Raw genomic sequence first — 112,319 nt, 5'->3', positions numbered from 1 at the left:
AAAGATGAGTAAAAACAGCCGAACAGCAAAACGCCGAAATAAAGCAGACAGCGGTCCTGCTGTTGGACACAGCCGGGCAAGGCGGAGGGTCGGCCGAGGACCCCACGCAGGAGAGCGCCCGCGTCGCCGTCACGTCGGCGGGAGCGAGGCGCGGAAGGAAGAGGGACCGCGCGGCTCGGACTTCGCTCAGCCACCCCGCGGCCAGCAGCAGCCCGCACGAGGGGCACGGTCTAAGGACGTCTATGAGGAAAATTACAAAAAATTCCTCGTTCGTGGGGAACAGTCGCAACCCCTGATTCCCATCACGAACGGGATTCAAGGGAGCAAAGATTACCGCCTGCCCTGTGGGGCGGTAGGTCGCGGGCTGAGCGTCGGAAGGCTTGGAGACCCCGCGGGGCTCAAACTCCGCGGGCTGATTGTCTCAAGAATTTGGTAACGGGGACCGTTCAGGGATCACGTAAGCGGCTCATTCCTTACCTCGGTGCACCCGAACCCCCGCCCCACCGCTGAGAACCGCCTGGCGGCGCTGGTCACGGATCGGAGGGAGCTTCCGTGCGCTCCCGGCCCCGGCCCGCGCCGCAGCCTCCTGCGCGGGTGGACGCTGGCCATTCGCGCGCCCGCCGCCCGCCTTACACGCGGCGGCCGTGGTCCCAGGCTCCTTCTCCCGCACGGAGGCTTTGTGACGTTTAAGATCTCACCGACGCAAATGGGTAAGGGGAGCGGTGCTGGGGGCCTTCCTGGGGTCTCGGAAGGTGCGCGCGACCCCGCTCATCAGCTTCGGGTTATCAGCCAAGCAGATTTCCTCTGGGAAAACAGACAAGGATGACAGCGACGACGACCCTCGCGTCCTCGGCCGCACGCACCACCGTCAGGAGGTTTTAGTTCGGGAATAAATGCAGCGATCTGAGTAGGGAAGGAGCGCGGCGGCATCTCAGAGACAAGCCTGTGCTTGACTCTCACTGGCAGGTGTAAGGGGAGGGGACACGCGTGACAGTTGGCCCGGGGTTCAAAGGAGCCCCGCGGACGAAGGCGCCGGGAGAACGTTTGGCACCTCTGCAAACGCACGACCCAGAGGCGGCCTCAGCGGCGGGGCTACAGAGGGATCCTCCCCGGGCCGGGTGGGGTGACAGGTCCTGCGCTCAGGACCCAAACCCAAACCTCGCTGATGGGGAGCAACCCTCGCAACACTTCCCAAGCCCAGCCGCTACCCGACACCTGAGCCCAGCGACCTCGAGCGCGCGACCCCGAGAGACCTCCGTGCAGAATGGCCGGCGACTCGCTCCAAGGACCAGGCGGGGACAGGGACTGGGGCGGGTGAGAACCAGGGAGGGAGGCGGTGGCTCCACTGGACGAAAGACTGCATTCCCGGGACAAACTCCGCGTCCGCAGGTGCCCTTCCCACCACCGGAGAAAAGCGACCAGAAAGCCAGGGAGCGAAGAGACTTCCCGCTCGGGCGTTCCTTCACTCCCTGGGTGTCAGTGATGCGTGCCCTACCCTGGCTGGAAAGAGAGGAGGGAATTGGGACCAAGGCGAAGTGGCAGCCGTCGATTGACCGGGCCCACTCTCCCCGCGGAGCGCGCAGCTCGCTCAGGAGCGCACACCCCGCACCAGTCTGCCCATCGGCTTGCTAGCTTGCTGCAGGGGGGCGGCTGCCATCTGGGCCACCGCTGGACCCGGGCACGTTCACCCCACAACACACAGGCCTTCGCGGTAGACGGGGACCACTAGGTGACCAGCGCGTCCTTCGGCCATCTGGGGCTGGCGCGCCGGTCAGGCCCGCCGGGCTCCCCTCCAGCGGGACGGTCTCGCGCGGCGCGGGAGGCGGCAGGTGTGGAGCGGGCCGGTGCACTCCGGCAGGGAGCTGGAGACTCGAGGGGACACTGTGCGCTTCCATCGACCTCACGCGGCAGTCAAGTAGGGTCGTGGGAGGTTTGCGCCGCTAGATCCAGGCGTACTCGCCCCCGCTCACGTGGCGGGGGGGCTTTCGGTGAGACGCACATCTTAGCCAATCGTCTCGCGCCTCGCGGGAGGATAAAACCACCTCTTTATTGCTTATTTGTAGACACTTACATAATTTTTTGTGTCTCCCTTACTCGGTTCCAAACGTCTCCCCTTAGGAGGGTCTACCGTCCTAACCCCTTTGCGACACGGCAGTGCCCAGGGGAATTTTTCAGACCGGCAGGGCACCGTCGCTGCTCTGGGCATTTTCTGGGACAGTCCAGTGCTTCCGAGGCCCCGGGAACAGCCGGCCTGCTAACAGAGCAAGGCTTGCTCCAACCACAGAGGAGCGGCCTCGGCGGGAGGTAAACCCGGTGAGGCCAGGGACTCCGCCCGGAGGAAAAAGCCGGAGTGAGGGCGAGAAACTGAGGCAGAGCGAGGCACAAGTTGAAGCTGTGGCCTGGCTCCGAGCGCTGGGAGCGACAGGGGGAGTCCTCGCAGCAACGCGCGCTGAGCCTCGCCTACGGCCGAGACCAGGCCGGGCCTGCGGGGCACGTGAGTCCGCCCTCCTCCCGAGGACCTGACGCCGAAATGAAGACCCCGCGAGCGCGGGGCAAGGACCACGCTTCGGTCGCTGAAGAGTGGCGCAGATGTTGGCGTCGGGGACTGTGAACGGTCCTGAAAACACTCAGCGGTCGGCTCCCGAGCGCGGTGATCTTCCGCCCCGGGGAGGGTCGAGCACAGTGATACCCGGGGCCAGAGCACTCCCGCCCAGCGACGAGCTTGGCGAGCATAAACTCGGGACAGCCAGCGACGCAGAACAAATCCGTGCGGGGAACCTCTCTGGGGTGTCCGCGCGCCACCTTCGCGCAGAACTTCGGCCGCAATCCGAGAAGCGTCACCGCCCATCGCTGCAAGCACAAAATGGTCCTTTATTCACTTGGCCAAGTGCTGATTTCAAGACTGCTGGAGCCACCAACTTCTGATCAAGGATGCGGGCACTTTTTGTCTGCTGCGCCATCTTTGCCAGAGCACTCGTCCTACTGTCTTGAACTTCCCTGTTTATGTGGTTCTCAATCCTCCTGCCCCCACACCCTTCCCTGCGAGATTCTCTGCGCAGCCATAGCTCCCCTGAACGGAGTGCGCCTCTGGTGTGTCCTCACCGCTCTTTACTGCGTGGCTGCTCCGGGCCAGGCTCTGTGCTGCCGGCTTGGGGTAGAATGAGGAGGGACACAGCCGCCGCTTCAGCCCTTCTAAAATCACCCGGCTCGAGAATGAAGCGGATTCAACCCAGTGGCATAAATCTGCAAATACAAGCCGTGCTAAGGGACGTTAAAGGGAGGTACAGGGGACTGTGGAAGGTGTTACTTAATGCGCGTTTGTTAAGTCGACTGATTGTGTTTCTGTGGATGCGGATTGAGGAAACCCGCGGAATCCTAGCCGCACGCCTTACCAGTAAGCCAGAACTATTGGTCGACAATTGAGGGGAAAAAAAAGAGTACCTTGGCCGTGGGGATGTAGCTCAGCGGAAGAGCGCATGCTTTGCATGTATGAGGCCCCGGGTTCGATCCCCGGCATCTCCACTTTCAGAAAGTCGGAGTGAGAGTTCTCGCTTCTTGTTTAACCCTTGGCAGGCCTTTCTTCAATTATTAAAGTTACTGAGAAAGAAATTTTCCTCCAGCTAAAGTTCTTACTAGGCTCAGAGTTAAATTGATTTGAGACAGATTAACAGGGCGAACAAAGGGAGTTTTATAACCTGCGCACAGAGGCCCAATAATAAAATTGAGACCTATTTTGGACAAAGAATAAATTTGTGAGGACTTGACAGGATAAAGAAAACAGATGCGTGGGAGCCTTGATTAATGAGGGATTTTAAGTGGAATTTGCACTGAGGTAGATTTAGTAAAAAAGTAACAAGTTTTATTTATACAGTTGTCTCGATTTTAAATTTCCTATCTCTGGTGATAAGAGGGGATCTTTCAAATGAGAGATTCGTTTCCTGCTTTCAGGAGCCAGAGGAGGGTGAGATGTCCTTGCACCTGCTGTTTCCCCGGAGTAGCTTCTGTTAAAAATAATTATTATGCCATAGAGTCCATTTTGGGACAGGCTGCCCTGAGCTCTACAGTACTTAAATAAATAAGCTATTGGGGGCGTTTAAAGTTAGGTGTACTAAATTACTGGGGAAGTTCAAATATTGCCAAATTCCTCCACTTAATAAAAATTATAAAGCTACTAAGGGCGCCTGGGTGGCTCAGTTGGTTGAGCGACTGCCTTCCGTTCGGGTCATGATCCTGGAGTCCCTGGATCGAGTCACTGGATTGAGTCCCACATCGGGCTCCCTGCTCGGCGGGGAGTCTGCTTCTCCCTCTGACCCTCTTCCCTCTCGTGCTCTCTCTATCTCATTCTCTCTCTCTCTCTCAAATAAATGGATAAAATCTTTAAAAAATTATAAAGCTACTATATCAAAATCATGAAAATGCTTTAGAGCATGGAATACTACTCAGCCATCAAAAAAATGAAACCTTGCCATTTGCAACAATGTGGATGGAACTAGAGGGTATTATGCTAAGCGAATAAATCAGTCGGAGAAAGACAATTATCATACGATCTCACTCATATGGAATTTAAGAAACAAACTGAAGATCATGGGGAAAGGAAGGAAAAATTAGAGGAAATCAGAGAGGGAGACAAACCATAAGACGTTCTTCTTTTTTTTAATGACACAGCATTTTTTTTTTAAGATTTTGTTTATTTATTTGACAGAGAGAGAGGGCAAGAGCGCAAGCAGGAGGAGTGACAGGCAGAGGGAGAGAGAGAAGCTGACTCCCTGCTGAAAAGAGAGCCAGGACCCTGGGATCATGACCTGAGCAGAAGGCCGCTGTTTAACTGACTAAGCCCCCCAGGCGCCCCCCCATAGGATACTCTTAACTCTAGGAAACAAGCTGCGGGAGGCTGGAGGGGAGAGGGGTGGGGGCATGCGGTAACTGGGTGATGTGATGAGCACTGGGTGTTACATGAGACTGATGAATCACTGAATTCCACCTCTGAAACTAATACACTATATGTTAATTAATTGAATTTAGATAAAAAATTTAAAAAATAGAATCATAAAAAATACTTTAGAACATCTTTAAATCTCATTACAAACAAAATGATTATAAAACCTTCCTCTAAAACAAGTCTCTGAATGGGGTTTACATGGAGGCAGATATCAGTTGACTGGAGGTGATGGCTCGAGACCAGAAATAGAATTCTCTGCAGTGCCACTGAAGATGAGCCTACCCTCTTTTCGTGCCTATTTGGATCATCCTCTCTTAACAGTTAGACTCTGAGCTTTATATCAGGAACTGTCTGAGCAACTTACTTTAAAATACCTTTTCTTTTTATGCTGGTCTTTTACCAAGATGCTACTTTTTTTTTGACTGTCATACATAACAACCTATTGTAAGCCAAATTTTCAGCTGCTTACTGAATAAGACACAGTCTTGAACAAGGAGCTATGCAAATCTGTTTAAAACTTGTTTTTCTTTGACCAAAGATTGGAGAGAGAACAGACGTAGTTGAGGGGATCTAATAGGTGCACCAAGGGATAAGGGGCGGCAAAACTAGCTGCTCATCTGTCTGTTCGTTCATGGCCTATTTCCTTCCCCTTTATCTCTGCTTTATGTCTCCCCCACCAAGGGATAAGGGGCGGCAAAACTAGCTGCTCATCTGTCTGTTCGTTCATGGCCTATTTCCTTCCCCTTTATCTCTGCTTTATGTCTCCCCCACCAAGGGATAAGGGGCGGCAAAACTAGCTGCTCATCTGTCTGTTCGTTCATGGCTTATTTCCTTCCCCTTGTCAAGTCCCTGCTAGTTTTCACTTTCAAGCTTCCTTCCCACTTCCAGGCACAGTTTATCTCTAAGAAGCTATAGAAAGATGCCATTTTGTTGGCATTTTTTGTCAACGATCAGAAGATTCAGGAATACCTATCAGGGGGATGTGGTTAGTCTTGGAGTGAAGGCATCCTGTTGGAGGACCCAAATTGGACAGGACCCCCCCAGCAGTTCCTTTTTCCATTGGCCCCTTCGAAGGTCAAGGCATGACCTGAATTCTGTAAACAAAACAAGGCTTTAGGCTTTGTCCCCTTGGCAACTCTGAAATAGAAGTACAGGCAGTTAAATACAGACTTACATGCCTGCATATTTATTGATTATCGATGTATCATTCCATGCATTGGCTGGTCAGCAGGCTAGATGTGGATACCGACCGAGTAGGCTTCTGATCCCTGCAAGGGCCTCCGTGTATTTACTTTATCCTTTTGCATGAGTCTTCAGCGTCTGTTTACTCTAGGTCCTGTCTGCCATCACATGATGAAAATTTTCTCCCTTTTGGCTGAGGAAAAAAAATCTGCTTTCAATTACTCTCCCATAATTTTCTTTTCGATAGACTACAGCTGCTCTGGTGTAACAGCTGTTGACCTGAGAGGAGTATCACTGAACGAGCTGAAGACTGATGCCACACGGGCCATCTACGCTCATGGCTGTTCTTGTGTTCTGTGACATATAACAGTGAACATTTACACGTAACTTAAACGCCTTTCTTCATCCAGTCTGAAGAAGAAGTGTAGATGCTGAAGGGAAGCCACACTGCCTCCCATGCTAGGACCTTGGATGTGGATGCACCAGCTGTGCTGGGAGGGCAGAATAATGCATGGGTGCAAACCCCACTCGGTCATTTATCTTGCAGTAACACTTTGATCTCTGCTGCAGGGGGGCCTTCATTCTAATTTCCCTTCTTCCCAGTTTCCTTTGAAGCCAACTGCTTGTAAATAATATGTACCACAGGGCATACATCAGCTCTGGTAGGATGGATTCCCAGTGGAGGGTAGAGCAGGGCTTCCTCAATCACAAGAACCCGTTCTGAAGGGAAAAGGTGTCTCAAGCAAGAGGGGGCTGGATGCATAAACTTGCTCTTCCTATTTGCTCCACTCCGGTTGCCCTTCCAGCAGGCAAAGAAGTTATTATTATGTTTTTATGGCTGATATTTTGGTTCTGTTCTTTCATAATAATTACCAACATGACCCAGTTTTAATGACAGCAATCCAAGACCTCTTTCTTCCCTATTAAGTACACAGTGAATTAGCTGCCCCATCATCACGATAATTTCATTACCATCGCATGTGTCAGCACACGAGACTCAGGCACAGCAGGCACCTGGGTGGCTCAGTGGTTGAGTGTCTGCCTTTGGCTGGATTCGTGATCCCAGGGTCCTGGGACGGAGCCCTGCATCGGGCTCCCTGCCTTGAGGGGAATCTGCTTCTCTCTCTGCCTCTGTTCCCCCTGCTTGTGCTTGCTCTCTCTCTTTCTGTCAAATAAGTAGAAAAATAGAATCTTAAAAAAAAAAGACTCAAGTACAGTCGGGGAGGTTGAAAGATGTGATAGATAAATTATAATACATCAAAACTAAACATTTAGTTTAAGTGTATTCTTTAGTTATAAAGAAACTAAAGATTGTTAAAGACTCAGGACACCTTAGCAAAAGTGAACACATCGATGACTGTGATGTTTGGCTTTTCTGACAACTTCACTGGGCCATCAGCGCCCAGATGTCCGATTAAACATCTCTGGGTGTGCCTGTGCCTGCTTCCAGGAGAGATTCCCGTTGGAATTGGTACACTGAGTAAAGCAGATAGCCCTCCCTGATATGGCTGGGCATAATCCAATCTGTTGAAGGCCAGACTCGAACAAAGAGGCAGAAGGTTGGGTTCACCTCCTCTCTGCCTGACTGTGGGAGCTGGGACATTGAGCTCCTGCCTTCAGGGCTCCTGGTCTCAGGCGATCAGCCTGGAGCCAGAACCTCTATCATCCCCCTTCATCCGTCAGGCCATCAAACTACACCACATATATATGAGCACCACCTAACCTAATACAACAACGGAGTGGGAGAAGTTACTTGCAATAATTAAAATTTCATTAAAAAATGAAATAATTTCTAGAATATTCAAAGGACAACCACAAATCAATAATAAACCTGTCAGCTCTTGACATTACTCAGATTTAACGCCTACATTGAGGTGTATTTGATGGACAAAGAGCTACACATACTCGATGTGTGTAGTGTGATGAGTTTGGACATAAGCAAATACCCATTGTACCATCACCACACACAAGGGTGCAACATATGCACTACCTCCCAACGTTTCTTTGTGTCCTTTTGTTTTCTGAGTGTGTGTGAGAGAGGGACCTACCCTCTTAAACTCTGACGTGCAGGATACCTTCTTGCTAACTGTGGGCGGACTTCTGTCATATTCATCGAGCACAGCTGAGACCTTACACTCACCGAGCAGTACCTCGCTCTCTCCTCCCCTCCACAGGTCCTGGAAGTCCCGACCACATTCTCTGCTTCCGTGAGTTTGACTGTTGCGCACAGCTGCCTCATGCAGGAATTGTCCTTCAGGATGGCTTATTTCCTTTAGCAGTGTCTTCCAGGTCCATCCCTGTTGTCACAAATGGCAGGATTTCCTTTTTTTTTTTTTTTAAGGGTGAACAATATTTTGTGTACGCGCCAGAGTTTCTTTATCCATTCATCTGTCAGTGGATGCTTTGGTGGTTTCCGTATCTTGACTATCAGATGTCTTTTCAGAATCCTGTTTTCAGTTCTTTGGAATATGTATCCAAAAGCGGGATTGCTGGATCATTTTGGAGTTTTGTTTTTCCTTTCTCTGAGGAGCATCCCTACTGTTTTCCATTACATTCTCACAGACAGTACACAAGGGTTCTAATTTCTCCACATTCTCACCAACGTTTCTTATCTTTTTAAAAATAATAGCCATCTTAACAGGTGCGACATGGTATCTCATTGTAGTTTTGATTTACGTTGTACATATATCACCACATTGTACATTTTTAAAGAATTATTTATTTATTTGAGAGAGGGGCGGGGGAAGGGCAGAGGGAGAGGGAGAGAATCTCAAGCAGACTCCCCACAGAGAATGGAGCCTGATCTTACAAACCTGAGATCATGACCTGAGTCAAAGTCAAGAGTTGGCTCCACAACTGACTGAGCCACCTATACCCCCATTTTAAATGTATTACAATTTTATTTGTAAATTATGCCTAATTAAAAAACTACACTGCAATGATTTTCAAGAAACAGAAGCCATTCTTTGAGAAAAATGAAAATTAAATTTAAAATATATTTAAATATATAATATAAATAACATAAATATTAAATGCAAACATTTTTAACTTTCTGTTTTGGACATTTAAAAAAATTTTTTTTAATTAACATATAATGTGTTATTTGTTTCAGAGGTACAGGTCTGTGATTCAACAGTCTTACACAATTCACAGCGCTCACCATAGTACTTACCCTCCCCAATGTCCATCACCCAGCCACCCCATCCCTCCCACCCCCCACCACTCCAGCAACCCTCAGTTTGTTTCCTGAGATTAAGAGTCTCTTACGGTTTGTCTCCCTCTCTGGTTTCGTCTTGTTTCATTTTTCCCTCCCTTCCCCTATGGTCCTCTGTCTTGTTTCTCGAATTCCACATATCAGTGAGATCATCTGATAATTGCCTTGTTCTGATTGACTTATTTCACTTAGCATAATACCCTCTAGTTCCATCCACGTGGTTTGCAAATCATTTTTTATGGCTGAGTAATATTCCAGTGTGTGTGTGTGTGTGTGTACCACATCTTCTTTATCCATTCATCTGTCGATGGACATCTGGGCTTTTTCCACAGTTTGGCTATTGTGGACATTGCTGCTATAAACATTGGGGTGCACGTACCCCTTCGGGTCCCTACACTTGTATCTTTGGGGTAAATACCCAGTAGTGCAATTGCTGGATCATATGGTAGCTCTATTTTCAACTGTGTGAGGAACCTCCATACTGTTTTCCAGAGTGGTTGCACCAGCTTCCATTCCCACCAACAGTGTAGGAGGGTTCCCCTTTCTCCGCATCCCCGCCAACATCTGTCGTTTCCTGACTTGTTAATTTTAGCCATTCTGACTGGTGTGAGGTGGTATCTCATTGTGGTTTTGATTTGTATTTCCCTGAGGATGAGTGATGTTGAGCACTTTTTCATGTGTCTGTTGGCCATTTGGATGTCTTCTTTGGAGAAGTGTCTGTTCATGTCTTCTGCCCATTTCTTTGAGAAAAATGAAAATTAAATTAAAAATACATTTAAATTTATAATGTAAATAACATAAATATTAAATGTAATATTTTTTTTTGATTTTTAACTTTCTGTTTTGGACATTTTATTTTATTTTTAAGATTTTTTTTATATATATATAATCTCTACCCCCAATGTGGGGGCTTGAACTCACAATCCCAAGACCAAGAGTCATACAACTGAGCCAGTCAGGCACCTCTGTTTCAGACATTTTAAAATAGAGCTTATACTATAATGAATACAGCTGCATTCAGTCACACAGTTTCAGCATTTAACCATCACTTTGTCGTTCTTGTTCAATTTTTCCCATCTTTCACTTTTTATTTTTGCTTCCCCCTGGAAAACAAATCAAATTCCAAACATTATATTAATGTCAACCATAAATATTTTCACATGGATAACTTTTAAAAACATTACCATAATAGTATCACAACCAGCAGAATTAAAGAAACTTCTTAATATAATCTGATGCTCAGTTCATGTTCAGTTGTTTCATTTTCCATTTATTTTGTTTGAATCCAGATCCAAACATGTTGCATTTAATCTCCTTGTATGTCATTTCATCTGTATCAGTTCTACCTCCTTTTCCCCCCTGATGGTCCGTTTACCCAGGAGAATTTTTCACACCCTGTATCTGGCTGATTGCATGTGTTATTAAACAGATTCTTGTATTCCCAATACTTACTGTCAATAGATGGCTCCATTGGTTTGACTGGATAAAGCATTAATTTTTTAACTCAGGTGTTTCATTGGTGGGGTTGGGTATGTTCTATTTCACTGCATCCGGATGCACATGATGTGTAGTTCTCTTACTTACGGTGTCATGGAATTAATCGTTGGTTTTAGGTGATGTCAACCTATTCCGTCCATTCCAGAGTTCCCCATCCAATTTCTCCTCATGGTTGTAGCCACCATTGATGATTGTGACCTGGATGCATTATATCTGTTGTAAAATGTTGACTCTAATTTTAATTATTCCTCCTGCATTTATCAGCTGTGACTCTTCTTTGGAGAAAATCTTTGTCTTATCAACTATATGTTTATCTTAAAAACAGTCCAGGGGCGCCTGGGTGGCTCAGTCAGTTAGGCACTTGCCTTCAGCTGGGGTTGTGAGCCTGGAGTTCCGGGATCGAGCACCCTGTCTGGCTCCCTGTTGGGGCAGGGAGTCTGCCTCTCCTTCTCCCTCTGCCCCTCCCCCCTCTCATGCTGTCCCTCTCTCTCAAATAAATCCATAAAATCTTTTTTAAAAATCCCATATTATTCATATAGGATAAACACTTGATTTGTTTCCTTCATTGGTCAGCTTTCAAAATAATGAGTTGCTATCCAAAAACCTCCAAAGGTTGGACTATTGCGTGTGAGTCTGTGTTGGTTTTACAACTAGATCCTCTAAATTCTCCATTTGTAGTAGCTTTTCCACTTTGAGAGATGATTTCCAGATGTATAATCCTACCAAGATATATGGAGATAGCTTTATCACTTACTATCCAATACTTAATCCTCTATTTTTTCATGTCTGAATGCCTTGATTAATACCTCCATCACAGAGGCACCTACCTGGGTGGCTCATTCGGTTAAGGTTCAGACTCTTGATTTTGGCTTTGATCATGATCTCAGGGTCTTGATCTCAGGGTCCTGAGATTGAGCCAGGCATGGAGCCCCACATCTGGGGCACACCCATCTGGCACAGCTCTGGGTGTGGAGCCTGCTTAAAACTCTCCCTCCCCCTCTCCCTCTGCCCCTTTCCCCACCTCTCTCCCCCCCCCAAAAAAAAGAAAGAAAGAAAGAAAAAGAAATACTTCCATCACAGCATTAAATAGTAATGAAGATAATAGACATCCTTGTCTTGTCATAAAGAATTTTAAATCCGTTTGACACAAAATACCTTAAAGAGACTTAAATAGGTGGTAGAGATCGCAAAAGTCTCCTAACAATATATATTACACAGAATTATCTTCCAGAATAAGAAATAATCCCTAGAAATTAATAAATTTAAAGTGATGGCTCTCTCTCATAGTATATATTCAAGTAATATTGCAGACTGGCAAATCAGCTTTGATTTTTGAATTGGCTAGGATATGCAGGTGTTACTTGTGGGCTGCTTGTTGGTTTGGGGGCAGTGGAAATTGCCCTCTAGTGATTTCTAAAATGAGCCTGACATGTCATTTATTTTGACTGAAGAGATATTTATTGAAGAGGCAGAGACTCTGGGTCCCTTCAGCCGACAATCTTCATTCAGTCTCGATCATGCAGTCTGGGCTCGGAAGGCGCCGCATACGGTGACAGCACTTCATTGTCCCTCGTGTGCGTAAAATCCCACAGTTATGACTGGGGCTCGCTCGGTCCATGTCTGGTGACTCAAAAGGGTAAAGTAGTTCGCAAGTTCAGAAGGAAAAAAATCAATGCGATCTTCTGCTGTTCCACCTCCAGGGTGTTCTTTGCCCGAGAGCTTTTCAAATTCAGAAGAAAGTCAACGAGGCCGAGGGTCTGGTGTTTTCTGTTGCACAGGGTCCAGGACCGCTGTGGTGGTGGCAGCGTTCTCGGCGCAGACATTGGGTGTCACTACAGGTGGAAAACGGAAGGAGAGAGGGCGGCAGGTCTGGCGGGAGAAGCGAGGGGTGGGTGTGACGGTCACGAGCGCATCCTCTCAAAACTGGTGGAGGTGCCGGGGATTGAACCCGGGACCTCGTACATGCTAAGCACGCGCTCTACCACTGAGCTACACCCCCGACTGCGCCTCGGGTACTTTGGATTCCTTTCGTGATTTATAATCATTATTTCTTCGCCTCTGAAAGAGCTAGTAAATTGCAGAGAAAATGTGAACGCAGACTTCCTCATGTGCGAAACAGGCTGCGCACTGGCTTCGAAAAAAGCAAAACAAAACAAAAAACCCAAAAAGCCACAGAATGAGATTTCAGAGGAAGGAGGCTGAAGAGACAGTGTGTGGCCTCGCGCTTTCCAGCCGCATTTCCTGCTTTCTGCGCGGAGAAGCCCCGGGAGGCCGCGGCAGGTGGCGGCGCAGCGGGGTGGAGCCGAGGGGGCCCGCGCCCCCCGCGCCTCCCGGGACCGAGACCCTCACGCCATCTCCGTTTCCGGGAGCCGAAAACGGCCACTGAACGCCCCGTGCTGGTGGCAGGGAACGTCCCCGCGGGCTCACGGTGTCCTGCACTGATCACAAGGACAAGCTGGGAACGCGAGCCCGGGTGACAGGTGTCCCTGTCCGCAACCCCTGGCGGCCCGCGCTGTGCGGGGCTCGTGGGGGGGTGGGTGGGACTGTTGCTTCGGTGTCAGGTGAGCAAGCCAGACAGCCCTGGCTCCTGCTTCCCCACGACCAGCCCGTGGGGACCTCGGCAGTCATGAAGAATCACTGGTTCCTTGGATGGTTTGTGGGGACATGGGGGGGGGGCTTCTACTTTAAAGAGTTGGCCCGGTCCAGCCCAAGCTCCCAGCCGCCGATGTCTCTGGAGCATCCGGTGCAGTCTCTCTCTGCCTCTGAAACAATTTCAAACTTATTAGAAAATTGAAAAATAAAAAATAAAAACAGTACAAAAATGCCCGTATGCCTTTAACACAGATTTATCCATTGTGATATAATATATTATATTTTACTCCATTTGCTTGAACCTTTGCTTCCCCTTTCTCTGATTCGAGAGTAAGCTGCAGTCCGTCCTGTTCAGTTATCCTCACGTGCTTTGCTCCGTAACCAGGTGCTGTGAGGAACGGCGGGGAATTTAACACTTGACACAGTGGCTGTGTTCCATCTACAGTCGGCATGCTAATTTGACCAACTGACCCGATTTCCCTCTGGTACAGCGTCTAGTCTGAGGTCAGGCATTGCATTTAGTAGGCCTCTTGTAGTTTTCTTTAATCTGGAACATTTCCACAACTTTTTTTTTTTTTTAATAGAACGTTTTGGGTCTGACTAGTTTTCTCATGATTAGTTTCAGGTCGTGCATTTCCAGCTGAATACTTCGTAGCTGGTGTTGTGTAATGATCATATCTGGAGACTGCCTCGCATGGATGAGTGACAGCACCGTGCCCAAATACTCTGGTGTTTAGTGGGAGAACTCACTCGTTCATAGTATTTAGAATGAAGAGAGCAGAGACCAGAAAAGAAGAGGGATAAGGACCAGATTTAAAGGCTTATAATTAGACGCCATGCCTGCTTACAGAAAGCATCTTTGTAAAGTTTTCCCTGAAGATTTGAGGGAGAATTGCGCTGGGAGATACACCCAGGGTCCAAAAATACACATGCTGTGGTCAACGAGATCACACAGCCCTCAAATGCATGCAGGTCTCAGTCCCTGGAGCCTGTGAGTGTTGGCTCGGACAGCAAGAGAATGCAGACGTGATGGAGGTAGGGGTTCTGCGCTGGGAAAGTCATCCTGGGTTCTCTGGATGGGCCCTGAATGTAATCACCCCTGTCCTTCCATGAGGGGAAAGCAAAGAAGAAGACAGTGTGTATACTGAAGGTGGACGCTGCCCTGCGGCTTTGAATGCACAGTAAGCAACCGCGGGCTCAGAAATGAAAACAGTGCAGCTCTAAAAACTGGAAAATTAAACAAAACAGATTCTTCCCTGCAGCCTCTGGAAGGAGTGCAGCCCCACCAACACCTCTAAAAGTGTAAGAGAATAAGTGTGTATTGCTGTATGCCACCCAGAGTTTGTGGTAATTTGTTACAGCGGCCATGTGATACTTGATTGCACTAGGTTTTTTTTTCTTTAAATTTTTATTGTTCTGTTAATCACCATATGTTACATCATTAGTTTTTGACGTAGTGTTCCATGATTCATTTTTTGTGCATAACAACCCAGTGCTCCATGCAGAACGTGCCCTCTTTAATACCCATCACCAGGCTAACCCATCCCACCACCCCCTCCCCTCTAGAACCCTCAGTTTGTTTTTCAGAGTCCATCGTCTCTCATGGTTTGTCTCCCCCTCCGATTTACCCCCCTTCATTCTTCCCCTCCTGCTATCTTCTTTTTTTTCTTAACATATATTGCATTATTTGTTTCAGAGGTACAGATCTGTGATTCAACAGTCTTGCACAATTCACAGCGCTCACCATAGCTCATACCCTCCCCAATGTCTATCACCCAGCCACCCCATCCCTCCCACCCCCCACCACTCCAGCAACCCTCAGTTTGTTTCCTGAGATTAAGAATTCCTCATATCAGTGAGGTCATATGATACATGTCTTTCTCTGATTGACTTATTTCACTCAGCATAACACCCTCCAGTTCCATCCATGTCGTTGCAAATGGCAAGAGGTCATTCCTTTTGATGGCTGCATAATATTCCATTGTATACATATACCACAGCTTCTTTATCCATTCATCTGTCGATGGACATCTTGGCTCTTTCCACAGTTTGGCTATGGTGGACATTGCTGCTATAAACATTGGGGTGCACGTACCCCTTCGGATCCCTACATTTGTATCTTTGGGGTAAATACCCAGTAGTGCAATTGCTGGATTGTATGGTAGCTCTATTTTCAACTTTTTGAAGAACCTCCATACTGTTTTCCAGAGTGGTTGCACCAGTTTGCATTCCCATGCACTAGGTTTTGCAAGTCGGCATTGGAGGACAGCTGTGGTGATTTCCCTCCTGCCAGAAGCACATAGAAGTTTCCATTTCCCAGCATCTTTAACAACACCTGCTGTTCTTCACCTTTATGGTCTGCGCCATTCCTATGTAGGCAGGATTTTGTGTTACTCTTCCTGATTTGCATTTCTCTGATTTCTAGTGAGGTTCAACATCTCTTAATATTATAAGTCATTTAGGCATTACTTTTCTGATTCATTTCCTTGTCCCATTTTTCTTTTGTGTTGCCTCTTTTTCTGATGGTATTTTATTTTTTTAATAAGATTTTTTTTTTTAAAAGCAATCTCTACAGCCAACGTGGGGCTTGAACTTACCACCCTGAGATCAAGAGTCGCGTGCTCTAGCAACTGAGACAGCCAGGTGGTATTTTTTATTTTTAAATTTTTGTTTTTTAATTGCTCTTTTGCAAGGGGTCTTTTATATAGTATATATTAATTTCTTGTCAGTCTTAGTTGCAAAAAATCTCCTTCCAGTCTATTATATATTCACGAATTTCATCTGTGGCGTTCTTTATTGATTGAAAACCATCGCTTCTCATGACAGGGCTGTCCATTTTCAATGATTTGGTTGTGCCTTTTGGTTCCTGTTTTTTTTTTTTTTCTTTTTAATCTCCGCCAATTATGACTGATTAGAAAGTCCTACTTCCCAACCATTAGTCCTTGAATAGTACATCCATTGTGACATTTCCAATCTCACAAAGAGTTGGAGAATTATAAGGGGTCACTGAAAACAAATAAATGTTATCTGAAAACAAATAAATGTTATCTGGCTCTACAGTAATTCGGGAGCACTGAAAACAAATAAATGTTATCTGGCTCTACAGTAATTCGGGAGCACCTGGAGCCCAGGTCAGGGCAATTAGTGACCCAAGCTTTAGATGTGGGAGCCCTGCTCGGAGTGCCTGGGAGTCAGAGCCGCTGGGAACAAGCAGCATAGGAAACACACCTGGGTCAGTCCAGGAGCAGGTTATCCTGAAGCCAGGAGCTGACGGAACTGTAGGGATGAGTGATTTCATGTCATAAAACTGGGGTTGTGGAAGATCAGAGCCTGACGCTTGTTATGGGCTGAAACCTGTAGTGGGACGCAGATGGCTCAGGGTCAGCTTTGTCCCCAGTTCTGGGAAGAAGTGGAAACATACCCTCTTTGACAGAAAACTTCCCCAAATTAGGCCTGCAGGACTCATTCATATTAAGATCACACAACCAGGGGGCACCTGGGTGGCTCAGTTGTTAAGCATCTGCCTTTGGCTCAGGTCCTGATCCCAGGGTCTCCAGATTGAGCCCTGCATCGGGCTCCCTGCTCCGCGGATGCTTGCTTCTCCCTCTCCCACTCCCCCTGCTTGTGTTCCCTCTCTCACTGTGTCTCTCTCTGTCAAATAAATAAATAAAATCTTAAAAAAAAAAGATCACACAACCAGCTCAACAGTAAGGATGACCACACACACAAGAAGATAAACCACGATGCCTATGGTTCAGCAGATACAAAATGTGACATATATAGATAGACCTAAGGAACTGCAGATGTTGAAATTTTAAGATACAAGATAAAGAATAGCTATGTAGGATATGTATCAATAAATTAAGGATACAGAGTATGCAAGAAGAATGAATAGAATGATACAACATTTAGAACTCAAGAAATAAAGATACAATAGTTGAAATTAAAAATTCTGAATAGGTAAGACTAAACAGCATATTAGCTACAGCCGAAGAAAGAATTACTACATTGAGAGATAAAGCCAAAACGCTGATCCAGAATACAGCAAAAATAGTTAAGAACATGGAACATTCAAAGCAAGCTGTGACAGATGAACCTGACCACAGGTCATTTGCACCTCTTCCCGTCAGGGGGTGGAGTCTAATTTATGCCTCTAAACCTAGAATCTGAGCTGCTCTGACCAGTGGAGTACAATGAAGTGATGATGTGCCACTTCCAAGCCTGGTCTCCAGAAACCTTGTCGTGCCCCCGTCACTTTCCTGGAATACTACTATCATTGTGAAAGAAGGCTGGATCATCCTGCTAGAAAGATCACACTGAAGAAACCTGATCAACTCCCAGAAATAGACCCTGCCTACCATCAGATACGTTACTGAGGCCATCCAAGAACAGTCTCCAGCTGACCTGCCAGTTGGCCACAAAGAAGTTAGTCCAGCTGACCCCACAGAGAGAAGGGATGATACAGTCCACTTGAGCCCTACCCATATTGCCACCCCATAGAACTGTGAGAAAATAAGTGGGGTGTTGTTTTAAGCCCCCGAGTTTTGGGGTAGTTTATAACAGCCACAGAAGATGGATAAAATAACACAGTAGAGATGTAGGATCAAGTAATAAATTCTGAAGTATATATAATTAGAGCCAGGAATAAAAGAGAAAAATGTAGGCGAGGTAACATTTGAAAACAAAATAGCTGAGGATTTCCCAGAACTGGAGAGGAATTTTCATGCATAAAAGATTCAGAAAGCACAGTGCATCATGAGCAAGGTAAAGTGAACAACTATATCTTCACACCTCCTATTGAAAGTATGTTACACCAAAGAGATCTGAAATCAGCCAGAGAAAGTGGGCAGATCTCCTGCAAAGGAGGAACAATTAAAATGTTAACAAGAACCTTAATTTCATGATACAATCCAGGAAAAGGGAAATCTATTTTAGAAGTATTGAAATAAAAATTGTCAGTCTAGAGTTGTGCACTCATCAAACTAACCTTTAAGAATGGGAGCTTTTTACCACCGTTTACAAATAAAGATTTATTTATTTAAGAGAGGGAGCGGGGTGGGAGGGGCAGGGGGAGAGAGACAACTCCAAGCAGACTCTATTCCGAGCGAGCAGAGCTGGGGTGGGGCTCGATCTCACAACCCTGAAATCACACCCTGAGAGGAAATCAAGAGTTTGATGCTCAACCAACTGAGCCACCAGGTGCCCTGACCACAGTTACAAATAAAAACCAGGAGTTGACAACCAAAAGACCTGCATCAAACAAATTCTTTTAATTTGTATTATTAAAACATTCAAACTTGCATAAAGTTAGAGAGACTAGTATACTGAATGTCCACGTCCATCTCAGCCTGGTTCAGCAATGATTAACACACACTATTCTTATTTCATTCATCCCTCCCCGTTTTTTTCTGAAGTATTTCAAGCTATTTTCAAGCATCATGCAGTTTGATCTTTTAAATATTTCAGTATATACCTCTAATAGATAGACATTAAAAAAGTAATTTCAATAACTTTATCACATCTAAAAAATTTAACTCAAATTCTTTTTTTTCTAATGTTTCTTTTTTTACGGAGGGGCAGAGGGAGAGAGAATCTCGGGCAGACTCCACACCCAGCTCGAAGCCCAATGTGGGGCTCAATCTCACAACCCTGAGATCATGACATGAGCCAAATTCAAGAATCCAACACTTAACCAACTGAGCCACCCAGGCACCCCTAACTAAAATTCTTAATACTAATACTCAATCCAAGTTCAATTTTCTCAGTTTTGTAAAGATGCCTTTTTATAGTTGATTTGATTCATAATCCAAATAAGGTCCACACATTGCTTATGGTTGATAAAATCTCTTAAAATTCTCACCGTGTAACATTGCCTCTTTTATTTTTTTAATGCCATTCACTTGTTTATGTAACTGGGTGATCTGTCCTGTAGAATCTCTTATGTTCCAAGTTTGGTTGATTTTATCCTTGTGGTATCAATGTGTTTTCTTACTCTCCATATCTCTTATAAACTGGTCATTACACATGGAAGTTTTGTTGGATTCACATTCAGTTGTTCTCAGCTAGAATTCATTATAAGTTTCACTATGTAAGGGGTGCCTGGGTGGCTCAGTTGGCTAAACATCTGCCCTTGGCTTGGGTCATGATCCTGGGGTCCTGGGCTTAGGTCCTGCTCCCTGCTCAGTGGAGAGTCTGCTTCTCCCTCTCCCCCGTCCCTCCCCCTGCTCATGCTCACTCTCTCTCTCAAATAAAATCTTTTTTTTTTATTATTTTATTTGACAGAGAGAGCACAAGCAGAGGGAGAGAGAGGGAGAAGCAGGCTCCCCACTGAGCAAGGAGCCCGATGTGGGGCTTGATTCCAGGGCCCTGGGATCATGACCTGAGCCGAAGGCAGCTGCTTAACCGACTGAGCCACCCAGGCGTCCCTCAAATAAAATCTTTAAAAAAAAAGTTTCACTATGTATTTCCTCTAGTATCATATCAGGTGACATATAACTTAGGTTTTTCCACTTCTAATTATGCTAAGATTGTTCACTGGGTTCGATATTATCAGCTGGTCCACCCCTTTGCCTTCCACCCAGTGGTTTCTTCAACCATTGATTATTACTTCCTACATTCATTATGTATTAACAGTTGTAAAATGATTTTTTTTTAAAGATTATTTATTTATTTGACAGAGAGAGTTAGCGAGAGCAGGAACACAAGCAGGGGGAGTGGGAGAGGGAGAAGCAGGCTTCCCGCCGAGCAGGGAACCCAATGCGGAGCTTGATCCCAGGACCCCGGGATCATGACCTGAGCTGAAGGCAGCCGCTTAATGGCTGAACCACCCACGTGCCCCTAAAATGATGATTTTTTAAAGCATTTCTTTTGCATTTTTATTTATAAATATTCTACAAATGGTAACTTTTCTTAATCATTTATTGGATATCTTTACAAAGGCAAGGTAAATGACAGGTTAATTATTAAAATAATGTCTAAATGATGTACTTCTTGCAGATTTTTTTTAATTTTGTTTCAATTCAATTAACGTATTGTGTATTATTAGTTTCAGAGATAGAGTTCAGTGATTTATCAGTTGTATATAACATCCGGTACTCATTATCATTACATCACGTGTCTTCCTTAATGTCCATCACCCAGTTACCCCATCCGCCCCCCTCCAGCAACCCTCAGTTTGTTTCCTGTGATTAAGAGTCTCTTATGGTTTGCCTCCCTGTTTTTATCTTATTTTATTTTTCCTTCCCTTTCCCTATGATCCTCATTTTGTTTCTTAAATTCCACATATGAGTGAGATAATATGATAATTGTCTTTCTCTGATTGACTTATTTCACTTAGCATAATACCCTCCAGTTCCATCCACATGGATGTAATGATAAGTATTCATCTTTTCTGTTGGCTGAGTAATATTCCATTATATGTATATACCACATCTTCTTTATACATTCATCTGTCGATGGACATCTCAGCTCTTTCCATAGTTTGGCTATTGTGGACACTGCTGCTATAAACATCGGGGTGCATGTACCCCTTTGGGTCACCGCATCTGTATCTTTGGGGTAAATACCCAGTAGTACAATTGCTGGGTTGTAGGGTAGCTCTATTTTAACGTCTTGAGGAACCTCCATACTGTTTTCCAGAGTGGTTGCGCCAGCTTGCATTCCCACCAACAGTGTAGGAGGGTTCCCCTTTCTCCACATCCCCGCCAACATCTGTCGTTTCCTGACTTGTTAACTTTAGCCATTCTGACTGGTGTGAGGTGGTATCTCATTGAGGTTTTGATTTGAATTTCCCTGATGCTGAGTGATGTTGAGCACTGTTTCATGTGTCTGTTGGCCATTTGGATTTCTTCTTTGGAAAAATGTCTGTTCATGTCTTCTGCCCATTTCCTGACTGGATCATTTGTTCTTTGGGTGTTGAATTTGATAAATTCTTTATAGATCTTGGATACTAGCCCTTTATCTGATATGTCATTTCTTGCAGGTATTTTTGATGTCAGTGCCCATCATGGTTTTCCAAAGTTGTAAAAGGCCCAGGGCAATTTCCACTTTTTTTAGTCTTACACCACATCAAAATAAATACAAAAGGAAGATTCTAAAAATTGGGATATATTTGAAATAATTATACTGAAAGATGAACTCCGTTAACACCAAATAAATATACAATAATTGTATGTATCATGTACTTTGGAGGTATCAAGAAAAGTCTGAATTTGAGCCTTCGTGCAACTGAGGCTGAGGCTAAATGGGCCTCACTGATATTATCTAAAACTATTTATTGATCTACCTTCATATGTATTTAAAATAATAATAATAACAAGACTGTGCATACTACACTTGAACTTGCATCCCTCCCACCTCCACTTGATAGTTGGGTTTTAAGAAGGGAATAAGGATGTAAGTTTTTAAATTTTAATAGGACTTATAAGATTATTTTTTAATGTGTTTCTGCCAGTTTATATTCTCACCGCAGCATTTCAAAACATGCTTTCCAACATCTGGCCCAGATTTGTTATTATTAATTTTATAAATATGTGTCAATCTGATGGAAGGGAGAATTTATTACTATTTTAATTAGCATACTTTAAATATACATGAAGTGGTTAATTTCATGTATATGAAATCATGGATATGAAATTTAAGGATGTTTATTGTCTGGTTGTTTCCTACTTCTGTGGATTGCCTGCATATATTACTGGTTCGTTTTTTTCTCTGCTGGTTCTCTTTTCTTAGGGATAATAATGCTAATGCAAAGCTTTGTCAACCAATGGTGATTCCAAGTGCCAGGCATTTTAAAGCACTTTGCATATTCATTCAATCCTTACAGCAGCCCTGCAGTGTTACTTATGAGTCCAACAAACTGAAATAATTGAAAACAGTCTCTCTGTGTACCTTGCTTTTTGATGTTTAGTAGTTCTTTTATTAAAATACAGATTTGTTTCATTCATTCACTCAAGAATAGCTATTGTCTGTGCCTACTACTCTCCGATGTAATGTGATGAATAATGAACTATGATCCCTGCCCTCTGGGGAGCATCGGAGGGAAAACAGTAAAAAAAAAAAAAAATAAATAAATAAAAAACCTTTGTTAATCTAACAGGGAAATTTCCGACTCAAAATTTGTATTGAGAAATAGTTCTGAAGTCACCGGTATAAATTGGGTTTCCTGGGAGCTATAAAGAGGGACACACAAGAAGTGAACCTAATTGATTTGAACAAAACGGGAGTCCTAACTCAAGGCTTAAGGAAAATCATAACAACCGATAATATGGTTGTTTGACTCACTAAATGAATAAATCCTTAGTGCTCTAATCTGTGGATTGTAGGTGAGTTTCCCATGACGGATGGTGTATGCTGGAGGTGAGTTTATGAAATTCAGTAAAGGAACATGACAGGGAGAGAAGAGGGTCTCCTGTGCCAAAGCTAAGAATAGAGGTAGAGGCTTCATGGGAAGGAAGAGAGCATCTTGGCAAGTAAGAATCTCATCTTCCCATTTCTCTCCAGAATCCTGCACGACATACAGAAAAGCATAGAAGCCTGGTGAGTAAAGGGGTTTCTTGAGGCTGGGTTTACCGGAGTTTCCCTTGGGAAGAAACACCACGGAGGTGGGGAGAGCGCTGGAGAGGGAGCCGGCGAGGTGGCCTCCCGAAGCCCCCGGGGAGCGGGATGGGGCCCCCGCCCGGGGCACGCTGCACCCCGGACCCCGGGTCTCCGGCCCCCGCCGTCCCCGGTGCGGAGGCGGCCACGCGCAGTCAGCCTCGCTAGGATCCCGGTTCACTCCGGCGCCAGCGCGGGCTCGTCCGGGCGCTTGCGCTCAGCTTTTGCTGCAGCCGACTTGTCCCGTGCAGGTGCCAAGCCCCAGGAAGCGAACAGGAGAGACAGGCAGGCGCGGCGCGCCCGCTCACGCGTTTGGGGGCACATCCTAGGGGGTCCCAGCCCTTCCCGGAGCGGCGGGCGCGGCGGCGCGCAGGCGGGGCGGCCGACAGGTGCGCGCACAGCTGCCCTCAGCCCGCCGGGTGCCGTGAAGGGACCTGGAAACACCTGACCGGGGGTACGGTCGTGAGGATCGAGTCCGCACGAGGCCAGAGGAAACGCAGTCTCGGGGATCACGGCAGAACCGACCGCGGGGTGAAGAGTCTGAGCGCGCCCGGGCTGCGCCCGACGAGGTGGCCGAGTGGTTAAGGCGATGGACTGCTAATCCATTGTGCTCTGCACGCGTGGGTTCGAATCCCACCCTCGTCGAGAGGTTTTCCTGCCCTCCGGGCGGGGTGGCTCGGGGAGAGCCGCGGGTATTCGTTCCCGGTTCGCCCCTCAGCCGCGTGAGTGGTTGGCGGCGGCGGAGTTTCCCTGCATAGCCAGTCCTCCCAGCCGCACAGCACCACGGCCATCTCAGCGGGTCGCTTGTCTTTACCTCCGAGCTTCTGGAGGGCGGGAGAGAGATTCACGCTCACCCAGGAGTCCCCAGGTCTTCTGAAGAAGCAGCTGGATACTTAACTGAAGGCTAGAAAAACATTGCCTAACTTAAATGATAAAGTCATCCACAGAGAGAGGTAAATAAATAAGTTGCTTATACTGTGTTTTGCACGATATTTTCAGCCAGATTTTAACTGTACTGCAATTTCAACAGGTTTGCTAATTTAAAGTGTCCCCTCGCCCCCAACATGTAATTTTGAATGTGTTTATCTGTAAAACGTTAAACATGTTTTTAGAAATGAATTTGCTGCGTCCTAGGATATATGCATTTGAAATATTTCGACATAGTGCCAAATTGCCCACCAAAGGAATTTTATTAGTCTACACTCCCAACCAATAATGAGTGAAGTCTTTGTCCCCTCACCTTCCCCAATATGGTATGTTGTCAACTTTCAGTTGTCTGTTCATTTAGTAGGTGAAAGTGATATTACAGTACAATTTAACTCCCATTTCACTTATGTCAGAATACCTCACATTTATAAAAAATATAGAATTGTTTTTGTTTTAATTCATCTGAATTTTTATTTATTTATTTATGTATTTGAGCTGAGAGCAATATTTGAAGTATGATCTCTGGGCTGCTTCAAGTCCTTGTTGTGAATGAAGAATTCTGGGCCTCACTCTTGATCTATTAAATTATGATCTCCGGGAGTGTGCTTTCAAATCTGTGATTTAATAAAGCATTCAGATGTTTTTTCTGTTGACCTTAAAGCCTTGTATCTGGCTTAGGTGTCCACATGTTACATCTAACCACCCAGAATTCTATTTCTGTAAATGTTCAGCCCAGGAAAGCTGCTCCTATCTTCCGTCTTTCCAGCCACATCTCTCCTATTTTGTTCAGATTTTAAAAGCTGTTTTCATATCCTCAGATGACTGGCCACCGTTAATTCATTCACTCTACTCTGGACACACCTTTACATAGCTGATTGCATCCTCAAATACTGAGTTAGGTCTCTTCTCTGGAAAACACATTTTCCCAGGATGTGTCTGTAAGTTCTTTGAGGGAATTATCAAAGAAAAATTGCACCAGATGGAGTTAAACAGGCTTAAGTTAAGACTACTGCAATAGAAGACAGAGATTGAACTCAACTTGGAATACAACTGGGGCAGCTAGGTTCTTAACAGCCAGTGGGCAGGGACAGAGAGTCACTGGATGGAAAATTGCTAAAAAACAAAAAAACACACAAAAAAACTTGATTAAATATTTAGTGGAGTAGATGGAACTTGATTTGATATCAAGTGTAGGGGTTTCCCACCTAAACTGGTTTAGCAGGATTCTTGCACAAACTGGACTCCATAGGATTCTTTATTAACCTGGACTTGACAGCCGAGGGTGGAGCGAGCCTCTTTCAGAAGAAGGCTCAGAAGAGCCTCACTTGTTTGGTCAAGGAGGGAGTCCTTGTCAACACCCCTAGAGGTTCCCTCAGCTTCCTAAAGGCACAGGAGAGCCATGGAGCCTGTGAGGTACCAGCACAAGTATCCACATATGCCCTCCCAGCCTCTCTCGTGTGTCTGGCCGGTTCTGCCTCCCTGTGGCACTTGCTCCGGGGCCTTCTCCCCAGGCCTGGGTCACTCTGGCGCAGACACCCCTCCACCCAGGCCTCTTCCATTACCTGAATTTAGAGGATTGGAATAAAGTCTGAATTCATGGATTTGAGCTAAGACAAGTGGGTCCGTGATGCTGGATATGATCACAATGATTAGGTCATTAAATTCTCTTTCAATATTTAAGAAGTATTTCTTCCTTCTGTTCCTGTCACTCATAAAGTTCCAGGAGGGCAGTCGGAAGTCTGGGGTCTGTTTGTGCTATTGAGTTTGTTTTGGTGAGGATGTCGGTGCTGCATGGCTGAGAGACCACAGGCTGGCGGTGGTGCTGGTTCGGAGAAGGACTGCAGGTACAGACTTCCCAGACGGGGAAGGCCTTCGGGCCATTTCACAAGAGAGAAGACACTTTGGGGGAGGTCTCATCACACTAGCATCCACAAGGTGGAAAGAAGGCAGGGCCACACCTGCTGTGGCAGCAGCCTGAGCAGAGAGGTTATTTCCCTTTGCAGATAGCATTATCACAGACCACGTAAGTGGAGGTGCCATCAAGCACCCCCAGTGGGAACCAAAATGATGTTCTCATAAGCTTAGTAGCCTTCATTTGTTATATAATTTCTGTGTAACCAGTGGTAATTCTTCATAGGAGCTGATAAATATTTGTAGTCTAACGAATCACCGGAATTGGGGAGAGTAGGGCTTGACTTTGTTATGAGAACATTAAAATGTTGAAATAAAAAGGAATCTGAAAATAGGTCACTGGATTTAAAGGTTGCCCCTTATGACATAGAAGAGATTCACCTGTACAAAACAGATATCTGTCTTTTCCTTTTTTTTTTTTTAATACCTATCTCTTCCTAATTTAACTCTTGTCTTGTTGGAAGGAAATCTTTTCTTCCTGTGGCCTGTTTCTGTCTTCATTCTAAAGGTAAAATGAGTATACGGACTTTCTAGGTTTGATCCTTACTTCCAACTCTATCCTGTCTACACAGTGAGAATAATGTTCCTCGAGCACATTTTCTGTCCCTGAGTCTCAGCTAGGATGGTTCAGTTGTCATGTTTGTTGGTGCGAGGACACCCCACCCTGTGCTGCCTGTGTCAGACTGGGGTACCAGTGGGGGAGCGTCCTGCCACCTCCAGGCTGCCCTCCAGGAATGTGGGGTAGGTAGTGGGAATGAGGAGGAAGCAGAGAGGGTGGATGAGTGTTCCTAGTTGCGAGAGTGAGAAATTCCCTGGGTGTGGGGCTTGGCGTCTCTGCCTCTATGCAGGGCACAGACTGAGAGCTCCAGGGGACACCTTTGTACTTGGAGATGTTGAAGGTGATGGGTGCCCCAGGAAGGTGAACTTTTGAAAATGGAATTTAAGTCCCTGGTTCTTCTGTTTGATTCTAGTTGGGACAGACACCTATCCATAGTCGTGGTTAAGTATCTCCTCAGAGTAAATGCAGTAGCTCCAACCCAGAGGTCGGTCAGGCTTCCATGGGACCAAGCTGATAATGAAATCTGATGCTGTGTTGTTGCTGAAGAGGTGATGAGCAAAATATAAGTCAAGGCAGTTGGGCCACTCTCCACCCCGCTTCTGTTGCTATCCAGATTTTGTGAGGTCTGCAGCCTACACAACTTAGCCGGTCCTGTTTAAGAAAAAGAATAGACGTTATCAACACAAAATTAGATACAGCCATTCTAAGGTGTATATGATGTATCTGAGGATAAGATGCCGTAGAAAGAGGTAGCAGTCTTAATTTTTTTTTTCAAGGTATGGAAAAAAATTTATTTAGCTTTGTGAGGCTTTACTTTCACAATAATACACACCCTTGGCACTGTAAGACCCTATTAAAGTTTCATAAATTGTCTTAATAAGGTAATTATTTAGGTTGATTTTATGAGACTTTCAGATATTAAGTTTGAGAAAGTTAGTGGTTCTCAGGATTTGCACAGATGATGACAATCAAAAAAGTAAAGAATAAGACTTTCTTAACAATCCTAATAACACAGTAAGTTGCATTTTCTAATCAAACACCTATTCCTAGGTTATATTCATTTTGATGAAAGAGACAGCAGTCTTAACTAATTTCCATTATAATATACTCTGGCACTTTTACAAAACATGTTTCATACAGGGCTACCCCTTCCAGGGTCTTGCAAAGAGCGTGTGCAAGTGAGGGGTCATGATAAATACTTCTCCGAGAGGCTGTTTGGCAATATCTTTCAAAATAATCTCCCTCAACAATTTTTTCCTTAAGTACAAAAAATTAAAAATAAAAATACTTGTTTAAGAATGTTCATTGTAACAGTTTGCAGTATCAAATTTGACAATGTGCCCATCCACTTAACGGAAATAATAGCTGCTACTAAAAAGACTGGAATAGAGGTAGGTACCGACATGTTGGCTTGGCAGTTTTGGGAGAGGATTTACTTTAAAACAAACAAAACCCATCAATTTCTCAATTGTAATATAGCATGATGTAATTTTTATAAGTCTTAATTTGTGAGTTTATATATTCATTTTTAAACAGATTTGAGGAATATACACGGAACTCGGTCTGAATTTTTCTGAGAAATGGAATTCGGGGATAAAGGAGTTTTTCATTTTTTTGCCATGTTCACCTTTGCGATACAGTTTTTCTTTTGTTTACAGGTGCTATCACTTTTGATACTAAAAGTGACAATCTACCAAGAAATGAACAGCCTTCCAGAGAGGACTTAGAAGTCCTGTTTAGTCCATGTTGGCCGCGTCCTGTGCGCAGCGTGGCCGCGATCAGAGCCCTCAGAAGACCAAAGGGACAGAAGATGGACCCGTGACTGCAGAGGGGAGCCGTCGGCGCGGGGAAAACCACCGAAGACAAACGCCGCGCGTTCACAGCGGGAGGGACCTGGGAGGCTCCTCTGAAGATCCACTGACGAGGGCACACAGCAAAAAATTTATATACCATTTCGCCGGATTTAGCGACTCACCCAAGACCATTTACAGAACCCAAGGGTGACAATTTTTAGTTTAGAGATTTCCAAAAGCAATGTCCTGATTCTTCAAAGCCTCTTGAATCGGAAATGCCAAAATGTGAATCATCAATAGGGACCGAAGTAGAAGGGAAGCGAGAGCCGGGAGAGGGAGCCATGCAGCCGTCCAACGAGCTCCCCTCGCGGTGTATCACGCGCCGCGGCTGCGGGCCCGGCCGGCTGGGCGCGGAGGAGGCAGCGCCACCGGGGCGGGCACCGCGGGGCGGGCGGTGCTGCGGCTGCTCCCGGACCTGGCGCCGCGCGCTCGCCCGGCCTTCCTCCAGCCGCGCCGTTGCGCGCACCTGCCGACGCCGTGGCCGCGGAGCGCGCGGCCCGAGGGAGCACGCGGCGGGCGGGACGTCCCGCGCTCTGGGAACGCGCACGGTGGCTCGGGCGTCGGCTCAGGGCGGAGCCGCCGCCGCCGGGGAAGCGCCGTGTCTGTGGGTCGCGCGGCTTCCGCACCCGTAGAACGGAGAGATGACGCTGGGTGTTCCAGTGCCTTCTCAAGCCTGGCTTGCGGCGACCGGGGAGGGAGGCGGGCTGCAGCCCGCAAATTCGCGGCCGTGGCGTGCGCCGCAGGGGTGCCCTCGCACCCGCGTCCGCTGCCAAGAAAACCCGGAGCCGCCTGGAGCCGGTGGAACGCCCCGCGGACGGCGGCGGCGCCCGCTTTCCTCAGCGCTCGCTCCGGGGCGCAGCCGCCCGCGGCCACGACCACCGAGAGCTCGCACCGCGCGGCGTCCTAGAGCGGACCGGAAGTGCGCGCGCGGCCGGCGGGGACGTGCGGGCGGCGGCCGTCGCGTCGGAGACCCCGCCGGCCGGGAGGGTGGCCCTAGGCCCGCGGCGCAGCCGCCCGCGGCCACGACCACCGAGAGCTCGCACCGCGCGGCGTCCTAGAGCGGACCGGAAGTGCGCGCGCGGCCGGCGGGGACGTGCGGGCGGCGGCCGTCGCGTCGGAGACCCCGCCGGCCGGGAGGGTGGCCCTAGGCCCGCGGCGCAGCCGCCCGCGGCCACGACCACCGAGAGCTCGCACCGCGCGGCGTCCTAGAGCGGACCGGAAGTGCGCGCCCGGCCGGCGGGGACGTGCGGGCGGCGGCCGTCGCGTCGGAGACCCCGCCGGCCGGGAGGGTGGCCCTAGGCCCGCGGCGCAGCCGCCCGCGGCCACGACCACCGAGAGCTCGCACCGCGCGGCGTCCTAGAGCGGACCGGAAGTGCGCGCGCGCGGGCGGCGGCGGGCGCGTCGGGGAGCCCGGCCGGCCGGGAGGGTGGCCCTGGGCCCGCGGCTGGGGCGTCGCGCGGCCGGCCTGCGCTCCTCGGAGGCGGGAGCTGCGGCTGAGGGCAGCGGGTGTGCGAGCGGCCGCTGTGCTGGCCGCCGGGCTCGGCTCCGGAGTGACCTTGCCCGCGCCGTGGCCGCCCGGCTCCGGGGCCCGGGCGTCAGGAGGCCCGAAGCGGCCTCGGTCACGTCGGGTTTCGGCGTGGCGGGGCCCGTGCTGCGCGGCGCGCGGTCCTGTGCTCGCCGTTGCGGTGCGCGCGGAGCCTGGCTTCCCGTCCCAGGGACTCGCTCCAGTAGTGCCCTGTGTTGTCTCGGGCGCGAGTGCTGCGCCGCGGCCGCCGCCCTGTGTTCACGAGAACTTCCCGCCCAGCGTGGGGGGCGGCGCACGAGGCCGACCGCGCACCTGCCCGGACCCGGGTCGGAGCTGTCGGAGCTCAGGATGGCCGCGGCCTCCGGCGTCCTCCCGGCCCCGGCTGGCCAGGCTGCGGGGGAACAGGCGGAGATTATCAGGGTGAAGGTTAAAGAAGAAGACCACGTTTGGGATCAGGAGCCCTGCCTACAGAAGAATGTGGCTCCCACCCGGGAGCTCTGTCGCCAGCGCTTCCGGCAGTTCTGCTACCAGGAAACTCCTGGGCCCCGCGAGGCGCTGAGCCGGCTCCGGGAGCTGTGCCGTCAGTGGCTGCGGCCCGAGACGCACAGCAAGGAGCAGATCGTGGAGCTGCTGGTGCTGGAGCAGTTCCTGACCATCCTGCCCGAGGAGCTGCAGGCCTGGGTGCGGGAGCAGCACCCGGAGAGCGGGGAGCAGGCGGTGACTGTGCTGGAGGATCTGGAGAGGGAGCTGGATGAGCCTCGACAGCAGGTGAGAGATGGCAGGTGCCAGCTTCCCTGGAGAATTTGAGTGCGTGGGTCCAAGGTGGAGTACGTGCCATCATCAACTTCCCGCGGGTAGCCGCGTTATTGTTGGAACACGTTCATGCTTGTGGGATGACTGTTGATGTGAGTGATAGCTGACCCAAATAAGTAGATGATTTAACCACGTGGGAAACCTTGATCTGTTGCTTACCAGTAAGAAATATATCTTATTTAGTGACTGTGAAATTAAAGTAGCTGTCTCTTCTTATGGTACCCACTACGGTAACCATGTATGAAAACAAATTGGTGTGAGAATATAAGGAATACCATCTAGGAGAGACAAATAGAGAAGTAGCCAAATGTAATAGAAATACCGGAAACGGTGAGTGATGAGGTTTGGATTCCATAATAGGCTCTGTCACCAACGAGCTGTGTAACCTTGGACATATCACACCTTCCCTCAGCTTTAATGTCTTCATCAGTACAACAAAGAGATTCATTGCATCATTTTCTAGATACTTTCCATTACTTGGAGTTGTTGGTATGGGAAGTGTGTTGAGCTCAGTATTTGGTCTTTCACCATCGCACTAGAGATTATTTTTAAGGGAGTATGCTTGCCTTCTAGGACAGTAATTTTCGACTGTGATGGATATTGCCAAACACTCTTACATTTCTATAATGATACTATCCATACATTTATCTGAACCCTTTAAATAGGAACATTATATGTATACAGTCTGATCTGTTAAAACACCTTTTTCTGAAATGCATGTGTTTCCTATGAGACTGATAAATAGGCACATGAGTCCATATAATGCTGCAATTGTGCTGACTCATACATGAATTTTACCAGCACGTACATGTTTTGGGCCACCAGGTAAGAGCAGCTGCACTTGATCTTAGCCAAAAGGCCAAGAAGCGATCAGGTAAGAGCAGCTGAATGCAAACAGTGGAAGGCGGCACGTTGTGAAGACATACAGTACTGTGCCAAGTGCCTATTCACCTCCACACTCTTCCTCTGGGCTCTCTTGGCCACACTCTCTGTTTTGGAAATGCTTATCTGTATGGTTCCCTCCCATCTTTGTGCATTTTTTGTTAAACTTTTTTGTATTCCAGAAAATGAGCAAGCACAGGGGTTTACAAGTGCCACAGGAACGTGCTGGTGATAAAATTTCTGCTAGTAAGCATAAAAGAAGAAAAGCTTTAACAATTGAAGAAAAGCTCGAAATTAGAAAATGCTTCGAAAAAAATGGAAGAACCTATGACACTAATTGTGCACCTGGCATAAAGGAGTCAGAGACTGCTGGGAAAATGAAAGAAAGTTACCTTGCTGGAATCAGTGCTACAAAGTTTGTTAGAACAAGGCGTGAGGAAATGGAAGAAATGGCACATCTGTCAAGTGTGTGGATTGAATACGAAACCCAGAAGCAATCAGAGGCAGCCTTTCTCAGAATAAAGAGAAGGTCTTAGCAGGACATGAAGACCTTAAGAAAAAAGCTGGAGATCCTGCAGATGTGCCTTTATTTAGGGGTAGTGTCTGTTCCGTGACTTCAAGAACCGCCATGCCTTCCGCAATGTTCACTTCACTCTCGTGAAGCTGTGAGTGCAGATGAGAGAAGTGTAGACAGTTCCCCCAGTGTTAAGAAATTTGACTGATGAAGGCTGTATGTGGGATCAGATTTTTAATTCTGATGAAACCAGTCTCTGTTGGAAGCAGATTCCCTCAAGAGCCCGTATCTCGAAGGAAGAAGCACACACTCGAGGGCTGAAGGCTGCAGAAGACCCATCTGGTGTGATGCTGGGTGCAAATGCCAGTGCGGATGTACAGCTAAAGCCTCTTGTGATTCATCACATTGCCTACCCACAAGCTTTTTTTTTTTTTTTTAAAGATTTTATTTATTTGAGAGAGAGAGAGCACACGAGAGAGGGGAGGGTCAGAGGGAGAAGCAGGCTCCCTGTTGAGCAGGGAGCCCAATGCAGGACTCGATCCAGGGACTCCAGGATCATGACCTGAGCCGAAGCAGTCGCTTAACCAACTGAGCCACCCAGCCGCCCTACCCACAAGCTTTGAAAGGAGTTGCAAGGACTAGCCTACTATAGTTCAAGCAAGAGAGGCTGCATAACAGGGCAGATATTTATTGATCTTTTAGGTGATGTTTTTGTAGATGATTTAAGAAAGTAACTGTAAAAGGGAAAAAACTGTCTTTCAAAGTTCTTTTAATTCTTAAAAATTATAAGCAATCCAAGCCATTCTCCACTAGTTGCTGAGCTTTCTTCAAATATTAAAGTTCTCTTTTCCCCTCCTAATACAACTTCTTTAGTCCAGCCCCTTGATCAGGGATCTCAGCCTTTAACGCTTATTACTTAAGGTGGACGTTCAAGATGTTTATTGCACCTACAGGGGGTGAAATGCACACAAAATTTTTGCATTCTGGAATCAGTTCAACATTAAACTTGCCATTGATACTATTGAAGAGGTTTGGAATGATGTCACGGAAGCCTGCTTGCTTGGAGTATAGCATAAAATTCTCATTGATTTAATTCATGATTCCAAAGACCTTGAACCTTCTCAAGAGTGCTCCCAAAGCAAAGCAAAGCTGAGTTGCTCTGGCAGAGGAGGCTGAATCTGGGAAGTGGGGAGCTGCTGCAATCCTGTGCAGAAAATCTCTACACATAAGAGCTGCAACAGTTAGTTGCTCAGGCACAGGTGGAAGGTGTGGAAGAAGCTGCCCCGAAGGAGCTGTTCACTTCTCCGTCACTTTCTACTTTAGGTGCGTTGGAGAAGGCGTGGCAGTGAGCCAAAGGTAACGCAGAACGCATCGGGATTGCGCTTCCGTGTAAGGTCCTATTCGGAACCATAGAAGCTGCTGCTTTAGGAACGAAGGGAAATGTTTAAGCAGCAAAAACTGGGTATCTTTTTATAAGTCAGTGCCGAAGAAGTAAAAAGATGATGAGCCAGAACCATTACTATATTTCTTCTAAAATCACCGCATTTCTTGGAAAATGTGCAAATGCTTCTCCACCTGGACGTCTGAAGGCCGCATCTCTGCCCCTTGCTCCATCCTTTCCTCGTACCTCCTCCTAACACAGTAGTTTCACCTTTGTCGAGTCAAGTCCTGTATGAAGTGTGATCATTCTTTATAATACCTATGCTTTTATTTTTAGTAGAATTGCCATAGTTTTATTAGCGCTCTAGTGACAAAGTGTAGATGTTCGGTAGTCTATCCTGTAACTTTTTTTTTTTTTTAAGATTTTATTTATTTATTTGACAGAGACAGCAAGAGCAGGAACACAAGCAGGGGGAGTGGGAGAGGGAGAAGCAGGCTCCCCGCAGAGCAGGGAGCCCGATGCAGGGCTCGATCCCAGGACCCTGGGACCATGACCTGAACTGAAGGCAGACACTTAGCCACTGAGCCACCCAGGCGCCCCCCCCATAACTTTATTTTCTCCATAAACCTTGTTATTTTTTTGTGCAGTTTTGCAGAAAGCATGTTTTTTCATGAGTTCACATATTCTGACATAGATGTCTATATAAGCAGTCTCTTACCTCTAGCCAGTACATCTTCTCCCTTTGTTTCAAAAAAACAATATTGGTTTTTCCCGTAAGATGTGCCTGTTACTTTAGAATTTCCCTCTTTTAGCTTTGTGGAGAATGTAGCCATTGGTAGGACTTGGTGTTTGGTCAGTTCTGGGTAATGTTCACATTTGATAGTTTTTCATACAATTCAGGATTATAGGAATTTCCCTTGTCTTAGAGAATATTATGTTTGCGTACGTGTTTCTCATTTTTCTTGTTTCTGTGTGATTTCTGGAAAAGGGAAAATGGCCCCGTTGCAGACATTTTCAGCTGCCACCTGGACACAGGTGTCCCTGCTTCAGAAAGTTTCTAACCCACTTCACTGTACTCACTTGCTCTTACAAAACACCTGCATTAGTACAGGAATGGCTCCTTTGCATAGAAATGAAAATCCTCCCTGGATTTCTTCTGGTGAGCAAACCCAGGAACGAATGCAGTCCTTTTACAGGCGAAGTGGCCCCACGCGAAGTGGCCCCACGCGAACTTACAGAAAATGGGGGAGACTGTTTGCTGTATGCCATTTCGCTTACAGTAGTTTTCATAGGAATGCTCTACTCTTTTTTTTTCTTTTTTAAGATTTTATTTATTTGAGAGAGAGAATGAGAGAGAGAGAGAGCACGCGCATGAGAGGGGGGAGGGTCAGAGGGAGAAGCAAGACTCCCTGCTGAGCAGGGAGCCCGATGCGGGACTCGATCTCAGGACTGCAGGATCATGACCCGAGCTGAAAGCGGTCGCTTAACCAACTGAACCACCCAGGCACCTAGAACGCTCTACTCTTGGACAGCGGGAAAACCTGTGTCTGTTCTCCCCTTTTCCTTCCTTAAAACAGGATGATTCCTTCCAGCTTTCCTTGTACTTGAGTTGGCTGTGCAGCATACCTCTGGCCAGGGAGAGATAGGCATGTTTTCTGGGAGTGTCTGGGAAAGCTTTTACTTTCTTATAAAATGGGACAGATGTGTTTAGTTCTGTATTTTCCCACTTCCTGTTTTGAACGTAAATGTGGCATCTGGAGCCATTTCAGAAACTTCTTTTTTCAGTTGATAAATTTTGGGGAGTAGGTTGACAATACTACAAACAAAATTGTTACTATCCATGGATATTGCTGATGAATATAAAATTATTTGTAATCTGTACGTTTTAAAACATAACATTTCACTAGCTGACATCTGAATGTTGGTATGGACTCTGTTTTTCTTTCATTTTTATTTAAAAAAAAACGGCATTTAGCATAGGAAATGATGAGATGCCAGTAATAGCTAGTGAAGTGAATATAATGTTATATATTTATATATGCTTTACTAATCCAACAAAAATTAACAAAAAAACCCCACTTAATTCTAAGTTTTATTGTCAATTATAGGATAACTCTTTGATTATTTAAGCTAGCATTTTTTTTTTTAAGATTTCATTTATTTATTTGACAGAGAGAGACACAGCGAGAGATGAAGCACAAGCAGGGGGAGTGGGAGACGGAGAAGCAGGCTTCTTGTTGAGCAGGGATCCCGATGTGGGGCTCGATCCCAGGACCCCAGGACCATGACCTGAGCCGAAGGCAGACGCTTAACGACTGAGCCACCCAGGCACCCCATTTTTTTTTTAATTTTATTTTATTATGTTAGTCACCATACATTACATCATTAGTTTTCGACGTAGTGTTCCATGATTCATTGTTTTCGTATAACACCCAGTGCTCCACGCAGAACGTGCCCTCCTTAATACCCATCACCGGGCTAACCCATCCCCCCACCCCCCTCCCCTCTAGAACCCTCAGTTTGTTTCTCAGAGTCCATAGTCTCTCATGGTTTGTCCCCCCCTCCGATTTCCCCCCTTCATTTTTCCCTTCCTCCTATCTTTTTTTTTTTAACATACAATGTATTATTTGTTTCGGGGGTACAGATCTGTGATTCATCAGTCTTGCACAATTCACAGCACTCACCATAGCACATACCCTCCCCAAGGTCCATCACCCAGCCACCCCATCCCTCCCACCCCCCACCACTCCAGCAACCCTCAGTTTGTTTCCTGAGATTAAGAGTCTCTTATGGTTTGTCTCCCTCTCTGGTTTCATCTTGTTTCATTTTTCCCTCCCTTTCCCTATGATCCTCTGCCTTGTTTCTTAAATTCCACATATCAGATCATATGATAATTGTCCTTCTCTGATTGACTTATTTCGTTTAGCATAATACCCTCTAGTTCCATCCACATTGTTGCAAATGGCAAGATTTCAGTTTTTTTCATGGCTTAAGCTAGCATTTCTTTTCAGTGTATACATATGGGGAGTTAGCCAATTAGCTAAAATAAATCAGGACATGCAGATCAACAGTATTTTATGGTAATTGGGGTTGTGTCACAACTTCACTAGGAATTTTATCATCTAGATTGATCAATGAATATTTCTAGGGCAGTATTAAGAACTTATATGTGCATTATAATGGACTTTTATGCTCATTTTATGCCACCTTCTATAGTAACATGGATAAAAAGTTTTTTTTTAAATACGCGTGGCTTGTTTAATTTGCTGTAGTAATTTTCCATTGCTTAGCTTGTCACACCTTAGCATTGAAAATCTCAGCACAAGCTCAGATGTCAATGAAAGTATCACGTCCAAACCATATTTTCCAGACTTATATTTTCCCTATGCCAGGTCCAAACTACATACAAAAATATCATCTGAATGTATAATACACTACAGACCAATAAGCAAAAGGACACTTACCCCAATAAAGAAATCAACAAAAGATTTGAACATGCACTGTACAAAAAAAGGGTAATTAGCCAATAAAACTGTAAAACAGTGACTCAATCTTACTAATCAGAAAAATGCAAATTAAAACAATATGTGGTACCGTTTTATTCCAACCAGTGTGGATTAAAAGTGCTGACATGACCAAATTTTGGTAAGGATGTTGAGCCACTAGAATGCTTATATCCTGGTAGGAATAAGTTGTTTTGGCCACTTTGGAACTATCTCCATGTATAACCAAACTCTGTGATCCAGCAAACCTACTTCCAGGTGTGTATCTACAAGAAACACTTTCAGAGAGAGCAGCATTATTATTATTATAATTGCCAGAAACTCGAAACAAGAACATAATTACAGTGTATTTGTACTGTTGGATACTGTACAACAATGAAAATAAGTGAACAACTACATTCAACAGTGTGGATGAATTTCACAAACATAATGTTGAGCAAAGAAGCCAGGCAAAAATAAATACATGTTGTATGATTTTCCTTATATAAAGTTCAAAAAGCAACATGACTCTGTGGTGATCTGTGTCAGAGTAGTAGTTAATTTTGGGGAAGAGAGTAGGGCACAAGTAGCCTTCTGAGATGCTGATCATGTTCTGGGTGGTTCACTGTGATAAATCATTGAGCTCTATGCTTATGAGCTGTGAGCTTTTTTCTAAGCATGTAATATTCCAATTAAAAATTGTATTAATTACGGAGTACCTGGGTGGCTCAGTTGGTTGAGGGCTGACTCTTGATCTCCGGGTGGTGAGATCGAGCCCCATGTGGGCTCCGCGCTGAGTGTGGAGTCTGCTTGAGATTCTCTCTCTCCCTCTGCCCCTCCCTCCTGATCACACGCTTTCTTTCTCTCTTTCTCCAGAATAAATCTTAAAAAATTGTATTAAAGATATTTATCCCATTGTGATGTCTCCTGCATGATAGGCTAGGGTATTTGTATGCACATTTTTAGATTCATATGTCATATGAATGAGGAATTATTTTTGTCAAGCCAAGACCTAGTGAGGGAAATTTTCAGAATTAACCAAGTTTGTAAATGCCCACCAAAGGGTAAGCTAAATTTTTACTTGGATTTTGCAAGTTAGATTCAGAGCATGGGTAATTGATGCCAGGTGTATATGGCAGAGCATGGATTGATTAGGTTTCCATACCAGGTTCTTCTGTATTGATAGATTTTTTTCTTTGTTTTGTCCTCAAGAATATTTACTTGGCAGACTGTTGAAATGTTTGGTTTGGCTGCAGTGTGGCTTCCACGAGGCTGTTCAGCAAGAAAGCAGGCTTGGCAGGGATGCGAAGTGGCCAGGTCTCCTCCGCTGTACGGAGCCTACTCCGAGAGCCTCCAGCCGGGGAGTCCGAGCCTCTTGTTTGTGTTCTTTTCACTGTAAGGTATATGAAATAAAGAGAAATCAGAATTTCTGTTGTTAGGGAGATGACAACTTGATTTTTTTTTTTAAGTAACTTTCATCCTTGCTCTGTTTTATTTTTTTTTTTAAAGACTTTATTTATTTGAGAGAGAGAGAGCATGAGCTGGGGGGAGGAACAGAGGCAGAGGGAGAAGCAGACTCCCCGCTGAGCAGGGAGCCCGACGCGGGACTCAATCCCAGGACCCCGGGACCATGACCTGAGCTGAAGGCAGACGCTTAACTGACCGAGCCACCCAGGCGCCCCCAAAAATGGTTTCTTATGGGAGTAGGGGTGGAGTAGAATATGAGCAGGACTTCTCTGAGTGTATATTTTGATTTTTTTAATATCATGTAAATGTTTTAAGTATTTAAAAAGCAATGTTAAATTCAAAATGATTAAACACAGAAACAGGTGACCTCAACTGTACATGAAAGTAACAATAACAGCAAAACAATAATTGAGGTGACTTGAACACAGTGTTCTGTGTACTCTTAGTGGGGCACTGTCTGTGGGCATAGAAAGCCACAGAGATAATTGATTTTATAGGTATGTTGTTGGGAGTGTTCTGTAACACACAGCACTGTAATTCTGAAACTTGAGTGTTTATTGTAGGTTAGAGCAAATGTGTACATAACATTGTATTGAACTGGGTTTCATTTGTTTCACTGTGGGAGAAAGATATGTTAAAATGGAATATGGAAAGGTGAGGTATGGCACTGAAATGGAATGGAATTCATGATAATCTAGAAATATATTTACCAGCTCTGTCCATAAAAGGACCTGGAGGGGATGATGCACCATTAACAGTGAGCCTACCTACTACTCAGTCTTTATTCCCAACACTGTTGCTCTAAAATGAATCAAGCCTTCTTGGGGGAAACAGTTGAAACTAGATCTGGGACAGGGAAAATACAGTGTGGTCCTATTGTTCTGGAAAGCACAGATGTGCTAAAAAACACTAGTGGGGTCATGTTCCAAGGATGCAGGAACCTGATGAAAGGGGCGCTGGGGCTAAATGGGAGACAGTTTAAGATCGAGGTGAGTAAGGGTGGAGTGGATTACAGAATAAGTCTGTAGTGATATTCAAGATGAGAGACAGAGGAGGTGCCTGGGTGGCTCTGTTGGTTAAGTGTCTGACTCTTGATTTTGGCTCCGGTCATGGTCTCAGGGTTGTGAGGTGGAGCCCACCTCAGGCTCTGTGCTGAGTGTAGAGCCTGCTTAAGATTCTCTCTCCCTCTGTCCTCCCCATGCGGTGCACACGAATGAGAGACTGAGAGCTCTTTACAGAAAATTGCTAGCTAGTCAATGTAGAAGGAATTATAAAGGCAAGCAGTCACCATTTTGCAACCCCCAGTATAAAAATTGATCAGAATCAGCAGTGAATGCTAAAACCATTGGGGAATAGGCTATTTATGTAGTTCCATACTATTACCCCACAGCTGACTTACTAATTGCCGTGGGAAAAGTGGATGGGGTAGAGCTGGTAGGTCACTACCTGAACTACGCGATCAAGTTTGGCATTATCAGTAACGAAATAACTTGGTAGTGTGTGCCCTGTGACGCACCACAGTAAGGACACTGCACTTACGCGGTATTCTTCCAGAAATTACTCCCCAGAGTCCATCTGTGAAGAAGGAGTAAGACAAATCCCTAATGTGGGATATTCTGTAACTTGCTCTGAGTTTTCAAAAACTGAATGTCATAAAAAGGCAGGAAACTTTTAGATTAAAAGAATCAAAAGACATAATCAAAAACAATGTATAAGTACTGTTTCACAAAGTTAAAAAAACATAAAATATATTTTGGGGACAGGGAAATTTAATTATAAACCATATATGAGATGATTAGTGTAAGAAGATAGTGTTTTCTTTTTTATCCAGCACAGTCATCCAAAATGATTGGCTTCTTTCCCCGTCCGTAACACTGGGGTGATGTTTTCCACATTTATTCTAAAACAACTGTCAGATTCCTTTCTGTGTTGAAAAGCTCATGAGTAACTCTTAGATAATTTGCATAACCTCACCCCAGATATTTATTTTTAATTGCTCACATTGAAATCTATTTACAATTTTCTTTTAATTATCGCAGTTTAGGGAGGATTCCTTTCATGTGTTCCTGTTGTTATTCCCCCAAACAGAAACCACAGGGATGAGTATCTGTCCAGTGGAGACAGTTTATGCTGCATGGCTCTGGCTTTATTAGTCCCAGCATTTTTTATTTCTTCTTCCATGTTGGACTCTTAAGAAGTCAGTGAAGACTTTATCTTCTTACGTACTGTTTCAGTAGAAGACTGTTCTGAGGTTTGTGCAGTGATCATGTACATTAATTTCCAGATGTACCTGTTTGTCCTCAGGTCCCACAGGGCACAGATGTGCCGGAAATTCCTATGGAGGAAATGACTCCTGCGGAGGCCGCAAAGGAGCCCTTAGGTGCCCAGCTCCAGCCCGTGGAAGACAGAATGGAATGTGACTCTCTGGAGCCATACCCACTGCAGGATAATGGTGAGGATAATCTAGTCTGGAACGAGGATGAGATTTGAGAGCGGGAAGGGTCTGGTCGCTGAGAAGTTATCAAACCTCATTCCGTTGCAGCCTACTGAACATAGCTGAAGGAAAACTCAGCCAGTTTCGTGTGATGCTGTTAAAGGAGTTGAATCAAGCAGCCACGTAATAATGTAAGAAAGAGTTGAATACAGTCAATAGGTCCATGGTTTCCCATGGATATTTTGCAATGGAATTAAGTACCTGCGGATAAATCAGAGGTGCATCTGTGGTAAGCGTTTGTCAGTGTAGCCATAGGTGCCATTTCTATAACCTCTGACCCAATTTTTGTCAGTATGATGTTTAACACTTGGAAATTCTACTTAGAAATTCTGTTAAAGAAAATGAGGGGCTCCTGGTCGGTGAAGCGACTGCCTTTGGCTCAGGTCACGATCCTGGAGTCCTGGGATCGAGTCCCGCATCAGGCTCCCTGCTCGGCTGGGAGTCTGCTTCTCCCTCTGACCTTCCCCCTGCTCTCTCTCTCTCTTTCAGATGAATAAATAAATCTTTTTAAAAATTTATTACTGTATTGCTGAGGCTTTTCTAGCCAAAAAAATTTATCTTTTGTAGTTAATTAATAACATCAATTTACTTCTTGTTTTATATAAAACAATGCTTTACTTTAAGGCTAATCCCAGATACTGCTCTGGAAAGTCACATCCTGGTTTTCTACTCTTTACTATATCAGAATTTTTTGTTCCTGACTGGGGTTCTTCATTTACCTTCTATTCCTCCAAGGCTGAGCTCCCTAACCAAAACTGTACTCCCCCCAACTTGTGTGCTCATAGCCTCTACTTCTACCCCAAACTCTAGTGGCTACTTGGGCAATATATGTATTTCAAATTAATCGTTGTTTCTTTATATTTTAGGGTCATTTTTGTGGCTTTCCATGATGTCTCAAAGCGTGGGTGATGGTAACCCCAGTAGTTTAGACGCTAATGAGCCAGAAATTGAACCAGAAAACATGAGAGAGAAGTTCTTCAGAAGCTTAGCAGTGTTACTGGAAAACAAAAGTAATAATACCAAGATATTTTCTAAAGCAAAGTACTGTCAGTTAATAAGGGAAGTGAAAGAGGCTAAAGCGAAGGCAAGAAAGGAATCTGTTGACTCCCGTCGCTTAGCTAGATTTGACGTGATCCTCGTACAAGGAAATGAGAGGCTGATTGAGGCTATAAATGGGGAAACAGATAAAGTGCGGTATTACTTACACAGCGAGGAGTTATTTGACATTCTGCATGATACCCATCTCAGCATTGGACATGGTGGGCGTACCCGCATGGAGAAAGAGTTACAAGCCAAATACAAGAACATCACAAAGGAAGTTATAATGCTATACTTGACACTCTGCAGATCATGCCAACAGAAAAATTCAAAACTCAAGAAAGTTCTAACATCAAAGCCAATGAAGGAAGTGAATTCAAGATGCCAGGTGGATCTTATAGACATGCAATTGAATCCTGATGGGGAGTATAAATTTATTATGCATTATCAAGACCTTCGTACAAAGTTGAGTTTTTTGCGGTCACTAAAATCTAAAAAGCCTAAGGAAGTTGCACATGCCCTTTTAGATATTTTTACAATTATTGGCGCACCCAGTGTCCTACAATCAGACAATGGGAGGGAATTTTCAAGCCAGATTGTCAGTGAACTTAGTAATATTTGGCCAGAATTGAAAATTGTCCATGGGAAGCCTCCGCCCTGTCAAAGCCAAAGTTCTGTGAATCAGACTAATGAGGATATCCAAGATAGGATTATCTCCTGGATGCAAACCAACCATTCGTCACACTGGGCTGAATTTTTATGGTTCATTCAGATGACCCAAAATCAACCCTATCACCGAGGCATGCAGCAGACTCCATTTGAAGGCACATTTAGCTCTGAAGCTAGACTAGGCCTGTGTCATTCTCAGTTAACTGAAGAACTTATTGCTAGCCTGAATCCAGAAAACAAATTAGAACAGGCTGACAGAGAATTAGAAAGTATGCCAGGAGCACCATATGAAGAGAACATTGAGACTGGCACGGATAGCAGTGATATTGAAGAGCATCTTTCTACTCCTGCCGGGGCCATGAAGAACCCTGCCGAAAACAGAGTAAAATTTGTATCCTGTGTAGTTTGTGAGAAAGAATGCTCAGGTGCTCATAATTGTGTATCGTGTGATGGGAATGTCCATGCGATCTGTGGAGTGCCCCCTCAACGTGACACTGAGGGCTGTCCTTACAGAATAACGTGCAGTCTCTGCTATGAGACCACGACAATGAAAAGGAAACATGATGAGATCCAGAGAAGTTTGACTGGTCAGCCTTCCAAAATGCTGAAGCCGTCAGAGACACCATTTTCATCAGACAAAGTAGGAGATTGGGTAAGAGTCTGAGTACCTGTTGCAGAGCAGAGCAGAGCAGGGAAGAGCTTCGTTACACGTCACTGTGCTCGTGATGGGTGAGGATGTTTTGGCATGGTAGAGTTACTAAAGCACCATTGGGCCAACTTGGGTTTGTTTTCTCCAGAGAAAACCCATTACTTTTAACCCACCGCCCCCCCCACCCCCCCCACACTCCTTTTTCAGGTTGGAAGTTATAACCTTGAATGCTGCTTTATTTGTTGTCTGGGGTTATGACAATATCTCTTTTACTCCTTTCTGTTGTGAGGCATTTCCTGGGGGAAGTGAGAAAGCTAAGATGGGTGTGTGAGGGTGTTTCTCCAGGAGGATGAATGTGGGAAAAGCCGAACTTAATGTTACTTTGTTTTAATTGTATGTGAGTTTGGGTGGGGAGGTAAGCTAAGAAAGGGCATCTCGGTCAAGTGAAGAAGTATTTAGGGGAAGATGATCAGTCTGGTTGGAGATACGGGTTTGTGTTGAGAAAAAGCTCAGTTTTCAGATTTAAATGGAGAGCATGATATAAGGCCAAAGAGATGTGTTTTAAATCAGTAGGTTTTATAAAGTAGAGTTAATGTGTGTTGAGTTTAGAGTTTTGAAATATGGAGGTTACACATGATTTGGGCCAGTGGTACCTGGAGTGTGATCTGCAGACCCACTGGTCTTCTACTAGTCCACAAAGGGGTAAGTACACTAATCAGGAGTTAATAACAATTTGACATTGCTGTAGCACCCAGGCATATGATTCATGAACTCGTGTTTTTGAATAGAAGGCGGGCCAGTTTGGGCGTCACTAACCTCTCAAGGCCAGTCATTGTGCTGTGAGCTGCACACCAGTCAAGCACAGTTACAACGTGTGATGTTTGATGGCTACTTTGTCTGCTGTAACTCGGAAAAATGTAAACCTTTATCCCTATAACTTCATTTTAAAACCATTCTAAGTTTTTAATCAAGCCTAGTTTTTAATTTGTAGTTTGTTATCAGAAAAAAGAGGAGAGTAAAATTTGTATTATTTATTTTTATTCCTAATTTGCAGATGGCAAAACAAGCATCACTGGACTTTTTTGTCAAGAAAAAACATACCTTTTCTGAATATAGCAGCAGTAGTAAGAGAAATGGTACCGATGGAAGTCGCCCAGAGCAGGTGAAAACCAGAAGAGTTCACACAAGTTTTACTCGGAAGTATGATCCCTCGTATATCGAGTTTGGGTTTGTAGCCGTAATTGATGGTGAAGTGCTGAAACCGCAGTGTATTATTTGTGGAGATATACTGGCTAATGAAGCGATGAAACCATCAAAACTTAAGAGGCATTTATATTCAAAACATAAAGAAATAAGTTCACAACCAAAAGAATTCTTTGAGAGAAAGAGTAGCGAATTAAAAAGCCGGCCAAAGCAGATGTTCAATGTGTCTCATATAAACATCAGTGCTCTTCGGGCTTCTTACAAAGTGGCGCTCCCGGTTGCCAAGTCTAAAACGCCATACACGATCGCAGAGACGCTGGTGAAAGACTGCATCAAAGAAGTCTGCCTGGAGATGCTGGGTGAGTCTGCAGCGAAGAAGGTGGCTCAGGTGCCACTTTCCAACGACACCATAGCTCGACGCATTCAGGAGCTGGCTAACGACATGGAAGACCAACTCATAGAGCAAGTTAAAGAGGCAAAGTACTTTTCGTTGCAACTTGATGAATGCAAAGATATTGCTAACATGATCATTCTTTTAGTGTATGTGCGGTTCGAACACAATGATGATATAAAGGAAGAATTCTTCTTTTCTGCCTCTTTACCGACAAACACGACTAGCTCAGAAGTGTATGAAGCTCTGAAGAATTATGTTGTCAACAAGTGTGGTCTGGAATTTAGGTTTTGTGTAGGACTGTGTTCAGATGGCGCAGCCTCCATGACAGGAATGCATTCCGAAGTGGTTACCCACATTAAGGAGCTTGCCCCAGAATGCAAAATAACACACTGCTTCATTCATCGAGAAAGTCTGGCTATGAAAAAGGTGTCAGCGGAACTAAACAGTGTGCTTACTGACACAGTAAAAATTGTGAATTATGTCAAGTCTAACTCGTTAAATTCAAGACTGTTCTCTTTGTTATGTGACAATATGGAAGCTGATCATAAGCAGCTGTTATTGCATGCTGAGATTCGGTGGTTAACTCGGGGAAAAGTTCTATCAAGAATGTTTGAAATACGAAATGAACTCTTAGTATTTCTGCAGAGCAAGAAACCAGTTTGGTCCCAGCTTTTCAGAGATGTGAACTGGACAGCCAGACTTGCTTATTTATCTGATATCTTCAGTATTTTTAATGATCTTAACGTTTCCATGCAAGGAAAGAATGCAACCTGTTTTTCAATGGCTGATAAGATTGAAGGACAAAAACAAAAGTTAGAAGCTTGGAAAAACAGAGTTTCTACAGATTGTTATGACATGTTCCATAATTTAACAACAGTTATCCATGAAGTAGGTAATGACCTTGACATTGCCCATCTGCGAAAAATTATCAGTGAACATCTTACAAATTTGTTGGATTGTTTTGAATTATATTTTCCATCAAAAGAAGATCCACGTGTAGGAAACTCATGGATCCAAAATCCATTTCTTTCACCAAAAGATAACTTAAATTTAACTGTAACCCTACAGGATAACTTGTTGAAGCTGGCTACCGATGAAGGATTGAAAATGAATTTTGAAAATACAGCATCACTTGCTTCATTTTGGATAAAAGTTAAAGATGAGTATCCTGGGCTTGCTGAGGTTGCTTTAAAATCCCTCCTCCTATTCCCCTCAACATCCCTCTGTGAGACTGGGTTCTCTGCTTTGAGTGTTATTAAAACAAAACACAGGAACAGTTTAAATATCCATTACCCCCTGAGAGTAGCACTGTCCTCAATCCAGCCTAGGTTAGACAAATTAACAAGCAAGAAGCAAGCTCACTCATCACATTGAAAACTTGAAGGTGTCCAGTCAAAGTATGCATGTACACATCCGGGAATAGGAAAAGTTATGATTAAAATAGCAGTTTTCTATATCAATTGTCTATCTATACACTTTCAGTTAAATGTACAGTTTTTATAATTGTTTTAATTTTTTTGTTATATTTGTTATATTTATTAAAATGTAACTTTAAATCTGTTGCTTCTAATATTAAAAAATTTGGTCTTACATTTTGTACGTCTTTGTTATTGTTGTACTTCATTAGGATATTTAGATTGTAGCACCACTTCAGGATGGTACTGATTTCTTTGAAATGGCGTCTTAGACCACTGGTGGGACGTGAGCTTGGGGCTGGAATTAGAATCGGAGTGCCAGGGTCAGGAAGGGGGTGGGCTTCTGCAGCTGGTCCTGGGTGGAAGCTGGCCTTAAGTTTCCTCCGTGGGTGCGGGTTTAGACACAGTGTTTATATGGCTGAGGTGGGGGAAACACCTCGTCATGGTGTCATGGCTTTGGATTCTTGTTGGTGAGTTCCAGTTTCATTACGGTGGGGGATCGGGCCCCATCAGGCCACAGAGTTTAGATCAGGTACAGATCTTTAGATTTTGCTGGAGCCGATTGCTGTCAAGGTTCTGTGGGTCAAAGCCAGGTATTCTAGCACCTTGGGTAGGTGTAGTAACCTCTAGTGGGTGGAGACAGTTCAGGAAAATGCCACACATCTGCATTTGCTCAGAATTACTGAAAACAAACGATTAGCACAAGGCAGGTTCTTTAGGGTAAAACATGCCAAGATCCTTGGAGAAAGTGTCTTTTCCTAGGCAGGGAATCAACATAACTGTAATGCTTCTGTTGAAAGAAATGTACCATTGAAGTTTGAAGAAGGGAAGGATATTTAGTAATACCGAATGTCAGTACTACTTTATTGGTTAGAAAGTTTCATCAGAATGATCCCAAACATATTAGAAAGTAGAGGAAATGTTTTCCACATTCAGTTCTGAAGCTTTAGTAGGATTATATTTCAGTGTGTATGTTTAATAAAATCTTACAGCTTTTCAAAAATGTGATAGTGGTAGACAGATATCCATGACAGTGGTTTAATTTTGTCCACCTACATTTCTGTGTCCTCTCTCCTACCTGACCATATTTTGGAACTAAGGGACTTATATTTCTCAAATTTTACCATTTGTTGATTGAATAAAGTACTGTGCTTCCAGTTTTCAATTTTAAAAAGCAATGTATGTATGGTGATTTTATACTTGTTTCTATAAATGCCTGAAGTGTCTGGGAGAAAATAAACTGAGGGACATAAAGAGTACATTTTAAAAGAGAACTAAATTCCCATATTTTCTCTCTAATAAATACAAAGTATTGGGTATCTGAGAACAGAATCATCTGGACAAAATTTTTGGTGTGATTTTTGGCCTTCTCAGATATTTGCATTAGATACCTGCCTATTTTTCCTGCAAATGACTCAGTACTAGGAGACTGGATTGCTTTCTTTCTACCTTTTTTTTTTTTAGGAGTATTTGTCTTTCCTCCATTTCTTCCTCCCTGTGTTTTATTGTCTTCCTGTACATTTTTTTTTCTTCAACAGCTTTATTGAGCTATAGTTTACATGAAAACATGAATTTGATGACTAGTGATTCTGTAAATCAGATGATCTTTTTCTCCCTATTTTCTGCTAGTTTGGCAGTTCACATGTCTGTATACATGGTGTATCCATACACCACAGAGGTAACTGCATATTCTCTTGTGTGCACATAATGACTCTTGTGTTTGGTCCCATTTATTTTATGTATGTGTTGTTTTTAAGTTGTATTTATAGTTATGTATGTATACCAGGATGTTGTGTTGAACTTTTCCTGTTACTCAAAGAATGGCAATTACAGAGGGGCCAAAGATGGGTGAAGGAGATGCTAAGTACCCCCTATTCTAAAGAACTGTTGGCATGGCTAGACCCAGAAGCCTCCTGCCCTTCACACAAGCACAGCACACAAACACGCCTTCCCGTGTAACAAGTCACTTGTGACGCCTCCAGGAAGAGGAGACTTGCGTTTCACTTCCAGACCGGGTGTTAGTCTAGGCAGGGCATGTGCTCACGGGGTCTGTAGCTACCCAAGCAGGAAAAAGAAGTTGGATAGAGCTGTTTAGACCTGCAGTAGATCGGCCCATGGTCCCACAGTTTGGGACGGAGATATGCAAGTTCCCTGTGGGTCAGGTGACACCAAGGAATGTAAGTCTGAGCCCTCAGCTAGTGTCCCACGTGGGAAAATGGTCCTCCAGCCAGGAGAGATCAACTAAGGCTGTTGACGTTTATAGCTGCTGGGAGCTGAAGGTAAATTATTTTTCTATACACACATTTGTGGGCAAATGTCCTGAGAAAATCTCATGTGTTCCCCATAAGAAAGCTAGAATTCCAGGGTTTAATCAGAGAGCATGTTACCAATTTACACTTCACGTGTGTGTACGTTGACCTCTTTAGATGAACCCTGGCCTCTTAGCAAGGGTTACTGTCATGAATAGGGCTGAGTTTGGGGGAAGCAGGTTAGAGGGACGTGCAGGTGATGGCCAAGTGGCCTGCTCAACTTTGTGCCCACGGGGCTCTCCTAAATAATAACTTGCAGGATGTCTTTTCTGGTGTTCACCAAGATACATTATTGTGAATGTTCCAAAAACTATAGAATTAGATAATACATATTTTTAATTATAGACATCATTACACATAACACCTTTGTTTTTTGCTTATTTACTTGAGAGAGTGAACAGTGGGGAGGGCCTGGGGGGAGGAGGGAGAGAGTCTTAAGCGGAGTCCGAGCTGAGAGCAGAGCCTGACGCAGGGCTTGATCTCACGACCCTGAGACCATGACCTGAGCCAAAACCAAGAGACGCTCAACTGACTGAGCCACCCACATGCCCCTAGAATTAGAAATTATTATGGTGAGGAAATAAAACATATATTTACTGGTTCAAAGAACTTACTATGTGCTTTGTATTTTTTTTTTTAAAGATTTTATTTATTTATTTGAGAGAGAATGAGAGATAGCACGAGAGGGAAGAGGGTCAGAGGGAGAAGCAGACTCCCTGCTGAGCAGGGAGCCCGATGTGGGACTCGATCCCGGGACTCCAGGATCATGACCTGAGCCGAAGGCAGTCGCTTAACCAACTGAGCCACCCAGGTGCCCTGTGCTTTGTATTCTGATATACTTGTGTTAAGTTGAATTTACAGTCAATTTATTGTTGGTTATTGATTGATATAATTATGGTTTTAGAGTCTCATGCTCTACCAACTGAGCTAGCTGGGTGCTTAATTATGGTCTTAATTAATTAAGCCTTGGGTTCATTAAAAAATATAAAAAGGGAAAGAGCATGAGGCCATTTGGATTGTGTGACTTTTAAGAGTGTGGTTACGATTATAATGTGCTTTATCTTAGTAAACACTAATTTCTGGCTGAAATCTCTTTTGCATCTTTAGGAGGGCAAATTTTCCAAATTGCCATTTTCCTGTCTGAAAAATCTCTCATAGTTAACGTAAGGAACCAAAAGTGAGCTCAGAGTGACCGGAGTACAAAGGAACACAGGGCATTGTAGGTGGGAAAGGTGGCTGGAGATGGGGCTGCAGAAGAACAGAAGCCGATTCACCAGGACAAACCCAGGTAAGAAGTGTAGTCTTCATCTGGAAGACACTGGGAAGCACTAATGGATGATAAATAGAAGGTGACTTGAATTACATTTTAGCAAGATTTGTCTGCCCACAATGTGGCCAATAACCTGGAGTGCTAGAGGCAAGGAGACTGCGTCCTGTCATGGGCTAGATTAGCGGTCGGGGTGTGGCTGGAGCCACGCCGTAGGGTTGATAGAAAAGGGACGTATTTGAAAGGCTCCGTATTGGAAGCGTGCCAGTTTCCAATCCTATTGGATTTACCGATAGAGGTTTCATGCTGTGTAACAGCTATCTAATATATATGTATATGAGCAAAGGGTTAGACTTGCAAAAACAAAAACAAAAAAAGGTGAGAAAACTTGCTTATTCTCACCTCAAACACTGGACCTTATTAAGCCACAGTGTGTAGGACAGGGTGGTGAGAGCAGAGGTCGACAAACCATTGGACTAGAATAGGGATCCCACTGATCTATGGAAACTTGATACGACGGGGCTATTCCTCCTCAGTGGAGAAAAGAAAAAATTGATTATCCATTTGGGAGAAAATGAAATTGGATCCCTACATTCTAAATATATTAAAGATATAAATGTGAGATGCAAAGCTGTAGAATTTTTTTATAAGTTACTACCCAGTGAAGTTGAAGACGGGCCTGCCCCGCAGTCTCTCAGGTCCGCTGTTGGCTGTATGTCAGGCATCTGGAGGAGCCTCTGAATGCTGATGACACCAGTGCTACAAGAGCCCAGATGGAAAACAACCCAACTGTCCGTTCACAGAAGAAAATACGGGAGGATCCATTTTTGAACTTGAAGAAGCAACTGATTTCTTAGGATGTAAAAATACAAACCATAAAAAATGAACCTAGCTTTACTTAAATTATTACCTTTTGTTTATCTTAAGACACCATAAAATGTTAAGTCACTAAGCAAAACCGGGAGTGGATATGTGCAACACATTTACTTGACAAAGGATTATTACATAAAATACAAAGAATTACTCCCAAATCAGTGAGGAAAAGTGAAGCAACTAAATAGAAAAATTAGCAAAATAATCACTTCAAAGAGGAGAGAAATAATGCCCAACAGACATAAAAAGATACTCAAAATCCTTTGTAATCATGGAAATGTATATTTAAATTGCAATGAAATACTGTTTTTTTCGTAAAGATTTTATTTATTTGACAGAGAGACACAGCGAGAGAGGGAACACAAGCAGGGGGAGCGGGAGAGGGAGAAGCAGGCTTCCCGCGGAGCAGGGAGCCCAATGCAGGGCTCCATCCCAGGACCCTGGGATCATGACCTGAGCCGAAGGCAGATGCTTGACCGACTGAGCCACTCAGGCGCCCTGAAATACTGTTTTTTTAAGCTTTTTATTTTAAAGATTTTTTTTTTTTAATTCATTTGAGACAGATACAGAGAGAGAGCATGAGCAGGGGGAGGTGCAGAGGGAGAGGGAGAAGCAGGCTTCCCGCTGAGCAGGGAGCCCGATGCAGGACTCAATCCCAGGACCCTGGGACCATGACCCGGGCTGAAGGCAGAGGCCCAACCCTCTGAGCCACCCAGGCGCCCCTAAGATTTTTTATTTTAGAGAGAGCACATGCACGAGCAAGGGGGAGGGGCATAGGGAGAGAGAGAGAATTCCCAAGCAGAATCCCCACTGAGTGGGGGGCCTGATGGGGGCTCGACCCCAGGACCCCGAAATCAAGAATGGGACAGTCAACTAACTGAGCCATCCAGGTGCCCCTACAATGAAATACTGTTTTGCACTTACCAGACTAAAGTATCAGGTGTTGGTAAGAATGTGGATCAATACTGTGGATTTTATGTACATGTTGGTGTAACTGCTTTGGGAAACGATTTGGCATTACCAGTGAAGTTGAAGACGGGACAGCCCAAATGTCCATTCACAGAGTAAAATGTACTGTTATTCAACAACTAGATACAGTAGTAACATTGAGTCATCACTGAGAATTGGGGGGTTTGATGAAATATATATATATCTGTCAGACCTCATCAAATTATGTAATTAAGATGGGTGCATTTTGTTGCATGTACTGCATACCTCAATAAAGTTTACTTTAAAAACGAGTGACCTGTAGTTATGTCAACATGGGTGTAATTCAAGGGTGCAATGTTGAAGGAGAAAGCAGAGTTGCCCAACAATACTCAAGTATTGCTCCATCCATATCCAAAAAAGCTTCATAAAAAGGTTTGAAAGCCTGGAAACCTAAACAGCACAAGTGAGAGAGAGGCTGTGGTACAAATATAAAGAAGGAGAACAACACAGAATATGAAAGCAGAACCCTGGAGAGAGGCCCCCGTGTCGGGTGAGGGAGGGATGAAGGTTGTAACTTCGGGAGGCCGCTCCGGTCAGAGCTTGTTTCTTAACGTGCTCGGTGGTGAGGACGCTAGTGTTCAACTTTCACGGTGGTTTTTGTTTTAATGCCTCGCACACATGTTATAAATATTCTTTGATAGCTTTTCAAAGGTTGAGGTATAAAATAATTGGTTAATAGAATATAAATCTGACAGAAGTGATGCTGAAGACAGGATGAAAAGATTTTAAAAATGAAAAATTATGAAAGAACTGACGTTATGAAGGAAAGACCGGGAAGTTTCAATGCCTGTTTATGAGAAGAGAATAGGAAGAGTGGGCAGTCTTTGAAGAGATGAAGCCTGAGAATATTCTAGAATTGAGAAAGGCCCGAGCCCCCAACACCAAGCCACAAAACCAGCCCAAAGCAAGATAAATAAAACTAAATTTATACATAGATCCATCATAGTGGGAAAAAATAGATTAAAAGAGATTTAAAAATAACAAATAGAATTGACTTATGGTAGGTTTTTCAACAGCCATAACAGAAGCCAGAAAAACTTGAAAAACATTTTCAAGGAGCGGAGAAAAAATAACGAAGCCTAATATAGATGAAACCCACTGCTCATTGTGGTGTTCAAGAATGACAGAAGAATAAAAATCTTTTCACAAATCTCATGAGACATGATACCAACAAACTTTCACTAAAACAAACTATTAAGGACACAATTAAGAAAGAATAAAATGAAACCACGAAGGAAAAACTAAGCTCAACAAAGAATGATAAGCAAAGAAAATAATAAACACCTGGGAACTCTAGATAAACATTTACTGTAAAATAATGTTAGTAATGTGTAATTATTGGGGTTAAAACACCAAGAAGGAACTTAAAACACTAAACAAGTTGAGCAGAGCAGAGTGATAAGAATTTTTTTTAAGAATAATTTAAACTATAAGGAACAAACTCAATTTTAACTTATATCCAACAAATGCAATTTCCTAGTGACAAGATATTTCATTGAAAGTCCTAATGGCAATTACTATGAACATCTTTGAATTTGGTAGGAGAGCTTCTTGCTCATCTGAGCAAAGAAACTAGCCAGAAATTCAAATTCATGATGACAGGATGCAGAGTATGCATATATCTAACCTAATCTGACATTAACCCATCTGGTAAGTGCTTTTTTTTTTTTAAGATTTTTTATTTATTTATTTGACAGCACAAGTAGGCAGAGTAGCAGGCAGAGGGAGAGGGAGAAGCAGGCTCCCCGCTGTGCAAGGAGCCCGATGCGGGGCTCGGTCCCAGGACCCTGGGATCATGACCCAAGCCGAAGGCAGACGCTTAACCGACTGAGCCGCCCAGGTGCCCGTGGTAAGTGCTTATTGTACCTATGTAGTAATTGGCCCGTTAATATATCCCAATCTTTCTTCACAACAAAGAATAGTGACTTTATATTATCAAAAGCACTGAGTCATCAATTTTTTTATTTAAATTCAATTAATTAACATATAAGGTATTGGTTTCAGAGGTAGAAGTCAGTGATTCATCAGTCTTATATAACACCCAGTGCTCATTACATCACGTGCCCTCCTTAATGTCCATCACCCAGTTACCCCATCCCCCCACGCCCTCCCCTCCAGCGACCCTCAGTTTGTTTCCTATAATTAAGAGTCTCTTAGGTTTGTCTCCTTCTCTGATTTTGCCTTGCTTTATTTTTTCCTCTTTCCCTATGATCCTCTGTTTTGTTTCTTAAATTCCACATATGAGTGAGATCACATAATAATTGTCTTTCTCTGATTGACTTATTTCACTTAGCATAATACCCTCTAGTTCCATCCACCTCATTGCATTTTTTGACGGCTGTGTAATTGTCCATTGTATATATACACTACATCTTTATCCATTCATCTGTCGATGGACATCTTGGCTCTTTCCACAGTTTGGCTATTGTGGACATTGCTGCTATAAACATTGGGGTACACGTACCCCTTCGGGTCCCTACATTTGTATCTTTGTGGTAAATACCCAGTAGTGCAATTGCTGGATCGAACAGTAGCTCTAATTTCAACTGTTTGAGGAACCTCCATACTGTTTTCCAGAGGGGTTGCACCAGCTTGCATTCCCACCAACAGTGTAGGAGGGTTCCCCTTTCTCCACATCCCCGCCAACATCTGTCGTTTCCTGACTTGTTAATTTTAGCCATTCTGATGGGTGTGAGGTGGTATCTCATTGAGGTTTTGATTTGGATTTCCCTGATGCCGAGCGATGTTGAGCACTTTTTCATGTGTCTGCTGGCCATTTGTTTGTCTTCTTTGGAGAAATGTCTGTTCATGTTTTCTCTCCATTTCTTGATTGGATCATTTGTTCTTTTGGTGTTGAGTTTAGTAAGTTCTTTATAGATTTTGAATACTAGCCCTTTATCTGATACGTCATTTGCAAAAATCTCCCATTTTGTCGGTTGTCTTTTGGTTTTGTCAACTGTTTCCTTCGCTGTGCAAAAGCTTTTTATCTTGATTAAGTTCCAATAGTTCATTTTTGCCTTTGTTTTCCTTGTCTTTGAAGATGTTGTGTTATCTCTGTGTCTCCATATGTTTTCTCATTCCAGACCAGCAGCCACATGGTATGCTCCTCTCCTGGCCTCATGCAGGTGGGCAGGTGGGCTCATGCCTGTGGGCAGGAGAACTTCGCCTCAGCTCACAGCCGCACACTCGCCTCCCAGCCACATTCTGCTGGTCAGAAAGCCCTGTTGCTAAACCCAGTGTCAGTGGATTAGGAAAGGAAACCTTATCTTTAGGGAAGACATAGCAAAGGCAAAAAACATAAACAAAAAACTCGAGAATATTCAACTAAAAGTCTTTTAAATCATAAACACATTTTTTTACATTGCAAGATAAAGTGGTCTCAAGATGATTTCAACAGCCCAGAGGGGTGTCTGAGTGGCAGTCAGTTACGCAACCGACTCGATTTCGGCTCAGTGCATGATCTCAGGGTCATGGGATTGAGCCCTGCCTCAGGCTCTGTGATCCTTGGGGAGTCTGCTTGAGATTCTCTCTCTGCCCCTCCCCTGCCATTGTCTTTTTCTCTCTAAAGAAAAAAAAAAGTAGCCCAGAAATGTTGTCAGGAACCCAGGTTTTTCATGTTCTTACCCTTCCTCTGTCGGCCTTTGTCCTGAGGTGTGTCATCAGAGGTCACAGCTGACCTTCCCAGTGCCATTCATAGAACAGCAGCTAAGTAGGAAAGAGCCTTTCTCAAAACTCTCATCAGTAAGGAAAAGTCTTTCCCAAAAGCCTCCAATGATTCCCCCTTCAACTCAACAGTCACAACGGGGCCACATAAATACCCTACACAAGTCTTCACCGGGGGAACAGGACACAGCTTGGACGTTGGTCTAAGCCCCGCCAAAAACTTGAGGGCTTCTCTTTTATAAAAAGATTGCTGTTGTCCAGTAAAAGAGAATAAAGCTTAAAAGCCACAAAACCAAACGTGTTCACCACAGGGAGAAGATGAGCAAATGAGGAAAATTTTTAAAAGAAAAAAGAAAATGCCTGGGTTTTGCAAATGAGAGACAATACTGGATGGTCCTTGTGGTAGATGATGATTATTCACAAGTATTTGCTGCCTCTTCCTGGGGTAAGATTATTACTCCCAGGAGTAAGATTACGTCCTGGGGTAAGATCATTACTCCCCCTGTTCCACAGACCTCAGATTTGCCTCATGCACTTCACCCGGGATGATGAAATGTGCGCAGAATTGACATGTGACAGTCCTGACTTGCTGTCTCTTTTTTCTCCTGTCAAGGGACCATCCGTGCTTCAGGTACAGATGGCTCCTCCACCCTGGGCCAGACCATGATGGACAGATAGCTTCAGCAAGAAATGTATCTTTGCTTCTGCAAGTCGCTATGACTCCTGGGGTGGTTAGTTCTCACAGCACTTTGAAAACGCTGTGCTAATAATGTGATTGGACTAACATCAGACAGTGAGTGCACATGTTGACTCCACTGCTTGGCTGTCTGAGCAAACCTGAACAGGTCCCTTAATCTGATTGGAGTTGAATGCAAAACAGGGACCATACTTTATATGATCAGCATCTTGGGGTTGCCATTGAAGTTCAAGGAGGAAATCAGTTTGAAAGCTTTCGGTAAATTCTAAAGTGCTATAGAAATGTGAGACGTTTATGGTATTACTTTCACACGAAGTCTGGGCTCAGCTACGGTGTCTGTTTTAGCCCCTGAATTGCTGTCAGCCACCGACATGCACTCATTCAAACTGCTCTTCAAAGAAGGTCTTGTTGCTCAAAACGAAATGGAAAAAACGATGAATTAAAAGGTCCTTTTTGAAGCAGGCGTTTTGTTGGGCTCCGTGGCTTAGCTGGTCAAAGCGCCTGTCTTGTAAACAGGAGATCCTGGGTTCAACTCCCAGCGGGGCCTGCGCCGGGGCGCCCCTTTTAGCGAACGTCTCGGTGGCCCGGGAAGGGATGGAGAAGTGGCCCCGATGACGGTAACGACAGCGCCCCGCGCCCAGCTCCTCCGCCCCCAGAAAAGACCCGACCCTAAGCTGAAACCTCGGCGATTCTTATCGTCTTCCGGGGAAATTCGGCTGTCTCCTCCTCCCGCACGGGACAGGGGCGCTCCGGCAGGTGCAGCGCGAGTGGCGCTCGCGCGCGTCCCCTGCCGCGGGCGGGGCGGAGCCGGAGAGCCCAGAGCTCCCCCCGCCGCCGCCCCCGCAGCCAGGGGTAGAGTCCGCCTCAAACAAGAAAGAGCTATTACCACTTTTGAGGTTTTTGTGAAGTATGTCTCTGCCTTGTGAACCAACGACTGGTGTTGCTGGAGGTAATCCCGGCGCCTCCGCGGGGGCCGGAGACGCAGGGGACGCGGGGCGCCCTCGTCTGCCCCCGCCGGGTGCTCGGGGGCCGCACACGCGCCCGACCGCGGCCGTGTCGCGCCGGGCACGAGCCAAGCTCCCGGCCGTGTCTGTGGAATGAATAAATGACCTCGGACGAAGGAAGGGACGACGTCTCGAGGTCTCGCCGCACGCTTCCCCCGCGGCCGAGGGCAGCCTCTCCCCTCCTCCTCTCTGCTGCCGCGCCCCTACTCCCCTCCTTCCCCCTAGCGCTCCCCCTCCCCCGCTGTCGTCCCTCCTTGGTCGTTGGCTGACGAGCTGGACACGCTGGGGGGAGGACCGCTCGAGACCTGGGGCGCAGGGCGGGGGAGGCGGGAAGTACGGAAGGTCAGCGAGGGGCGGGAACCGGCCCGGGGGGCGCCGGGCCCGCTCCCTCCGCCGCGACCCTCCCCCTCCCGGGGTCCCCCACCGCCCGAGGCGGGGCGCGCGGCTGGCCCTCGCTTCCCCCAGGCCATGGAAGTTTCCTTTGAAATAACAACTCGTTTAAAGTCGCAATGACAATATTATAGTAACAACAGAATATAGTATTTAATTTCCCAACGTAACGTCGAATGAACAACAGCAACTCAGAATACTCACTCTGGTATGATTTATTTCTGTAAATTGAAAAACACGAAACTATTGTTTGTGGATGCACATGTATTTAGTAAAGCAAAAAATATGAACAAAAGAATACCAACGATTACAGGGTACTGGCTATTTCTGCAAAATGAGATCGGGCTGTATTTTCATTTCCTATTTCTTAAACAAAATTCGAACAACATATAATACTGTGAGTTTCCCCCTGCAATATAAACAGGAATTCCTGGTACAGTCTTTCCCATTTTAACTCCAAGGCCTTTTTCCCTTTGATGATGATGATGATGATGATGATGATGATGACGATTTGTTTTTTTTTTTACCGGAAGACCCAGTTTTTGGCCTACAGCGGTGCATCTACCCTCAAGTATGAGAAGATTAGAAACCTGCTGATGAAAGAGTCAGTGGTTGCCCTTAACTTAGTGCAGTGACAGACAGCCTTGGACGGTAGGAGAATACGGTCCTCTAGTGGGGACCTCAGCAGCTGGGATTACCCACAGCCGGCCCACAGGTCTCAAATGATGGTCAGCTTGAAGGAAAGGCATATTGTGGACAACATGAATTTCGAATGTCTTGCATTCCATCCTGATGCCACCTGGCCTGCCTGATGCCTGATGCCAAATGACAAAAGTATTTTAAACCTAAAGTCTTATTAGAAATAAATTTTCTGTCAGTTACCGTGTGAGCTTGTGTACAGGTACAACTTCGAATGATCTGACGATGGGATGTGCGTGAATACAGGTGCACTTCTGCTGAAGCTGAAATAGGATATGGTCACCTGAAAATTATGCCTATCAATGGCACTTTCCCTTTTCTCTATGAATTGACAATCCTCCCCGGGCTCAGAGCTCGAGGAACAGGGCAGCCTATGTCATACTGCTGGGTTAATAAGGAAGATGAGGAGTGTTCCCGTGTTCCAGCATCCTCCATTGATTTTGAGCGCCCAGTGTGGACTAGAAGAGAAGGAGCGATACTTGGGTGTCACCACCTGTCCGTCTAGGTAGCACCCAAGGTGGGATGAGGTCAGGGGCAGCTTACTGGTCTCTGAAGTTGTGGGGGGAGAAAACAGCCTGAGAAAAAGATGTCAGACAGGAGCACAAGCGCCTAAGAACAAACATTACGATTGCTTTATCTGTCACTAATGAGAGTATCCATGCTTGTATATTAAAAAAAAATAACAGAAAATAATGTTGCAAACCAGGATTTTCAGTTTCTCCGAATGTGAGGAACTCCATATTATCCTATTTGCTCACGACATGTTATAAAATGCGCCGCAGTACAGGAACATGGAAGTGACTGTCTCTTTTGAGAGGACACACTCAGATCAGGTGAGACTGAACCCCGGCCCACATGGAAGAGCAGAAAGCAAAGCTTGATGGCCACTTGCCTTTCGGTCACGAGCCCTCTTCCCTTTCTTATACACAAGCTTCTTTTATAAAACAATGTGTGATACGTATTTTATTATATATACACAAAATAATATTAAATAACAATAGATAACATTATGTAGGCTTTAAATGTTACCCTTTAAAATATTATTAATCTTATCAAGCATAAGACTGAGTTTTTACTACTTTGATTTTACCATCAATTTGAATATTATGAAGAACAAATGATTTGCATATAGACAAGAGCACATCAGGAAAAAAATGTGAAAAAGTACTCTTTTGTAAATTAAGACTTTTTTGGGGGGCAGTTTTAGGTTCACAGGAAAATTGAGGGGAAGATACAGAGATTTCCCATAAGATTCCTTCCCCTAGCCATGCATAGGCTCCCCAGTGATCAACATCCCACACCTGAGTGATACTTTTGTTTGAATTAATGAACCTACATCCACACGTTATTACCCAAAGTTCATCCTTTACATTGCAATTTGCTCTTTTTGTACATTCTATGGGTTTGGACAAATGTGACATGTACCCATCATTATGGTATCATACAGAGTACTTTTCCACTGCCCTAAAAATTCTTGGTGCTTTGTGGGAGAGGAGGACCTCAGTGGGTAAGAGAGACCATAACAATGGGAACACGCATGAATGGCAACAACTCTGTGTGAGTGGGAAAAGCCAGTGATTCCGGCCATCAGCCCGTGACAGTGACAGCGGACAAGATGGGCCTGCTGAGGCCCGTTCTCCCATCCCCTGCAGTGCCCTAGTTAACGCCTCCCTAGGATCTGCGCTAATAGCCACACACACAGTTCCCTGCTGCCCTCACGTCATGGCTTTCCTGAGCGGTTTGTCCCTCCTTGCTTCCGCATACTTTACGTTCCACGATAATAGAACTGAGAGTCCGCCCAGACACCGGCTTCAGCTCCCCGCCTGTTCTTGCTGGTGCCTGGTGGTACAGGGCCTCTCATTGCTTCAAGTTACTGGACTCTGAGTGATCATTTCGTCTCGACAAGCGCGCTGTGCAGCGGTGATCCACCTATCCATCCCTCCTCTCTACCGAGAAAGCCTGGCAACCACTGAACTCTTGACTGTCTCCATGGTTTTGCCTTTTCCAGATTGTCATATGGTTGAAATCGGGCAGTATGCAGACTTTAAGACAGGCTTCTTTCACTTAGTCATATGCATTTCAGGTTCCTCAATATCTTTTCATGGCTTGATAGCTCATTTCTTTTTATCTCTGAATAATATTCCATTGTCTGGAAGTAGCACAGATTTTTTTTTTTTACCAGTCACCTACTGAAGGACATGTTGATTGCTTCCAAGTTTGGAAAATGATGAGTAAAGCTACCATCAACACCATCCAGCTTTTTGGATGGATGTAAGTTTTCAGTTCATTTGGGTAAAGAACAATGAGTGTGATTGCTAGATCATACGGTAAGAGTATGTTTAGTTTTGTCTTCTAAAGCGGCTGCACATTCTGCATTCCCACCAAGAATGAAGGAGCGCTTTTGTTGCTCCACATCCTTGCCAGCTATTTGCTGCTGTCAGTGTTCGGGATTTCAGCCGTGCTAATTGGGATGCAGTACTTAGTATCTCATTGTTGCTTTAATTTGTATTTGCCCAGTAACGTACAATGTGGAGCATCTTTTCATATGCTTGTTTGCCATCTGTATATCCCTTTAGTGAGATGTCTTTTAAGGTCTTTGACCTATTTTTAAATCGAGTTGTTCTTTTGTTTTTGAATTTTAAGAGTTTTTTGTATATTTTGGATATTGGTTCTTTATCAGATATGTATTTTGAGGGGCACCTGGGTGGCTCAGTCGGTTAAGTGTCTGCCTTCAGGCCATGATCTCAGGGTCCTGGGATCGAGGCCCAAGTACCCCAAAGGGCTCCTTGTTCAGCAGGGAAACTGCTTCTCCCTCTCCCTCTGCAGCTCCCCTTGTTCGTGGGCTCATCTCTCTCTCTCCCTCACTCTGACAAATAAATAAATAAAATCTTTTTAATTTTTAAAAATTTTTTATTGTTCTGTTAATCACCATACATCACATCATTAGTTTTGGATGTAGTGTTCCATGATTCATTGTTTGTGCATAACACCCAGTGCTCCACACAGAACGTGCCCTCTTTAATACCCATCACCAGGCTAACCCATCCCTCCACCCCCCTCCCCTAAATAAAATCTTTTTTAAAAATGCTCATCTACTTAACTACTTAGGAATCCAGCACCACCAAGCCAATTACTTCAAATCGAATTCCTTTCTGTCTTTTTGAGACCGATTTTTATCTGGGAAAGTAATTGCTTTAATTACACAAAATGCACAAGAACATTGGCAGCAGTAGGATGGAAACTGACGTCCTTAAAGACACTGGAGTGTAATCCAGAGACTTGGGTCATTTGACATTCTACCATGTTGGAGAAACGTATGGAAGTAGTTTTACCTTTTAAAAGACGCGAGAATGTATTTTGTACGAATGCAGAGTTGAAAGCCCATATGTTTTTGTTGTTGTTGTTGTTGTTGTTTGGTTTTTCTGCCCCCTCTCTATGTAATATGCATTTGGACTGTCCACTCAATTCCTACCTATGAAAGATCACTTTCCCATCCTTCCAAATTCAACGACCACATAAGGAGCTTTCTCAACTGATTGTAGGCGAGGCTTCTGCTTCAGATTGTTGCTGTGAGCTTGGTCACCTGTGTTGTCTGTGCGAAAACACCACAGTTGAAAGGACTGGACTTAACAGAGGAACAATCATCCTATTGTAAGAAAATCAGTCCTTGAACAAGTGAGTAGAAATTCCACTGGCCTCCGTGGCACTGGAGTTTCCACAGTGTTGAAATAAAGTCTTGTGTTTAACAGCTGAGTTTGTTGGGAAGTTGTTTCTCATCTACCTTTGTATCTAGTTTGTCATATTTCATCCTTTGCTGTTTTCAGCTTGTCCATTTCTTTTCTATGTAATTACAGATGTATGGAAATCACGTATGCTGCTTGCAACAGTATTTTTAGGAGAGTTAAACACCCTTGCCATGACTCAGCAAGTCCAGTCCTAAGTACACATCTGTCCTGTAATCATTCGGCTGAAAGTAAGTGCCCCACCCCATTTGGTTTAAATCACAGGACTGATAATACTACACATGCACCAGGAGGATATGAAAAAGTTTATTATATAATGAGGCTTTCTGGGGAGAGCAGACAAATCTCCCAAACAGGTCCAAAAATGGTTTGAGAGAGCAAGGAGGGGTGAGTAGCTTCGGCTGTTATTGTGGTTGAAGGGTGGGGCTGGGGTGAAGGTTCTTGAGTGGGAACCAGGGACGTGCAGTTTGACCTTCCCACTGGGGCCAAGAGAGGGAGCTTGTGCTCTTTCTCATGAGCTGGTTTGGATGTGAGTAAAGAGGAATGAGTCTTGAAAGCTATCAGCAAACATCAATAGTCAACCTCCTAATTACAATACCAAAAAAATTTGTGCACAAGTCCACATATACAAAAAAAATTTACAAGAGTGGTGGACTTTTCTTTCTTTCTTTCTTTTTTAGAGAGAGGGGAGAGAGAGCAGGGGAGGAGCAGAAGGAGAGGGAGAGAGAGAATCTTAAGCTGGTGACACAGGGTTTGATCTCATGACACTGAATCATGACCTGAGCCAAAATCAAGAATCGATGCTTAACTGACTGAGCCACCCAGCACCCCACAAGGGTGTTCTTAATAGTTGAATTCATGATATCCCCAAGCTGGAAACAACCCAAATGTCCATCATGAGCAGGATGGATAAATAAATTATGACGCATTCATACAATTCAACAAGAAAGAACATTATTAAATGCAACATGGATGAATCTCACCTCTTGCTACACAAGAGAAGCCAGGCATAACAGTACATATTATATAATTCTATTTATATGTTACTAAAATGTGTAAAACTAATAAATGATGTCAGAAGTCAAGAGAGTGGTTTACTCTTATGAAGAAAGTGATTATAAGTTGCGTGAGGAGGACTTCTGGTATGCTAGTGATATTCTATTTCCTGACATAGCCCAAGTGACAAACTTAGTTCTGGGTCTCATTTGATGGAAAGAGTGGCAATAAAGTGGAACAAAAGATCTGGGTGGAGGTTCATAGGTATGCTCTCTTTGTAAATAGTCAGTCATCTGTATATATGTATGTTTGAACACTTTCTTACATGTTTGTTACACTTCAATTAAAAAAAGAAAAAGCCACTAATTAAGAAAGAAAATTTCCATTTTATAGCTCTCTTTCACTCTGAGATAACCAGTATAATAATACTTGTGATAATCATTCTCTTTCTTTTATGTACTACTACGTATCCATAAAAAATAGATTATGTACTATGCTTAGTTTGTAATTTCTATAAATGAAACCATGCTATCTTGTTTTGAGATATTTTCTTGTTATTGAAATATTATCATGTTATATCTCATTTTGTGCAGTTTCTAGCGTTTTCTTTATTGCATGTAATTGCTTTTGTAAGTTGTAACCACCATCAGGAAAATGTGTTAAAACTCTTTTACTAATTATAATAGTTTATTTTTATTTATTTAGTTGATCTTGTACACAAACATACAATCTGGTTTTTTTAAAGACAGCTCTGTTTCTTTCTTTCTAGTCATTACACCTTTTTTTTAAAAATTTTCCTTTTGTCTGTTAGGGAACAGAAATGGCAATTATGGCAATTCCTGTCCTACTCCAGGTGTCCCCAGTCTCAAACAAAATGTTTTGAATTTTTTACCTTTAAGTGTTGTTTTCTGCATATTGTTTTTGTATTTTAAAAATCAGGTTAAAGAAATTTCCTTGTCTGTGATTTTCCTTTCTCATGTTGTCTTTGTCTGGCTTTGACATTAGGACAAATTCATGCTTGTAAAATGAGATGGAAAGGCTTCCCTCAGTTACTATATTTGGAGGTGTTTGTGTCCAGTTGAAATTATTGCCCTTGGAATATTCTGTGGATGCTCTAGATGACAATATCTAGGTTTGGAGTTTTCTCTGTAAGGAAAAAATTGACGATTTATTCAATTTATTGAATGATTTAGGGCTATTCGTATGTGTGGCTGCTCGAGGACGGCCGTTTCTCGGGTGGGCATGGGATGTCTGGGACCTTCTGGGGCTTCATACAAAGGTCCCTGGAAGGCACTGGCGGCTCCCTTCTGCGCGGTGTCCCGGAGGGCCAGGCCTCGGAGGTGCCCTGGATCCCTCCCTACCTGACGCTGTCGCAGCAGCGTCGGGCCAAGCTGAGAGGTCGCAGGAGGGGCTTACTGTCCCCCTCGGAGATTTTCCTTTACTCCCAGGGGTCTCTGTTCTGACCTTGAGGTCCTTCTAAAGGTGACCTGAGAGTCTGGCCCTGATCCTGGAGGGACCGTCTTTACAGCTGGATGCAGCCGGCAGGGCAGTGCAAGTAGGCACTTTTGTTCACAAAGGAGACGTGGTGTCAGGTTAAAGGCAGGCGTGGGCACGCACTGCATGGAGCACTGGGTGTCCTACGCAAACAATGGATCATGGAACAGTACATCAAAAACTAATGATGTAATGTGTGGTGACTGACGTAATTTTTTTTTTTAAATAAAAAAAAGAAGAAAAAGGCAGGAGTGTGGAGGAAATCAGAACTGCTCTTTGCCTTAGCCTGTTACCGCGGGAACTTATTTGGCTTTTGTGGGTGGCAACCACACTCTCTTCGAAGTGGGATTAACGGAGACGGTAACTTACTTTGTTGGGGTGCAGAGGGTGACACATGAATTATCCAGAGAGCCCAGAGTCGCAACACTTGTGGTATTTTTCGCAAGTGTACAGCCGTTGGACCACGTGGCCTAATGGATAAGGCGTCTGACTTCGGATCAGAAGATTGAGGGTTCGAATCCCTTCGTGGTTGTACCTCCCTTTTTCACGCTGTCCGGCGACACTCAGATCCCAGATCCCAGTGTCTGGAAGGAAATGCGACAGCGCGACGCGGCAGGTGCGCAGGTGTGCGGCGCAGCGCAGTGGGGCGGGGAGGCTGAGGAGCTCTGCGCTCTCGGCCTCTGCGGCGCGGATCCTGCTCGGTCGCTTCGGCCGCCAATGACCCTCCTCCCCCCTCCCGGCGCCGCAGACGCACAGAAAACCTGTGTTTTGGGCGCCTTGTCTCTTTGAAGTCAGTTTAAATGCCGCCCCTTTCGAAAGGAGACCGCTGCTGCCTTAGGGGAGCCAGAGCAGAGGTGGTGATCTGCGGACTCGGGCTGACGCCCCCGGCCCCCGCGGCCGCGGGACCACCTGCCGCCCTGTGCACCTCGGCTCAGCAGGCGCCGCCTGCCCGCGTGCCTGGGGCCCTCGCGCCGGCGCCGAGACCCCAAGCCTCCAGGGCAGGCGAGCCCAGCGAGCCGGGACCAGGGGCGAGCAGCTTCTGCGGAAGTGTAGAGTCTGGCCAAATACAGCGGAATATTAAGATGAAATGGACACATGTTAGAACAATATGACATATCAAGTGAGATTCAGGAAGGAAGATCAATTGTGAATAGTCTTAAACTATGAAATAGTTTGAATTAGTTCTCAAAAGTCTTCCTACTGAGAAAATCCCGTGTCCCGTCGTTTACCGGAGACTTCTTTCAAACATTCACAGAAATCGGTCTGATCAGACATAACTCTTCTGAGACAGAGCAGGGAGGGACTGGACTCGGGTCCTCTCGACCCTGAGCACAAAATCCAGCCTCTGTAGCTGTCTCCGTTAGAACAAAACTAACCTCTGTGCGTCCGCAGAGCGTCCCCTGCAGGAGTGCGGACGGAGGGTGCTGACCCCTGAGTCTGGCGAGCACCGGACCAAACCAGTCTGCACCAGGACCGACCCCGGCGCTGAACTTTCTCGGACGCTCCCCTCATTGTGACATTAGAAGTCACACCTGCGGGTGCACATTTAACATGTTAAGTAGACATGCCACGCATGAAGGAGCATGGTCTTCACGCGCGCAGGTGCGGATACATCCCCGCCTCTACCTGCTTGTACTAAACCCTTTCCCCACCGAAGTTTCTGTAAAAAACGCTCCCTGACCTCCCCTCGGGGAGCCAGCCTGAGAATTCCTTCCTTCCGGCGGCCTCTGTTGTGCGGAGCAAAAGTCCCTGTAAAGCCTTGTCTGGGACCCACGAGGCCTCCTGTCCATTTCCGTTGCCTGGCGAGCCCGGGGCCCAGGTCGGTAACACTTCCACAGCGTAGGAAGATAAGAGAGAGAGAAAGAAAAGACACACAATTGGGTTTGCAGGATGCCATCACGAGATTTTTCCCCCAGTTAATATACCTTTTAAATGGATTTATTGAGGCACAGTTTCCTTAGCATAAACTACATATACTTAAGCATATGTATGAGCTTGACACAAGTATAAACTCATGAAGCTATCCCTACAATGAACACAGACATGATCCCCCCCCACAACCACTGCCTCCTGTCATCATGTTTGTAGTTTTATGAGACGGTTTATGCTTGTAGTTATTAGAATTTTATGTAAATGGAATCATACAATATGGGCTCTCTTTATTCTTTCACCCACGATGCTTGTATCAGTAATTCATTTCTTTTTATTGCTAGATAGTATTCTGTTGTATGGATACACCACAATTTGTTTACCCATTTGCCTGTTGATGAATATTTATACTATCTCCAATTATAAGTAAAGCTGCCATGAACATTTGTGTATCATCCTTTGTGTGGATATATTCTTTCATTTCTCTTGGGTAAATACCTATCAGTGGAATGGTTGGACCATATGGTAGGTCTATATTTAATTTTTTATTTTTATTTATTTATTTATTTTAAAGATTTTATATTTAATTTTTTAAAAAGAAACTGCCAAACTGAGGCTGGTATTACCTTCACACCAAACCCGATAGGGACGTTATGAGAAAGGAAGATCACAGTCAATCTCACTCCTGAACACAGACACAAATTATCTGGAAAGTTAAGGAACTGAACACAGTCACGTTTAAAATTAATTATAAGTCATTTTGGTCTTGAGTTTATACCAAGATTGCAAGGCTGGTTTACCATTAGAAAATAAATCATTCCAATTTGCACATTAAGAAGGAAATAAGCCATGTGATCACCTCCATAGAGCCAGAAAAAGTATTTGTGAAAACTCAGTATTCAGTCACAATCAAAACTCCAAGCAACCTAGCAATAGAAGGTAATTTCTTTAACCTGGCATCTTTGAAAAATTATAGTCAACATAAATCTTAAATATATGCAGAATAATGAAAAACATTCTGTTTAAGATTGGTAACAAATCAGGGATCCTAGCTCATATCACTTCTATTCAAGATGATGGATTTCTGTGTGCCTCATTCATTGTCTTTTTCAATCATGCTCAAAAAAAGGAACACAAGGCCACATGACTAGAAAGGAAGAAAGAAGACAGTCCTTATTCTCAGATGATATGATTACATACAAAGGTAAGTTATTAGATTATATAGATTTATTACAACATAACAGCTTGTAAGATCTAATAGATGGTAATATATTATAATGGCCCGTATAAATGAAGAGATGAACCGTGAAGGATATGTTACATACAGTGAGAAAAGGAGAGGATTGGAGAATACACCTCCACTACGTGGATACCCAATGAGCCCTTTCCTTTTTTACTCCACAGAAGCCCAGGAATCTGATAGACAAACTTTATTTATTTCACAGTTTTCATTTTTTATTTTAGTCAGTCGTCGACAGTCTTCATTGAGGAGCTCTAAGAGCATGTCATACAATCCAAACCAAAAGCAGCTCTACTTTGCTGCAATTCCCCTGCTCTACCTGCCTGTCTGACCCCGTCCCCTCCATCTCTGCCCCTGAAGGACCTGAAGGTCCTTTCTGGAACTGAACTCCAGGCAGAGTTGGTTTCCATCCTGAGCCAGGGCTGGTGGATTATGAGACTTTGAAAGCTTTTCTTGAAGATAGAAACCATTTCTTTCTCTAGACTTCTGAGTTCCTCTTGGGGCTTCTAAACTGAGAATAATAGCACAGGACACTGAATTGTGCCTCAAAAGCCCCGCAGCCCTTTAGGGCAGTCATGCAACAGTCTTCGGCTGTCACCATAGACATTACAGCATTCAGTCCCACACTACTGGAGACCTGCCTCATGAGATGAAACGTTAACATATTGTTTTGAAATATACCCTTCGTTTGTTTTAATCGGATATGGCGAAACACACAGAATTTGGCTGCCATGAAAGAAGACGTTTTTGTACTCACAGATCCCCAGAAACAGAAGCTGTGGCATCTGGGGAAGTACCAGGGTCAGGCAGGAGGCAGAGGGAGTGAGAGAGGAACAGGGCAAGAGCCTTCGTTGTGGTTTTTGTGGGAGGAATGAGTGAGGCAGGTAAACAGGCTTAGGACTGGGCAGTTTGAATGGTTCAGGGCTGTCCCTAGCGATCTGGTACCTGGCTCTGTGGTGACTAGGGCAGGAGAACAGTGGCCCAGAGCACAAGAGCTTGATAAGGAAACTGGAGCATGAACTCTGGACTGGCTGGTTTGCATGGGGTTGTTTCCTACCTCTGGGGATTGATTAGCTCTTGGGGATGGGGACAGTCTTTCTCTAGGGTTGGCAAGGCCCCAAGATATCAAAGCATCAGAAATACAGAAAATAAAAAATAGGATTAATACACATCTATAAAGCACTGAGCATGAGGCATGACATTTGGCCTGCGCCAATAAATTGTATTTATCATTTACATTAGGTATTTGTAGCCCAGGGGGGGAAAGTGATATACCAAATCATGTGATTAATAGCAATGGAAGGAATCTAATCTCCATATTCCTACTTTAGGGCTCTCTCTATAATATCATCCTGCCCCTCACATTTGTTACTAATTCCTAACCATCTATGACTACTAACTTTTGCTCACCTTGTAGTAATTGACTCTTGAATGGTAAGGAAACTCTTTCTTTATGGGCCCCGTCTCACAGATCAGATCGAAGTAGCCTAAAGACTCGGCTTTCCCGGATCTCTGAGTTTCAAGGTTCTGATAAGCTTTTGAGTAGCTTTGGAGCATGCCTCCAGCATGAGAAGAGCAAACAATCTAAATTCAAAAGAAAACATGGCGGGCTTAGTTCAGAACTCCCACCTGAAAGCATGACACATCCATACTGCAACCAGGGTAAGAGTAAAAACTAGAGGCTAGAAGAGCTTTGCCTACTCACGTAGGTCCTTACCTACTCATGGGGGCCCGTAGGCTATGACCGAAAGACTCCAAGGCCAATAGTGACATGTCAGATCCTATAGTTCTCAGTCCCTCAGGGCCAGGCATCCTTCTGGTTCATGTCCTGGTCAAGAGAGAGTCAATGGGGAGGAGGTGTTGTGGGAGTCTAGGACCGGGAGACAGGAAGGGGAAAGGGCAGAGGACGAGGGGAATAAGGAGAGGAAACGGGGCGGGTGGGGGAGAAGGTAAGAAAACATGCAGGAAGCAAAGAAAAGAATACTAACATTCACAAGCTGCCTGCCACGTGCCAGCCCTCTTCAAACACATCACACTGAGTCCTCACTGAGGAGCAGGTGGCTATCAGTGTGCCCATTATGTCAATAAAGAAGTCAACACAGAGAGAAAATTAATACCATGCCTCAGTTTGTTTTCCTAATAATCCCAAGTGGTCCAAAACCCAATTTATTTTCACTATTCAATAATAAAGACTTACGGAAGACATGAAGAGAGTAATGGATGAGGGCAGAGCATAGAGGCGAAGTTCAGGAGAAAGGGTGGGACGAAAGGAGACACAGGGAATTCGGGAGCAAAGTTCCAGGGGATAATGAGATGTTCAGAACCCATCATAACATGAATTCATGATACAAATGGCTGTGGAGTGAGGGCTGATCTCACGTAGACCTCAGCCTCTTCTAGGAAGAAATCACTTATTAATTAAAGAAATATTGATGTATTTTAAATTCCATACACCCTTCTTGTTACTTGGGATAAAAATGAACAATTTCAATAGTCTCTGCCTTGAGAAGCTTAATTTCAAGGATGTCAATAAACAGAACTCCTACCTTTGCAGCTACAATGCTCCTATGACTGTCCCACACACTAAGTATGGTATTTGGTGTACACATGCTTTTTTCTTTTAAGATTTTATTTATCTATTTGAGAGAGAGAGACAGAGCACGAGGAAGGGGAGAGGGAGAGGGAGAAGCAGGGAGCCCCACGTGGGACCTGATCCCAGGCCCCTGAGATCACCACCAGAGCCCAAGGCAGCCACTTAACCGACTGAACCACCCAGGCGCCCCACATGCTTTTATAAGTTTGTAGCAGAAAGGAACGAGGAAGAGATAAAGCCACCGTAGCAGGAAAACGGTGCAGTATTACCTCTGACAGAAGAAAACAATGCCATTTAATGCCCATTTGCTTCAGTCTTTTCCAACAAGGAAAAATAATACTTATTTTTTAAAAATATTAACTCATTTTATCATCACACATTTTTAAAAAAATTTTTAAAATAATCTTTATGTCCAACATGGGGCTCAAACTCACAACCCCAAGATCAAGAGTCACATGCTCTACCAACTGAGACAGGCAGGTGCCCCAGAAAAATAATATTTAAAGTGGAAAAGAGGGGCACCTGGGTGGCTCAGCCATTAAGCATCTGACTCTTGATTTTGGCTCAGGTCATGATCTCAGGGTTGAGAGATCAAGCAAGCCCTGCCTTGGGCTCTGCGCTGAGCATGGAGTCTGCTTAAGATTCTCTCTCTCCCTGTCCCTTTGCCCCTCACCCCATGCTCACTCATGCGCTTACTCTCTCTTAAATAAACAAATCTTAAAAAAAAAGACTCATTCAAAGTTTCAACAGTAATTAAAAGAAGCATGGCATTGGCCAGGATAGGTAAATAGAGAAATCAAACATAACGGAGAGCTTATGCTCACGTGGACACCTGATAGAGAACAGAGGATACACTAGAGATGGGGGGTGGAGTGAATTTTTAGGTAAATAGTTCTAGAAAAAAATGAACAGAAATGTATTGACCTGCACTTCATCATATAGAAAAAAATCTGAGTTAAAGACTTACATGTAAAAGACAAATATATAGAAATTTTAGGAAATTATAAAAAAAGAATATATTTGTAAACTTGGGGTAGGGAAGAAGTTCATAAACATGCACAACATGACAGCAGTAAGGAAAAAGATTGACAAATTTGACAGCATTAAAATTTCTTAAGTTAGCTCATCCACAGACACCATAATGAAAGAAAAATGGCATTTATAGTGTTGGCTGTGGAGTTTTTTCACAGTGTTGGATTTTGTCAAGTGTTTTTCTGCATCTATTGAGATGATTTACCTGGTTTTTGTTTTTTATTCTATTGATGTGGTATCTTACAATAATTGATTTTTGTGTGTTAAACTAACCTTGCTTTCCTGGGACAAATCCCACTTGGTCATGGTAAAAACTTGGCAAAAATCTTGCTGGATTTTGTTAGTATTTTGTTGAGGATTTGTGTCCATGTTCATAAGAGACATTGGTCTATAGTTCTCTTGTGATGTCTTTGTCTGGTTTTGGCATTATGGTAATAATGGCCTCATAACATCAGTTAGGAAGTCTTTCCTTCTCTTTTATTTTTTAGAAGAGTTGTAGGAGTGCCTGGGGGGCTCAGTTGGTTAAGCATCTGCCTTTGGCTCAGGTCATGATCTCAGGGTTCTGGGATCAAGCCCTACATCAGGCTCCCTCTGCCTGTCACTCCCCCTCCTTGTGCTCTCTCTCTAGCAAATAAATAAATAAAATCTTTTAAAAAATAAATAAAATCTTAAAAAAATAAAAGAGTTTATAAAGAATTAATATTGATTCTTCTTTGAATGTTTGGTAGAATTCAGCAGTGAAGATGCCTGGGAATGGTTTTGTCTCTGTGGATATCCTTTTGGTTACTAATTCAATCTGTTAGCTTATCATAGATTTATTTATATTGTCTAATCTTTTTGAATTAGTTTCTTTCATTAGTCTGTGTCTTTCCAGAAACGTGTCCACTTCATCTAAGTAATCTAGTGTGTTTGGTGTACGATTATTCACAGTATCCCTTGGTAACCCTTTTTATTTCTGTAGGGTCTGTAGTGACTCCCCTTCTTTCACTTCTAATTCTAGGAGTTTCAGTCCATCCTCTTTTTTCCTTAGTCAATCAACTGAAGGTTTGTCAATCTTGCTGATCTTTTCAAAAAACCAGCGTTTGGTTTCATTGATTTTTGCTATTGTTTTTCTAGTCTCTATTTCATTAATTTCCACTCTAATATTTATTCCCTTACTTCTGCTTCCTTAGATTTAGTGTGCTCTTCTTTTCCCGTGCCTTAAGGTAGAAGGTTACGTTACTAATTGGAGACTGGTTTTCTTTTTTAACATAGGAATTTATAGCTATACGTGTTCTTCTAAGCCCCGTGTTAGCTGCATCACATAAGATTTGGTATGTTAAGCCTTTGTTTTCATTTACCTTAAAGTATTTTCTATTCTCTTTTAGTTTTTTTCATTGACCCATTTGTTATTTAAGAGTGTATTGCTTAATTTTCACATAACTGTAAGTTCTATCAAGTTCTTTCTGTTATTAATTTCTAATTTTATACATCGTGATTGGTAAGTATATTTTGTATTATTTTGATCCTTTTAGATTTATCAAGATTTGTTTTATGGCTGAGTATATGGTTTATCCTTGAGAATGTACCATGTGCATTTGAGATGAATGTATATTTGTTGATGGATGTCTGTTGGGTCTGGTTTATAATATCGCTCAAATCTTTTATTTTTGTGTTGATCTTTTGTCTAGTTCCATCTATTATTGATAGTAAGATTTTGAAAAATCTCCAACCATTATTGTTGAATTGTCTGTTCATCTCTTTATTCTTTAAGTTTTTGCTTCATGTATTTTGGTGCTCTTTCTTTGGGTGCATATGTATTTATAATTGTTATATATTTCTGATGGATTGATCCTTTCATCATTACGAAACATTGCTCTTTATCTCTAGAACCTTTTTTGTTTGTTTGTTTTAGTCTATTTTGTGTAATGTTAGACACAGACACCCCGGCATTCTTGTGGTTGCTGTGTGCATGATATATCTTTTTATCATTCTTTTATTTTCAATCTTTCGTATCTTTAAATCTAAAGTGTATCTCCTGTAGACCACATACATTTGGATCTTTTTTCTTTTAATCCAGTATGACAGTCTCTGCCATTTGATTGGTTGTTTAATTCATTCACAATTTATGTTATTTTTTATATGGTTGTATTTATATCTACCTTTTTACTTTTTGTTTTCTCTGTGTTATTGGCAAATATATTACATTCCTCTGTTATAGTTTCAACAATACATTTTGCATGTTTGTTTTATATAATTGCTTTTTTGTATAAGCAAAAAAGTTTGGCCTACGTGTGGTATCTTGGTGGTTAGCCCAGTGGGAAGATCCTGGAGACCTATCTGAAAAAAGAACTGTACATGTAACTTCCAGCCATCATGACAGGTACACTACCCATATGAATTTTCGTTATAGGATTTCCTTGAAAAAATATTAGGCAACAAGCTACCAGATGTGAGTGCTTGGTGTCTCTGAATTACTTCAATATGCAAATGTTTCTCGATGTGGATATCAGCCCGTTGTCTCCTTGTCATGGGTGACAAGGCAAACCAGGACATTTAACAAAAGGACAGCCAGCACTGGGAAGATGCAGCTGGGGAGAAATCTGGATCCTACAGCCTGGTCTGTTTGCAAAAGCAGGCAAGGAATGTGGACACTGCCTATTCATACCTTTACTCACTCTAGAGATTTGGAAATTCTGGGCCTTTCAACTCTGGGCTTGGTGCAAGGACCCAAGGAGACAGCTTACTCCTGGAATAAATTTAAATAGCCCAAGGTCCCCTTGATTTGGAGTCTCTATGCTGTGGCAAGTACAGAGAGGACCCAATGCTTAGGACAATGAGAAGATCCCCCAGAGTAATAATCTGCTAACTTGTCTTAGGCTCTTATTCTGTGCTAAATGCTTTCAGCAGTCATCTATAACTTTGTAACAAACCTCACCTAAATTTAGTGGATTAAAAACAATAATTGTTTCTTTCATTTAAATTCTGCAGGTTAACAATTTGGGCTTCACTCAGCTGGGCAATTCTTTTGCTGGTTTTGCCTGTGGTCATTCACGTGATTGCAGTCATCTGGCAGTCTGACGGGGACTGGATGGTCCAAAATGTTCTCACCCACACGTCTGGGGTGTCAGCTGGCGAGGCTGGGATGGCAGCATCTCTTTCTCTGTGCACTCCTCCATGCTCCAGGAGGTTGGATGGGATTTCTTCATATGGTGGGTCTCAGGGTCCCAAGAGGGCAAGAGAGGCAGTTGTAAGGCCTCTCCAGGCCTTATCTTGGAGCTCCTGCAAAATCATTTCCTCAGCATTGCTTGGTCAATCACAAGATCAGCTCACATCCAAGACGGGGAGAAATAGACCCCAGCTCTTGATGGAAGATACTGCAAAATCACATTGCAAGGGGACATGCAGAGAGGTGCGAGGAATTTGGGGCCATTAATTAATTGATCATTGATTATCTCCTTTGTAACTGAAAACAACTCCGTGAATAACCTCTATTCATATGTCCACTGTAAATCTCGGTGAGTAAAGTGTTCATTATCACTTCCTTACCAAGCATTCCCCTAAGTTGGTCTGTGAACCTCGTTTTGAACCTACTGTTCATGGTGGGCACACGTTGGGGGCGGGGCGCAGCATCTGGAAAAGACCTGACGGTGCTGAGCACCTGCGCGCGGACGATTTCCCATCCCCTGGGAAGCTGCAGATCTCTGTCTGTCTCCAGGATGCCTCCGGTAACAGTGACTCTCTAGACCCAAGGTTCCCGCTCAAGCCGGAGATGGTAAAGGGTCAGTTCGTTTTCTGCGACTGACCACCTGTGTCTTCGTCGTAACGACAGGCATCGCAGACCTGAGTGAGGAGGATCCCAGACGCAGCCTAGAGGAGTGGAGAGACTGAGGTAGGGAAGGCAGGTTAAAGACAGCAGAGTTTCCACTGAAATACTTAGGAAAAACCAAGATTGTGCACATTTCATGGAGTTAACAAATCAGGCATAGGAGTAATTTTTCAGTAATTTTTAGAATTTGTATACATGCCTGAACTCTGGGCCTCAGTCTCTGATGGGCCTTTCCTCCCTGAATTGACGGCCGTGAACGGTCGTCTTGGCAACCGGTGTGCGGAGAAGGCAGGGGCCCAAAACGCTGGGCTATTTGTTACGCAGGACCCTGAGCAGGGAGTTTTAGGACGGAAGACAAGCAAGCTCCGAGTAGGTCGTAAGTTTCCTTGAGGGGTCCCCCCTCTCTCCCTCATTACGGGTCGGAGGAGCGGTAAAAAGTGCTCCAGGTGAGGCTCGAACTCACAACCTCGGCATCGCCCAGCAGCTACTGTCTTATAAGTACCGCGCGCTAACCGATTGCGCCACTGGAGCCGTGCGGGTGCGGGGCTGCGGAGGTGTACGTGAATATACTTGCACCGCTGAAGACTGTTTCTGCTGGAGGAATTAGATAACACGAACAAAATCTTCCACGAGCGGGACTGAGAGCAGCGATCCCCGGTGTTTGTGGATCTGGAGCCGTTTCCCCCGCGGCCAGAGATGCTGGGGGCCAAGGGACGCAGTTCTGCTCAGATCCCCACCGCCTGTCCACATTCAGACTCGTACTTGAAGGAAGGAAGGGCACATTGGTCCAAACGACTCCAGTCTGGGGAGTCCCCAACCCGGGGGAGTGAATTCCGTCTGCTGGACTCAGGGCGTTTCTGGCTGGGGATCCCCGCGGGCCTTCCTCCCGCGCAGGTGCCACCCGCCCGCCGACCCTTCGCTGCTGGGTTCTAACCTAAGAACGGTAAAATACTTTACTACCCTGAAGCCTTCAGAGAGCTAGTATTTCCTTCGGAAATAGCACTATTTTTCAAATACATAGCTGCAACACGGGCTAAGGAAATGCAGGAAACAACGTGATAATTACTCGAACATTTTCTAAAGTCTCATACTCAAATCCACTGTTGACTTGTGTTGCAGCTCATTTCAGACTTTGTTCGTGAAGGTTTTCATTGGAGGATTTTTGGAGTGGGCATGTCTGTAACTCACACACATATACTTATATATGCATTTATGTATTATTTTTTAATTAGAAAAAATTTTAATTTCTGCTCCTTTAATACATCTTATTGTGCAGGAAACAGTCTTGCATACATATCTGAAATAATGTATTGTCACACACTCTGTGTAAAGGCAATTACCATAGGTACCGCTGATCATCTGTCCAGAGTTCTCAGCTTATGGGATCTGACTTCCTGACTTTTACATTAATTTTTGAAAGTCAGAAATGTCATGTCCAAAAATTGTTAAGGGGGCTGTAGAAAATAATCACTTTATTCAATATTATAGTTGTAGAAATGGAGTATATATTTTTTAAGGTTTTAATTTTTCATTGGTGTGCCCCAAACTTTCTTCACGTCTTCCCTTTTTTAAAAAAAATATTATTTCTTTATTTTAGAGCGAGAGCAGGGGATGGTGGGGTCACAGGCAGAGGGAGAGAAGCAGACTCCTCACTGAGCACAGAGCCCTACAAGGGACTCAATCCCAATTCCCCCAGATTACGACCTGAGCCAGACGGAGTGGTAGCTTAACTGACTGCGACACCCAGGCATCCCTGGGGTATATTTTCTTAAGAAATGAAAAACTAAGAAGTAAGTACCACTTACATCGTTGGTGTATCAGTATAGGCCACAGCGGGAAAAATACCGTGAAAAGCTTGTCTCTTTGATACCAAGAAGACATTCTAGTTCAAGCTTTAATACCTTCCTATGTTTTCGTTAGAGGAAGTGTTCACTATTCTTCTGCTTTTCATTCTTTTCCATATTTCACATCAGAGGACTGGTGCAGCCTTTAAAACTTCATTAAGAGGAGCAAATTCAATGTCCACTGATTTCTTCTCGAAAGGCATTTTAACTCATCAGATAGCCCTGCTGTTCCATTCTTGTGAATACTCTAGCCATGACAAAACTCAATAGGACACAGACAAATCCAATAAATAGAAGAAGAAATCTATTGAGTTTTGGAATGTTTGGTACATTCGATCTGTCCAGGATTATGCGCCCTAAGCCTCCCATTGTAGACAGGAAGCTGGATGTGAGTCCTTCCATAATATATTGTCCAAGCAAGCTACTGGTCTCTGATGTTCATGTTGATCGGTCATAGAGCCAACACTTGGAGGTTCAACAGTAACATCATCAGTGATTCTTCTGGTGATGAGGGAGTAAGAATAAACTATTTCCCATGATGGTCAAGCTAAAGGAAGCACTTAGATAGCTTTTGCTATCGGGTTGGACCTGTTCTAAGGACTGAACATATAATGACTCGTTATCCCACATTCTTATATTATTTGTAAGAGACAGTGTTCAATCCATCCACTGATCTATCACAATTTAATTGGATGTCTTTGACCCGTCTTCTGATAAAGAAGACATTTGGTGCTGAGGTGCATTTTTAGAGGTTGAGGACCAGTGCTCTAGAGCAAAAGCTGTCTTTCTGATTCTGTGTCTTCTCTTCCTACGAATATCCCAGCCTGGGATATGGAGCTCACTCCAATAAAGAGTGAGCTCAGTTCTTGGTCCTGGGGAAAGCTCTGACCAACTCATAAGGTCCTCTCTCTCTCTGACCCTAAAACCATAAACATTATCTTCTGAGTGGGAATGTGGCCTTCCTAGCTGAGAAGTCAGCCTCTGACAGGACAACATTCCTGGAGGGTCAGTGTCCTTAACACTTTCTGAGCAAATGTGGATGTTCTCTGAGTCCGGTTTGGGGATAAGGTGGTACTGTCAGGATGTATAGAAAGTATGATGAGTCAAGGGTAAGACTTTATGATGGTGTTCAGGTGATTTTTTTGAAATAATAGCTCCAGTTGGCATTCCGCACGCGACTGGAGTGCAGGTCGGCTGCGTTCTTCTCTGCCGTTTCAGCTCTGCCTCGTGGCCCTTGTATTGCCAAGATGTCGCTTTCTAACAAGCTGACTCTGGACAAGCTGGACGTGAAGGGGAAGCGGGTCATCATGAGAGTGGACTTCAATGTTCCTATGAAGAACAACCAGATAACAAACAACCAGAGAATCAAGGCTGCCATCCCAAGCATCAAATTCTGCTTGGACAATGGAGCTAAGTCAGTTGTTCTTATGAGCCACCTGGGCTGGCCTGATGGTGTCCCCATGCCTGAAAAGTACTCTTTGGAGCCAGTTGCTATAGAACTTAAGTCTCTGCTGGGCAAGGATGTTTTGTTCTTAAAAGACTGTGTGGGCCAAGAGGTGGAGAAAGCTTGTGCTAACCCAGCTGCTGGGTCTGTCATCCTGCTGGAGAACCTTCGCTTTCATGTGGAGGAAGAAGGGAAGGGAAAAGATGCTTCTGGGAATAAGGTTAAAGCTGAGCCAGCCAAAATAGAAGCCTTCCGAGCTTCACTTTCCAAACTAGGAGATGTCTATGTCAATGATGCTTTTGGCACTGCGCACCGAGCCCACAGCTCCATGGTGGAAGTCAGTCTGCCACAGAAGGCTGGAGGTTTCTTGATGAAGGAGGAGCTGAACTACTTTGCCAAGGCCTTGGAATGCCCAGAGCGACCCTTCCTGGCCATCCTGGGCGGAGCTAAAGTTGCAGACAAGATCCAGCTGATCAATAATATGCTGGACAAAGTCAATGAGATGATTATTGGTGGTGGAATGGCTTTTACCTTCCTGAAGGTGCTCAACAACATGGAGATTGGCACTTCTCTATTTGATGAAGAGGGAGCCAAGATCGTCAAAGACCTAATGTCCAAAGCTGAGAAGAATGGTGTGAAAATTACCTTGCCTGTTGACTTTGTCACTGCTGAAAAGTTTGATGAGAATGCCAAGACTGGCCAAGCCACTGTGGCCTCTGGCATCCCTGCTGGCTGGATGGGCTTGGACTGTGGTCCTGAGAGCAGCAAGAAGTATGCTGAGGCAGTTGCTCGGGCTAAGCAGATCGTGTGGAATGGACCTGTGGGCGCATTTGAATGGGAAGCTTTCGCCCAAGGAACCAAAGCCCTCATGGATGAGGTGGTGAAAGCCACTGCCAGGGGCTGCATCACCATCATAGGTGGTGGAGACACTGCCACTTGCTGTGCCAAATGGAACACAGAGGATAAAGTCAGCCATGTGAGCACTGGGGGTGGTGCCAGTTTAGAGCTCCTGGAAGGTAAAGTCCTTCCTGGGGTGGATGCTCTCAGCAGTGTTTAGTACTTTCCTGCCTTTTGGTTCCTGTGCACAGCCCCTAAGTCAACTTAGCACTTGCCGCATCTCTACTTGGCATTAGCTAAAATCTTCCCCCATGTCAAGATTCAGCTAGTGGCCAAGAGATGCAGCACCAGGAACCATTAAACAGTTGCACAGCATCTCTGCTCCTCTTTACCGCACCCTGGATTTGCCTACATTCTTCGAGATCCCATTTGAATTTCTTAGTGACTAAACAATTGTGCATTCTAGAGTGCATATATTTATATTTTGCCTGTTAAAAAGAAAATGAGCTGTGTTAAGCTTCTCTTTTTGATGTAGCTTATTCTGATTAGCTTTGTCATCGTTTCACTACTCAGCATGGAAATAAGATGAAATTCCAATTATAGGTAGGGAGGCAAAGTTGGTGATCTATTAAATAAAAGTATCCATTGAAAAAAAAAGAAAAGAAATAATAGCTCCAAAAAAGGTTACACTTAATCTTATTTTCCACTTATTTCTTTAAAGAATCCAAGGATGTAAATTAATCTTTTCTGACAAAGATACCCCATCAGATGCAACAGTTTCTTTTTTTTTATGATTATTTATTTGACAGAGAGAGAGAGCACAAATAGGGAGAGCGGCAGACAGAGGGAGAGGGAGAAGCAGGCTCTCCACTGAGCAGGGAGCCCGATGCGGGGCTTGATCCCAGGACCCTGGGATCATGACCTGAGCTGAAGTGAGGGCAGCCGCTTAATCAACTGAGCCACCCAGGTGCCCCAAGATGCAGTAGTTTCAGTTAGGGCTATTCCTTGGTTTCGTTTGTGGTAGGTAGTCCACTATCATTTTCCAGGATCTTTCTTTTACTCTTTGCAGGAACAAACTGGTGCATTACATGGAGAGACAATCGTGCATCCTTCGGGTCTGTTTGGTCCGTCTGTCACTCTCCCTGGGAGGACGGCTTCATTTACTGCCCCGGCTGTGGATCAGGGAGTCAGTGTCAGGCCTTCTCTACTGGGAAATCTCTTCCGTCACATGCGGAGATGGCAACGTGGCAGTTTGCCGACTACCACATATAGCCTTCTAACCACACACTTGGGGACACGAGAAGTTTCTACCAGACGGATCCCTGGCCTTAGTGGATGCACTGTGAACCAGACCTGGGCCAAGACTACCGCTGCTTGGTCCCCATAGCCTCCGCTCTCACCGGGGGCCGTGGACACATATTGGGCCCTCCAGTATCAATGTCCACCTGGATCTTATGTACAACAGTCCTTGAAATGTGAGGGTATTTCTTTCTTGATTTTATGGTTCCTGAGTGAATGGTCAGAAGTACCTTTAGAAAAGGAGTGGGGAAATTACTTTCTATATATTTGTGGAGGTGTTGCAGGTCTTACTTTCTCAGGACTTGGCTTCTCCTTTAGTCAGGGATTCTGGGTCTGAAAACTGGTTCGAGATCAGAAGCTGAGCAAGGTGTTGTGATTTTATTTGTAACTGGGGTTGCTGCCCTCAGTCCCCTGGTTGTCTATTCTTGGTTTCTGCTGATTGTACAGACGATGATAACCTGTGCTGGCTGTTCATCTACTTTGCTTCTGGGGAAGCTGTGTTCTATGAATCATCTCCAACACTCTAGAGAGTTGACTACCCCTCCCGCCCCCCCCCCCCCCCAGAGTCTGATGGATGAGTGCTACCATCTCTGGCCTGAATCATTTCAGGATCCTATAGTCTGCATTGCTAACAGCAACACTAACTACTTCTATAGCAGAATCTCTCAACAGCCCAGGCCTTTCCAGGACACTCACCACACAACTTCTCAGTGATCCTGCACATTTCTTTTTATTTTTTCAAACTCCTGCAACATCGTCATCAGTGGGTTTCCAGCATCACGTGGTGAATCCATTCCAGTGTGGACACTTCTCTCAGCTTTTGATCCCTCCTTTCTGTCATCAGGCACAACAGTCCTGGCATTTCTGCTACATTTATTGAGAGCCATTTCTTTTTCCAAGCAGGAGAATCCAAACAGTGTGTTGGGTTCTTGCCAATGTATAAAATTTCTGCACATTGGGAAAATGCTCCCATATCAACGAACTCTCCTGTAGCTAACTTTGTGTTCCATGCCCCTTGATCCAGAACCCTTAGAATCTAGTTCTTTATGGGACAGATGTTGGGTAGGTGGCAGAGCCCATGATTTTTAGCAGAACAGAAGCTTCTGCGTTGTCCTCAAGCAAAAAGGACGTGCTTACCCTTAATAAGGAGAACTCGGGGTCTTGGAAAATCTGGGGATTTAGATGTTCTAAGTCATCCAACCAGATGTCTCCACCCAGTGTCTCAAGGTTCTATTCTTTTCCAGTCAAGGACATGACCTGAGCATAGAAGATAATTTAGTTTGACAATTTAACCTTCTTTGGAGCTCTACTATTCCTACGATTAAATCTTGGACCTGAACCTTAGGTTTTTGTGCTCTCGGGTTGCAGGACATGAGAGGTTCTTTATCTCCTTTTATGGAGGCACTCTGGCTTCCACAGTTAGCCTTTATTTGGTCAATCACCCTCAGCCTTTAATCATCTCTCTCCAAAGCATCAATTTCTTCTAGTAACCATCTTAAAATTGCCCTAAAATAATATCGCCTTAAAAGTACCCCCTCTCCCACATTTCTCGAGCACCTGATACATCACACCCACCAATAAGTATCCTTTCACCAGTGTAACCACCTCATTCAGGCTTGGTGAAAGCTTTAAAAATTGCTACGGGGCACCTGGGTAGCTAAGTCAGTTAAGCGTTGCACTCTAGGTTTCGACTCAGGTCATGATCTCAGGGTTGTGAGATCGAGCTACGTGTCGGGCTCTGCACTGGGCACAGAGTCTGCTCAAGATTCTCTCTTTCCCTCCCTCTTCCTCTGCAACCCCCTCTCTCTCCCTCTTTAAAAACATTAAAAAATAAAAATTGCACTGCTACTCTGTACCCGTGGCTGTTTGTGCTCCAACCATCCCTTCACTGCCAACCGGATGGTGGATAGCTCAGCTTCAAAACTCTAAAACTCTAATCCTAGCACTTTCTTTCTCAGATCCCTTCTGGTGCCAGCCACTGCAGGTTGGGTTACCTGTAAAGACTCAAAGGTGGAAATTTGCATGCAAAGCTTACTGGAGCACTACCTCAGGGTCAACAGAAAGGCATCTGACCCTCAAGGGTCTCTGCAGCTGGGATGGGCCCTTCAGAGCTGTCCCAAGTTGAGAAGTCAGGTTTTACCTTTTATAACCTCCATTGACCAGTAATTGGATACAGGCTGCCCCTGGAAAAGGGACATGACCTCGACCTGAGATCATTCCCAACAAGGGGTAACAGTTGAGAACCACCAGGTGACAACCTCCCAAAGATCTGGGTGGATAATTCCTTCTATCCAAGGGGTTCAGGTAATCTGGGAAACACACCATCTGTGACAGTCACAGTGAGAAAGAAGAGAGGGATGAGACAAGTTTGAGCACAGGGTAGGGTATAAAAACCACCACAGTGATGCCAGACGCTGCAGAAAACATTTTATTGGAGACAGTGCAGAGCTGGTTCTGAAGCTGAGGAATCTAGGGTGGAGAGGGGAAAGCCCATCCTTCAAAGGATGCCTTGCCCAGGTGTCTTAACCTGAGTGCACTGGAGGTCAGACAGTAGGGAAGTTTCTGTAGGATCTAAATTAGAGGGAGGCTCTGGGTCCCACTATCATGGAGATGCCCCTCTTTCCATGCAAGGCAGTCTCCTGCTCCCACGCCACCTTGGGGTTCCTAAACCGGAATGACCAGTCGGCCTGCGTGGAGGCTGGTGTGGGAGGGTGGGTGTCATGGATGAACACTGATCTGAAAAGACTTGGAAACTGACAATGCGTGTTTGTCCTAGGGGAGGGCAAGTGTTATGAGCTGGAACCTAGGCTGTACAGCTACCTTCCCACTCTTATTTCTACACCTTCAGGGTGGAGAGAGAAGGGGGAACATTCCGTCTAGGAACATTCTTGTTCAGGATGTCATGGCAGACTGAGCCATCCTCACGGAAGGCTGATTTTCCTTTGATGGTTAGGAGTGATTAAATGTAGAACAGAGGTCTAAGGATTGAGGGTTTCCGTTCTTTTGTTCTTCTCCCACATATGTACTCTTGCAGGGAGAAATAGCAGTAGCCTTCTGAATATAATTCTACTTGGTAGAGAGTGGGAACTCTGGTGGCATTGAGTGATTTAGTCAAGCGGAGGCCATTTAGGAAGAGTGTAGTGAAATACGGAATTTTTTTAAAGGTCTTCGGATAAGAAGCAGGGTGGCTCCTCCCCCAAACCGGCCTTCCTATTTACTTTTGGACTGTTTCAGGTACTCCAGGATGTCTGACTTGACCGTGCTGATGGGAGTCCGGTGGAACCAGCGCATGACAGGGACTCCATCAGGCCCCACCAAGAACTTCTCAAAGTTCCAGCGGATGTCGTTGACCTTTACAGGATCCCAGGATATATGTCTGAATAAGCCCAGAACCTCAGAGGGGTGAGGGCAGGAGAGCTGGAGCAGAGATGGAACAGACAGACAGCATCATTTCTGTTATTTTCACCCACAGGGAATCTGCTCCCTCCCATGCCTAGACATCCTGATTTCCTGTGATTCTTAACAAATCCTCTGGATCGCCACCATGCCAACTATCCAGATGGTTGTAGACATAACAGCAAAAGTCTCTTCCCTCCTCCTGTTCCCCTGTGACCCCTGTGATCACAAAGCCACGCCACTGTGAGTAAGATACGTCACCTCTGTGGCTGTCAGTTTCCTTTTTGGCAAAACGAATGGTTTAGATTAGAATGCAGTTTCCCAGGTCTTAGGGCTCCTGGGCCAGTAGCATTCCAAAAATATTTTTGGGACAAACATGGAGGTCCAACATTTTGTTTTGTCAAATAATAAAACTTTTGAGAAACAACATCACTTTATCATTTAATTTAAAAAAAGATTATTGTAAGAATAAATTACATATAGGTCCTAATCTTAGAATAACCCTATGAGTCAGTTGAGTTTATGAGACCCTCCTTACACTGTCCTTTTCTCTTCAATTTGCTGAGGGTATATAAAAATCTCTATCTGAGGGGCGCCTGGGTGGCTCAGTTGGTTAAGCAACTGCCTTCGGCTCAGGTCATGATCCTGGAGTCCCGGGATCGAGTCCCGCATCGGGCTCCCTGCTCCGCGGGGAGTCTGCTTCTCCCTCTGACCCTCCCCCGCCTCGTGTTCTCTCTCTCATTCTCTCTCTCTTTCAAATAAATAAATAAAATCTTAAAAAAAAAAATCTCTATCTGAGCCAGTGCTGGCTTGCCATTCAGCATTTAGGAACAACTAACAGCTGGTGGTTAGAGACCCTATCAGCCTTCAGTTCTCTGTATCTAAAAGTCAGTGGTTCATAAAAGGCAGTTACTACATGGTATTAACCTATTGATTTCTACTTCCCCCTCTCCAGTAGGAACCCATCAAGGACTAGGGACTGTGTCTTATCCTTCTTTATAACCATCTTATTTAGCAAACTGCCTCATACTCAGCAAATGTACTTTGAATGAATGAATGTCAATGAGCAAAAGAGGGTGGTCCTCGGAAACACAGCCACTCTACATAGCCCTCTCCATCATGAAAGCCAGAATCTCATAAATACTAACAAATTAAACCCGGATCTCTATGCTAACATGGAGACCTCTTGCCAAGAATCCAATGTCACTTCCAGGCATGAGCCTTGGGTCCATTTCCACCACACCAGCTCTCTGCTAGGAATGCCAGGGAAGAAGAGGTTTGGGTCAGTAATTCACTCACCTTCAAGAAGGTGAAGACCTTCTGTTCCTTCTCGCCATTCACATCCCCTTTCTCAAAGAGCTGGAAATTGGGTACGTATCCTCTCCCTGGACGGACGTACCTGCAATGAGCCACAGCATTCCCAGGAAGCTCCAGAATGTAGAAGAGAAAGTTGTGGTGGGCCTCCAGGATTAGGGGTCACAGGAGGGGCAGGAAGAAGGAAAGATGTGGAAAACAGGGCTGGGAAGGGAAAATAAGGCCATTTCTTGATTTTGGGCTCCCTGATTCACGTAATGTTTCTCGTTCTGCTGTGCTCCCTGCGCTGCTTCCGTCCCAGCTGCGTCTGTGTTCCTGCACCCCTGTGGTGCACCCAGATCTCACTCCCAGGGAGAAGGAGAGTCTCTGGACTCTGCCAGACTCACATGAGGGTCAGACAAAGCTGATGTCAGTTTGCAGGTGCCCCCAACCCACACCCACACTGGAGACCGAAGAGAGGTAGACAGGGGCCTCCTCTGGGGTTCCAAGCAGGCACTTACTTCAGCCCCAGAAGAATCTCTGAATTCTCTCCTGGTTCCTGCTTTCCAAACTGGTTGCAGGGAAAGCCCAACACGACCAGGCCCAAGGGCTTCAGCTCCTCCTGAAGTGCATTCAGTTCTGTGGGTAGAGAAGGGACAACAAGGAGGCCCGACTAGAGACTCTGCCTTGGGAGAGAACAATCTGTACTCCTTTTCAGGGAAAGAGAGGACTAGGGAAGGAAAAATCTCTAGATTGGAAAGACTCTTAGTGGCAGGGCTGAAGTTAGATGCTGGAGCTCCAGACACGCATTCAAAAGCCCTTTATTATAGGGTAATATTTCCCAAATCTGTGGTACATCCAAATCAGCTGAGGGCCCTTCCTTAAAAATAGGGATGACCACATCCCATCCCAGATAATTCTCTGATTCCCTTCTTATGAGACCCCAGTCATCTTTATTATTCAAAACCTCACCAGGTTCCTGTTGATTGTAAAAGTTGCAGCTGCTTATGGAAAGTGTATGGAGGTGTTATTAATGGGTTCGGTTTCAGGTTGACAAGATGAAAGTGTTCTAGAGATTTGTCTCATAAGAATGTGAATACACTTAACACAACCAAACAGTACACTTAGAAATGGTTAAAATTGGAAATTTTATGTCATGTCTTTTGTTAACCACATACATACAGAAGCTTGCCTTCCCTGGTTGGTTAATTGCTAGGCTGAATCTTTCTTTTTAATTTTTCTTACGATTTTATTTATTTATTTGAGAGAGAGATCACAAGAGGGGGTATGGTCAGAGGAAGAAGCAGACTCCCCACTGAGCAGGGAGCCCAATGCGGGACTCAATCCCAGGACTCCGGGAACCATGACCCAAACCAAAGGCAGTCGCTTAACCAACTGAGCCACCCAGCCGCTCTGAATCTTTCTTTTTTAAAGGAAAAGACACAGGTGAAGAGAATGGGCTTCTCTCCTCTGTACAGCCTGGGTGCCCTGGGTGGAGCAGAGATAAACCCGATAGGTGCAAAGAGAACCAGAAAAATTCCAGGTCGAGCTTCCTGGTGTTCAACAATCCTCAGGATGTTGAAGACACATTCTACCTACTGGTCCTCACTGACATGCCAAAACACAAGATTGCACCTTCCTTCTTTCACTGTTTTCCAATCTGATTGCTCAGATTTTTATAATCAACTTCTCTGTTAACACTTTCTGGGCTAGGTGGCTAGTCACTAGTCAGTCCCACTGCACGGCCAACTGGTCAACTGGCACTTCCTCTGAGTCCTGTTTTCTTCTCCCTCTTCCTTTTCTTTCCTTCCCTTCCCTTCCTTTTCTTTCCTTCCCTTCCCTTCCCTTCCCTTCCCTTCCCTTCCCTTCCTTTCCTTCCCTTCCCTTTCTTCCTTTCCTTTCCTTTCCTTCCCTTCCCTTCCCTTCCTTTCCTTTCCTTCCCTTTCTTCCTTTCCTTTCCTTTCCTTTCCTTCCCTCTCCTTCCTTCCCTCTCCTTCCCTTCCCTTCCCTTTCCTTCCTTTCCTTTCCTTTCCTTCCTTTCCTTTCCTTTCCTTTCCTTTCCTTTCCTTTCCTTTCCTTTCCTTCCCTCTCCTTCCTTCCCTTCCCTCCTTTCCTTTCCTTCCCTTTCTTCCTTTCCTTTCCTTCCCTCTCCTTCCTTCCCTTCCCTTCCCTTCCCTTTCCTTCCTTTCCTTTCCTTTCCTTCCTTTCCTTTCCTTTCCTTTCCTTTCCTTTCCTTCCCTTCCCTTCCCTTCCTTTCCTTCCCTTCCCTTTCTTCCTTTCCTTTCCTTTCCTTTCCTTCCCTCTCCTTCCTTCCCTCTCCTTCCCTTCCCTTCCCTTCCCTTCCCTTTCCTTCCTTTCCTTTCCTTTCCTTCCTTTCCTTTCCTTTCCTTTCCTTCCCTTCCCTTCCCTTCCCTTCCTTTCCTTTCCTTTCCTTCCCTTCCCTTTCTTCCTTTCCTTCCCTCTCCTTCCTTCCCTTCCCTTCCCTTCCTTTCCTTCCCTCTCCTTCCTTCCCTTCCCTTCCCTTCCCTCTCCTTCCTTCCCTTCCCTTCCCTTCCCTTCCTTCCCTTCCCTTCCCTTTCTTCCTTTCCTTTCCTTTCCTTCCTTTCCTTCCCTCTCCTTCCTTCCCTTCCCTTCCCTCTCCTTCCTTCCCTTCCCTTCCCTTCCCTCTCCTTCCTTCCCTTCCCTTTCCTTCCCTTCCCTTCCCTTCCCTTCCCTTCCTTTCCTTCCCTTCCCTTTCTTCCTTTCCTTTCCTTTCCTTCCTTTCCTTCCCTCTCCTTCCTGCCCTCTCCTTCCCTTCCCTTCCCTTCCCTTCCCTTCCTTTCACAAACTAGAGATTGCCTTCCCGATTCCATATGGTTCCTCGGTACCTCTCCCCACATCCTTCCCACCTGTCTTCAGTCACTGTACACGGCCGCTTCCTCCTGTCTTCCAGGCCTTAAGCAAACATTCCTTAGTGTCCTTGTCTGTTATGTACAGAGTGGGAACTGAATAAATTGATTTTTAAAGTCACTGTAAACTGGCAAAATGAATTACGGTCCAACATAATGTTATTCGGTCTTGAATGAGGAGATGGTCTGAACTCTAAGGTACTTTATTAATTAAAACAAAAAGCAAAGTGGCAAGTAGTATTTATATTATGCTGCAACTGTGGGGGGGAAGCAGAAAAAAAAACTTCTATCTATATATTTTGTACACATGATAATACCAGTCGTTTAGAGGGAGGGGCAAGGAGGTGGAAAGACTTCTCACTCTAGGCTTTTTGATTCCTATAATTTGTGAGACTTGTGAATATATTACCTATTCAAAGCATAATCAAAATGAAGTTCTTGTTAGTTTAAATATAAGTCCTTCTGTTTCTGATGAAATTCATCCTATTCATTATTTTTTTTTTTTAAGGAGGCTCCACTCCCAGCATGGAGCCCACCACAGAGCTTGAACTCATGACCCTGAGATCAAGGCACGAGTTGGACATTTAACCAATGGAGCTACCCTGGCCCCCTTTGTCCTACTCATTACTCATCGTCTTCCAAACTCCATGGTCTGAGGTATGAGAAAGACCCCCCCACCCCGAGTGACACACAGAGAGGAGGAGTCTAAGTCCTGGAGGCACTGAGTTGGAGCAGGAAGCTTCGCCTTTCTCAGCACCTGCTCTACCAGCTCTCCAGCCAAACACGGCTTCAGGTATAAAACCCCATCCCCCTGTCTCTTTCTTTGTAGGTTACCTGTAAAACCCTGGACAAGTCTCAGAAACATCGATCCTGTCTCCGGTATTTACCAAGGAGACTTCTGGAATCTGTGGAGAGGCTCCTAGTCCTCGGAGATTTATTGATTCTCCTGGAACTCCCAGGAGCAAAGCAGAGGCAGGACCTAGGGAAGTGGTCAGCAAACTTTTTCTATAAAAGTCCAGATAGAAAATACTTTAGACTTTGCCAGCCAGATGGTCTCTGTCACGATTATCATCAAGTACTCACCCCTGCCTGGAGGCATGAAATCAGTATGTAAGTGCAGGGGCATGGCTGTGTTCCCATAAAACTTAGTTTACAAAAGCAGGCTGGCCAGGTTAGGCCTGTGGGCTTTTGCTTGCTGGCGCCTGACATCAGGGAGTGAAGTCACTTGATCATGAGCATTGATTTTGGTACGTAATGCGAATATAATTCTAATTATGATTTAGAATATAATGAGCTGGAAACTTCAGTCCCAAGGAGATGTGGCTGTGAGCTCTTACCGGGGTACTGAGCTGTCAGGCCACAGTAGGTAGCCACATTGACAAAGAGGACGTGCTTGCCCGCGTACCGCTTGAACGGAATGTGCTCCTCTTCATTGAGGCTGAGGGCTCCATACTCATAGATGGTGCCTTTCACATCTTTGTAGCAATCCATCTGGAAGATTTAAAAAATGATGCTATTAACGACAACAGTTCCTAACCCCTGTGTGAGCTTTCAAAGCACTCAAAGAGTAGTACCTGTATCGAATGAAAGCAAACCAGGAAACAGAGCAGTTGTCCACGGTGGGTATGGACTGAGACTTAAGTCTCGTGACTCGGAAGCCGCTGGGTTTTGAGCAAAGCAACAGTCAAGCCTCCCTGTCCTGTTATCCTGGGGGCGGTAGGGTACGAGGAAATGCGCTGGGATGAGCGGAGCGGAGCAGACGTTCATGGGCTGGCATGGGAAGCCCTAGAAGGCAGGGGGGCCAAAGAGGAATGCTCACTGTGCCTCTGTGAGAATGAGGCTCGCGTTGGCTCTGGACCGAAGGCATCCTGCCTGGAGTCTCCCGCGGAAGGGAACATTCTGGATCGCTTACGCACGTAGCGGAAAGGGCTCTGACCTGGGAGTCAGAAGCCAGCTCTGCTGTCAAGTTCTCTTGTGAACCTGGGCAGTTCTCACCCTTGACCCTCAGTTTCCCCACCGCTAAAGCGAAGACATTCATCTAGATTCCGATCAGGTCCTCACAGGGCCTTCCTGGTTCAACATTCTAGAACCTAGTATCAGCCTGGAACAGCCCTCTCTCTCCTGTCACTCGCTTGCTCGAGTGATGGTCTGACAAGCCGCGGCTGTGACACTGTCTGTAGCTCCCAGTGGCGGACATGGGGAGCGCTATTCCATCTGCCAATGGCACCAAAATCTGTCTGGCAGCACCCAGCTGCCACAGTATCAGCCCCCCAGCCCGCCCCATTCTGCTCTGGGAACCTAATCCTCGCCTTCCTCACCGGCTCCATCAAGCCTGTTCCTCCCCAAGAGTCTCCTGAACATATTTGAGCAGAATTCCCTGTAGTACAAACAAATTCCATGTAACAGAAATAAGCTGTCCAGACATTCTCACTGCCTGTTCTTAGGTTAAGTTCCTCTGCAAGGCAGATCTCACCTTATTCTTCCTCCACTCTATCCACGTAGGGTCCGTGAAGGACCCCTTTTCCGACACTGGGTAAGCTGCTGCCGGTTGCTCATGGAGCACAGGGAGTATGAACAGGAAGCGCGAGAAGGAAGGCAGAGGAACTGACCGGAGAAAGGGGAGAAAGACATGATCTGATAAGGAAGGTCCAGACTAAACCAGGCTCCCCAGAAAGCCAATGGACTAGAAAGGATTTTAGCCAACACCACCTGTCCAGATGCAACACAGACAAAACAAGACTTTCTCCAACCTTCTAGGCCAACTGCCTCTACCACTAGCTCACCAGGCTCTGGAACTCGCTCCCTGCTCCTGGGCAGAAAGGTGCCTTCTCTGTGCAGGCTTTTGCACCTCCCCCTGAGTGCATACACAAACACATACCAGCAAAACTGAGACATGCATAAAGAGAATACCATATGAAAGCATCCATCTGTTTCCATGATGCCGGGTTCTAACCTAAACATGTTTAAGAATTTGTCTCTTATTTTTTTCCTTTGCTACTGCAATGAAATTTACTGAAAATCATGTTGGGTAACCAGGGTGTGGGGGCTTTAGAGAGACTCTGGACCTGGAGAGCCCTTCTCAGGCCAGCTTACTCGGGATACTCATTGCTGCTCCAAACATATTTACTTAAGTCCGTATGATATGTCTCCAATACCTCCAGACTCAGCTTTTTATTAAGCAAATACTATAGCCCAGGTTCCAGGGTCTTCATACCCAGTTAGGCAGCCTTGAGTAATAGAAAAGCCACACCAATTCTCAAAAGTAGAGAGTCACCCAGGAGGTTCTCCTGTCAATTTCAGAGTGGTAGGAAGATCTTACCAGAGCTGCCTTTTACTGAACACTTTCCATGTGTCATAATTATTGCTCATCTGCCCACAAGGTAGATACTGTTGCTCACAAATTTATAAAGAGAAATCAGAGGTTAACAAAGGCGAAGGGACTTGTTCAAGACAGAAGTGATCGCCACTCTACATGGATGAAAGTTTGCTTGCCTCTCGCTTCATGATTCCATTTTGCCTCCAAGTCATCCAGATCATTGCTGCCCTTCCCAGAGCTGCCCCTCCCTTTGCTATATACACAGTTCATCAATAAGGCAACTGAGCCATGAACTGGCACTAGACTGAGGCCAGAACCCAAGACTCCTGATTCTAAATCCAGTTGCGTTAGACCTCCAATTATTTATTTATGTATTTATGTATTTATTTATTTGAGAGAGAGTGAGAACAGGGGCATGGAAAGGGGGAGGGGCAGAGAGAAGCAGATTCCCCGCTGGGCTCGGTCCCAGGACCCTGAGATCGTAACCTTAGCTGAAGGCAGATGCTTCGCCAACTGAGCCACCCAGGCACCCCTAGACCTCCAATTATTTTGCCTGTGTTTATGTTTCTCTGATTAGCTCTCTGACTTCATCCATAACTTCCACATCGGTTTCCTCTTCCTCCTCCTATAGGTGTCCCACTGAGCTGCATCGGAGTTGACTTAGCCCACCGTCTCCTCCAAACCCTGCCCCTCACTGTGAAGCCCACCACCTTCCCGTGCCTCAGGCCTAGCTCTGATGTAATTAAGTACCGGTGTGGCTGGAAGAGTATCCACGCCACCCTAACTAGAGATGCAGGAGAGCAAGGACCACAGTAAGCAGACTCTTCCCTACCTGTATGCAGCTCAAGGAACACCCATTTCTAGGATTGAAGAAGAGTCAAGAAGAAAAGAAAGGTTAATGGAAAACCCCAAAAAGAAAGAAAGCAGAGGTCAGAGTCTTACAAGAATGACTGGAGCAGGACAAAACAGTAACTTGACCTTGGAGCCCTACCCCGCCCTCTCTGGAGGTCACTCACCTTCATCTTCTCAGGCTTGGCATTTGTCTGTGCAAAGCTGACTAGCACAAGAGGAACAAGGTAAGAGGCCCTTAACTGTGCAGTCATTACTATGTCTGTAGATCCAGTCTTTGAGGCTGAGATCTCGCACACCCTGGCAGCCTTGTGATACACAGCCAAGCCTGCGCAGGCCAATCGCAAGGTGGCAAGGATTCCTGGGGCATGAGTGGGGACGTAGAATTTAAACCACATCCTCACCCACACACACCCCCGTGGGCACTCAGTGCTCACTGGTGCGATGCGGACCTGAGACTCATATAAATTCTGGCAGAATTATGAAAAGGTGAGGGCAAGCATCCATGGTCCTTGAAGATTACTGTGTGTTTTAACTGAGTGGATAGTAGGGTCCAGGTGCAGACAATGCCTCCCCAGCATTGCAGTGGGGTCGCTGCAGACGGGACGACAGAGATTCCAAATACCATTCTTAATCTCATGATGTGTGGACCACCTAGGACCTCTCCAAGAGAGCTGGAAGGAAACTGGCCCCGAGGAGGGAAAAATATTCTCAACATGTGCGAAGGAAGCCCATTTCTATGTTCGTTATGCAACTGCCTTCAACTGCTGACAAATTAGTAAGGAAAGCAACCAGCCCTACAGACAATGGGCAGCAGAAAATAAGCCAAACCGCGTCTGAGCTGGGATACAATGTTCTCCTCACCAGTAATCAAAGAAATGATGCATTCCGTGTTTATCAGATTGGCCGAAGTCACCTAGGTGTCATGGGTCTGGTCTAGGAGGTTCTTGTGCCCCAGACAGGGGAGGGACTAGTGGCTGCCAGTTTTCTGGAGGATAATCCACCATTAAAAATGCTCTTAATCTCCCGGAAGCCCCAGGGCCTGAGAAGAATAAGGAGACACGAATTCCTCTAAGAAAAATGCCGCATGTTGGAGTGCAGTTCCCAGCAGCCCAATAGTCCCCACGTTAGTGGGGACTAGATAGGGAACCCAGGCCTGGAGCCTAGGAATTGCTGGATTTCCCACTTGCATAATATATTTATCCCCCACCCCCCAGGGAGGCTTGTCAAGATCTTCCTCCCTCTTGTGTACAATACTGTCTACTTTTGGACCTCAAGGGCTGGGATCTGAGCTCGTCGCACTCCCGAATTCATGATCATTTGTCCTTGCAAGGCCCCTCTCTTGTTCTGTGTGTTATTCCCAGGCTTTGGCTCCCAAACCCCATTCTCCCCCCATGGGTAAAATATGTTTAATATTCCTATTGTTTGTTTTCTTGAAAACTGTGTGCGTTCCTCATCAGATTATTAGCCCCTTGAAGCTTAAAACATCACTGACTTCCCCTCCCCCACTGACTTCCCCTCCCCCCCATTTGGACGCACATTCAAAGGGTTGAGTTAATCAAACTCTTAAACTCATGGCACTTTAGCATCATTAGGCTGTGCAATGCCTGTCTTGTTATATATATATATATATATATATATATATATATTTTTTTTTTTTTTTAAGTAGGTTCCACACCCAGCTCGAACTCACGACCGTGAGCTCGAGACCTGAGCCGAGATCGAGAGTCGGACCCTTAACCCACTGAGCACCAGGCGCCCCTTACTGTATTAATTTTATTTAAATGGGTTTCTGTCCCCCATCCACGCCCCCTGTCGGGAAACAGCCCTGCAGCCTGGAAGGCTGGCGGCCCCTGATGACACGCGGCAATGTTCGTGGGGGCTGGCTCTTCCTCGCACTTGGAGTCCCGGCTCGGCCACCTCCCCGGTGCTGAGAGCACACAGCCGTCCCCAGCGGTGAGCCCCCGCCCGCCCGCCGGGCCGCCCTCCCCAGGGCCGCACAGCGCTGCCTCCGCCTTCTGGAAACTCGGCGCCATCGGGCTCCACGCTCCGACGTGGGCATTTCTGAGCTCTCTTGGAAAACGAGCTTTTGTTCTCCCAGATTCCCCATCTCTCCTCAGAGGCCTCCAGTCTGGTGGGGGGCGGAGGGAGCCTAAACCATGACCTCTGACCCAGCCGCGAAGCTCCCCCCGCCCCGGAGGCGGCTGAGCCGGGGTTCCTGTGTGGTGTGTCTGCCCCCCCACCGGTCCCCGCTCTCTCGGTTCGTAGAATGACGGAGATTGAAGCGTCGAGCCTCAAGAGTCATGTTTTTCATTGTTCCTTCCCAAGCTGTGTGACCAGAGTCTGCGCCTCTGGTTTTTATTTGTAAAATTGGGAGAAGGATGTGAACTGGACCAGCCCTGGCCGTGGCCCCAAGGTAAACATCCCACGTTTACTCAACAGATGACAAAACCGGCGTCCAAGTAGAAGAACCCATTTCCCCAAAGTCCTGTGACAGGGCACCCTGCCCCCGCCTTTCTGTTTTAAATTCCTTGCTCTCTCTGCCATTTTATCTTTGCTCAGGACACAAGAACGCCCAGAGTAGAAGAGCAACTCTGCCTCACGGGGCAGGTCAAGTGGCCTAAACTCTCCCCGAGCCTCTGTGTCCCACTGCTGTGGTCTCTGTCCCGGAGAAGAGAAGTCTCCGGACATCTCCACGGGAGGCCGGCGGGGGGGGGCACTGCCTGTCTCGGTCCACAGCTGCTGCCTGATCTTCCACTTCCACTAGAGCCGCTGATCAAACCCTGTCGTTTCCTTTCCGGAATGTGGAAATAATCTGCTCGTCTTCTCTCTTCCAGGCTCTTCCCTTCCTGCAGCCGCTCGAGCCTCGAGACGCCTGCTGACACCGCTCCACTCAGGGAGTCAGGCTACCCAGGTTAGGAGAGCATCACACCCGCACAGGCAGGTACCCAAACCTCTCCTGGCAGCGCCCTCAACCCCGCTCCCAGGACGCCCTCCTGCGATTCTCGGCACACAAGCAAAAATCCGGCTCCCTAAAACACATCTCCTTGGACTTACATTCTTGATCTTGGAGGTCGGTAATTCTGAGTACTTTGGGATTCTACCTCCCCTGCTCCAAATTATCTCTATATTTATGCCCACCGAGAGGCAGGGGAAGGCAATTTTATCAAACAAGATTTTAAGTGAAAGTGTTTGTGACCTGAGCCATAACTTTAAGGCGGAAAACCTGTCCGGATCTAAATTGGCCATAAACTCTTGTCACTTTCCGACTTTAAAAATCCTACAATTGCAAAGAGTCCATAATCTTCAGTAGACAGGGTGGCAAGAAAACCTGTGTCTCAACCACTCCTGCTCTTTGCCACTCAGACTCCAGCTTTTCCTTGAGCTAGGACTCTTAGGAGGAGAACTTTCTTGCCCAAGGTCACGTGGCTAGTGAGCGGCAGCTTAAAGACTCACATAAAGCCCCCAGACTCCTTGGCCTAGCCTGTTAATGACTTGATCCTCCCTGGAAATCAATACCAAGCTTCTTGTGTTTTAGCTAAAAGTGACAGAAGTTTGGTTCCTTTGATCATAAAGGAAACAAGTTCCACTTTTGCCGAGATGCTGTCCCCCTCCTTCTCCCAGATTCAAACCCAGTGTCGGCAACCCAAACCTGACCTAGAGATTTTTGTCCCCATTTACTTGGGGACAGTTTTACTTGAATATTTTCCCTGAATTAGATCATCTCTTTGGGCATCTGGGATCCCCACGCAGAACTCCAGGATTTTCCTTACTCTGGGTGCAAGTGTGAGACCTAAGACCCATTCCTAAATCTGCAACTTTAAAATGATATTGTGTATGTTTATATAATATTTGTAGTTCACAAATACCCTTCACATCAGTGACCCCACTTAGCCCTCCCAGTGAACTCTTCGCATACGGAGGACACACATTCCTTGCTTGAATTTGCAATGGAAAAGTGAGGTTCAGAACGGGGACTTGACTTGGGCAAAGTCTCAGAAGAGTGCAGACCTAGACCATAAACTTGTGTTTTGATTTCCAATCCATCTGTCTCTCCACTCTCGGCTCCATTCCCCATAAAACATGTTTGGAAATGAAGGAAAGTCCTTGAGAGGCCACTGTCCTTTTGCATTTAATTTTCATCCTCATGTTTCCTTAACCTTCTGACTTCCTTCCCCAAACACGCTGAGGTCTGGGGCTCTCCTCTGGTCGAGGCTGGCCATGGCCCTGAGCCGTCACCGGGGCGGCTGGCCTGGCACTAGGACTGGACTTTCCAAAGCCTGTGTCACTGGTGCCAGCCTCCTCCCTGGCCTCCAAGGGGGAGGAAGGCTGGAAGAGATCTGCCTCTCCGGGGCTGGGCTGGGGAGGCACTAAGAGGAAGGCTGTGTGCTCCCCTAGGCAGTGCTCTTGTCTGCTCCTCCTGCCCTCATGGGCCGGGGGAGGGCGTGGGAGAGAGCCCCCTGTCTGTGCACAACCACTGGAAGTTGAGGAAGCCACACCATTCAAAGCCCGAGCCCTCCCACCTGCAAAGCCTCCAGTCTGTGCCTCCGGCCCTTGCTGCTCCCAGGGAAGGAATAAATACGCACCGTATCCACAAGCACACGCTGCGGCCTTCACCAATGACTGGAAGAGCGCTGTGAGGCATTGGGAAACACCTCCCTAGGCCTCAGCTTACCCACTTATAAACCAGAAAATCGCCAAAGTCCCTTCTAAGGCTAACATTCTCAGTTTATGTTCCCAGCTTTTGAGAGATTCTGATCACCTGTGAAGCTGATTGGATCAGTTTTTTTTTATCCCTACACAATTGGGAAGCAAAAGTAAGAATCAAGAAATCTTACGAATTTCGAGCTCGACTGTGTCATATAGGTCATAAAGGTTTTCCAGGCCACAACTGTGTATGTGAGAACCAGATGCTCAGGAAAGTGGAAAGATTCTCCTGTCCAAGTTCAAGGCCAGGGCCAGACAGACACAGACTCTCTATCCACGTTGCAATCAGATGAGATGCAGAACAACAGATTCGAGACCGAGACCACTTGGCTTCTCCGCCGCCATCCTACAATCCGCTGGCCTGTGGCACCTGAGGGAGGGCATCAAGGGCCGTGGGAAACAGCAGGAGTTGACCTCAAACCTCCGCAGTCGTCCCAGGGACACCCAGGGACAAGGTGGGCTCTCTTTCGGGCTGAGACCAACAGAGGCAGGACATACTCACAGATGAAGTGGTACGATGCTCGGGATTTGCTTCAAAATGACTCTGTGTAAATGTGTCTTATGTCGGGGGGTGGGGGTCGCGGTGGGGAAAAGCGCATGTGGATCTAGACGAATGAAATTAGCCAGCAGTTGTGCCTGTCACGGCTGATGTGAGTAATATGTGCGTGAGGTGAATCATACGCTCCTCTCTACCTTTTGTACATGTTTGAGATTTTCAGTAATAAAAGTTTTAATTTAAAGTAACACGCTGGAGACGCCTGGGGTAGGGGACTTCTTTAAAACTAATGGATAGAAAAGGAATAGAGCAGGTCAGGGGGTAAATAAGATAAGCAGGGAGGGAAGGGGAAGGAAGGAAGAAGACAGAGAGACAGCGGGACTTCAGTGAGCATTCACTAAGCCCTTACTCCCTGCCAGACATTTCCGGGGACAAATTCTTAATCTTTATTTTAAAAGTCAGTATTATTATGTTCTTTTCCAAAAAAGAAATGAATACATAAAAATTACATAACTTGCTCAAAATTGCATAGCTAGAAAGAACTCAAAGCCAGGTCTGTTTAAATCCTAAATCCAAACTTCTTGCCCCATACACGATGGGGAGGGAGGAAAAGAGAGAGCAACTGTAGACACTGAAGAGTAGAAAGTGTAGAAATGGGGGAAAAAATAGGAGAAAGAATGAGAATCAGTGAATTCGGCATCAGGGACTGGGTTGATAAGAAGGCCTTCCAGAATCATTCCTGGATCCACAGGCAGCAAGGGCTGGTTTTGCTCAACCTCGATCCTTCTGAGGAATGATTAATCTTCCATCAGGAAAAGTTCATAGAAAATCTGTTGTGCCGTCTGCTGAGCTTACTGTGGAGGGAAGACAAATTCGGCAGTCCCTGTCCCCTGCTGGTGCCTGCACCCGGGGCCTCCCAGACATTTGTGACTGGCCCTGCCACCAACTTCTTGTGAGAGCGTGTGGGTGTGTTTGTAAGCTAAATTATAGCAGAAGGGGAACAAGGAAGAGATAAATACAGAACTCGAAGAAAGTATAGGTTAATCGTTGACAACAAGAAAGCAATGTTACTTCACATTGACTTTGCTTCTTTTTTCTCCATTAAGGAAAATATATATTTAAACTTAAAAGAAGAAAAAAATGCAAGACAAAGAGAATTTAAAGTTAAAGCCAGGGATTAACAAAAGCCATCCACTGGTATGTGAATTTGTGGACACAAGCCAGACAGATATTTCTCAAGATGAAAATTAAAACCATAACTTAACCTGCACTGGTTCTGTAATCAAAGGGGGCTTTCAAATATTAAACCTGCCGAACCTGCACAACCAATGGGAACAAATGCTGGCCTCCAAGAGATGGTGTGTGTGTGTTCCCATATAATCCTGCCCGCATCACAAGAAGCAGATGTCCTGATAGACCCTCAGATGAGCTGATTTTCTGAGGCGGGGAATTCAGTTAAAGCTTGTTTATTTGTTTGTTTCTAAGTAACCTCTTCACCCATCGTGGGGCTCAGACTCACGACCCCCAGACCAAGAGCGGCATGCTCTTCCCATGGAGCCTGCCAGGCGCCCCGGGACATGTTTTAAACAGACTATTAATACACATGTAGGTGCTGGATGATGCTGTATTCCAGCAAGGGGTTGCCAAAAGTCAACCACAAGCCTCTTTTTTTTTTTTATAAAGATTTTATTTATTTATTTGAGATAAAGAGAAAATGAAAGATAGAGAGCACGAGAGGGGGGAGAGTCAGAGGGAGAAGCAGACTCCCCACTAAGCAAGGAGCCCGATGTGGGACTTGATCCCAGGACTCCAGGATCATGACCTGAGCCAAAGGCAGTCGCTTAACCAACTGAGCCACCCAGACACCCAACCACAAGCCTCTTAACGTTGTCAGTTAAACTCTAGGTCTGGGCAGAATGTTCCGCACTTCGCCTCTCTCTGCCCTGCAAACTTAGATTTTATTTCGTGGAAGGTACAAGACGTATGCTGGTCAAATGCACAGATCATTGATAGCCGGTAAAAATAGCTATTATGATAGATAACAGATTAAGATTGAAAAGTTCCATTGCCTGGGTGGATAGACTAAAATAGGCACCAATATCACGATGGCAAAATTCATATAAACTTAGACTGACTTTTACTTGACATTAAGTCAAAAGTGAATCAATAAAAATAAAAAATAAAAATCAGTGAACTAATAGTGTTTCAGTGATATTAGAGAAAATAATGCTATCTTGGACTACGTTGATTACTGCACAGCATTCCCAAAAATGTGATTTTAATTGTTCAGATCAGATCTGAAATAATGTTTCTACCTGTGGACAGAACAAATTAAAATGTAAGTTAATAGGGACACCTGGCTGGCTCAGTGAAAGAGCATGTGACTCTTGACCTCGGGGTGGTGAGCTACAGCCCCACGTTGGGTGTAGAGATGACTTAAATAAATAAAACTTTAAGGGGTGCCTGTGTGGTGGCTGCCTTCGGCTCGGGTCATGGACCCAAGGTCCTGGGATCGAGCCCCGCATCGGGCTCCCTGCTCCGCGGGAGGCAGGCTTCTCCCTCTCCCGCTCCCCCTGCTTGTGTTCCTGCTCTCGCTGTGTCTCTCTGTCAAATAAATAAATAAGTAAATAGATAAACAATCTTTAAAAAAACCTTTTAAAAGTTTTAAATATATATAAATTAAATATATAAATATATATAAATTAACATATACGTTAATAAATCAGACCATATTCGAAATCAGCTGGCGTCCGATGTATGCTTGCTGCACTGTGAGGCCCGCGGACGAGAGCAGGGAGGCACAGAGCAGATGCTTGCCACAGCCTGGGAGCCACCCCGGCTAACCGGACAGGAAGGGCCCGGCCACTGAGGCCACAGGGGGACTTCCAAGAGCAGAGCAGGCGCACAAAAGGTGCAGCTTGCCCTAAGGTCCCAGCAAAAGCTTGTTAGAAACTCATGAATATACAATACAGAAACAAATACGACGAGAACAGAACGCCTCGTGGGTAGGCGCATGCGCAGAAGCCGAATGGGCTACACCCACCAGCTGTCAATCAAAAACGCCGATCGGAACCAAATTTAGCTGCACGGAAAGCAGGCTTACAAGGTTGCAGCTCCGCTCCTTGGGGCCGTTGCTGCTCTCGTCCCGGCGTTGGTGGGCTTTCTCTCTTCACCGTGTACTAGACTTATCTACTCTGTAGACTGTCTCCCCATCCTGGTCTGGGGTCTGCAATTCTTCGGTGCATCTGGGACCAGAACCGAGCGACCCGGTGGCAGAATGGCCGGATGAACTACTGAAGGGAGGAAGAAACGATCTGTCTGCCTCGATTTTTGGCCCCGAGGGTACCTTTCCTATGCAGCCGGCCGAGGGAACTTTTAAAAAAATAGGCTGTTAAATCCATGGCAGTGTTTCCCCACTTAGAGTTCCCAAAGCTGCTCAGAGCACTTACAGAATCAGGAGGGGGACGAGGCCTAGGAATCTGAGCCCCGCTTGCTTTCCCGACTCGCTTGAGGGCTCGTGCCCCCGCACACTGGCTTGTCCCTGCTTCTCCAGCGCGCAAGGCTCGCTCTCACCCGGGTCTCCACGCAGGCTGCTGACAGCCTGGGCCCCTTCCCCCCTTCCCCACCCGCTTCTTCCTCCGAATCGCATCTGCCCCTGGTTCAGGCCTCACCCCACTTCTCCCCTCGACGGGGAGACCTCTAATGAGGTTCACTCCGGGTTCCGCTGTGTGACACCATCTGCAGTTTTCTTGGCAGGGCCTATCGAAGTCTGTCACTTTCCTGCTTATTTAATGAAATACATGTGTGCTGATTTATGGTACACCTAATCCATGGGTACAGGTTACTTTGATTGGTCTAAAAGGCACCTACCTGTATTTATTAGGTAATAAACATTTGTTGAATGAATAAGTAGATCTCTAGATGTTTTAGAGTAGTAGTTCGTAAATTTGGTTGTAGGTACATAAGCAGTTTTACAGATCTATTGAAAACTATGGGCTCCTTCTCACTCTCTCTAGAAAATGACACTATACACTATGGTTATAATATCAAGGGGTCCCTGATTCCTCAATACTCATTGCTGTCTATAGCTATGTTGGTTTGTTTAAAACACCAGGAACAGAAAATCTTTTCCTCTGAGGATGTGGGTTTCATCCAGAAACTGATAGGAGTAGATGTTCTGGCCAATTAGTATTCTGCCAGTTCCCCATTTATTCAGAGGCTTTGAAACAAAGACAGATATCCCTGGAAGCTCAGTTTCTCTCTCATCACTGGCTATCGGTTTGGGCTCCAGTCTGAAAAACCACAGCCCTTGAGTAAGGCCGTCACTGTGCGGGTCCGAGGCCCCATAGGTACCCACTGAAGAAGCAGCACCCTCGTCTGTCTCCTGAACTCAGGATTAGTGCACTTGAATAACACTCCGTGCTTTTATATGTCTGTGGCATTGAAGCGTGGTGGACAGAACAGTTGTGTGATCGATGACCTTGTACAAGCAACATGTTTATAATAAGGCCTCTGTACACGCATCTATGCGTGTATGCCATGGCTTCCTTGGGACCTAGACCAACCAAAGCTCAGCATGCTAAAACAAGGAGACCACACTTCTAAAGTACCCCAGCGTGTCTTTGCTGAAGATCCAAGAAGAGGAATCACCTTCCCAGCAAACTCGTGGAAATACGTGGTCGGTCAGCAGAAAAGCACAAGCGGGCTTTTCCGGTTGATCCTGTTACTCGGCTCTCCACGTTCATTCAGCTTCATGCTCTTTCTTTGTGCCAATGCGATCAAGTCCCTACTTCTCAGCAGAAACGTGCAAACACTTCAGGCCAAGGCTGTAGCCTGCCTTTCCTGACATAACCCCTCCCGTAACCCCTGTCTTGGCTAAATGAGCTCCAACCTAATGGGAATGCTCACTCTTCCCTGAAAAAAAGGAAAAGAAAAAAAATCAGCTTAATTTTTTCTCCTACTAAATAAATAGTATACACGTATTTTAAATGTGTTATCTCCTTCTTTGACACATCTATGTACTTGTGGTCCTGACAAACCCCTCTGCGTAATAGCTACATATGTTGAACAAAATATTATAAGCGTACTATTGAAGGTACCTGCACTCTGATGAATTGGATGAGCAGAATTTCATAAGTTTCTTTAGTCATTTAAAAAATTTTCCCTTTATAATCAGTGTTTCTTGTGTGTTATCCAACACATTTTTCTTAATCCCCAGGTCACGAAGGTATTCCTTGTTGTCTTCTACAAGCTTCATTGTTTCGCCTTTCACATTTATATCTCCAATACTCCTAGATTTCATTTATTCACAAGCTTTTATTATGAAAATTAAAAAACATACACTTATGTTGACAAAACAGAAACATGATCACTGGAAAAATAAAAGTGAGGGGGCACCTGGCTTGCTCAGTTGGCGGAGCATGTGGCTCTCAATCTCAGATCATGAACTCAGGCCCCGCGCTTGGCATGGAGCCTGCTTAAAAAAGAAAAAAAAAGTAATCACTGCATTATCCACCTCATGTTTTCAGCAGTATTAATGTTGTTAACTTATGTGCATTTATGTGTGTTTGCTTATTTGTTTTGTTGGATTATTTGAAAGTATGTTGCAGACACACAGATACATTGCCCCGATATACATCAGTAACATATATCCTAAAAACAATATTTCCTACCTAAAAGATATCTGATTCTTCCTCAAATATCAGTAAAAAACCCTAAAATTTTCTAACATTCACTCCATAATCAAAATCATCCAACAGTTCCTAAACTGACTATAATTTTCATTCAAACTGGGATTCATTCAAGGTTCACGTTTTGGTACTGATTGCTAATGTATTTTTCACATCTTTTACTTTAAAGATAGAACCATCCCACTAAAGTGCTTTTTTTAGGGCATCTTTGAAGATACAAGTCCAGCTGTCCCGAGGCATAGCCCATATTTTTGTTTCCTCAGTCAGTGCTATTTATCTGGGTCTCTTCTCCTATATTTCTTGTTTTGGAAGTGAGGTCAAAGACTTGAATGGACAGAGATTTTGTATATGACATAAGGTAGAGGTAATATTTTAATTTTTTCCTGAATGATATCCAATTGAATCATCACTATTTATTTAAAAAACCATCCTTTCTTTTTCTATTACTTTGCAGCATGCTCTACCATAAATCAAGTGTTCTGATGTGTACATGTCTGTTTCTATTTCTTTCCATTGCTCTATTCGTCCTTAAAATTAGCAATGTTTAATGTAGCTTTTAATGTGCAATTATATTTTATAAGCAAGTTCTCCTACCCCCCAAAAGTCTCGACTATTTTTGATCATTTGCACTTGTATTTAAATTTCTTTTTTTCCAGGTTTTTTTATATTTAAGTTTTTAAGTTTTTATTCCAGTATAGTTAACATACAGTGTTATATTCATTTCAGGTGTACAATATAGAGATTCAGCAATTCTATACACTACTCAGTGCTCATCATGAAGTGCCCTTCTAATCCCCACGACCTATTTCCCCCACCCCACCCCCTCTGGTGACCCTCAGTTTGTTCTCTGGACTTAAGAGTCTGTTTCTTGATGTGTCTCTTTTTTTCTCCTTTGTTTGTTTTGTTTCTTAAATTCCACATATGAATGAGATCATATGGTATTTGTCTTTCTCTGACTGACTTATTTCACTTAGCATAATACCCTCTAGTTCCATCCACATCATTACAAATGGCAAGATTTCATTCTTTTTAATGGCTGCATAATAATCCTGTGTGTGTGTGTGTGTGTGTGTGTGTGTGTGTGTGTGTGTGTGTGTGTGTGTGTGTGTGTGTAGAGAGAGAGAAACAACACATCTTCTGCATCCATTCATCAGTCAATGGACACTTGGGCTGCTTCCATAATTTGTCTACTATAAATAATGCTGCCATAAACATCAACGTGCATGTATCCCTTTGATTTAGTGTTTTTGTATTTTGGGGGTAAATACCCAGTAGTGCAATTACTGGATCATAGAGTAGTCCCATTTTTAACTTTTTGAGGAACCTCCACACTGCTTTCCAGAGTGGTTGCACCAGTTTGTGTTCCCACCAACAGTGTAGGAGGGTTTTGCATTCTCCACATCCTCACTAACACCTGTGTTTTTTATTTTAGCCACATTTAAATTTCTTACTCTTTTTTCAAATTCCACAGAAATTTAGGAATTTAGGAAATTTGGGACTTTGCTTGGGATCGCATTGAATCTACAGAATGGTTTGGGTAGAAATGACATTCTTACATCATTGACTCATTCATTAATGTGTATACTAAAAATTAATTTAGGACTCCCCAAACATGTACCAGTTAAGACTTACCTTTCTCATCAAAGCAATCTAGGACATCACTTGCTAACTTTACTGCTGAGTATTTGATTATGTTATTTTTAACAATTAAGCTTAATTTCAGTGGTTTATGAAAAGTATATAGAAATATAGTGAATTTCATATTAATTTTTTATCTAACAACTTTGCTAAAGTCATAAAATTATAATAATTTATTGCTAGTTTCTTTTTAAATTATATGTTCACAGGGTATACTAATGACAATTTCATTTATTTCTAATCTTTGTACATTAAATTTCCCTCTTTTGCCTTAAATTCACTGTCTAATTCTGCCAATACAATATTGAATTGAGGTAGTAACAGAGACATCCTTTCCTTTACTATTATTTCAGGGGGTAATGATGAAATATTTCACCATTAAGTATGATATTTGTTGCGGATCTGTGTTAGATCCTCTATCAGGTAGAAAAGGTCTCTTCTATTCTCAGCTTGCTATGAGTTTAAAATATGAACCAATGCTGAATTTTATCACATGCTTTTTGAAGTACATATTGAGATGACCATGTGACATTATTTTGTTAAAATGGCATATTAATTGCTTGACTTTGAATGTTAAACCATTTTTGCTTTCCTGGGGGGAGAAATCCAACTTTATATTGCTTAGTTGGTTTGCTAAGATTTTTGTATAGGATTTTTGCAACTACATTCATGAAAAAGATTGAGCCTATGGTTTTTCTTTCTCATAATGTCCTTGTCACATTTTTTTTTTTTTTGTCCTTGTCACATTTTGACAGTATGGCTACACTATTCTCATAACATGATTCAGGACTCTTTCTTTTGTTATCCTCTGGAAGATTTTTTGTAAGCTCATGATTAGTTCTTCCTTAAATATTTGGTAGAATTTACCAGTAATCTATACCTGGAAAATTCTTTGTGTAAGTTTTTTTTTAAATAAATCAAATATCTTTAAGCATTGAATTATTGTTCATGTTTTGTATTTATTACAGAAAAAATAATATAGAAGAGATACAGTTATATCCTTTTACTAATTTGCCCATTTCATTTAACTCATAAATTCATCAGCAAATTGTTCATGATATGTGTTCTTACCCCCAGACGTGATGTCTCCTTGTCCATTTCTTTTTTTATTATTATCAAGGAAACTCCACCCCCAACATGGGGCTTGAATTCACAACCTCAGGATCAAGAGTTGCATGCTCTACCAACTGAGCCAGCCAGGCCCTTTCTTTTTCTACTTCTAATATTAGCTATTTGTGCTTTCTCTCTGTTTTTCTTGATCACTTTTGCCACAGAGTTATCAGTAACAGTAATCTTTTTTAAAAGTTTTTGATTAAAACAGTCTCTTTTCTATTTCATTAGTTCTCGCTTCTACCCTTAACAGTTCCTTCCATTTTCTTTAATTTCCTCCATGCATCCCATGTGTGCAGCCCAGAATGTTTGCCGTCATAGTTTATTTATCATTCAGCTCAAAATACTTCCTAGAGTCCGGAAGCAGGCCATAGAGGACATAAGAATGTAGGAGAGGAAGAAAAACAGCACATTATCTGAAGGAAATCAAGGACACATTGGAACGCTATTAGCGTTGGAGGCCTCTACCCTGAGGCAGAGGCCCAACCAATGTGAAATGTATTTTCAAAGCATAAAACTTTTTTTTTCCAGGAAAAAATATTTTATTTTATAATTTCCATTCTGCTGTCATCTTATAAACATACATTTTTTATGGTATAGTCTTTAGTTTCCATGTATATAGGAATAGTCTAGTTATTTGTTAGTTGAATAATGGCTTAACTGCATGTGGTCAGAGAATATGGTCTGTGTCACTTCAGTCTTTTGAAATGTATAGATAGTTGGTTTGTAGCCCAGCATATGGTCGATTTTTGTAAATATCCCATGTTTGCTTTAAAATATTTTGTACCCTGCAGTTGTTGGATGTTCTATATATGTCTGCTAGGTCTAATTTGATAAACACACTGATTAAATCTCATTAAGTCTCACCTGTCATTACTCATTCCTGCTTGTTCTATTACTAAAAAACATATGTTAAAGTCTTCCACTGTGATGTGCAGATTTATTTTCTCTGTAGATTTCTGTCAATTTTTAATTTATATATTATTAGTTATGTTATTAGGTGCTTACAAATTTAGAGTTACTATTATCTTCCTGGCGAGTTGTATGCTTAATCATTACAAAAACTTTCTCTAAATCCTTGGTTATCCATTTTGTCTCAAAGTCCACCTTGTCTCAAAACAACACAGCTAATCTTATTATGGTTTATTTATGCCTAGTAACTCTTTCCCATCCTTTTACTTTCAAGCATTATATATTCTTCTGCGTTAGGTGTGAAATTTTTCTCTTCTGTTCTATAGCCCATATTCTCTCTTTCTAGTTTTCTTTTGAACTGTTTGGTATGTTTACTCCCCTCCTCCACTCCCATAAGGTTGGTGGTTCTACACACTTTGATCGTTCTTTGAGATTACGAAATGCACCTGGGATATATCAGATTCTAGTCATGAATACTTTGCCTTTTTCCCCTCTCTTTCTAGGCAATGTAAAGACCTTAGAATTTTATAACACTATATCCACACTCTTGAATTATATAATTACATGTTGTATTACTAGTGTGATCAAACAGAGATACATATTACCTATCTAAATATATGAAGAGAAAGATGTTGTTTACATAATCAATCTCCATAATGCATTTACCATGATGGTTAATTTTATGTCAACTTGACTGGGTCCTGGGGTGCCCATATACTTGGTTAAACATTATTTCTGAGTCTGTGAGAGTGTTTCCAGATACAAGGAACATTTAAATTGGTAGAATGAGTAAAGCAGGTTGTTCTCCATAATGTGCGTGGACGTCATCTCATCTATTGAAGGTCTAAATAGAAAAAAAGGCTGAGTAAGAAAGAATTGTGTATTTGAGTTGGGATATTAGTCCTCTGCCTTCAGACTCAGAGTGGAACTTATACCTTCAGCTCCCCAGGTTCTCAAGCCTTCAGACTCAGACAGGGACTACATCAGCTCTCCTGGGTTCCCAGCTTGCTGATAGCAGATCTTGGAGCTTCTCAGCCTCCATAATCAGGTGAGCCAATTCCTTATAATAAATCTCTCTCTGTCTCTCTCTATATACACACATAAATACATTTATATTGTTGTAGTTATTTGTATACTTAACAGGAGGTAAGTATAGATATAAATATATAGCTGTAGATATCTATGTATTTATATATATATCTCAAAGTGGCTTTGAAAATGGGTTATGTGTAGAGACTTGAAGAATCTTGAGGTGTATGATAGAAAAAGCCTAGAATGCCTTGAGCTAACCGTTGCAGAAATATGGATATTAAATAATGCTTCTGGCAAGGGCTCGGAAGGAAAGGAGGAACATGTTTTGGGAAACTGAAAGAAGGATTCATGACCCCTTTCTGGTACCACGCCAACCTCTGGCTTCCGCTGTGGTATCTCCCCTGCCTTCTAAGTAAAATCTCCCCTGCTTTCCTCCCCTAAGAATATGTGTGATTGTATTGAGTGCCCACTCAGATAATCCAGGATAATCCCTTTATCCCAAGATCCTTAACTTAATCACATCTGCAGAATCTGCGCCATAGAAGATAACGTCTGGGTTCCGGGGATTAACAACTGGTATCTTTGGGGGCTGTTATTCAGGCTACCGCAGAGTCTGGATTTGGGATCAGAACATACTTGAGTGTGAGTCTCAGCTTGACATTTTACTAGGTCTGTAACTTGAGAGGCTATTTATTTTTACTCTGTCTTTATATCCTAACTTATAAAATGGAGAAAATATTAACCTGATGGTTATTTTGGTGATGCTTCAGTAAGAAAATCTACCTAAATATTCCTGATACTACTACACACGGCGTTAGTAAGACTGATTCTCCTCCCTTTTTGTCCTTCATGCCTTGTTCCTTCCTTCCCTCCTTCCCTTTCTCTCTCCTCCTCCTTCATCGCTCCCCTAACTTCTCCCCATTCTCAACCGGCACCCAACTCCCCCAGCATCGGTTGTTTCTACTGACTTTGCTTTTGCAGGTCAGATCCAGGCAGAGGCAGAGTTGCCCGAGATAGGCCAGAGCTGCAGGGACCCCCAGGCTAGAGCTCGGTGGGAACCACTGGCAGTGAGAATTCACAGGAAGAAGGGACGCTTCCCAGCTTCTGTTTGTTGCCCCTGACTTGACGGCTACAGGGACAGAGGTCAGTGCTTGTGTTTTAGGTAAGGCTACCGGAGGTCAGAAGGATCAATCGCTCCACTTTCTGGGCCTCTGAAAGGCCATATGTGAATTGAAGAAACTGAAACATTCAGGCATTAAAAGTTAGAGTGGGGCGCCTGGGATCGCGCCCCGCATCGGGCTCCCTGCTCAGTGGGGAGCCTGCTTCTCCCTCTCCCACTCCCCCTGCTTGTGTTGTCTCTCTCGCTGTGTCCCTCTCTGTCAAATAAATAAATAAAATCTTAAAAAAAAAAGTTTAGGGTTTTCTCAGCCAATACTTTTTTTCCCCAGTCTTCTCAAGGAGGAAGTTGGTCAAATAAATCACCAAAAGATCTGCACCTCTTAAAAGATGTGGAAATATTAAAAGATATGAAGTGTCAAAGGCAGGGAAGGTGGTCATCTTACAGTCCCAAACCCCTGCCCCAGGCAATAGTTGGATTTTTGACTTGCGTGTTGATGAGATGACATATTCCTTCCTTCACAGGGAGGAGAAAGGCCCGAGTCACAGAAGCTCTAGGACAGCTGGCTCCATGGCAGAGGAGTTGCTTAGGTCTTGTGGGAGCCAACGGTGTCTCAGACACCCACGGTTGTGTGTGGACTCAGGGGCATCTTCCTGGAACGCGAAGTGGGGGTAATGGACATTGGCACTCCCTGGAAAAGAGCACATTCCTCTGTACATGCTGTCCCTTTTGCCTCACCAAACACTAGAATTATCTGGTGGAGCAGATGAAGGTGGGAACGTGGGCAGCAGTAGCAAAGCCTCCAGGAGGAGGTTGTTTCAGGACTGGCTGCCTTCGAGAAGGCTCTGGATTAGGGCCATAGCCAGCCTGGATCCAAGGTGTCCTCAAGGATAAGGCAATAGTACACAGAGACTTGGACAGAGATGTAACAGCAGGGGCGTCTGAGTGGCTCGGTAGGTCGAGCGTTTGACTCTTGATTTTGGCTCAGGTCATGATCTCAGGGTCATCAGATCGAGCCCCGGGTCAGGCTGTGCGCTGAGTGCTCAGTGGAGAGTCTGCTTCAGATTCTCTTCCTCTGCCCCTCCTCCCATTTGCGCACTCTCTAAAAGAAATAAATCTTTTTTTTAAAAAATGTAACAGCAGCAACAACAAAATACAGCAAAATCATCACTCTCCTCAAATTCTCAATACGTGTAGTTAATGGATTTAAAGATGTCAAAGATTAAAAAACAAAAACTTTAGATTTGATGTCAAGTAACTTTATATTTTTAAATCGTACTCTCACGTTTGTAAATTGAAGGAAAGCTGCTTCTCCTGCGCACCTGTCCTCTGGTGGTGAGGATATGAGATGATAAATGAGAAAAGGCGGTTTACAATACACCGGAATGGCGTTACAAACATGGCGGATCCGGAACAGCAGTCTGTGTCTCTCACCTGCAGGGCAGAGAAGGGGATCCCCGGAGTCCGGCGAGGGCGGCCCCCACCTACCTGGGAAGATGGACGGAACCCGAAAAATCTTTCAGGTAGCAGAGATTCGAATCTCTAAGTTGGGGTTCAGGTAAACAAAGAGGTAGTTTTGTTCTGGAACTAGGATGAAGGCATGCATGGAAGCCATGCAGAGTTTCCTTTTTGACCAAAGAAACTGAGACTGAAGGAACCTTGTGGTGAGCATGGGGACAGACAGTAGGGAACCAAAGAAAGTGGAAAGCAGTCGGAGAGAATGGAGTTCTTGTCTCTGAATGGAAGCTTTGTGTTTCTGAGAGCTGCTCGAACAAAGGGACACAAACTAAGTGGCTGGGAACATGGCAATGTATTGTCTCACGGTCCTGGAAGCTAGGCATCTCCTCGGCTCTGCTCCCTCTGCAGCCCGTTGGGAAGGAGCCTTCCTTGCCTCTTCCCATGTCTGGTGGCCCCAGACCATCCTTAGTTCGTGGCAGCCTAACTTCAGTCTCTGTCCCCGTCTTTACAGGACAGCCTCACACGATGCTCTTCTTACAAAGAGCCTACTCGAGTATGACCTCACCTTAACTAATCACACTGGCAGCAATCCCATGTTATCCTATTTTAAAATAAGATCACATTCCAAGTTACAGAGGGTTAGGACTTCAATATATCTTTTGGGGGGAACATAGTTCAGCCCACAACACCCTAGAACCTGGCGCAGGTCATTGCTTCCCTTAGGACTCCTGCTTACGTCCTTTAAAAATTGCTCCATCTTGACTGGGTCACAGAAACCGTGACTGAGCCAAACTGATCTGAGTCTCACCCTTTGCTGCCCTAGGCTACTTGTGAAAGGCAGCAGGCCTGATCTTGGGTCCAATTCAAAGCCTGGTCAAGCTGTTCGGGATCTGATCTGTGACTCGGTTACTCTCAGGTTACCAATGAAGTCTCGTTTGATAAAATTGTGTTCTATCATTTTGAATAAAAATAGGTCGTTAATATATCACGATATCTTTCAGGAAGGATCCCAAAGTATTGGCTCAGATTTTACCTAAAATGTCAAGAATTGACACCTCGGTGGGTGGATTTTGGGTGATGGAGCCAGTTCAATATGCCAGAAACATAACATTTATGGAGGGAAGTATACACCTGGAAATTTGCCCAGTGTCACATCCAGAGTGCTCCAGGGGAGAATTTCAAATTAACGGTGTAAGAATTAGGGAGGAACCAAAGCATTTTTAACATAAGAGTGATGTCAACAAAGTTGATCTTTAGAAAATTATACAACAGAGGGGCTCAGCCGGTGAAGCGTCTGCCTTCAGCTCAGGTCGTGATCCCGGGGTCCTGGGACCCAGGCCCCAGCAGGCTCCCTGCTCAGCGGGGAGTGGGCTTCTTCCCCTTTCTCTGCGCCCCCCTCATGCTTTCTCTCTCTCTTTTTCTCTAATAAATAAATAAAATCTTTAAAACAAATCATACAGCAGAGGCAGAGTGCGGGGAAGGAAGGAGACAAGCGAAGCGGCAAAAGCAAGATTCCTGGACGCAGGTCAGGGAAGTGGGCTCTGGAGGCCAGAAGGGGAATTGTAGCTCCAAGATACACTCCAGGGGACCAGAGACATGTTCGTCCTGCCCGGTGTGCGCTCCACGCCTTCACTTCTCGCTGCTGGAGGCCAAGACCCACGGTGCCCAGAAGTTTGTCCGGAATGTTCGAGCAGGAACCTGGGCAGTTGGAGTTTCAGCCATTGGACCTGCAGCTGAGCTGTCATGGAGCGTCTCCCCGTGACTGCAAGATGAGCCGAGCCCAGGTACAGGTCTCAGTGAGGACTTCGGCACAACCGAAGCAGAGCGAGGGATCGGCAGCAGCAACCCAGAGTTGGCTTTTATTTCACCATTACGTCCCAGAGCTCTCCTCTGGCTTCAGTTTTCTCAAGCATCAAGCTGAGTGTGAGAATGGTTGCTTACCTGTGCCCTGCGCTGGTCTGAGTCCTTTAGAGTGATGATCCCTGTTCAAAGAGGCCCTAGCAGGCCGACTCCAGTAATTAGCTTGATTTTACAGCTGGGAAAACCAAGGCCCAGAGACACGAACTCTGGCTGAGGCAAGGAGCTAGTCAGTGGCACACACAGGTCTTGACGTCAGTGGTCTCTCTGTCACC

The 112,319-nt window shown here is 44.8% G+C and overlaps 3 protein-coding genes and 6 non-coding genes across 14 annotated transcripts; 6 read left to right on the top strand and 3 right to left on the bottom strand.

Moving 5' to 3' along the window:
• The first annotated feature begins 3,450 nt into the window (after positions 1 to 3,450).
• Positions 3,451 to 3,522, top strand: TRNAA-UGC. The gene has a single exon. It is a non-coding gene; the product is annotated as a tRNA-Ala (tRNA).
• A 9,237-nt stretch (positions 3,523 to 12,759) lies between these two features.
• Positions 12,760 to 12,831, bottom strand: TRNAA-AGC. The gene has a single exon. It is a non-coding gene; the product is annotated as a tRNA-Ala (tRNA).
• Positions 12,832 to 23,581: 10,750 nt separating this feature from the next.
• On the top strand, positions 23,582 to 23,663 carry TRNAS-GCU. The gene has a single exon. It is a non-coding gene; the product is annotated as a tRNA-Ser (tRNA).
• A 6,441-nt stretch (positions 23,664 to 30,104) lies between these two features.
• Positions 30,105 to 47,280, top strand: ZBED9 (zinc finger BED-type containing 9). 6 transcript variants are annotated; one of them, XM_027602140.2, is made up of 4 exons: positions 30,105 to 30,561; positions 40,637 to 40,784; positions 41,693 to 43,185; positions 44,237 to 47,280. In XM_027602140.2, exons 1-4 carry the CDS (start codon positions 30,142 to 30,144, stop codon positions 46,151 to 46,153), a joined length of 3,978 nt encoding a protein of 1,325 aa, XP_027457941.1. In that variant the 5' UTR covers positions 30,105 to 30,141; the 3' UTR covers positions 46,154 to 47,280. The 6 variants fall into 6 exon arrangements, with proteins under 6 accessions (XP_027457941.1, XP_035584427.1, XP_035584426.1 ...); XM_035728534.1 differs by lacking the exon at positions 44,237 to 47,280 and adding an exon at positions 40,875 to 40,957 and having other exon boundaries at positions 41,693 to 41,827; XM_035728533.1 differs by lacking the exon at positions 41,693 to 43,185 and having other exon boundaries at positions 44,237 to 44,430.
• Positions 47,281 to 56,466: 9,186 nt separating this feature from the next.
• On the top strand, positions 56,467 to 56,540 carry TRNAT-UGU. Its single transcript has one exon. It is a non-coding gene; the product is annotated as a tRNA-Thr (tRNA).
• An 8,238-nt stretch (positions 56,541 to 64,778) lies between these two features.
• Positions 64,779 to 64,851, top strand: TRNAR-UCG. Its single transcript has one exon. It is a non-coding gene; the product is annotated as a tRNA-Arg (tRNA).
• A 10,448-nt stretch (positions 64,852 to 75,299) lies between these two features.
• Positions 75,300 to 75,392, bottom strand: TRNAI-UAU. Its single transcript is given in 2 exon segments — positions 75,300 to 75,335; positions 75,355 to 75,392. It is a non-coding gene; the product is annotated as a tRNA-Ile (tRNA).
• A 2,481-nt stretch (positions 75,393 to 77,873) lies between these two features.
• LOC113912227 (phosphoglycerate kinase 1) lies at positions 77,874 to 79,624 on the top strand. The gene has a single exon (XM_027575129.2). It carries the CDS (start codon positions 77,953 to 77,955, stop codon positions 79,204 to 79,206), a length of 1,254 nt encoding a protein of 417 aa, XP_027430930.2. The 5' UTR covers positions 77,874 to 77,952; the 3' UTR covers positions 79,207 to 79,624.
• Positions 79,625 to 83,495: 3,871 nt separating this feature from the next.
• Positions 83,496 to 92,281, bottom strand: GPX5 (glutathione peroxidase 5). Its single transcript, XM_027602230.1, has 5 exons — positions 92,195 to 92,281; positions 89,200 to 89,353; positions 85,496 to 85,613; positions 84,981 to 85,080; positions 83,496 to 83,702 (listed from the first exon to the last, which is right to left on the bottom strand). The coding sequence occupies exons 1-5, from the start codon at positions 92,279 to 92,281 to the stop codon at positions 83,496 to 83,498; spliced, it is 666 nt and encodes a 221-aa protein (XP_027458031.1).
• Positions 92,282 to 112,319: the final 20,038 nt, after the last annotated feature.

The sequence above is a fragment of the Zalophus californianus genome, chromosome 7 (assembly GCF_009762305.2).
Source record: "Zalophus californianus isolate mZalCal1 chromosome 7, mZalCal1.pri.v2, whole genome shotgun sequence".
In the NCBI taxonomy this organism is placed as follows: Eukaryota; Metazoa; Chordata; class Mammalia; order Carnivora; family Otariidae; genus Zalophus; species Zalophus californianus.
The sequence above is the reverse complement of the archived record's forward strand: the minus strand, read 5'-3'. Positions and strand labels throughout refer to the sequence as shown.

Excerpts from the sequence above, each read along its gene's own strand:
- ZBED9 (XM_027602140.2), top strand. The coding sequence starts at position 30,142 with ATGGCCGCGGCCTCCGGCGTCCTCCCGGCCCCGGCTGGCCAGGCTGCG. Across the intron at positions 40,785-41,692 it reads ATACCCACTGCAGGATAATG|GGTCATTTTTGTGGCTTTCC; the intron begins GTGAGGATAATC and ends TTTATATTTTAG. Across the intron at positions 43,186-44,236 it reads CAGACAAAGTAGGAGATTGG|ATGGCAAAACAAGCATCACT; the intron begins GTAAGAGTCTGA and ends CCTAATTTGCAG.
- LOC113912227 (XM_027575129.2), top strand. The coding sequence starts at position 77,953 with ATGTCGCTTTCTAACAAGCTGACTCTGGACAAGCTGGACGTGAAGGGG.
- GPX5 (XM_027602230.1), bottom strand. The coding sequence starts at position 92,281 with ATGACTGCACAGTTAAGGGCCTCTTACCTTGTTCCTCTTGTGCTAGTC. Across the intron at positions 89,354-92,194 it reads CCAAGCCTGAGAAGATGAAG|ATGGATTGCTACAAAGATGT; the intron begins GTGAGTGACCTC and ends TAAATCTTCCAG. Across the intron at positions 83,703-84,980 it reads AGGTCTTCACCTTCTTGAAG|CTCTCCTGCCCTCACCCCTC; the intron begins GTGAGTGAATTA and ends TCTCTGCTCCAG.